This window comes from Chiloscyllium plagiosum, unplaced genomic scaffold (assembly GCF_037043375.1).
Source record: "Chiloscyllium plagiosum isolate Xiang-an unplaced genomic scaffold, Cpla_swu_hap1 HiC_scaffold_39, whole genome shotgun sequence".
NCBI classification, from domain to species: Eukaryota; Metazoa; Chordata; class Chondrichthyes; order Orectolobiformes; family Hemiscylliidae; genus Chiloscyllium; species Chiloscyllium plagiosum.
Window position 1 is genome coordinate 9,148,527 of NW_028270177.1, and position 111,231 is coordinate 9,259,757.

The 111,231-nt window shown below is 41.2% G+C and overlaps 1 protein-coding gene across 1 annotated transcript; it reads left to right on the plus strand.

Moving 5' to 3' along the window:
* The first annotated feature begins 45,393 nt into the window (after positions 1 to 45,393).
* LOC122540812 (uncharacterized) lies at positions 45,394 to 105,379 on the plus strand. Its single transcript, XM_043677021.2, has 4 exons — positions 45,394 to 45,504; positions 51,428 to 51,636; positions 71,446 to 71,495; positions 104,061 to 105,379. Exon 4 carries the CDS (start codon positions 104,066 to 104,068, stop codon positions 105,167 to 105,169), a length of 1,104 nt encoding a protein of 367 aa, XP_043532956.2. The 5' UTR covers positions 45,394 to 45,504; positions 51,428 to 51,636; positions 71,446 to 71,495; positions 104,061 to 104,065; the 3' UTR covers positions 105,170 to 105,379.
* Positions 105,380 to 111,231: the final 5,852 nt, after the last annotated feature.

Genomic DNA, 111,231 nt, shown 5'->3' on the forward strand with positions numbered 1-111,231 from the left:
TTGTAAACGTGCATTTGTTTTTTGTTTTGCGAAAAAGAACGAAAGAAAAATAATGCAATCATAGGATGTGCAATAATAGCGTCGTCCTGTCGAGCTTTCGCGACAGCTGGAGTTTGCAGCGAGCCCGCTTTTAAAGGCATTTTTGGTTGCACCATATTTTTTAATTCCTTGCGCGGATCACCTCAATGTTTTTTTCAGCTGCTGGGGTGTGTCACCAGGCGGCCCCTCGACCGAGGTTTTGCTGTTTTGCCAGCGACTGCGTGCATCGTGTGCGCAAATGATGGGGTTTAAGCTATTCTTTAAACCGTCTCTACAATGCACTGCATTCACAATACTCCAACCCCCCCCCCCTCCAGCAACCATTGACCGCTCCCACCAGCTCCGTTTTTTTGTAGAGCTGTGCAGCACTTTCTTTCACAATTTTAATCAATTTTCGAATGGCTAATATTGCATAACTTGTGGCAGGAGCTATTTAAAAATAACTTGTTGCAAAAATCTTAACCGAGAATTATTTTACACGCCAGTTTATTTTCAGATTGATTCTGTCTTAAATCACATTAAAATAAAGATGTTTAAACAACGTTGACAATCTTATAGTGACACATAGTGTATGAATCTGCACGTTAATGAATGTGATGTAGTTTGAAGAGTCGTTTCGGCTGTGTTGTTCCCGCCATAAATCTTAAATGTCTCATAGAAATAATTAATGTTTCTTTAGCACAAGGCAAGATGTGAAAAGCTTTCAAATAAGGATTAAGGATAAAATAATTGTCATAGCAATCATATGAGATCAAACCTGTTTTAATGTATAGCTTACCAAAATAGGTGACCACTTTATGCAATTAGCCACGATTCTTTAATTGTTTCTAATTGGAAATCGTATCCAATATAAACACTGAAGGGTTAGACAAAAAAGCAGATTGAGGAACTCGGAAAAAGAGGGAAGCTCAGTAAACCCACTGATGTTAATGTTCCAATAGGCTCAAAAACCCAACAGTAGAATTGATAGTGACCATGCCCAACTAATGCAAAGCAATGATTAACAAATCAAATATGGGGCAGCATGGTGGCTCAGCGGTTAGCACTGCTGCCTCACAGTGCCAGGGGTCCCCCATTTGATTCCAGCCATTGTCTGTGTGGAGTTTGTACTTTCCTCCTATTGTCCAAAGATGTGCAACTTAAGGTGGATGGACCATGCTAAATTGTCCGAAGTGTCCCGGGATGTGCAGACTAGGTGGGTTGGCCATAGGAAATGCAGGGAAAGAAAAGGGGGTGGGTCTGGATGGGATGCTTTTTGGAGGGTTGGTGTGAACTCAATGGGTCAAGTGGCTGCTTCCACACTGTAGGGATTATATTGCTAGCCAGCAAAGAGCTCGGTCCAAATGATCCTTCCTTTCTCTGAGAATAGGAGTGTTGGAGAGAACCATTCCAACCAATAAGTTTTTCTGTGTTTTCTAATTACCTTGCTCAACAATGCTATTTCATACTTGCAGATGGAACTTGAACTCAGACTGCCTGGTTTTGAGGTATGGATACTACCATTATTGCCACAAGTACCCTCCCAATGGATTCTAAAGCTAATTTATGAACTTCCAGATGACCTGCATCTGACTGAGTTTCCTAATTTTGTCTAATGCCTCGTACAATTGACACCTTTTTGGTTAGTGTAAGTACGACGGCCTTAGACAACATTTGCAGGAAATTCAAATAAAAGCAAAATATTGTGGATGCAGGAGAACCAAAATAAACTAAACAGAAGGTGCTAGAGAAACTCAGAATTCACATGACACCAATTGATAGTCCAACGGTTTTATTTAAAATCCCAAGCTTTCAGAGCGCTGCTCCTTCATCAGTTAAGGTGGCAAAGTGAAGTCACTTCACCTGACGAAGAAGCAGCATTCTGAGAGCTCGTGATTTTAAATAAAATTGTTGGACTATAACCTACTGCTGTGTGACTTCTGAGTTTGTCCACCCCAGTCTAACACCGGCACCTTCACATTCCGGGAAAACTGGTAACATCCGTGGAGGGATAGTAACAGAGTGAAAGCTTTGAATCCAGTGGCTCCTCCCCTGAACCCTTTTTGGAATAGGTAAACTCTGCTTCCTTTGTCGCACAATGTCCCATTTCCCTTTTGTCCCAGTGTACATTGGTCTACAGTGACTTCTATTTTGGCAATGTCTTGACTTTAAAATTGCCATTCTCGTTTCAGATACCTCCATGGCCTCACCACTCTTTTTGTAATCTCTCCCTGTTGTCCACAGCACTCGGGGATGTCTGTAAATTCTGGCCTCTTGAATGTCCCAAATTTTAACTGCTCCACTCTGAGTGGTCACACCTTCAATTGTCCAAGCTTTAGTATATCCTCTCCACACCTCCATCTTTCTTCTTTGCTTTCCTTACTTTTATAGCCCACCTACTTTAGCCAAGCTTTTAGTCATCTGACTTAATATATCCTCATATGTCACGTGTTATTTCTTTTTATGAAGAACCTTAAAATATGTTGAAGGTACTATATAAGTTGATGTTTTTAATAAACTAAACACAGTTTTAATCATACCATATCTTTATTATTGCGTTTATTTGTTTTACCATAGATAGATAGATTAGATTAGATTAGATTCCCTACAGTGTGGAAACAGGCCCTTTGGCCCAACCAGTCCACACCGACCCTCCGAAGAGTAACCCACCCAAACCCATTTCTCTCTGACCTAACACTATGGGGCAATTTAGCATGGCCAATTCACCTGACCTGCACATCTTTGGACTGTGGGAGGAAACCGGAGCACCCGGAGGAAACCCACGCAGACACTGGGAGAATGTGCAAAGAGGCTGGGGAGGGATGGGTATGAAAGATCTAATCTCAAGTTAGGTAAAAGCAAAACTGGAAGGCCATGTCTGTTATTAAGACGGTAGGTCTTGGAAGAGATTGATTCCTTGGCAAGGCTCAAGGGTAAGATCTTGGTAAAATTAGGAAACTTTCAATGAACTATGCACACTTTTAGACTTTGTGTGAGGTTCTATGCAGTGGCCAGGATCTTCCAGATTGTAACTATGTGTGCGGTGGGAGTGTTTGGTGATCCAATCAGCTTGTTAAGAGATGATTGGCGAGCTTTTCAGTGAATCGAAGGTTTTGATGCTGAAGTTCCACCTTGCAGTTCATCACTGGATGGCTAGACTTCAGGGGAACCGACAGTGAGAAGATAACTTTTTCTTTCCAGTTTTGCTGGGTGTGGGATCACAGGTAGACAGCAGGTCAGAGACAAGGGCAGGGTCAAGGCTTTCAGTGGCCACCTCCTTCCTCCATTCATGCCCATACTGATCCCAGGCTGGGGCAAAGGAAGTTCCCTTCCTCAATTCAGTAAACAAGTCTCCCTGAATTCCCAGTCAGGAAACCAACTACTTTTCACCTTATCTTCCCAGTTGGTGAATTAGGCCAGTGTGTGCTAATGCCCTTAAGTACCCACTAATGCCCACTAGCTGACCACTTAAGGGCCTTCAAGTTTGGAAAGTCAAGAAAAGTTGCTGAGGTGGTGAGAATTAGGCAAACTTACCATTTATTTGCCTTTCTTGTCACCATCCTCAACTTGAAGGGAAAATTGCCTCTAGTTGCATCTGCCTGTGATAAGGATAGGAGTTATTCTATTCCCAGAAAAGACAAGGTGTGTGGCATAGCTCACAGCTAATGTGGAAACTCTGATTCAAAAGCACTCACCCTCAAGCAAAGGATGGACCAATTTCTGGCTAAGACAGAGATCCTTTTGGAAAAGGTAGGCACTTCCACCAATGATCAAAGCCAAAGTGATGTAATTTTTTTTCTTTCTGGGAATAATGCAATTGATTAAAGGTGGAGTTTTCCACGTTTTATTCCACAAATTGCCCTGTGTCTTATCTGTTTTTCACTTAGAGTCATAGAGTCATAGAGATGTACAATACGGAAACAGACCATTCGGTCCAACTTGTTTCCTGATGAAGTGCTTTTGCCTGAAACGTTGATTTTCCTGCTGCTTGGATGCTGCATGACCTGCTGTGCTTTTCCAGCAACACTCAAATCTATACTCAGGTTTCCAGCATCTGCAGTCCTTGTTTTTACTTTTGGTCCAACTTGTCCATGCCGACCAGTTTTCCCAACCCAATCTACTCTTGGGAAATAAGGCAGGGCAGGTGACTGAGGTGTCAGTGGAGGAGCACTTTGGGGCCAGTGACCATAATTCTATTTGTTTTAAAATAGTGATGGAAAAGGATAGAACAGATCTAAAAGTTGAAGTTCTAAATTGGAGAAAGGCCAATTTTGACAGTATTAGGCAAGAACTTTCAAAAGCTGATTGGAGGCAGATGTTCACATGTAAAGGGATGGCTGGAAAATGGGAAGCCTTCAGAAATGAGATAGCAAGAATCCAGAGAAAGTATATTCCTGTCAGGGTGAAAGAGAATGCTGGTAGGTATAGGGAATGCTGGATGACTAAAGAAATTGAGGGTTTGGTTAAGAAAAAGAAGGAAGCATATGTCAGGTATAGACAGGATAGATCGAGTGAATCCTTAGAAGAGTATAAAGAAAGTAGGAGTATACTTAAGAGGGAAATCAGGAAGGCAAAACGGGGACATGAGATAGCTTTGGCAAATAGAATTAAGGAGAATCCAAAGGGTTTTTACAAATATATTAAGGACAAAAGGGTAACTAGGGAGAGAATAGAGCCCCTTAAAGATCAGCAAGGCGGCCTTTGTGTGGAGCCACAGAAAATGGGGGAGATACTAAATGAATATTTTGCATCAGTATTTACTGTGGAAAAGGATATGGAATATATAGACTGTAGGGAAATAGATGGTGACATCTTGCAAAATGTCCAGATTACAGAGGAGAAAGTGCTGGATGTCTTGAAACGGTTAAAGGTGGATAACTCACCAGGACTTGATCAGGTGTACCCGAGAACTCTGTGGGAAGCTAGAGAAGTGATTGCTGGCCTCTTGCTGAGATATTTGTATCATCGATAGTCACAGGTGAAGTGCCGGAAGACTGGAGGTTGGCAAACGTGGTGCCACTGTTTAAGAAGGGCAGTAAAGACAAGCCAGGAAATTATAGACCAGTGAGCCTGACATCGGTGGTGGGCATGTTGTTGGAGGGAATCCTGAGGGACAGGATGTCCATGTATTTGGAAAGGCAAGGACTGATTCAGGATAGTCAACATGGCTTTGTGCGTGGGAAATCATCTCTCACAAACTTGATTGAGTTTTTTGATGAAGTAACAAAGAAGATTGATGAGGGCAGAGCAGTAGATGTGATCTGTATGGACTTCAGTAAGGCATTCGACAAGGTTCCCCATGGGAGACTGATTAGCAAGGTTAGATCTCGTGGAATACAGGGAGAACTAGCCATTTGGATACAGAACTGGCTCAAAGGTAGAAGACAGAGGGTGGTGGTTGAGGGTTGTTTTTCAGACTGGAGTCCTGTGACCAGTGAAGTGCCACAAGGATCGGTGCTGGGCCCTCTACGTTTTGTCATTTACATAAATGATTTGGATGCGAGCATAAGAGCTACATTTAGTAAGTTTGCAGATGACACCAAAATTGGAGATGTAGTGGATAACGAAGCGGGTTACCTCAGATTACAACAGGATCTTGACCAGATGGGCCAAAGGGCTGAGAAGTGGCAGATGAAGTTTAATTCAGCTAAATGCGAGGTGCTACATTTTGGGAAAGCAAATCTTAGCAGGACTTATACACTTAATGGTAAGGTCCTAGGGAGTGTTGCTGAACAAAGAGACCTTGGAGTGCAGGTTCATAGCTCCTTGAAAGTGGAGTCGCAGGTAGATAGGATAGTGAAGAAGGCCTTTATTGGTCAGAATATTGAGTACAGGAGTTGGGAGGTCATGTTGCGGCTGTACAGGAAATTGGTTAGGCTACTGTTGGAATATTGCATGCAATTCTGGTCTCCTTCCTATTGGAAAGATGTTGTGAAACCTGAAAGGATTCAGAAAAGATTTACAAGGATGTTGCCAGGGTTGGAAGATCTGAGCTATAGGGAGAGGCTGAACAGGCTGGGTTTATTTTCCCTGGAGCGTCGGAGGCTAAGGGGTGACCTTATAGAGGTTTACAAAATTATGAGGGGCATGGATAGGATAAATAGGCAAAGTCTTTTCCCTGGGGTTGGGGAGTCCAGAACTAGAGGGCATAGGTTTAGGGTGAGGGGGGAAAGATATAAAAGAGACCTAAGGAACAACATTTTCACGCAGAGGGTGGTACGTGTATGGAATGAGCTCCCAGTGGATGTGGTGGAGGCTGGTACAATTGAGTTGGGATATCTGGTTGGCATGGACGGGTTGGACCGAAGGGTCTGTTTCCATGCTGTACATCTCTATGACTCTATAACTTTAGTCCCACCTGCCAGCAGCCAGCCCATATTCCTCCAAACCTTTCCTATTCATGTCCCCATCCAGATGCCTTTGGTTGTCAAATACAATCGCATAACTGCCCCCAACACGATACGACCGCCTCCTTATCCATCCAACCCCCCCCCACCCTTTCCGCCAACCCTCATGCCCTGCTCCAAAAGCAAGATGGGGCAGGGCATCGAGACCCAAGGGCAATGATGTTTGATTCTCTCAAGAAATTACGTGACGCTGTCTGCTTTGTGTGGGACAAACTGGATGCACCAGCAGGTTATTTCATATGAAATTCAAAGTGTTTAAAAAAATGCCGAGGCCTAAATTCGGAGGAAAGAGTGGCAAAACTTGAAATGGTGATTAAATAATGGCAATTTTCTGTTTTATTGCTCAATATTATTATTTTAAGGGTAAGGTTACCTCTTTATGACTATTTTACTGTGAAAGGGAAGGCAGAAATCAATTACAATCATAATAGTATTATTTCTTTAATATGTTAGAGCAAGTTCTTTTCTGATGGCTTAATAAGTAAGTGGTACTGAGCCAATCAGGGCAGGAATGATCAGGTTTGTTTCCTGGTTTGTATTAAGTTAGCTAGTCTCAACCAATGCAGGGTTTTGGGTGCCATAGTTAGCTCCAGCTTTCTTTGACTAGGAATGGAATAATCAGCTAAGTGTCACCAGTAGTCATAGAGCACAGTGTTATAGCGATTGCTGACAAGTAAAAGATACAGATACATTGCCATAATCTTAATCTCTTAGAATTTCTTCAATGTAGATAGAGGCAATTTGGCCTATCGAGTCGGCACCAACCCTCCGAACAGCATCCCACCCTATCCCTGTAACCCAAGGCTGCACATCCCTGAATACTTATGAGTCAGTTTAGCATGGCTGATCCACCTATACTGCACATAGTCCAAGTCATAAAGTCCTACAGCACTGAGATAGACCCTTTGGCCCAAATTGGTCCATGGTGACCAAAATGTCCATCTACACTAACCCCATTTCCCTGCATTTGGCCCATATCATTCTAAACCTTTCCTATCCATGGTTTGGAGATGCCGGTATTGGATTGGGGTGTACAAAGTTAAAAATCACACAATACCACCTGATGAAGGAGCAGCGGTCCGAAAGCTAGTGCTTCCAATTAAACATGTTGGACTATAACCTGGTGTTGTGTGATTTTTGATTTTCCTATCCATGTATATGTCCAAATTCCTTTTTGGTGTTGTTAACTTACCCGCCTCAACCACTTCTGCTGGCAGCTCATTCCATATGCGTACTACCCTCTGTGTACAAAAGTTGCCTCTCAGGTTCCCTTTTATTCTTTCCCCTCTAACCTAAAACTGATGCCCTCTAGTCCTCAATTTCCCCAACTTTGGGTAAAAAAGATTTAGTGCATTCATCCTATCCATGCCTCTGATGATCTTATACACTTTTATAGATTCCCCGCTCAGTCTCCTATGCTCTGAAGGAAAAAGTCCTAGCTTGTCCAACTCTCCCTAAAACTCAGACCATTGAGACCTGGCAACATCCTTGTAAATTTCTTCTGCACTCTTTCCAGTTTAATGACATCCTTCCTATGACAAAGTGACCAAAACTGAATGCAATACTCCAAGTGTGGCCTCACCAACGTCCTGTACAACTGCAACATAACTTCCCAACTTCTGTACTCAATACCCTGACCGATGAAGGCCAGTGTGCCAAAAGCTGCCTTCACTGCCCTGTCTATCTGTGACTCCACTTTCAGAAAACCATGTACGTTAACCCCAACTTCCCTCTGTTCCACTATATTCCTGAAGGCCCAACCATTCACCATGAAACTCTTACCTTAATTTGCCTTTCAAAATGCAAGACCTCACACTTATCTATATAAAACTCCATTTGCCATCTTTCGGCCCACTTTCCCAGCTGACCAAGGTCTTGCTGCAATTCCTAATAACCTTCTTCACTGTTCATGATTCCGCCTATTTTAGTGTCATCTACAAACTTACTAATGATACTTTATACATTCTTTTCCAAATCATTGATATAGATAACAAACAGTAATGAGCCTACACTGACCTCCGAGGCACCCCAGTAATCACAGGTCTCCAGTCAAAGAAGCATCCTTCCACTATTACCCTTTGTGTCTGACCATCAAGCTAATTGTGTATCCAATTTGCCAGACACCGCCCCCCCCACCCCCGGATTCCATGCGGACTTACCTTCAAGAGCAGCCTACTATGTGGAACTGTATCAAAGGCCTAACTGAAATCTATATAGACTGCACATCGACCAATATCATTTATTGTATCCGTTGCTCCCGATGCGGTCTCCTCTACATTGGAGAGTCTGGACACCTCCTAGCAGAGCGCTTTAGGGTACATCTCCGGGACACCCGCACCAATCAACCACACCGCCCTGCGGCCCAACATTTCAACTCTGCCTCCTCCACCGCCGCTCCCTCACCACCCGACGCCTGGAGGAAGGACGCTTTATCTTCCGCCTTGGAACACTTCAATCCTAGGGCATCAGTGTGGACTTTACCAGTTTCCTCATTTCCCCTTCCCCCACCTCACCCCAGTTCCAACCTTCCAGCTCAGCACCGTCCCCATGATCTGTCCTACCTGCCTATCTTCCTTTCCACCTATTCACTCCACCCTCCTCTCTGACCTATCACCTCCATCCCCACCTCAATTCACCCATTGTACTCTATGCTACTTTCTCCCTATCCCCACTCACCTCTCATTTATCTCTCCACTCTGCAGGCACCCAGCCTCATTCCTGTTGAAGGGCTTTTGCCCGAAACGTCGATTTTCCTGCTCCTCAGATGCTGCCTGACCTGCTGTGCTTTTTCAGCACCACTCTAATCTAGACTCTATATAGATTGTGTCTACTGCTCTGCCCTCATCAACTTTCCTGGTCATATCAAAGAACTGTGACAAATTTGTGAGGCATGATTTCCCAAGCACAAAGCCATGCTAACTATTCCTAACAAAACTCTATCTTTCCAAACGCATGTCTATCTTACCCTTCAGAATCTTCTTACCCACCACAGATGTTAGGCTTATTGGTCTCTCATTCCCAGGTTTTTGTTTGCAGCCCTTCTTGAATAAGGGCACAAGCCTCCAGTCTTCAGGGGCCTCATCCCGTGGCTAACGGTGATGCAAAAATATCAACCAGGCCCCCCATAATTTCTCCTCTAGCCTCTTGCAGTGTTCTTGGCTATATCTGGTCAGGACCAGGAGATTTATCCACATTCATATATCTTTGGTCTGTAGGAGGAAACCAGAGCTCCCGGAGGAAACCCGCAGAGACATGGAGAGAATTTGCAAAGTCCACACAGACAGTCACTTGAAGGTGGAATCGAGTCTGGGTCCCTGCTGCTGTCAGGCAGCAGTGCTAACCACTGAGCCACCATGCCACCCTAATTTGCATTGAAATTGCAAAATAAATTGCATTCACTCAAAGTGCAGGCAAATGTAATTCAGATACATTTACTTAGCAAAATCTAAACCCATTCAGATTTAAGGAAGTGAAGCATTGAATATAAAATCACTTACACATACTGCTCATTGTCTTAGCATTTACCTATGAAGCCATGCATGCATTGCACAGATACAAGTATTGCAATCGCATGCCCAATGTGCTGTCTCTTGGTTATTTTTTAAATACCATTAGGAAATGCAACAAGCCACATTTGGATTTCTGATTTGTACTCATTGATTTTGCAACTAGAAAATTGCCTGTGACAAATTGATGAACTTAAAATTGATTCTTTGTATGTTCAAGATGGTGACAGAGTTGAATGGAAGATTTCAGAAATTTTATCAATAGAGGCACTGAATAATCACATCTTCAAATGACACCAGGAGAGTTGACATCAAAATGTGTCAGAAGATGTTGGCATAGCATTTACAATGGTGAATAATGATTGACAAGCCTAGCCAAAACTGTGAGATTAGATTCTCTACAGTGTGGAAACAGGCCCTTCGGCCCAACAAGTCCACACCCACCCTCCAAAGAGCAACCCACCCAGACCCATTCCCCTTGACTAATGCACCTAACACTATGGGCAATTTAGCATGGCCAATTCACCTAACCTGCACATCTTTAGACTGTGGGAGGAAACCCACACAGAATGTGAAAACTCCACAGTTACCTGAGGCAGGAATTGAACCCAGGTCCCTGGTGCTGTGAGGCAACAGTGCTAACCACTGAGCCACCGTGCCACCCTAAACTATGACATTAGAAAGCAAAATTTGCAGAAAGAGTCCACACGTTACTCAGGAGTTTCATAATGTAGATTTGGGAAACTGAATCCCTTCTTTCTGGTGTATCTGAACCAGAACAAAGAAAATGTTATTCTAAAGGAAAGAGATAGTTGAACAATTGCATCACCTGTCAAGTGAGGAGGGGAAGTATAGGTTGGAAATTCTGAATGTAATTAAGCATAGATTGGAAGTTCTGAATGTACAGATAGTATATAGGAAGCAACTCTTTAGTAACAATGAATATGATTACTCTCATATTTAATGAAGGAATAATATTTCAAATTAGATTAACATTTCCTAACATTTCAGTGTTCAATTCTCACAATAAACACTCCACTAGCTAACTTGAGGATCAGTCTGTTCAATGCTGAAAACATTGCCAGCGCAATAATTGCACTTCATCAGTGAACATAGTTGTGTCTTAACCACAGTTGGCTGATTGTGTCCCAAGTGCTGTAGAAAGGGAGAACACAGAGAAGCGAAAGCAATGGATGTGGAACAACAATGCAGAATAGCCAGATTCATCGTGAAGAATCCCATCGGTAACACCCACCTGTGGAATTTGAATTCTGAATTCATCCATATTTTTAAGAGACAAAGGGAGGAAATTTTAGCAAATTTGAACATTTTGCAAAACATACATACATTTTTATTTTCAGGCACTCTCGCTTCATTGCCAGACTGAAATGATGGACAGCTTGTTTAATTACATTAACCTGTAATCTAATGTTGCTAATGTTTTCGGGTGGCACGATGGCACATTGGTTAGCACTGCTACCTCACAGCACCAGGCTCCCAGGTTCAATTCCGCCTTGGGCGACTGTCTGTGTGGAGTTTGCACATTCTCATGTCTGTGTGGGTTTCCTCCGGATACTCTGGTTTCCTCCCTCAGTCCAAGATGTGCAGGTCAGGTGAATTGGCTATGCTAAATTGCCCATAGTATTATGGTACATTATTCAGAGGAGAATGGGTCTGCGTGGGTTACTCTTCAGAGGGTCAGTGTGGACTGGTTGGGCCGAAGGGCCTTTTTCCACACTATAGGGAATCTAATGTAATACAGTCCACACCGACCAGATATTCTAGATAAATGTAGTGCCATTTGCCAGCACTTGGCCCATATCCCTCTAAACCCTTTCTATTCATGTACTCACACAAATGCCTTTTAAATGTTATAATTGTACCAACCTCCACCACTCCCTTTGGCAGCTCATTCCATTCATGCACCACCTTCTGTGTGGAAAAAGTTGGCCTTAGATCCCTTTTAAATCTACTCCCTCTTACCTTAAACCTATGCCCTCTGGTTCTGGACTACCCAATGTTCCAGGATTTCTATTCTGGAGCAACCCTGGAGAAAAATCATGTGAACTTTAAAAAGATAAAAGGGTTGGATTTTCAGGGTAGTGGAAATCTCATGCACAATACCACTCCACTCCTCTTTGTTTAAATGAAACAAAAGAGCATTGCATTTCTGAGAGGAGATTCCAATTAGCGCTCCTTTGGAAATGAGGTGCTGTACCTCCATTCTGACAGATCCCTCATAGAACATAGAACAATACAGATCAAAACAGGTCCTTCGCCCCTCAATATTGTGCTGACATGTGAACTATTCTCAGCTTGTCCCCCTACACTATCCCATCATCATCCATGTGCTTATCTAAGGATTGTTTAAATCTCCCTAATGGGGCTGAGTTGACTACATTAGCAGGTAGGGCATTCCACGCCCTTACCATGAACTGACGGGAGAAGACAATCCATGCCCCTTTTCCACAGCAGTCAGTGAAGGCTATATTCTGAAACTGGAATGTCCAGCATCATTTTGGCAGCTTTGTAGAAGGCCAAAAGTGTAAGTGTGAGATGAGTCGCTAAACTATGGAGCTGGACAAAGCACAGCAGGTCAAGCAGCATCAGAAGAGCAGGAGAGTCGATGTTTCGGGCAGGACCCTTCATCAGGACTGGCACTATCTCCAAGTGTGAGATGAGGGTGCCAGGAGGCTGGGCTGCCAGATGGGTAGGGCGGCACAAAGGACCTGGTAATTGATGGAGTGTAGGGTAGGTCTGGAAGGGGTCAGGGTGGGGGAAGATGACAAGCATAGTGTTGTTGGTTCCAGAGCTGGGGCAAGGGGCTTTGGAAGCAGAGGTCAAGTCCAGTAGCAGGAGGGGAGAGGGAGGCAGGTGTTTGGTCCAAGGTTTTGTGGGGGCCATGATCAGGGGGACATGCTGTTGGAGATGTGTTTGGAAAGTTGAGGATCATTTGCAATTCAAGAGTTAGACTAAGGGAGACGATGTTGAGAGTGTGTTGCTGGAAAAGCACAGCAGGTCAGGCAGCATCCGAGGAGCAGGAAAATGGACGTTTCGGGCCGGAGCCCTTCATCAGGCACCCCCGAGACTCCTAGCCTCATTCCCGATGAAGGGCTCCGTCCCGAAACATCCATTCTCCTGCTCCTCCTGCTGTGCTTTTCCAGCAACACTCTCTCAACTCTGATCTCCAGCATCTGCAGACCTCATTGTCTCCTAATGGAGGCAATGGCCTAGTGAAATTATCACTGGACTATTAATCCGGGGACCCCGGTTCAAATCCTGGCATGGCAGGTGGTGGAATTTGAATTCAATAAAAACAATCTGAAAGCATTGTCAATTGTTGGAAAAAACTCATCTGTTTCATTAATGTTCTTCAGGGAAGGAAACCTGCCATCCTTACCTGGCCTAGTCTACATGTGACTCTAGACCCACAGCAATGTGCTTGATACTTACCTGCCCTCTGGGCAATAAATGCTGGCCCAGCCAGTGATGTCCTGATCCCATGAATGAATAAAAAAAGTTATTTAATTGTACACCTTTCCTAAGCATTATTGATCGAATGGAACCCTCTACACACTCATATTTAAGTGGATAATTTTGGAGGGTTCCAGACACAGTGGAATTATCTTTAACTTCCCAGGCAATTCCCTTGGGATTCTGCCACATCCTGCTCTCAAGTCCCACTCACGTGAGAAAAATAACTGAACAGCCATCGGAAAATATGGGCCCATGCTACATTTTGTTTGAAATTATTTATTTATTATAAAGATGTTGAAGATAGGAATAAATAAGCTGCCTAGCTAGCAATCAAGAATCTTTCAATTAGATGATTAAAAGTCCTCTTGCTTTACAGTTGATGTGGAGGACTGGGCATTGGAGGGTGCATCAAGGTGGGGTAGTTGGAGTAAGGGAGTTATGTGATTAAATATCTAGGAATACTTCCAATCACAGCTGACAACCTGACTGCTAAGTAAAGACTCACATTTGTATATCATTTTTCATGATACCAAATGTCTCAAAATATACAAATGAAGTACTTTTGAAGTGTATAGTTTCTTACATTGCAACAATAACCGTAGCAATAATTAGAAAAAGTGTAAGAAAGTCAACCCATTTCTCTTTGAGGTTCAGACTCTTGCTCCACAGACTTTGTTCTGTTTTGCCTATCTGCTCCACACAATGGGTGGCACGAAGGCACAGTGGTCAGCACTGCTGCCTCACAGTGCCAGAGACCTGGGTTCAATTCCCACCTCAGGTGACTCTCTTTGTGGAGTTTGCACATTCTCCCAGTGTCTGCGTGGGTTTCCCCTGGGTGCTCCGGTTTCCACCCACAATTCAAAAATGTGGAGGTTAGGTGAATTGGCCAGGCTAAATTGCCCGTAGTGTTAGGTGAAAGGATAAATGTAGTTGAATGGGTCTGGGTGGATTGCGCTTCAGTGGGTCGGTGTGGACTTGTTGGGCCGAAGGGCCTGTTTCCACACTGTAAGTAATCTAATATTCCTGATAAGCAGTTTGTCTAATCTGTTCTGTTTGTGAATGAATGTGCATGTGTTTAGAATTAAAGGGGGCACAGTTTAAATTTGCACATTAGTAATTCATAAGCTATTTTTGCCACATTTTAGAGGATTGCAATGTAATAATAAATAGGTTTTGTTTTCTTGTTCATTGATGAACCTAACATGACTTTCTTTTGCTTTTTGAGGTCACAATGAGATATTGATCATCCTAGTGATGCGTGCAGTTTTGAGAAAGGATGTACTGGCACTAGAGGGGTTTACAGAGGAGATTTACAGAGGAGATTCCGGAGGTGAGGGGGTTGGCTCATGAGGAGAGACTGAGTAGACTGCGATTATATTAATTGGAGTTTAGAAGAATGAGGGGGGATGTTGTAGAAATATGTAAAATTATGAAGGGAATAGAAGTGGAGAGGATGTTTCCACTGGTAAGTGAGACTAGGACCAGAGGGCATAGCCTCAAAATTAGGGGGAGCAGATTTAGGATTGAATTGCGAAGGAACGTCTTCACCCAGAGGGTTGTGAATCTGTGGAATTCCCTGCCCAGTGAAGTAGTTGAGGCTTCCTCAGTAAATGTTGTTAAAGCTAAGATAGATCTTTTTTTGAACAGTAAAGGATTTAAGGGTTCTGGTGAGAGGGTGAGTAAGTGGAGCTGAGGCCACAAAAAGCTCAGCCATGATCTTATTGAATGGTGGAGCAGGCTCGAAGGGCCAGATGGCCTACCCCTGCTCCTAATGTTCTTGTGTTCTGAATTGGACATGTTTCACATTTGTGACAACTCATGGATTAGTGGAGCTTGATTTCATGCAAACATTTCCCTGAGGGTCATGGGGGTTCAGTGTGGGATCTTTGAACATGGACAATATGAGATTCATCATGGACTAAGATTAGTAGGTACAAGGACAGATCCAAGGTTTCTCATAGCGTAAAATAAGATGACATTGAAAGCAACTAAAATTGTCTCACTGATCAAGAAAATAGACCTGACTAATTTACAAAATCTAATGAAGGTTAGAGCCATAGAATTGTCAAAGTATTTAAAGATACAACAAAAGTAGAAATTGCTGGAAAAGCTCAGCAGGTCTTAGGCAGCACCTGTGGAGAGAAATCAATATATTGTTCTAGGAAACTGTCCTGAATATGCTCTATGATTCTTCTTCATGGTTACCTCTGCCAATATGACATTCCCCAATTACATGAAGTTTCAAGTCACTTATTATTCAGACACTTTTCTGTTTTTACAATCCCTCATTATTTCCTGATTTATTCTCTGTCCTACAGTATAATGATTGTTAGGGTGCCCATAGGCCTACTCCTATCAGCGTCTTCTTCCTGTCTCCACCCATATGGATTCTATATCTTCCAGTTCAAGACCTTTCCTTGTTATTGTATTTATTTAATCTCATACCAACAAAATGACCACATCACCTTTTCCTTCCTGCCTGTCCTTTTGAAGGGTCACATATATCTGAATGTTTAGCCCCAGCTTTGCTGTCCTTGTAACAGCAATAAGATCATATACATTAACCTCTATTTGTACCATTAATTCATTTATTTTATTCTGAGTACTGCAGGCATTTAAGTAAGGAGTGATTCATTTTGCCTTTTTTATCATTTTCTCCCTTAGAGCCAATTTGCTGCATCTTTTCTATGTTTGCACATTCTGCCCCTTCCTGTCCCACTCTGGATATTGTTAGCTAAACACTGCTCTGAATTGCTGCATATACTTCTGATTTTTAAGCTGACCTTTCCCCTTTCCCAAACGTGCCTCCTTCCCAATAATTAGTTCAAACAGCCCTAGATATTCGATTCTCTAAGACATTAGTTCCAAGTGAAGCCTGTTCAACCAGAAAACTCCCTTCTACCCTGGTCCTGTTGCCAGTGTCCATGAACTGAAACCCATGCTACCCACTCCAATATTTGAGCCACATGTTTAACCTTATTTACCACTCACCAGTTGGTGCATGGCTCAGAGAGTAATCCTGAGACTATTTTGGAGGCTCTGCTTTGTAATTTAGCTCTTACCTTCAAATTCCTTCAGCAGAACCTCCTTTTTGGTCCCATCAATGGTACCAACATGATCAATGAAAATTGGATCCCTCCCCTCCCACTCCAAGTTCCTTGCAAGCCAAAAGAGACATCCTTAAACCAGGCTTGGGGCAGCCAACACAACCTTCAGGAATCATACTCACGACTGCATAGAACTGTATCTATCCTACTAATTATATTGTCTCCAACAAACCAAATTCCTATTTCCTTCCCCACTTAATGGGTCCCTGTAGCAAGCTGTTGTGATCTGTTCACTGATCCTCCTGCAGACCCCACTAAGAGCTTGCAAGGACCTTGTAACTGTTGGACAATTCTGGGAGCTGAGGGCCATTAACCACTTCTCCCTGGATCCCTATACTTAGCCTACCTGCAGTCCCTGATTATAGACCAAATTTGATTTCCCTTTTCTGGGAGGTGTGACTGATATCCAGAGCAAAGTGTCCATATAACCTTTCCCTTCACTGATTTGCTGCTATGTCTGCAGCTCAGATTCCAGTTCCTTAACTTAGATTGGAAATTCCTCAAGCTGCAAACATTTACTCCAGAGGAGTTTGCTCTAGATCCCCTTGGCATACAGCAGCTTCCACATACTGTAGAAACAACACATCACCTGTTCTGCCATCACTTTATTTAAGTGATAATTAGTCTAGATTCCCTGCTATTCACACTTTATTATAATTTTTCAACATAAGAAACACTAATATCAAACTTATACTAAACAAGTTATTTTTAAGGAGAGAAGAAAAAGACAAGAGACCTAAACACAAACCAAAGACCTTAATTTTATTTTGAAGATTAAAAATATTGACCAGTCCTGGTTACCCACAGCTGCTTTTCTCATTCACATGTCACTTTGTGTTGTTACTGGTTCTGGTTTTACTTGGGGTCACCTGCTTGATCTATGCTTTTTCTCCTTTCTACTCACCCCTCACTGTGGAGAGTTTATCTCCTGCAGTAAGCCCTACTTAGAGCTCTCTTTCCTGTCCCCGCACCAAATTCCCAATGTGAACCAAGTTCCCAATGGAAACAAGCCTCATCTCACTCAGCTGAAGTCTCCACTCACACTGACTAAGCTCCTTACTATTTCTAATCCCAATAGACTATCCAACTCCCTCTCTTTGGTCTGCATAAAACTTTCCTCAGCATCGTGATCTCAGACTTTCTGATCAGTAGTGATGTCCCTTAGCTCTACATCTTGGCGTATATTTCGCATTCAAATATCAACCAAGCTTGACTCTTTCCTGCAGTCATGTGAGGAATTGCTCAATGCATGACTCAATATAGCAGCAACACCTCCTTCTACTTTTTGGCCTTAGCCTGAACAATCTTCACAAAGGGTTAGTATTGTCATTCCACTTCCCAATTTGCCTGTGGGAAATCTGGGGTAACTTTGTGACAGTGAATACCCATGATTTACAAGTAATCTGTAAAGATCTGTGAAATGAATTGCGACCTGTTGTTTGAAGACAGAGTGACTGGTTGCTCGTGCTTTGCAAATATTGCAGTTAATGCTGCCACTGTTTTCTCTGCTCTGGTTTAATGGCCAATCATCACTAATATGTACTCTCCTGATGGAAGGAGGCCAATGAACTCAACTGCAAATCATCCCTGGTCTAACACTAACAGTGCATTGGCACTGGGGAATGGGTTTGCTGAGAAGTTGGCATGAACTTTTTTGACAAACCACACCATGTCATTCTCCATCTCTACATGAATGTTGCTTAGTACCAGTCACTCCCAATTGATGCTCATGAGCTAACTTCCCAGACTAGGCCTAAGCTTTTGTCTCATCATGGATACGCTGCCTCTGAGAATTCAGTTCCCAGTTGTGCACCATTCATCTTTTATATTGGAGGTCACTTCAAATGGGCAGACTGCAATATAAATGACCTGCTGCAAATGCTTAAGTCTACATATCTGTATATTTATCCTTTGAGGAAGAGTCATCTAGACTTGGAAATGTTAGCTTGTTCTCTCCATGGATGCTGCCTGACCCGCCGTGATCTCCAGCACTTCTTATTTTCAGTACAGTTTCCAGCATCTGCAGTAATTTGCTCCTACATTTTATCTACCGTGTTGGCTAACTTCCCAGCCCATACTGTCTGAGTTTGGCTGACCTTCATCATTACGCAGCACGTGATACAGTACACCAAGTATCCGAATACTTTCAATATCATTATGGCAACACCAGTTAAACCTTCAGCATTCTCCCAAACCACCAGATTCTTCTACTCAGTTTTTTAAAACACTAAGTCGAACATTCTTTCCAATGATGAAAACACTGTGCAATACGCTGTCGTGCAATGTCAGGTAAAAATTATTGTGCTGCATTTTGGGAAAGCAAATCTTAGCAGGATTTATACACTTCCTGGTAAGGCCCCAGGAAGTGTTGCTGAACAAAGAGTGCAGGTTCATAGCTCCTTGAAAGTAGAGTTGCAGGTAGATAGGATAGTGAAGAAGGTCTTTTCCTTTATTGTTCAGAGCATTGAGTACAGGATTTGGAAGGTCATGTTGCGGCTGTACAGGACATTAGTTAGGCCACTGTTGGAATATTGCATGCAATTCTGGTCTCTTTCCTGTCGGAAAGATGTTGTGAAACTTGAAAGGGTTCAGAAAAGATTTACAAGGATGTTGCCAGGGTTGGAGGATTTGAGCTATAGTAGGTTGAATAGGCTGGGGCTGTTTTCCCTGGAGCGTCGGAGGCTGAGGGGTGACCTTATAGAGATTTACAAAGTAATGTGGGGCATGGATAGGATAAATAGACGAAGTCTCTTCCCTGGGGTCGGGGAGTCCAGAACTAGAGGTCATAGGTTTATGGTGAGAGGGGAAAGATATAAACAAGACCTAAAGGGCAACTTTTCCACACAGAGGGTGGTACGTGTATGGAATGAGCTGCCAGAGGAAGTGGTGGGCGGCTAGTACAATTGCGACATTTAAAAGGCATTCGGATGGGTATACGAATAGGAAGGGTTTGGAGGGATATGGGCAGAGTGCTGGCAGGTGGGACTAGATTGGGTTGGGACATCTGGTCGGCATGGACAGGTTGAACTGAAGGGTCTGATTCCATGCTGTACATCTCTATGACTCTATGCCATCAAGGGAAAATTGGCTCAAAGCTCGATTATTACAAAATGTTCTAAAACGCATAGCAACAAAATCGTAACACATCAGTTAGTAGTGCAGCAGGAAGAAGCCAGGAGTTGTGCAGAATGAGCAAAACATACATTGAATCAAACTTGTAGGAAAAAAGGCTTGGTCTGCATGCTGACATCAAGGAGCAATAAAGCACACAATAAGGTTACACACACAGGAACACACAGGATTCTGAAGGAGCTTTATATAGTAAACATAAGAGGATGTTTCCCTCATGAGAGAACCTATGACCAAAGTGCATAAGTTTCAGAATAAAGGGGCTCCAATTTAAGACTGACATGAGGAGCAATTTGTTAGGTGTGTCCACGAGGATCTTTTGGAACAGTATGTGGATAGGCCAATGAGGGAGGGGGCCATACTGAACTGGGCCTGGTATTAGGAAATTTACAGAACTTATAGAATCCCTACAGTGTGGAAAAGCCCATTCGACCCAACAAGTCCACACGACCTTCCGATGAGTAACCCACCCAGACTTATTCCCCTACTAGTCTACATTTACCCCAGACTAATACACCTAATTTATACATCCCTGAACACTATGGCCAATTTATCATGGCCAACCCACCTCACCTGCACATCTTTGGACAGTGGGAGGAAACTGGAGCACCCGCAGGAAACCCACACGGAAATGAGCCTAGGTGGGTGATCAAAGTTTCAGTGGGGGAGCATTTTGTGAATAGTGACCATAACTCATACAATATTGGATATTTATGGATAAGAACAAGAATGGACCTCAGATGAAGGTGTTAAATTGAGGGAAGGCCAGTGCTAACTGACTTAGGCAAGACATGGAGAATATGGGCTGGGAGCAGTTGTTTGAGGGTTAATCCACATCTAACACAACGGAGCTTTTGAAAGACCAGTTGATTAAAGTGCAGGACAGGCATGTTCCTGTTCAAATGTAGGCAGGAAACCTTGGATGATGGGGGAAATTATTAGCTTAGTCAAAGAAAAAAGGAAACATAACTATGGTCAAGGTAGCTACAAACAAACATCTTGAGGAATATAGAGAAAGTAGGAAGGAGCTCAAACAGTGAATTAGGAGGACTAAAAGGTGCTTTGAAATGTCCTTGCCCAGCAGAGTTAAGGAGAATCCCTAGGTATTTTAGATATCTATATTAGGAGCAAGAATGTAGCTAGGGAAGTTATGTGTAGAGCTAGGGGAAATGGGTGAGATCCCTGAGAAATACTTTAATTGGTATTCAGCAAAGAGGGGGACATAAGGGAATTTGAGGCTTGGGATAGGTGTGTGAATACTCTCAGGCATGTCAGCATAATGAAGGATGAGGTGTTGGGTGTCTTGAAATATATTAAGGTAGACAAGTCCCCATGGCTAGATGGGATCTGTCCCAGAATAATGTGGGAGGCAAGGGAGGAAATGGCTGTAGCTTTAGCAAATATCTTGGCATCCTCTTTGGCCTCAGGTAAGGTTCTGGTGGATTGTAGAATGGCCAGTAGTATTCTTTTAAGAAGGGAAACAGAGATAATCCAGGTAATTACAGGCTGGTGAGTCTGACGTCCATGGTTAGGAAGCTGTTGGAGTAGATGCTGAGAGACAGGATTTATTCATATTTGGAAGCAAATGGATTTGTTAATGATGGGCACCATGGGTTTTTGCAGGAAAGGCCATGTCTCACCAATTTGATTGAGTTTTTTGAGGAGGTGACAAGGATGATTGATGAGAGAAGTACAAAGTTAAAAATCACACAACACCAGGTTATAGTCCAACAGGTTTATTTGGAAGCACTAGCTTTCGGAGGGCTGCTCCTTCATCAAGTGGTTGCACTCCAAATGCAGTAATGCAAAGAACCAATGCTCCGAAAGCTAGTGCTTCCAAATAAACCTGTTGGACTATAACCTGGTGTTGTGTGATTTTTAACTTTATCCACCCCAGTCCAATACCTCCAAATCATGATGAGAGAAAGGCAGTGGATGTTGTCTACATGGACATTAGTAAGGTATTTGATAAAGTACCACATGGCAGACTGGTACAGAAGGTAGTGTCTCATGGAATCTGAGGTGAGTTGGCTAGATGTTTACAAAACTGGCTTGGTCATAGAAGACAGCGGTTGAAGGGGGCTTTTCATAATGGATATCAGGAACTAGTGGTCATCCACAGCGATCAGTGCAGGGACCTTTGTTGTTTGTAATATATATAAACAATCTGGAGGAAACTGTAGGTGGTCTGATTATTAAGTTTGTGGATGACACCAAAATTGGCAGAGTTGTTAGTGAGGTGGATTGTTAAAGGATACAGTTGGATGTAGATTGATTGCATATTTGGGGAGAGAAATGGCAGATGAAGTTTAATCCAGACAAATGCAAGATCAAATTCTTGCATTTTGGAAGATCAAATTCAGGTATAAGTTTTTCAATAAATGGCAGAGCGCTTGGGAGTATTGATATACAGAGGGATCTGTTCATAGAGGTCCACAGATCTCTGAAAGTGACAACACAGATGGATAAGGTGGTCAAGAAGGCATACAGCATCCTTGCCTTCATCAGCCGGGACACTGAATACAAAATTGGCAAGTTATGTTGCTGCTATATAAAACTTTAGTTAGACCACATTTGAAGTATTGTGGACAGTTCCGGTTGCCACACTACCAGAATGACATGAATCCATTGGAGAGGGTGCAGAGAAGGTTTAACAGGATGTTGCATGGTCTGAGGAGAGATTAGATAAACTTGGATTGTTTTCACTGGAGAAACAGAGGTTGAGGGGTGACCTGATAGAGATCTAAAAAATTACGAGAGGTATCGATAGGGTGGATAGTCAGAGACTTTGGCCCAGGCTGGAAAGGTCAACTACAAAAGGGCACAGGTTCAAGATTTGGGGTGGGGGATGGGGCAGGGAGGTGCTGGGAAAACGTTTCACGTGGAGGGTGGTGTGTGCCTGGAGTGCTCTGCCAGTGAAGGTGGTAGAAGCAGACATGTTAGCAATGTTGAAGGCATATCTTGAAAGGCACATGAACGGGAGGCAAACAGAGGACTAGAAACCACATATGGGCAATAAATAGCAGGTCTAAATAAAGATTGGGAATGGGCTCAGGCTTATGTGGGCTGTACTGTATTCTATTGTATTAACGTATTGAATTTCTTCTTATAAGAGTGATTGGAATGCCTTGCCACAGAGAGATACATCGGATCAACCACAATCTTATTGAATGGTGAAGCAGGCTTGAGCGGACAAATGACCTACTCCTGCTCCTATTTTTTTTACAGTTTATAAAAATCTGCTCCTGGTTTTGGTGTGCACTGGGCCATTGAATATATTTGCAGGAATTTGCACTATTGGAACAGGAGGAGTCCATTGAGCCCAGTAGGCTGCTCTGCCATTCAATTAGATCCTGGCCCGATCATCTACCTCAATGTCACATCACTGCATTACCTCCATATCCCTCGATGTCATCAACCTTGCAGCAATTGTGGGGATAACTCTTAAAGCTTAATACTTACTTCAAAATTTTTAACCCCTTTTTGTATCTTTATGATATTAAATGTTACTTTCTGGGAGTAAACCAGGGTGGCCATGAAATTAACATGGCCACCAAATCAGTTGGAAAAACATAGTGAGTGATGAAACTGTTTTGTTTTATGAGCTGCCTGGTTGCTGAATTTTAGCTCTCTTTCCTGTCTGCGTACTGAAAGGAAATGACAATGATTCATTTTGAAAATATTGATAGGTTAATTTTACAATTGTTGCTGTTATTAATTTGAAAGGTAATTGTTCGATATTCATCTATAAAATGGTGGTTTGGTCATTATCAATGTATTACATGAATGCTTCTTGTTCAAACAACATGTTTAAGAACTTATTGGGTTTGGCATATCCTTTTGCGACAAATGAGCCTTGGACATGGTCTGTATGCAAAACTGTTACATGTAGTAGACATGTGTGTTGTAGATTACGGTAACTCTTGGGATAGGTCTTTGATTTTACAAGTAATTCAATAATTAGCTCTTAAAATTGAGCTATAGAGAAATTTGAAGTACCAAGAATCATTAGCTGGTTGTTTTAAACCTTCACAGACATAATGTGTGAAAGGGTCTTTTTTTGTGCTATAGATCTCTATGACGCTAAGACTAAGTGTTACAGAAATATTAGACAGGAGGTTTTAATACTTCTCCACTCATTGGTATTTCAATGCATAACCTGTGTCAAAGGAAGTATGCAAAGATACAAAGGTTTATTGAAAATGCTTGAAACTAGGCAATTGGCCAGTAACTCATTCTTTTAACCATTATTGTTCTTCATTTCTCTGTCTGCGAGTAGGATCAGCTCACAACACTGTCGCCTCTACCATAATTAGGACCAGGAGACAGGTCCGGAATCCATCCCATCCAGAGGTGAGATCAAACACTGTGCTATTGACACTATTCTGATCCACACCGGCCATACAGCCATTGAATCAATTAGCCACCCATCCTCCCTCCCCCACCTCAAATGAATACAAGTTGCCGTGGCAAAATGCACTTTGACATAAATGTTGTAGTCCCAGAGCAATGGATAGTAGTGTCAAACACCTCCACTTTCTTTCCATTGCTGCCTGCTCTTGATGCTCATTAGGATAACTTACAAATTGACACCCTGTCTGTTAGCTCCATTACAAACACATTTTGCTTGGCCATCAAACCCTGTAGTAGGGTTTAAACCTCTAGTCTAGGTGCTCGAGCCCTGGAGGCTTCCTGCCTCTATTCCTGAGGAAGGGCTTTTGCCCGAAACATCGATTTTCCTGCTCCTCGGATGCTGCCTGACCTGCTGTGCTTTTCCAGCACCACTCTGATCTAAGCTCAAGGTAGAGACACTAACACTGCACCAAAAGACCAATGACCATTTACCTCAACAAATATATGTTCCATGGGGCACAGATCAGAAAAGTTGGTTACACTCTTTCTAGACAGATGACTTGATTAATTGATATGTGATGTTAATATATTATCTCTAACTTATTAAAATTAATGCTCAGAGCTGCATTGCATTATAAGAATAGCAACTTTTATGGGAAATATTGTAAGAAATGTTCTCACGTATTTTGTAATGATCTGTGATACCTATGGGTAGCACTATAATGGACGATTCAAAGTCACAGCCTTTTCTTCAGTAACTGAAATTTCTTCAAAATAGAGGTTGAAAATTGTAAAGCAACGAATTTTGAAAGAAAAATTTTTTGAAAGAAAATCTTTTAATTCATTTATTGACATATTACTTTAAAGTCTTACCATCTGACAAAGTTGGCATGTAAATTATATCTGTTTGGCTCAGAGTTGTGTCACTGCTGGTTGAATTCAGGTTTGACATGTGTTATGCACCCACATTATCAGAATACATCATTGCCAATTAATAATTGAAACGCTGGAATATTTTTCCTTCAGCTTCTAGCATTTTCTTCTCTGACAATATTCAGAAAAATCCAGAGGCAAGTATCTGACTTATTCTGCCTGGGGAGTATTGTGTGGTCTGGAGCTAATCTACTTGATGACTGGAGTATTTGGAAATGGAGAGATCCCTCGCACCTGAATAATCAAGGTTTTTGGGCAATAATAAAGATCATGGTTGCAATTAATACAAAACATTGTGCCAGTTTTGGCAGTGGTCATCTTATAATGTTCGTGCAGTTACTTCATTTGAAATTACTGATGGTTATCATCTAGGAGAAATGTTAAGGTTTGTCATTTAAAAGGTACACAGCAAGCTTGTTAATGTAGTAAATATCAACAGGTTTCAAATTTATTCTCAGATCACAACCTGTTGTCACACTTTTGTTAACGCCCCTCAATTAGATCCAAGAGGAGTAAATCATCTGACCTAGTGTAACAAATCCTCTGCCCATCCCTTCTCTCTTTGACTTCTCTGACTTTTTCTCCTACTTCTGTCAGCCTTGCTGATTGCCTTGCACTGTGTACCTTAACCCTTCATCTAGTCTGATTTCTCCAAACAAATCCAAAATGAAGAACTTCTTGAAGATAAGGTATTATTAGAGACTTTGGCAGAAGAACTTCAGGGAAAGTATTCACCTGCCCAGTTCCTGCTTCCAAACCAGACAGCAAATGGAGTTGCAGGCTAGGTCACTACATTAAAACCCAAGACCCACTTTGAACTTGGCAAGGTTTATTGGGGAGTCTCTCCAAAATGTGCAACTTCCCCAGCCCAGGACAAAAACAAATAATAGATATTTGACAGCTGCTGTACAAAAGACCCACCAAACTCAATTTCTTTTTGGTGATTGAGAAAGTGTTTCCATGACCATTCTAATTTTTGAGTCCTCAGAGATGATGAGGAATGTTGAGATTTTGGAGAAGATTTGTAGCTTAGGTTGTGGATCAGGTTGTAAGTTGGCTCTCTGAGCTGGTAGATTTGCTCTCAGATATTTCGTCACCATGCTAGGTAACATCATCGGTGAGCTTCTGGTAAAGTGTGTTGGTGTTCTGTCCCTCTTGCTGTTTTTCTGTCTCGGTTTGGTGTTGTGAACGATATCATTTCCGGTTCTGTTTCTGAGAGGTTGGTAAATGGTGTCCAAATCGATATGTTTGTTAATGGAGTTCCAGTTTGAATGCTGGGCCTCTAGGAATTCCCATGTGTCTTTGTTTAGCCTGTCCCAGGATGGACGTATTGCACCAGTCGAACTGGTGTTCCTCCTTGTCTTAGTGCATGGATACTAGTGAGAGCTGATGTCTTTTGGTGGCTTGTTGACGCTCATGTATCCTGGTGGCTAGTTTCCTGCCTGTCCAATGTAATGTTTGTTACAGTCCTTGCAGGGTATTTTGCCGATAACATTCATTCTGCTGGTTGTTGGAACGTCATAGACAAAATACCCTGCAAAGACTGTAACAAACATTACACTGGACAGGCAGGAAACTAGCCACCAGGATACATGAGCATCAACGAGTCACCAAAAGACATCAGCTCTCACTAGTATCCATGCACACTGAAGAAGAGGGACATCAGTTTAACTGGGACAATACATCCATCCTGGGACAGGCTAAACAAAGACACATGGGAATTCCTAGAGGCCCAGCATTCAAACTGGAACTCCGTTAACAAACATATCGATTTGGACCCCATTTACTAGAACCGGAAATGATATAATCTACCACAACAAACAGAGACAGATAAATAGCAAGCAGGACAGACAACTAATGCTTCATCAGAGGCTCACTGATGATGTTACCTAGCATGGTGAGGAAATGTCTGAGAACAAATCTACCAGCTCAGCAACCTGATGATGAGGAACCTTGCCTACTGCCAGGAAAATATTGGACAGATGCTGAGGATAATTCCCCTGTTCTTCTTCAAAATAGAAGACATAATATCTCTTAGATCCAAGCCAAGGAAGCACTTTACTTCATCTCTGATGAAGAGTCATCTGGACTCAAAATGTTAGCTTGGTCTCTCTCCCTGGATGCCACCAGGCCTGCTGTGATCTCCAGCATTTGTTGTTTTCAGCTCATCTAACTCTCTGTGGCTCGCTAGAGGCAGATTTACTATATCAATTGACGCAAAATCAAACCAAGTTTGTAACTTTGGGATGTTAACCAGATATTGCACAGCAAAATCAATCACAACAGATGCTGTTGGATCATCCAACATAAAGCTTTCCTCTGGGACACTGGCCAAGGTTAGGAAAATCTGGAAATCAAATTAAGAAAAACTTATTGTTTTTAAAAATGTATGTGTAAATTCAAAATTGTGAATGACAGATCCAGATACTTAATGCATATTGTCAGCTGGGGCACACTTGATAGCACACTCACTCAGGTATCAGAGGGCTATTGTGGTACAGTGGAAGCACCCTTACCTCTAAGATAGGATGCCCAGGCTCAAGTCCCACCTGTTCCTGAGTTGTGTAATGATGTCTCTGAACAGGTTGATTAGAAAATATCTGCCCAGGAGTCAGAAGGCTTGGGTTTAAATCCCACTCTAGGACTGGAACACAAAGTTCAAGACTGATACTCTAGTCTAGTGCTAAGTGAGAAATGCACTGGTGGAGATGTGGTATTTCAGATGTGCTGTTCAATTGAAATCCCATCTGCTTCATTGGCTTGGACATAGAAATCCCATGTCTTTTATTTTGAAGAAAAACAGGGGAATTACCCTTAATGTCTGGCCAATTTTTGTCTATTAATCAATTTCACAACACACTGCTATTTGTGGAAGCTTGCACATTGTCTCCCGCAGTTCCTACGTTACAATAGTAAATGGGCACAGCAATGTCGAAGAAGAGTGTGGAATACTCAGTCAAAAGTTCTTCTATATGGTATATATATTTTTCTCATTGATGAATGATCAATAATTCCGGTCATTCTTCTACAGACTGGCAATTGCTGAAGTTTGAATATACCACCAACGTTGAAATCTCTGATCCAGAAGAAACATCTTAGAACTTCTGGACATTTATGGTTGCACAGAAAATAAGTTATAAATCTACAATCTGAGTCACAGGTCACACTGGTACATAAATGAAGACCCACACATGTAAAACACTTGGTATTGATCACCTCTGGGTCAGGGATAAGGGGGTCCCAATGCATGTACTCACTTAAGGAACATACAGCTGCTGCGATTTCAATAGTTGGGAACACGTAGCAATGAGATCAAGAAGACCATAGAGCCTTATGTATTTTACGAATTAATATACCTACCTTCTTGTAGCTTTAGCCTTCCTATAACTGGGTTTACTTATCAATAAAAATCTAGGCAGTAGATCTTTAAGAGCTCAACCACTTTCTGCTTCCCAGTCTTTCTGCTCATGTAAGAAAAACAGACTCATTCAGGGCTGTCGTTTGTTACACGGATCTGGGGCAAGGCTATTCCTTCCCACACCCAGGATATATCCCATACCGTGACTCAGCAGTGCCTCAGTTTTACTAACCCTACATGCCTCGGGTTAATATCCAAAGAAGCAGGGAGAGTTCTGGGAAGAGAAGAGGATGCAAGAAATTAAGGAGGGAAAGTGAGAAAGAAAGACATCAAATGCAGTATGGCTAAGGGAAACCTTTGACTGTCTTCACTTTAATCCGTCTGTCATTGGCTTGGTTGGTTGCACTCATCTCCAAGCACACATAACTCTGGATTCAAACACCACTCCAGGATCTGAATACAAACATCAAATCCAAACCTTCAGTACACTACACAGAGTATGCTTCAATGTGGGCAGTGCTGACTTTCGAAAAGGTGCTAACAGTGGCCTTATCTGCTTGTTCTGGTGGATGTAAACGATCCCATGTAATGATTGCAACGAAGAGTGTGGGAAAGATATCCCTGGTGTCCTGACCAATATTCATCCTTCAGTCAACATCACCAAAACAGATTAATTGATTGTGATCACATTGCTATTTGTTGGCATTTTTGTAATCATTCAAATGTACATTTCTATGACTTGGAGTCCAAGCTACCACACTTCAAAAGAAGACATTTCATATTAATGCAAACATTTGGAGATGTCCTGGGATCATTATAGGCACTATGTAAATACAAATTCTTTGTCCCGTATCTTTCCAAATAATCTACCTACCGACCACGCTCTTGACAGCTGCTATGTGGAGATTGTTCATGTTAAGAGAGACAACCTCAAATTCCTCTTAACATCGAGAAGTTGGCAATACCAGGTCCTGACTTACTGCATCATCTAGGAGAAAGTGGGGACTGCAGATGCTGGAGATATTGCATCATCTGTTTCCCACCTGAGGATGCTGCCAGTTGTACACTGAACTTAGCTTTAACACAAATAAGAAATCGATAACATATCCACAATCTCCTAAAATGTGCTCCTCAAGGTTATGGTTCTGTGCTGGGAGCTTGTGTACTGAAAAATCACCCTTTTGAGATGTGTAACAAATGAAAAGAATATATACTGGTTGCCAGACATGTGTGTTTTAATATCACAAGAGAACAATCTTGAGCAACGTTGAGTTTATCTGAATGATTTGTGTTATGTTGTGACACTTTCTACTTCAGTTCCACAGAATGCATCTTTTACTGCTCTGAGTATCAATTTATAAGCATTTAGTCACCTATTAGTCCAGGTAATCCAAGATGGAGGATGGGAAAAATTTCTGGCTGTAACAGGCTGCTTCTTTTTTGAGGTATTTTAGGTGTTGGAGGTGATTTCCTTGAATTCCAGGAACAGCAACTACTGTTTTATATGCTGGTGCAATTATTTTGGAACATTGGAGAAAAAAAAAAGTCAAAACAACAGCACTTTTAAAAGGGAGAAAGACAGACAAAGGCAGCAAGCACATGGTCTGTAAGGGAGCGAAAGAAAGAAACCCACACTGCTAACTGACACAGTAATGAATCTGTGCAGTTATTGCCTTTGCTGTTTGAATTCATGTTTTGCTGGACATCGGAGTGCGTTTAGGAAAACTTAAACAGCGAAATTCACAACTGATCTTGGAGGAACCTGTCTAGGAGAGGTCACAGCACAGAAACAGATAAGTAAATAGTTTTAAGTATAGCCTTGCTGTATATCCACATTAGGGAATAGAATGGATTCTTTCTTGATTATATGTTCTTATTGGGATCTGTCTCTTGATTAAATTTTAAAAATATAAGCCATAAGTATTAAGTTAGCCTGGAGCAGTGTTTAGTTGAGCAACAAGACAGTGCTATTTTCTGGGTCTGTAGATTGGAAGGAGCAAAATTACCTTTAGTAGAGTGATATGTTCATCTTGTGAGATGTGGGAGTTTCAGGACAGTTTAAGGGTTACTGAGGATTATATCTACAATAAATGTTGCTGGTTGCGAATCCTGTCAGAACAAATGGATCGGTTGGAGCGACAGTTAGAGGCAATGAGGAAATTACAAGAGCAAGGGGTGAGATGGATGGCAGTTATAGGAATGGAGAAAAGCCACAGATACAGTCAGGTAGATGGGTTAACTCCAGGAAAGGTACAAGTGGTAGGCGGGTAGTATAAGAGTCTTCTGTGGCTATCCCCATTTCAAACAAGTATGCTGTTTTGGAAAATGTAGGGAGAGATGGACTTTCAGGGGAATTTAGCACACACAGCCAAGTTTCTGTTATTGAGACTGGTTCTAATGTAATGAGGGTTACATCAGGTCCCAAGTGATGATTGTGTTAGGGGACTCTCTAGTCGGGGGCACAGGCAGACGTTTCTGGGACCAGCAGCGGAAAATTAGAATGGTGTGTTGCCTCCCTGGTGCCAGGATCAAGGACATCTCAGAGAGGGTGCAGAATGATCTCAAAGGGGAGAGGGACCAGGAAGAGATCATTGTAGTCATTGGTACCAATGACATAGGAAGGGAAAAGGATGAGATTCTGAAGGGAGAATATTGAAAGTTAGGCAGAAATTTAAAAAGGAGGTCCTCGAGAGTAGAAATATCTGGATTACTCCCAGTGCTACGAGCTACTGAGGGTAGGAATAGGAGGACAGAGCAGATGAATGCATGGCTGAAGAGCTGGTGTATGGGAGAAGGATTCACATTTTTGAATCATTGGAATCTCTTTTGGGGTAGAAGTGACCTGTACAAAAAGGATGAATTGCACCTGATTTGGAAGAGGACTAATATACTGGCAGGGAGCTTTGCTAAAGCTGCCTGGGCGGATTTAAACTAGTAAGGTGGTGGTGGTGGTGGTGGTGGTGGGAGTGGGGTGGGACACAGGGAGAAACTGAGGAAATAGATCAATCTGAGACTGGTACAGTTGAGAAAAGAAGGGAGTCAAACAGTCAGGGCAGGCAGGAACAAAGCAGAGAGCAAGTTAGGACTGATAAGTTAAACTGCCTTTATTTCGATGCAAGAGGCCTAAAAGGGAAGGCAGATGAACTCAGGGCATCGTTAGGAATATGGGACTGGGATATCATAGCAATGACAGAAATGTAGCTCAGGGATGGACAGGTCTGGCAGCTTAATGTTCCAGGATACAAATAGTGTAGGAAGGATAGAAAGGGAGGCAAGAGAGGAGGGGGGAGTGGTGTTTTTGTTAAGGGATAGCATTACAGCTGTGCTGAGGGAAGATATTCCCAGAAATACATTCAGGGAAGTTATTTGGATGGATCTGAGAAATAAGAAAGGGATGATCACCTCTTTGGGATTGTATTATAGACACCCTAATAGTCAGAGAGAAATTGAGAAACAAATTTGTAAGGAGATCTCAGTTATCTGTAAGAACAATAGGGTGGTTATGGTAGGGTGTGTTAACTTTCCAAACATAGACTGGGACTGGCATAGTGTTAAGGGTTTAGATAAAGAGGAATTTGTTAAGAGTGTACAGAAAAGGTTCTAAGTCAGTATGTAATGTACCTACTAGAGAAGGTACAAAACTTGACCTATTCTTGGGAAATAAAGCAGGGCAGGTGACTGAGGTGTGAGTGGGGTTGCACTTTGGGGCCAGCGACCATAATTCTATTAGTTTCAAAATAGTGATGGAAAAGGATAGACCAGATCTAACAGTTGAAGTTCTAAATTGGAGGAAGACTAATTTTAACAATATTAGGCAAGAACTTTCAAAAACTGATTGGGGGCAAATGTTCGCATGTAAAGGGACGACTGGAAAACAGGAAGCCTTCAGAAATTAGATGAGAGCCCAGAGACAGTATATTCCTGTTAGGGTGAAAGGAAAGACTGGTAGGTGTAGGGAATTCTGGATGACTTAGAGAAAGTGAGGGTTTGGTTAAGAAAAAGAAGGAAGCATATATCAGGTATAGACAAAGAGAGATCGAGTAATCCTTAGAAGAGTATAAAGGCAGTAGGAGTATACTTAAGAGGGAAATCACGAGGGCGAAAAGGGAATATGAGATAGCTTTGGCATACAGAGTTAAGGAGAATCCAAAAGGTTTTTACAAATACATTAAGGACAAATACATTAAGGAGCAAATAGGGCCCCTCAAAGATCAGCAAGGCAGCCTTTGGGTGGAGCTGCAGGAGATGGGGGAAACATTAAATGAGTATTTTGCATCAGTGTTTACTGTGAAGAAAGGCATAGAAGATATAGAATGTGGGGAAATAGACAGTGACATCTTGAAAAATGTCCATATTACAGAGGAGGAAGTGTTGGATGTCTTGAAACACACAAAGGTGGATAATTCTCCAGGACCTGATCAGGTGTACACTAGAAGCTAGGGAAGTGATTGCTGTGCCCCTTGCTGAGATATTTGTATCATCGATAGTCACAGGTGAGGTGCCAGAAGACTGGAGGTTGGCTAATGTGCTACCATTATTTAAGAAAGGTGGTAAGGACAAGCCAGGGAACTATAAACCACTGAGCCTGACATCAGTGGTGGGCAAATTGTTGGAGGGAATCCTGAGGGACAGGATTTACACGTATTTGTAAAGGCAAGGATTGATTAGGAATAGTCAACATGGCTTTTTGTGTGAGAAATCATGTCTCGCGAACTTGATTGAGATTTTTGAAAAAGTAACAAAGAAGACTGATGAGGGCAGAGCAGTGGACGTGATTTGACAAGGCATTTGACAAGGTTCCCCATGGCAGACTGATTAGCAAGTTTGGATTTCATGGAACACAGGGAGAACTGGCCATTGGATACAGAACTGACTCGAAGGAAGAAGTCAGAGGGTGGTGGAGGGTTGTTTTTCAGACTGGAGACCTGTGACCAGCGGAGTGCCATAAAGCTCGGTTCTGGGTCCATTACTTTTTGTCATTTATGTAAATGAATTGGATATGAACATAGGAGGTATACATAAAATGTTTGCAGATGACACCAAAATTGGAGGTGTCGTGGACAGCGAAGAAGGTTACCTCAGATTACAACAGCATTTTGATCAGATGGGCCAATGGGCTGAGAAATGCAGATGGAGTTTAATTTAGATAAATGTGAGGTGCTGCATTTTGGGAAAGCAAATCTTAGCAGGACGTATACACTTAATGGTAAGGTCCTAGGGAGTGTTGCTGAACAAAGAGTCTTTGGAGCGCAGGTTCATTGCTCCTTGAAAGTGGAGTTGCAGGTAGATAGGGCAGTGAAGAAGGCGTTTGGTATGCTTTCTTTTGTTGGTCAGAGCATTGTGTACAGGAGTTGGAAGGTCATGTTGTGGCTGTCCAGGACATTGGTTAGGCCACTGTTGGAATATTGCATGCAATTCTGGTCTTCTTCCTATCGGAGGGATGTTGTTGAACTTGAAAGGGTTCATAAAAGATTTACAAGGATTTTGCCAGGGTTGGAGGAGTTGAGCTATAGGGAGAGACTGAACAGGCTGAGGCTGTTTTCCCTGGAGCGTCGAAGGCTGAGGGGTGACCTCATAGAGGTTTATAAAATCATAAAGGGCATGGATAGGATAAATAGACAAAGTCTCTTCCCTGTGGTGAGGGAGTACAGAACTAGAGGGCACAGATTTAGGGAGAATGGGGAAAGATATAAAAAGGACCTAAAGGGCAACCTTTTCACACAGAGGGTGATGCATGCATGGAATGAGCTGCCAGTGGTGGAGGCTGGTACAATTGCAACATTTAAAAGGCATCTGGATGGGTATATGAATAGGAAGGGTTTGGAGGGACATGGGCCAAGTGCTGGAAAATGGGACTAGATTAAGTTAGGATATCTGGTCAGCATGGATGAGTTGGACTGAAGAGTCTGTTCCCATGCTATACATCTCAATGACTCTTTGACTCTTTCATTTTGTGATCATCAGGACAATTCACAAGAAATACAAGTGTAAAGGGAAAACATTCTTTATTACTGTGCAAGAAGAGACTGTAGATTGGTTAGCAAGTAGACTCTAATTGGTAGAAGGGTTGTATTGGAGAATGCATCAGTTAGATGATGATTGACAGTTAACTGTCAAACATTTTGTTTAAATTTACACCAGGTAGTTTGACTCTGATGATTGGCCTGCGAAATGAACCAGAATGGTTGCCACTTGTGGGGTTGAGTTCAAACAGGCATGATGTGCGTACATGTTCCTTCTGCCTGCAAAGAAGAAAGCCCTGTATACAAGTATATTTTGCTTCGAGTACGCAAAAGTGTGTGCCTAGGCATGGTGGGACTTGATGTGAGTTCAGATATCAGTTTTGGATAATCTCAAACCTACTAAAATGGAAGGATGGCCAGGAGTATAATGGAACCATCAAACTAGATCAACGCACCAATGCCCCAAAACAATTTACTTCTAGAGGACTTGAGATTTCTTAAGGGTTACTTCTTGATTTTCTGTGGCTTCTTTATGGTCTAATCAGTTCCTTCATGCATGATGCAGTCACCTGGTAATAAAACCATCTGTGTTTATGTTTATATGTGGGGGATGTGGGTTCTCACAAAAGCAGAGTTAGAAGGATTCCTCAATATTGTCAATCGTCATCACTGTTCTATTAAACATAATGCCAGGACACACACAGGGGAAGCATTAATTTCCTAGAAGCATGATATTTAAATTTGTCCAGTACAACAGACACAAGTTAGCAATTAAAAACAATAACTGACACTCTGATATACAGTAAGTCAGCATTCCAAACATGTTTCTCACAGATGAGTGGCAGATAAACCATTGCATATTTGTTTCTGTCATGGCCGCTTCATCTTAAATAATTCAATTTAATATGTAGCACACTTTAAGATGTAATCTTGTGTTATATTAAATAATACAAGTGATGTAATGTTCATTACAATAACACCCTCCATTACATTTCCTTTGCATATAGTAACATATATACTCGAGTAACATTCAAAGTTTTTTGACTAAATTTTAAGGTTAAATTTATGGGGCCGACTATTACATGGATAATACTTTTGAATAGATGGAAATTCATGCCTGTCAAAATTCATATCATATCATTAGCAGATACCTAATTGGTCTCGAAACAAATAAAAAGAGAAAAAAAAAAGAATTATGGTAATTCTGAAGACCCAGAGCAGAGTAGCATGACCGGCAGACTGACCTGTAAATGTTGACCTATGTTGTGTGAAGAACTAGGGTCAGCTTTGACACGAGATATATGGAAACTTCCAGATGTTTTGGCCAGAAATATGGGGTTGACTTTTACATAAGATTGACTATTACTTGAGTATATACGGTAGCTCCTAAACACTTGCAATTTTAACATAGAGCACATGAATTTGTTTTAAAAAACTCATTGCCCTTTGTAGCTCTCTGTCCCCTTTGCAGCATCTCACTTCCCTTTCCAGACACTTTCCCCCCCCCTCTGTAGATGCTTCTGTAGACAAATAGAAGAAAGTAATATTGGGATGCTTCAGGTTTGATTTTTTTTAAAAGGAATAGCAAAATTAACCACAGTGAGAGGAATTGGCAGCAGAAATGATATTGACTTACAAGATTTAATGTCAGAGATGACCCAACCAAAACAGAATTGGATTTCTTGGAGAAAACAAGTCCTTAAAATACAGAATTGCTTCAAAACTAATTGTTAATTTTCAAGCTGAACAAGCAAATCATGATTGTATTCAATAGGTCCTCGCGCAGATAACATTATAAATCAACAAAACATACAAAGTCCAGCAACTAATGAAGAAGTTCTGACAGTTTTTGACCATTTTTAATTCTGATTAAATCTGAAAACAAATAAAATTTTTCAATGTGCAACATTTAACGAGAGAGTTCATCATACAAGGGAATCTGTAAATAATTACATTGGTGACCTCTATGGATTAGAGGAAAATGTGACAATGGGTGTTGAAAAGCAGAATTCCTAACCACCTTTTAAAAAAATATTGTTTAGGGGACGTGGGGTTCTTTGGCTGGACCAGTAATTACTGCCCACCCCGAATTGCCATTAAATTATTGGAATTATTGATGACTCACAGAGTCATAGAGTCATTGAGTCATACAGCACAGAAGCAGACCCTTCTGTACAACTAGTTTGCACTGACCAAACCTTTCCGTGTAACACAGTCCTTGTCAAGTTTATTATTAGTTCAAAGCAGATTTAAAATTGGATAAAGCTATTCATGTTAACCCAGGAAATTCATTGAAAAATCCTGCAAGGAGAAGGACAAACTTACCACAAGAGAATCCATCGATTTTAGAAGGTATACCCCGTAACAAACCACAAAGACAAGCCAAACAGTTGCTACTAAGAGTCAGTGTTGTGAATAGCAAAGCCTCACAGGCAGAAGAAATGTCCAACTATGACAAAAGATGCTACATCAATTAAACTATTTTATATAAAGATATCCAGCTGCAAGACACAGTTTTAGAGCAGCAAAGATGATGTGTGGGTTTACACACATGAAGAACTCAATAGAGTAGAGCATCACCATAAGAACATGAGAACATGATTAGGCCACTCAGCCCATTGAACCAATCCCACCATTCACTATGATCACTGCTAATCAAATGCTTCAATGCCTTTCCCTCATCTCATCTGCATAACTGAATGCCACTGGTACATGATGTACTGTAAAGATTCACCAAAGATGCTTCCACTCTTCCAAACCCATGACTACTTCCATCTAGAAGGACAAGGGTAGCAGATACATGGGAACACCACCACCTGCAAGTGCCCCTCCAAGCCACTTATCATCCTGACTTGGAAATATATCACCCTTCCTTCACTGTCACTGGGTCAACGCTTGCAATTCCCTCTCTAAGTGCACTGTGGGTCTACCTACAGCATGTGGACGGCAACAATTCAAAAAGGCAGCTCATCACCACCTTCTCAAGGGCAACTAGGGACAGGCAATAAATACTGATCAAGCCAGCGACACATGTCCCACACGTGAATTTAAAAATCAGCAAGCTATCAATCTCACCCTTAAGCATATTCAAAGACCATGCTTCTATGGTACAGAGTTCCAAAGATTCATGGCCCACAGAGTAAAATTTCAGAATTAATCAACATTCCCTTATTTTTTAAACTTATACCAACTGGTTCTAGACTCGCAGTCATGGAAAAGATCATATCTGCAGTGACGCTGTTTATCCCTTTAACTATTTTGTAGTTTTAGTCAAATCACTTTAGTATTCGAAATTTGGGATACTACAAGCCCAGTTTGCCCAATCTATGTTCTGAAGACAGTCCCACCATCCTGAGAACAAGTCTGGTGACCCTTCGTTACATTTGGTCTCTAGCAATAATATGTTTGCTGAGAGAAGAACATCAAAACTCACAGAGTACTCCAGGTGTATTTTAACCAAGCTCTTATACAATTAAAGCAAGACTTCACTAGTTTTGGACCGAAATCCTCTTGAAACAAAGGCTTACATGTGACCAGGCTTCCAAATAGCTGGTTACAAATGCATATTAGTCTTCAATCACTTATTAATAAGGGCACTCAGATCTGAAATGGCCTTACTACAAATATCTTATATTTTTCATTTCAAAAATATACTTCATTGATAAAAATATCTTTATGTACATACATAGTCACTAAAGCAGAAGAAAACCCAAGGCATCTCTTACTTGTACAAGACTATATTTACATACATTTGAGGCACCAGAAGGGTGAGATACCTTAACTTTGGCAGAAAGACCTTAAATGGTGGTCTTTCCCCAGTGTGTTTTGGCGGCAGCTAAGCCAAGCTTGCATCCCTCAGCAAGTGGTTCTGGACCTTGGAATGTGCCAGTCTGCAACATCCGGTCAGGGTCAAACCTTGTTCTGGAAGACAACAAGTTTCGGGCAGACCAAAGAGCATTTTCACTGAGTTGATTATCCTCCAGGTGTTGCCGATGTTTGTTTTGCTGTGTGGTTCTTTTACCCTGGACAACTTTACACTCAAATCTCAGTGAGGGGTTACTCCTGTCCACTTTAAAGCACCATTTCAGCTGGCACGATTGTAATCAGTTTCTTTCTGGCAGGGTTCTGCATTCACTCGATGCTATTTTCTTTAGTTAATATCTCTTCTTAATAACCTTGAGCAACCTGCTTCCCCAGCTCATTTATTATTTAAAGTGTGTTCCTTGAACTCATCTCTTCAACAGCCTCCTAGTTCTGCAGCTTTTCTCTTACTGAAGTTTAAGCCACTCAGGACTTCCTTTCATCCCAGACTGTTTTAGAAGCTGCAGCAGTAGATCTTTTCTCCCTGACTGAAACCTATATACAGCTTCTGGATGTTTGTCTTTGTGATGGGGTACACCCATCAACAGGTGACAGCAGGCTGTTTTTTTCACATTAAGTCCATTTCCCATACTGCACTGGACTGTTTTGGTTCAAAGGTTTAACCACTTCATTAAAATGCATGTAAACAAACAAAATCACAGCTACCGCTTTACCACTCTCAGACCTCAAAACTAAAACAAATCTTCCCTTTAAAGGTTGGCACGGTGGCTCAGTGGTTAGCACTACTGCCTCACAGCGCCAGGGACCCAGATTTGATTCCACCTTAGCTCACTGTCTGTGCGGAGGTTGCATGTTTCCCTGTGTCCATGTGGGTTTCCTCCGGGTGCTCCGGTTTCCTCTCACAATCCAAAGATATGCAGGTTAGGTGGATGGGCCATGCTAAATTGTCCATTGTGTCCCGGAATGTGGAGGTTAGGTGAATTGGCCATTCTAAATTGCCCATTGTGTCCAAGGATATGGAGGTTAGTGGATTGGCCATGCTAAATTGTCCATTGTGTCCAGGGATTTGGAGGTTAGGCAGTTTGTCTGTAGTAAAAACCCCTTGTGGAGTTATGGGGTTGAGGTCAGTCTGGGTGGGATGCTCTTTGGAGAGCTAATATGGGCCGAATGGTCTCTTTCTGCACTATAGGGATTCTATGATGCTTGTTAAAACACAAATTACACATCAAACTTCGAGTTAAATATTGTTGCTCCACTTTAGAACCCACGTTTCTAAATAATAATAGTAAATCATGAATTTTCATCATTCCTCCAACCGGTCAAAGCACAACCAATCAATTTCATTGGGCTTCCTAGCCTCATGGTGGAACTCACCCAGACGAATGAATTTGTTGAGGTTATCTATGTTGGCAGAAGAGAACTGATTCACACTGTCAACAGGATGAAAGTTGAAAATTTTGAAGGAGTTGTAGAAATGTTTTCTACCCCAAATCTTCACTGAAAGCAGATCAAAAGTCAAAAATCAACAAACGTTTCCAGGAGAAGCAAATACAGAGAACGAGAATGCACAGTACAACTCATTTGAGATAATTTACACAGTTTTAGTGAGGTTATTCAGACAGCAACATAGCCTTCTGTGAATTTGATCCAGCAAGAAAGTTAAATCTGCTGTATGATGAGACATTTTTAAGAGCAATACTTCAATTCTTCATCTTCCAAAGGAGAATTAGGAGATAAGTAAGATAATCCTACACGAGCTGAAGTCCACCAGTAATATGACAGAGAATTTAAAAATGTCTGGTTCATCAGTAAGACAATCTACTCAACTAGTTGAAGCAAAGAGCTTATGTACTTTAACACAAATATATCAGCAGATATAAAGTAAAGATTTGAGTGCACTGGAGATGAGCTGTGTGTAACTCCATGGAAACCAGCCCAACGTCCATTTTCAGGATAATCTGTGAAACCTCCAGGCCACCAGAATTTATGAAGACAGAGACTTGGTGAGGAGGTGGTTTAGTCACAAATGTAAAGGCTAGTTTATACCTGAATATATAAAGGTTATATGTGGAGAATAATACTTGGGCAGAGATGGGTCTGTTTCCGTGCTGTACATCTCTATGACTCTATGAGATGTATAAGACAATGATGCTGAAAGAGTTAATGTTGAAATTGCTCAAATAAAAGCAAAGTAATTCTGGTGCAGCCTGTCAGACTCAATATTGAGTTCCACAAATTCTCAGCATGACCTTTATCCTCCATGTTTCTTAGATTCTACCATCTCCACACCCAGCCATGACTTGTTTGTTGCCTGGCGACTTTTCTCTCATCAGAATGTACCCATTTGCTCCTTTTCTTACAATCACTTACACCCGCTTTACATCTCTATCTCTCCTGTACCAACATGAGCAGTTCTTTCGCTCTGGGCAGTCTCATATTCTGTTCCTCTCGCTAACTATCAATAGCATAAAACTCACCATTTCCCAGCTCCTTTCAGTCCTGAAGATGTCACGTCAGACACAAAATATTATCTGTTTCTTTCTCCACAGATGCCTCCAGACCTACTAAGTTTCTCCAACACTTAGCTTTCATCTTAATGCTGCATTTAGCTCCACCCAGTCTGATGATGTCACATAATCTTTGGGTGGACAAAAAAACAGTCCAATATGAGAGCACATTGGAGACACGGGATGTAAGTCGATGTAATTTTTAAAAAGTTTATATATTCATTCATAGGATGTGAGCACACTGGCTGGGCCAGCATTTATTGTCCACCCCTGATTATCCAGAAGGCAGTTAAGAGTCAACCACATTGCTGTGGGTCTGGTGTCATATGTAGGCCACCAGGTAAAGATGCCAGTTTCCCTTCCAAAAGGACATTAGTGAACCAGATGAGTTTTTCCTGACAATTAGCAACGGTTTAATGGTCATCATTAGGCTCTTAATTTTCAGATTTTTATTGAATTTAAAATTCCACCATCTGCCATGGCAGGATTCAAACTCGGGTCCCCAGAACATTACCTGGATCTCTGGATTAACAATCCAGTGATAATACCAATAGGCTATTGTCTCCGCATGATGCTATTATACCTCGTCAATTATAACTCATACCCATTACGACGCATTTAGCCAAATCTTGTTGCACAAGTCTTTTTGTTAAGACTGAATAGTTGTTTATCCTCTACGGTATTAATAAGGCAAATCTTTAAAGTCAGCTCCTGAAGGAGAATTGGTGGCAGCGCGCTACCCCAATCATAAACCGTCAGGTACTTTGGAATGCAACATATGATAGTAAGAAGGGAAAAATCTGCCAACGCTCCTGCTTCTGATTGCAATCCTATAACAGGTTCCTTGCCTTATCTTGAGGATGGTGGGCGTGTGGAAAGTTTTCGAAAATAGAGGCTCTGACCGTGAAACTTGAGCCTGATCCCATTCTCTTTCAGACCATGCATGTTGACGCTCAGCACCTCAGACCCATGAAGAAGGGCCAAGTGGGCAGGGTACTGAAGGAGAACTTGAATCTTGGGATCAGAAAATTATGTGTTTGAGTCCTGTTTGTTTGAATTTTATATATGGAGTGGTACCGTAATGGTAACCTCACAGGACGAGTAATCCAGAACCCCTCGGTTAATGTCCTGGGAACATTAATTTGAATCTCACCATGGTGAAAATTGAATTCAATAAAAATTTGGAATTAAAAAACAGCAATCATCATTAAAAACTCATCTGGTTCACTAACGCCCTTAAAGGAAGGAAATTGCCTTGGTTAATGGCATCATATCCACAGACTTTTAACTGTGCAATTAAGGATGGACAATAATAATTGGCCAAGAATAAATCAAACAAAAATGCAGCTGCTAATTTGCTCACAGCAAAACCCCACAAACAAAAATACAATAAATGACAAGATTAACTATTAATTCAGGGATAATTGTTGGAAGAACACTGAAGAGAACTCCCTTGTTTGGCTTCAAGTAACATCACACAATCTTTTTCATTCTATAAGATTAGAACCACAGACAGAAAAAGAGAGTGCATTTAAAATATACCGTCCAACTTTAAAAAAAAGGTAAAAGAATTGAGAATTCCAACAGAAAAGCACTTACTAGACATGCACCAACCTGATGTAAGAGCACACAAAAGGAGGTTTTAAAATTACATGGAAGTTTATGTTCTGCTACAGTCCCTGCAACCTTGCGTTTCAATCCTTAATACAATGTTGTTTATCTGCTTTGACTCCACAGTATTACATCTCAATTTTTAAAATTCCCCATGGTCAAATGTATACATTTAAAAAAATAAAATTAACATGAGAAATTCGTCAAGTTTACAAGGTTTTACATTGTGAATAGTAGGCTGAGCAGTACACTAACTGTGTGGTAAAATGTTTAAACAAGGCTTAGAATAAATACATCCTGTACACTCAGTCGCATTAGTAGGCAGTTATATCACCTAAGATGGTGCCAAAAATGCTATCTTTATAACTTTCACCTGATTTCCTTTGCCTTAGCACTAGTCAAGCAGCAGGAACAACTTTCTGGTCAGGTTGAATTCAGTGTAAAGCTGCCTCTTCTCAAAGCAAACACCAATTTGCAAAAAGAGTGCTCTTACCTCGATACAAATATTTTCCTCCCACTCCCAATCCTGCTGGTGACTTTACCCACATAGCTGCGAAGTCAATGTCAAACTATGCATAAATATTTTGAACACTGATATTTCTGAGAGTTGTATCTGCTAATTCTCACAGTTTCTCTCTCCTCCAAGACCATGTAACAGAGGGCAGGAAGGCAGTTGGTTCAAATATCGAGCAGCACCACTAGGGGGAGCAGAAAGGGGTTGGTGAGGAAAACATAAATCACTGATTAGGTCCTACCAATTCTGAATGTTTTATAAGAAATTATAGCCATTTTAAATGGAATTTTCATGACCCTAGAATATTAGAGATCTATACCATTCTTTTCACATCTCAGCCAATTCAATAACTTTTAAAGTTGTCAAATTGTGGCGATTATACCCATGATTTTCCAAATAAATCTTGGCAAACTTCAATGCTGGAAACATATTTCTAAAATTCACCCTCCTGTCCTTTTGTGATTGTCCTAAGTAGAAAGGCAAATATTGAACAATCAGTATCTTATAATGGAACAGATGAGAGAACTACTATGGTGACAGTTACATATAAAAAAGGTCCATGTTCAGATTTGCAAATGGAAAACATTAAATTTGATTTATTTTCAAAGAAATCAAGATGACAATGAGTGTTTTTAAATTTTATGTTAGAATAGTGGATATCTATTAAGAACCAATTGTGCACAGTGTAGAACAATGTTTTCTTACCCACACTTTATTGAGCAATTAAGATTGAAGTACTCCATTAAACCCCATTGTAACGGGGATTGATTATTATTACACAAAAGAGGAATCAAGGAATGATACATATTCCTGCTGAAGCTCTGGAAGTGATCCAGCATAGAAGTACCATAATTTCTTCAAACTCCCATCTAGATTTATGTTTTATCAACCCTGTTCCAATATATCATCACATACCTCGGAGGTAAGTCATAGTTGAAACTAGACCTTCTGGCTGAGAGGTAGAGATACTACCACTGTGCCAAAACAACCCTTCAATTGCCAGTCTATGCTGAATTAACACAGTTAGGGTTACTGAAGTTGGCCTGAGTATTCCTTTCTGTGCGTGGTATAGGAAAGTTCAGCTGGGGTGGTTAGCCTTAATTGCTATCTTGTGCAGTGGCAGTTTCCCTACCTCTAGCCCAGAAAGTCTGGACTCAAGACCCACCTTTGCTGGAAAAGTGTCATAACATGTCAGATCAGGTTGATTCAAAATACAATTATGGCTGGTTTCTCTAGAATTGTGGTTTAGCAGATCAGCTCTTGATGTGTCTCTCCTGCTCTTTCAGGAGGAGAGATGAAAACTTGAAAGCGGGGAACAAAATATGGGAAAATATTGGTAAAACAATTAGGCAGTTGGTGTGTTGGTAATGCCAGTGAAAAAGAAACAGTAAGATTTCTGTTTTCGGTCAAACAATCTCCATTGAAAGATCTTACATAGAATAATGATATTGGCACGGTATATAGGAGACTGTTCAGCCCACCATGCCCATGCCAGCTATCTGCAAGGTCGACTCCAGCAGCCACACATTAGCATGGAGCTTTCCTTCTCTCATAATTATCTCATCCTCTGTCAGAAGCCACAATCAATCCTGTCCCCACCTCCACATTTCTGGACAGTGCATTCCATAAATCAGAAGATCATTGTGATGTGGGGGGGTGGGAGATGTTAACTTGCTTCAGCTGTTTTTAAACACACTCGTTTTTACATGTCTCATTGAAACAATCCTTTGATTCTATTCCTAAATTTGTCCTATCCTTACAACATCTCCTTTCTGCTCTTGATTTGCTAGGTTCTAGACCTTATACTTGGCAAGTAACTTTCATACTAAACAAGTGACAGGCAATGATTATTTCCAACAACAGAAAATCCAACCATAGCCACTGAACATTCAATGGGTTTATCATTACTGAATCCCCCCAAAACCAACATCCTGACATTTACCATGGACTAGAAACTGAACTGGACTAGCCATTTGAATACAATGGCTACAAGAGCAGTTCAGAGGTTAGGAATCTAACTCGCCTTCCCAATGCCTATCCATCATCTTCGAGGAACTTCAGCTGTGTGATGGAGTACTTGCCGGGGGCAGCACTAACAATGCTCAAAAAGAGACAAGACTTTCTACAAGTAGACTCATAATCAACATATGCCTCATGTACAAATGTGAGGGGAAAGTTCTTACCTTAACAGTAACAGCGCAACAAAGACAGACAAGGAATTTGCAAACAGTATGCATTGGGTAGAAGATATTTGTGAGAGACTAATGTCTCCAGGTGAGAAAATTAAGTCCCCAGGTGAGATACTGAGGTATCTAGGTGAGAAACAGAGGTCCCCAGATAAGATACTGAGGTCCCCAGGTGAGAAACAGAGGTCTCCAGGTGAGATATTGAACTCCAGATGAGAAGGTGCATTCCCAGTTGAGATATTGAACCCTAAGTGACATAGAGGTCTCCAGGTGAGAAGATGCAGTTCCAGGTGAGATCTTGAACTCCAGGTGAGATACGGAACTCCAGGTGCGAAGGTGAGGTCCCTATGTGAGATACTGAAGTCTCCAGGTGAGAAGGCGCGGTCCAGGTGCGCGCCCCTCCCTTCCTTACATCTCTCGGTGCACGAGCCCCAGGCGAGGATGCCGCGTGACGTGCGCGCTCCAATTGTGACACACGCGCGCGCGTTGAAAAGCACCAGGACAACAGATGGGCAGGGGAGGGGGGTCAAAGCGGCCATGTGTGGCTGGAAGGCTGTCATGATCTCATTCTGCTTCATATCCCTCTATGTTGTCACTTGTATGATGTTTCCAGGTAGGTGACCAGATCCAATTTGCCTTTTCTAGTTTTTTTGTGAAATTGCGTTTTGATGGAGGCACACAGATCATAAACCCGAATATTTAAGTTGAAAGGTAAACCCTCACCATGTTTGACAAGATTAATTTTAGAGCAGATCCCCGATTTCTGAGAAGCCCCTGGTAACCGTGAGGGTTTATCCATTCAATATGCAGGTACTATTTTAATGATTCATTTAGACCACAAAAAAAACTTAAGCATTTTGGCTGCTTAGCTACTATGAATTATCAGGTCACCCACTTAATTCCTTATCTGTTGACATTCTTGTTTCTACTTTCCTTGACCCTTTTTCCCAAGTCAAACTCCTCTACTGGTTTCTTCAATTGCTAAAGTTCTCTCTCAGACCTCCATTTCTACTTCTATATTAGACATCTTTATCAAGAACTGTGCCTTAAAAGCCTAAATCCACTGGACTTGGGGAAGCAGAGACCAGACTTTGGGCAGTGCTGAGTTCTTGAAGTGTTGCAGTGCTGCAGAAGATCAATGAGAGAGATAAAGTCGAAGTGCTCACCAAATGGTCCATGGTGTGGAATAGGATTTGTAGTGAGCTTTGGATAAGTTGAGGTTTATTAAAGGTGAGAATGGGAAGCCTTCCGGGACAAAATTGGAAAGATCAAGCCTGGATGTGACAATAGCCCGAATCAAATTTTTGGCAGCAGTTGGAGTGAAGCAGGAGCAGAGATGAGCCATGTTGTTATCAAGGTGGAAGTAGACATTGAAGAAATGGATGGACAGTTATTCAGTTGAGTGGTGCCATGTTCAAAATGCTTTGTTGTAAATGTAAGGAAGCTCAGCAGCCAATTTGCACACTGCAAGATCCCATAAACAGCCAATAACACAATGACTGGATAATGTGCTTTTGTGATATAAGTTCACCCATAGATTTTGGCCAGGAAATAGGGGAGGACTTTCCTCCTCCTCTTCAGACCAAAGAACAAAGAAGAGGTCCTTCCTTCAGCCCTCCAAGACTGTGCTGATCCAGATCCTCTATCTAAACCTGTCGCCTATTTTCTAAGGATCTGTATCCCTGTGCACCGTGCCCTTTTATGTGTCCGTCCAGACACATCTTAAATGATGGTGTTCTGCCCGCCTCTACTATCTCCGCTGGCAACGTGTTCCAAGCATCCACCACCCTCTTTGTAAAGAACTTTCCATGCATACCTCCCTTAAACTTTTCCCCTCTAACCTTGAATGCCTAGTAACTCAGTCCCCTGAGAAAAAGCTCCTTGCTATCCACCCTGTCTATGCCTCTCATGATTTTGTTGACCTCAGTCAGGTCCCTCTCTTCATAGCTAGCACCCCCCATATGAGGCAACACACTAGTGAACCTTATCTGTGCCGTCTCCACAGCATCCCCACCCTTTTAACAATGTGGCGACTAGATCTGTGCGCAGTATTCCAAATATAGCCGAATCAAACTCTTATACAACTGTAACATGACCTGCCAATTCTTGTACTCAATACCCCGTCAAATGAAGGAAAGCATGCTATATGCCTTCTTGATCACTCTATTGACCTGCGTTGCCACCTTCAGGGTACAATGGACCTGAACACCCAGATCTCTCTGTACATTAATTTTCCACAGGACTTTTCCATTTACCGTATAATTCACTCTTGAATTGGACCTTCCAAAATGCATCATCTCACATTTGTCCAGATAGAATGCCACCTGCCATTTCTCCACCCAACTCTATAATCTATCTATATTCTCCTGTATTCTTTGACAGTCCCCTTCACTATCTGCTACTCCACCAATCTTAGTGTCATCTGCAAACTTGCTAATCAGAACCACTTATACCTTCCTCCAGATCATTTACATATATCACAAACAACAGTGGTCCCAGCACGGATCCCTGTGGAACACCACTGGTCACAGTTCTCCATTTTGAGAAACTGTCTTCCACTACTACTCTGTGTCCTGTTGTCCAGCCAGTTCTTTCTCCATCTAGCTAGCACAGCCTGGACCCCCGTGACTTCACTTTCTCCATCAACCTACCATGGGTAACCTTATCAAATGCCTTACTGAAGTCCATGAATATGACATCTATTGCCTTCCCTCATCAATCAACTTTATTATTTTTTCAAAGAATTTTATTAAATTAGTAAGGCATGACCTTCCCTGCACAAAACAATGTTGTTTATCACTGACAAGCCCATTTTCTTCCAAATGAGAATAGATCCTATCCCTCAGTATCTTCTCCAGCAGCTTCCCTATCACTGACATCAGGCTTACTGGTCTATAATTACCTGGATTATCTCTGCTACCCTTCTTAAACAAAGGGACAACATTAGCAATTCTCCAGTCCTTCAGGATCTCACCCGTGTTCAAGGATGCTGCAAAGGTATCTGGTAAGGCCCCAGCTATTTCTTCTCTCGCTTCCCTCAGTAATCTAGGATAGATCCCATTCAGTACTGGGGATTTGTCCACCTTAATGCCTTTTAGTATTAAGCTTTAGCTTGTAACATAGGATGTTTTATATCTAGTTTTGTACACTGGACCTCAGTTTAACATCTCATCTGAAAGGCATCATCTCTGGCAGTGCAGCACTCCTTCAGAGTGCCAATCTCAGTTTTGTGCTTAAGTTTCCAGAATGGGAATTGAAAATACATTCTTCTAGTTTAGAAGGAGGAATTTGACCAATACAAGCCATTTAATCTTACAAGGCATAAAGGTGAATCCTGCCCTAAGAGACTCTAATTATATAGGGTGTGTTCTAAGGAGTCTTGTGGCACAATGCCAGTGTCCCTACTCTGGACTAGGTAGCCTGGGTTCAAGTCCCACCTGCTTTAGAGGTGCACAATGACATCTCTAAGCAGATCGATGATAAACTGGCTACAGGATGTGTTATGTTAACAAGGGCTGTTGTGATGCATTGGCACTATCCCTACTTCTGGACCAATAGGTCTAGTTTGAGTCTCACCTGTTACAGAGGTGTCAAAACATGTTCAAACAGTCAATGAAGAAAAATGTTACCGAAACTGGCATGGGAAAGTGCAGATATAAGGGGCCTCATGCTATTTAAGTGGTTTGCTTGCTTTTTCATTTGAAACCTTCAACTTAAATGTTCCAATCTCAGTATTAGGTGTTCATCTTATTCAAAAGGCTCTCTTTGATCATTAATTTGCAATCTGTAAAGCCAATAATTTTAGCAATTTCATCCAGTAATTATTGTGCACTAACTATTGCAGATTAAAAATGTTGAATATCAAGTTGAATAATGAGATTTTGCTGTGAAATTGGGTTGAATAGTTCAGCATGTATACTCGTACCCTTCTCATGAAATTGCTGAGTCCAGAGCTGATAGTGTATTTGTGATATTTAATTGCTACTCTGTCCTTTCCCAGTAAATTTTTTGCTCTAAATAGGCACACCAGCAGATATTTACAGGTACTTAAAAGCTACTGACAGCAATTAAAAGACATTTGAAATTGCATGTAAATATTAGTCTGCAGACCAGTAATTGTTTTTCTCTTTTATTAAATGATTAATTTGAATCTGTAGTGTGGTACTTCTGTGTGCACCACAGAAAAACATTTATCTAATGTGTATGTTAATATATTCATTCAACTTTTATACCAAAACGTTTAGAACATATATAGAATGCTTCTTAAAATAAATGAAAACAACTAAAATTTGAAGCATAAGTAACTAAGAATTCCTGGTTACTTAATATTCCCATTTATTCCAATGTGAAAAACAATGGTTAACATTAGAGAGTTCAAAGCAAGTACAAATTAATGAAGAACTGTATTCATCTGAATTGCCACATAAAGCTAAATGATATAAAGGAGAGATGTCATAGCATTTATTGGCATTGTCAGTCCCTGCTTATTCCTAAGTTTTATTCTTTAATAGTGTTTGCTATTGACAGCATGGAATGAGACATATTGAACAGATTGTAATTTTCTTTATGCAGCTGCCAAGTGTCACAGAACCATGGTAACATACTTGAATGCCTCCATTAGCACTGGCAAAACTAAGCTCCCAAAGTCTGACCACTTTAAGAAATGCACTCATATTCTTAATTTGAAAGAGTTCCCAAATGACATCCTATTGTCCTTAAGCTTTTCTTTAACTATTAGTTCTCTTATGGCCAGGAATGTTGTGGCTTTTAAATACAAGGCCATTGCTCTCCATGACTCCAATACAACATACTTTTTCCTATTACAAAATTTCTTGTCATTATTTTATCAATATTGATCTGTCTGAATTGTGAATATATCATCCAGTCCAATGGATCTTTTCTGTCTAGTCCACTGTAATAAAATCAGTATCCTTATCGTATTTTTCACACTATCTTCCAGACCTAACATTATGGAGTTCCTTTATTTTTTTCAGTCTTCCTTTACAATCTCAAGCATTGTAACCAGGAGTCACCTCACTTAAGAACAGTTCATGATTTACCTATTGTTTATCCTTCCCCTGCATTGATTTCAATCTCCATGATGTCCAATACTGTAGACCCAGACCTTTTGTCTTCACTCCTGAGTTTAAAAGAAAAGCACTGATGGGACTGGAAATGCACAATTAAAGAGTATTTTGATTTCAGTTCTAATGTTCAGTCAGCTGCACATAATTCTGTGCCAGGCCATGGAACGACTATGTTTTGCAGCACAGTGTTGCTACATGTTGCCAATGGTGTTGACAACAGTACTCCCACATAGAAAGAATAACAAATTATGGTCCTTTTGTTCAGAACGTTGCTGTGACTTCATGAACTGAGAGCGGCCACTGAGCCCTGAATGATGAAGTGCATTCCTTATCCATGATATTGTTGAAGCAAAACCTCATTATATCGAAATGAAGAGCATTGAATGTAAAAAAGATCTAATTTAGGTTACCTCTGATTAGAGGTATTTGAAACATAAAGTACAAGAACAAGCCAGGCCTACAATGGGTTTAGGAAGCAGAAGCTTTTGTAGCATTTATATTCTGTTCATACAGTTAAAATCTTTTTGGCTGGAATAACTCCCATATGATTCTTTAGAATTCTCTACCTCAGAGGACTATCATAGAATCCCTACAGCATGGGAGCAGGCCATTTGGCCCATTGTGTCCACACTGACTCTCCAAAGAGCATCCCCCCCTACCCCATCATGGCTCATCCCTGGGAGGCTTAGCACGGCCAAGCCACCTCACCTGCACATCTTTGAATTGTGGGAGGAAACCGGAGCACCCAGAGGAAACACATGGAGACAGCGAGAACATGCCAGCTCCACACAGACAGTTGCCCAAGGCTCGGATCAAACCCAGGTCCCTGGTGCTGTGAAGCAGCAGTGCTAACCACTGTGCCACTCCACTATCATTGAGCTCAATTGTTGATAATACTCAAGACAGAGATTAAGAGATTTCCAGATATTAAAAACACCAAGCGATATGATATTGTGCAGGATAAATGGCTGTTAAGGTAGATGATTGGCCATGATTCAGTTGAATGGCTAAGGGACCGAATAGCCTATTCCTGTTCCTATTTCCGCTGTTCCTATGAACTAGACTGGGGTGTGAACTTTCCGGTACATAATTCCAGGCCTTTGACTCAGATCCTTAAAATTCAACCCAGTATTAAAGATTCATTTATTCCTGTTTAGTTTTTAATATGAATTCAGAATGTTGGAGTGTAAACCCATCCAAACTCCGAGGCAGAATTGGCTGGGAGATAAGCTCAGGATTCATAACTGCAAATATAAACCTCAAAAGCAGATCAAAGCATGGGACAAGTAGGGGTTAACCCTGTTTCCATTGATAAGCTTAAAATAAAAATTGCTGCAGGAATTGATGATGTGGTGAGATGGCGATGTAAGATTTTAGTGCTTTTGACAGGAGGTCAATTGTTTCCTTACAACCATCAAACCAACCTACTTGTTTTATTTGTACGGACAGGGTTTGGTATCAGTGACTTCACAAAATCTGCAAGCATCCCCCCGCCGATGTAGCACGTGTGCACGCAGCGGGTGTGACAACAAGATTCACAGTGGCGGATTCCCCCCACTGTATAAGGGCAATCTAAACGGAGACAAATCCGTGTTGAACGTCTACCTCACAATGCAGGAACCATTTCACAGTTAGAGCCGGCTGCACAGTTAAAAAAGGTAAGGGCATTATGTGGCAACTTGGATGAATACATGTCTTTAAAATCAATATGGGGTATCTTTCTTTAAATTATGCTGTAATATTGAAACCTTTGAGTATCAGGCCTTTAAGGTAATTCCAGCTTTTGTTTAGTATTTAGCCCTAATGCTGAAGTAAGCCCGAGAAATGTTGGAAAAAGTTATCTCCTCTTGTCCTCCCCCAGAAGTAGTAGTTTCTTTGTACCTTCTTATTGACTCCTTTTTATTAGGATTCACCTTATTACTGTAATATTAAATCCTGTATGGCTATAACATATTAGTTATGGTAATCTGCATGTGTAAACATTTTTGTGTTTGACAAATGCTAACAATGCTTTTTGCGGAAAGTATTGAGTAACCTCCCAGGAAACAACCAGAAAATTCCTTAATGCTTTCTTCTGAGTTCCAAACAAATAGCTCTTATGCCCAAATGCTTTCAACAATGACTTTGCTTTCAAACCACTCTTGGGTTAATGAAACAATATATTAGCAATGCAGCTATAAATTTTTTAAAAAGGTTAAAAACTTCTCAATTCTTCATGTTTTCTGTGTCTCCTATTCTTTAGTCTTTCCTTGTTTCAGTTTTCTTGTTTATTTCAATTGCTAAATTTGTATTTCCAATGCTTATTTTCAGTACTTTTCCCAGCTGTTTTGCTCCAACCTTGTGCATTGTAACTGGCTGTGATCTGGTGAAGGCTAAATAAGTCCCTGGTTAGCTACTTCCCAGCATCAAATGTTATTTGATGGGCCAATCAGATAGTAGAATGCTGTAATTTCTTGTTCCCAGTGCTGTCACCTGAAGCTCATGTATTTGTGTTAATATATTTTGCATGTCTAAATATCTTCTGTTCCTGTTGGTACAGGAAGCTAAATCTCATCAAAAATAAAGATAGATGTTATGAAACTCTATAATATCTCCATAATTAGCATATCTTAATTATCTTTAGCCCCAGCTGCTGATTTAGATATGTACAGAATACACAGACTACTGAAAGTGGGAAATGGTATGTAGGTAAAATGTAAAATATATCAAAGTACTTTTAAAGCAGATAATAATCCAACCAGTTTCAGATGTGTGTTATAACATCTCTGAATGGGTTGATTAGAAAAATAGAAACATTTTTAAAAATTCCAGGATATTTGAATTGAAATTTAAGTGGGGATGTTTACTGATGATTGCACAGTGTACAGCTCCATTTGTAGACCCTTCGATAATAAAGCTGTCCGTGCCTGCATACAACAATACCTAGACCATATTCAGGTTTGGACTGGCAAGTGGTACACAATATTCATGCTACACAGCTGCCAGACAAAGACCATTTCCAATAAGCGAATGCCTTGTTAAATCTCCATGATTTAACAACATTATGATCGCTGAACACACAATCGTCAACATTCCACTGTCGTCAATGACCAGGGACTTAAGTGAACCAGGTGCATAAGTACTGGAGGTACAGGAATAGACCAGAATATGCTGTGGCAAGTGATTCACTTTGCGACTCTCCAAATTCCGTTCATTATCTACAAGGCACAAGTCAGCTGGAGTACTCTGTACTTGCCTCAATGAGTGAAGTTTCAACAACATTCAAGGGACTTGACTCCATCCAAGGTAATGGAGCATTCTTGATTGCAAAAGGGCAAGAGCAGGCGCAGGGGAAAAACCAGCCCCTTTGTAACTTTCCTTGCAAATTGCGTAGCATCCTGACTTTGGAGTGATCATAACGATATCAAAATCCTTGAGTACCATAACTCAACAGTATCTTTACCACACAGGAATACTACAGTTCAAGAAAATGGCTCACTACCAGTCTCTTAAGAGTAGTTAGGGGCTTACAAGAAATCTCGAACTTGCTAAAGATACCTAAATCCCATGAATAAAAATTAATTGGTGTTTACACAGGGTGGCACAGTTGCTCAGTGGTTAGCGTTCTGCTTCACAGTGACAGGGACCTTGGCTCAAATCCACCCTTGAGCATCTGTCTGTGTGGAGTTTGCACATTCTCCCTGTGTCTGCGTGGGCTTCCTTGCACAGTCCAAAGATGTGCAGGTTAGAGTGGATTGGCTGTGCTAAATTGCCCACAGTTTCCAGAGATGTGTTGGTTAGGTGGATTAGCCATGGGAAAGACAGGATTGTAAAGTAGGGTATGTGTCTGGGTAGGATGCTCTTTGGTGTGGACTCAATGGGCAAAATGGCCTGTTTCCAACACTGTAGGGATTCTATGATACAAAGCAGTGTTTCTGTTTTAGATTCTGTAGCACTATCTCAGTCTCCACAGATGTCGCCAGTAACAGAAACTGGAATATCTCAGCCAATTATTTTGCAATACATCTGTAGATAAGGTTACACCCTGTGAATGTGAATACTCTTTAATTTCCACCACACAGTAGAATTATTTTATTTTCAACATCAGCTGACAGAGTTGTAGCGGAAGCTGTGAACTCTGTTGATGTCACAGTATTTATCACTATCTACCAAACGTTCCCATAGTTAAAATGCGATTGCTAGTATCTTTGCAGTTTGGCTAAGATATATTTTATTCTAATCTCTCTGGTATGTCCTTTCCCATGCATTATAATTTAAAGCATGGTATACTACAATCAGTTTATTAGTTCAGTCTTAGGATGTGGTCGTCATAAACTAGGCCAATATTTATTGCCTATCCTTAGCTGCTCTTGGGAAGGTAATATGGAGCTACTTCTTGGACACTGTAGTCCATTGATGCAGGTAAACACACAATGCCATGAGGCAGAAAATTCTGAGATTTGGCCCACTGCTGTTTATGAACCACAATACAATAACAAATCAGGATAGTGAATAACTTGGAGGGAACCTTTTAAGTGGTGGTGCTCTTATATATCTGTTGTTGTTATTCATCTAGATGGCAGTGGTTGTGGTTTTGTACTGTCTAAGGAACCATGGTGAATTCTGCAGTACATCTTGTAGATGGTACACACTGATGCTAAAGTGCGTTGGTGGTAGGGGGAGTTTGTAGACGTGGCGCCAATCAACTGGACTGCTTTGGCCTGGATGGTGTTCTTGAAAGTTGTTGAAGCTGTTCCTATCCAGGCAAGCTGGGGAGTATACCCTCACACTCTTTACTTGGGTCTTGTTGCTGGTGGACAGATTTTGGAGAGTCAGGAGGCTGAGTTACTTGCTGCAGTATTCCTAGCCTATGACCTGCTCTTCTGGTCACAGTATTCATATTTTTAGTCCAAGGACTACCCGGCATTACAAAAACAGAAGTTATTGGAAAAGCTCAGCAGGTCTGCCAGCATCTGTGAAGAGGAATCAGTTAACGTTTCGGGTCCGGTGACCCTTCCTCAGAATTCACCCAGCATTACGTTTTGTAAGTCTGTCAGATATTATTTTTTCTTGGAACTTAGAACTTTTGACTTCATAAGTCATTTTTACTTGTCTGTGGCTGTAGGTATAGTTAGTTGATCATTGTCAAAAATCCAATATCCCAAATAAAAACAGAAAACGCTGGAGAAACTCAGCAGGTCAAGCAGTATATGTGGGAGAGAGTTATAGTTATAGTTAATGTTTTGAGTTGAATGACTGCCTGAAACTTTGTTGACTTGAAGCATTAACTCTGTTTCTCTGTCCACAGATACTGCCAGATCTGCTGAGTTTCTCCAGCACTTTCTATATTTTTTAAACATCTGTGGAATTGTTTGACCTGCTATATTTCTCTTCTTCTTGCAACTTGGAAAATTTCAAAAGCATTTTGCTGCCTGTTTGAAAAAAAAAATTGGATTGCCATGAACAATGCTATACAAATGCAAAGTTTCATGGTCAGCAATGACACAGTGGAGTTGCAGGAATATCAATTAAGCATAAGAGCAATTGTACCCAGGATTTCTCAGAATTGAAATTGCATTAGGAAATAAATGTAAACAGTGCAGAAATTACCAAAAATTACACAGTGATTTTATTTTTCAGAGCCTATGTTTTGGTGCATACTTATTGTTAAATGTCCCACACACCTAAACGTTAAGAAATTATGTGCAGAATATGAACAGCCTTATTTCAATATTTTAATAAAGCTCCCACCTGTATCAAAAAGCTGTTTCTGCATACATTTTTCTTTATCTCAGAAATGTTTGCAGTTTTTTCAAGATGAGACTTGGTGCTATGGATCTCTTCCCATTATTCTACCATCTGTCTGGCAATTGAGACTCTGTGAATTGATGTTGATAATAAAATAATTCTGCTGTGAAATGGAAATTATTGAGTATTTACTTGCACAGGATGACACCTAATCTAGAGGGTGCTACAAAGCAAAATAATAGGTTAAGATATTCCAAATTCTGTCATCCATTACTGGCAGAGTTTGTTTTATTTTTGTTTAGTAATTTTTTTTTGCAGCAGATATCATAGTTGACAGTGACAGGAGCTCACATTTAAACCATAAAATATGCATAAATTAACATTTATGCCGACTGTTTTAAAGAATAATAATATTGGAATTTATTTCACGAAACTGAAGTTTTAAGGAAAACATCCTCTGTGTAGGTATTTGTAACTGGTCTTCACAAAAGACCTTGCTTTTGCATTCACTGCAATTATACTTTCCATTGAATGGCGACCATTGTTATATTATTGTTCTTTATATATTTAATTCTTTCAAGGAACTGAGCATCACTGACGAGGCTAAAATTTGCCTTGAGATGGGATGATGAGCCACCTTGTTGACCTATGGGCATCCATAGGTGTGGGTAATCCACATTGTGAGGAACAAGTTGCATGTTTTTGACCAAGTAGTAGTGAAGGAACAGAGGTATAGTTTCATGTCAGAATGGAGTATGCTATGAAGGGGAACTTGTCGGTGTGGCAATTCCATGTCTGCTGACCTTGCTCTTCCAGGGTAGTAGTTCCCAACATTTTCAGCAACAAGGCACATAGATGCATAAGTGAGTGGGTTTCCCTTCTCCTGCACATGCGTGTTGACATATGTCAACAGATATTGCCTTCACTCATAGACGCTGAGAAATTAGTGGAGATCAGAAACATAAGTGTGAAAATTTTGTGGTATACTTCTCAACTTTTGGAGGCACACCAGTTGAAACCACTGTTCTAGGTGGTCAAGGTTGCATGTTTTGAGGATGTTGCTGAAGCAGCCTTGCCAAATGACTGCAGTGAATCTTGTAGATGATACACACTGCTGCCATTGTATGCTGGTGGAAGGGTGAATGTTTTTGAGACCGTGGCCAGTTTTATGCAGGATGGCATTAGGTTTCTTGAACGTTGTTTGAGCTGTACTTGGCAAAGGGGTGGGGGGGTGGTGGGGGGAGGTGGAGGGAGGTGAGGTGGGAGGTGCGGAGAGTTCCCTTGCATTCCTGACCAAGCCATGTCAATAGGTATTGAAGAGGGAAGATGTGAGTTGCTCACGACAGGATTCCCAGCCTTTGATGTTTTTGTAGCCATAGACTTGACATAGCTGATCCACTTCCAGTTTCTGGTCAACCGTAACCCTAGACTGTTGATTGTGGAGGATTCAGCAAAGGTATTACCATTGGAGTCACTGGATACTGGATAAAGGCTACAGGCCCTGTTAACATTATGGCAATAGTATTAAAGACTTGTGCTCTAGAACTTGCTGCTTCTCTAGCCAAGCTGTTCCAGTACAGTTACAATACTGGCATCTAATTGACAATGTGGGGAATTACCCAGGTATGTCATGTACACATAAATTAGGACAAATCCAAACTGGCCACTTACCACCCCATCAGTCTACTCTCGATCATCAGTTAAAGTGATAGAAGGTATCCTCAGCAGTGCTATCAAGCTGCACCTGCTCAACAATAACCCACTCAGTGGTACCCAGTTTGGGATCCACCAGGGCAACTCACCTCCTGACCTTGCCTTAAAAATGTACAAAAAAGTTGAATTCTAGAAGTGAAGTGAGAGTGACAGCCCCGGACATCAAAGCTTCATTCAACCAAGCAAAACTGGAATCGATGGATATCAGGAACAAACTCTCAGTTGGTTGGAATCAAGAGTTTAAGAGCCGCGAGGTTATGCTGCAGCTCTACAGAGCCCGGGTTAGACCACACTTGGAATATTGTGTTCTGTTCTGGTGGCCTCATTATAGGAAGGATGTGGAAACTTTATAGAGGGTGCAGAGGATATTTATCAGGATGCTGCTTGGAATGAAGTGCATGTCTTATTAAGAAGGATTGAAAGAATAAGGCTTTTCTCATTGGAGCGAAGAAGGGGCAACTTGACAGAGGTGTCCAAGATGATGAGAGGCATGGATAGAGTGAATAGTCAGAGACTTTTTCTCAGGGCAGAAATGGCGACAAGGAGGCATAATTTTAAGGTGATTGGAGGAAAGTTTAGGGGACATGTCAGAGATTGGTTCTTTACACAGGGAGTGCTAGGTATGTGGAATGCACTGCCAGCAGTGGTAGTAGAATCAGATATAGTTAAGCGACTCTTGGATAGGCACATGGATAATAGTAAAATGAAGGGTATGTAGGTTAGTTTGATCTTAGTGTAGGATAAAAGTCGGCAAAACATCAAGGGCCGAAGGGCCTGGACTATGCTGTACTGTTCTATGTTCTATACCTGGTAGAAAGATAGTTGTGGTTGTGGAGGTCAGTCATCTCAGCTCCATGACATCTCTGCAGGAGTTGTGTCTTTGGCCTAGCCATCTGCTGATGTTTCATCAATGACATTCCCTCCATAATAAGTTAGAATTGGGGATGTTCTTGATGATTGCACAATGTTCAGCACCATTCCACGACTCCTCAGATACAGGGCTGACAAGTAGCAAGTAACATTTGAGCCACACAAATGCCAGGCAATGACCATCTCAATTAAGGGACAATATAACCATTGGCCCTTGACATTCGATGCTGTTACCGTCACTGAATCTCCCACTGTCAACATCCTTGGGGATACCATTGCCTCGAAACTCAACTGGACTCTCCATATAAACACAATGGCTACAAGAGCAGGTCAGTGGCTAGGTATTCTGTGATCATTAGATTCGAGTACACATGGTCAAAGGGCGATTTTATAAATGTATTCAAAATTAGGAATCAATTTTGATAAATGTCAAAAACCTGCTCCCCATTCCAGCCCAGCTAGGAGAAGATGCTGCAAGATAAAACTTAGAGGTATACAGTAAGAGACTGTCTGGGCTGCTTTTCCCTTTATAAATGGCTCAAGCCTATATAGGATCCAAAACAGAGTTTGTATGTTGCAAGGTGGTGGTGCTCAGGTAAGAGTTTTGACAGATTAGAGAGAAAAAAAAATCCATCTAGTTCAATAACCAGAATCTTAGCTTTAAAATCATCGGTTAAAAAGTCCAAAGGGAAGACATTTTATCACTCAGAAGTTTTGTGATAGGGAACACCACCAGAAAGGGTGTTGAAAGCTGATTATGTAAATAAATTTAAGCAGATGTTACACAAGAACTGAATTTCCAAGATTATGGTCAAAAGCTGAGTGCAGTCACATGTAGCCCCTAGCTTAGAGTAATGACGAATGAGTGATGGGCCCTGATGAGTCAGCCTGTTCATGAATCTTGAGTATCTCCTGGGAATATACCTGCCATTGTCTGAACCTTCTTCCACCCTTATCTTTACTTTACAAACATGATGCACTTGGCCAATTAGTATGTGTGGTTGTTTCAAATAGAGCCACACAGTCACAGAAATGTACCTGATCTACAGGAAATATCTTGTTCTCTGACATCTATGGTCACTGGTGGAGGCCACAGGGATAAATTCTGGGTCTTCTTTTGATTGTCATTTATATAAATGATTTGGATGAGAATATAGAAGTCATCATTAGTAAGCTTGTGGATGACACCAAAATTGATGATGCAGCAGACACTGGAAAGGTTTTCTAAGATTACAAAGGAATCTTGATCAAATGGGTCAATGGGCTGAAAAATGGCAGATGGAGTTCAATCTGGATAAATATGAAGTATTGCATTTTGGTACAACAAACAAGGGTAGGGCTTATACAGTTGATGGTAAAGCCTTGGGTAGTATGGTAGAACAGATGGACCTCGGGGTGCGGGTGCATAATTCCTAAAAGTTTGCATCAGATATAGACAGAGTAGTTAAAAGATGTTTGGCACGCTTGCCTTCATTGCTCAGTTCTTTGAGTATAGGAGTTGGGAAGTCGCGGTCAGGTGTACAGGATGTTGGTGAGGCCTCTTCTGGAGTACCGTGTGCAGTTCTGGTCACCCATTAATAGGATGCATATTATTAAGCTGGAGAGGGTTCAGAAAGGATCTGCCAGGCTGTTGCCGGGTGTAGAGGGTTTGAGTTATAAAGAAAGGCTGAGACTTTTTTTCACTAAAGTGCAGGAGTTTGAGAGGCAATCTTATAGAAACGTATAAAATAATGAGGAGCATAGATAGAGTTAATCGTAGTTGTCTTTTCCCTAGGATGGGGGATTTCAGGATTAGGGGACATATTTTTAAGTGGTGGATTTTGGCACAATTATGTTTAAAAGTCATTTGGATAAGTACCTGAATAGGAAAGGTTTGGAGGGATCTGGGCCAGGAGCAGGCAGGTGGGATTAGTTTAATTTCGGATTACGTTCGGCATGGATTGGTTGGATCGAAGGATCTGTTTCCATGCTGCATGACTTTATGAGTAACTCACCCCCGACTCCCCAAATACTCCCCACCATATACAAAGCACAAGTCAGGAGTTTGATGGAATACTCCACACTGACCTGGATGGGTACAGTTCCAACATCACTCAAAGCTTGAAACCATTTGGGACAAAGCAGCCTGCTTGATTGGCATCACATCCACAAGCACCACCCTCCTAGTGGTGAGTCGCAGTAATATACAAGATGACTGCAGAAATTCAGCAAAGCTCCTTAGACAGCACCTTCCAAACCTACAACCATTTCCATCTCGGAGGATAAGGGCAGCAGATGCGTGGGAACACCACAACCTGCAAGTTCCTCTCCAAACCACTCACTATCCTGACTTAAAAGTATATCACTGTTCCTTCACTGTTGGAAGCTGGATCAAAAGCCTGGATTTTCCTCCCTAAGGGCATTGTGGCTGTATTTATACCACATGGACTGCATTGGTTCAAGAAGGCAGCTCACCACAGTCTTCTGAAGGGCAACTAGGGATGGACAATAAATGCTGGCCCAGCCTGTGACACCCCATCCTATGAATGAATAAAAAAAGTTAGTATGTTAAGATGTGATTCTCTATTGTTAGAGATGGTTATTGTCTGGCACTTGTGTGGCACAAATGTTATTTATCTCGTATGACCCCAAGGCTGAATGTTGTCCAGAATATGCTACACCAGGCATGGACATTTTCAGTATCTGAGGAGCTGTGAGTGGTGCTGAACGTTGTGTAATCATCAGCAAACCTCCCATTTCTGACTTTCTGATGGAAGGAGATCACTGATGAAGCAGCTGAACATCTTTATACCTCGAATACTACCCTGAGGAACTCACAGCAATATACTGGGATGTAAGGCTGTAAGACATAGAGCATTTGGCCAATTGTAACTTTGACATCTGTTTGTATAGTTCACCATGGATGGCAACAAAATGCTTCTTATCGCCATCTTAACTTACTGATTGGTGTTGAACGTCTTTATGTTGTTTCAACCTGTTGAAGAGAAGGTAAATCAGCTCCTCTTTTTTTAAAACCTTTCATTGGCCACAGCAAAAATATTAAATTATTTTTAGTACGCAACCATCATACTTCATTTAAAGCTTTGTTCTCTGGTTAAAATTAAGGAGTCAATTACAACATTAACCCCAAGAAAAATAACAAAATGCACACACCAATGTACCCACAAATGTAGGTATGAGGTTTAAAAAAGGGAGAGTATCCAGCACAAAATGGAAGGAATAGGCAGTTTAAGAAGGCTTTAGATTCCTTGAGATATTAAATTTGAATTTGAATCTGTGGTTGTTTATTTGATGTCTTGTATCTTCAGCAGTGGCAAAAGTTGTGAAAATCCTTGAGTTCTTGATGAATGAATGTTTCTCCAATTTGCTTTATGACTGGATGCAATATTTTGAGAAGCTGCGAGAATCAGAGAGTGTGTTTTTCAGTCTTACTGTTACCAATCTATTTTTTGCTTAATCTATTTTTTTTCTTTCTCTCTTTGCCCAAAAGCTGTTGCCTGAAATACAGTTCACTTGTCTATTCACAGGTCTGGTTTTACTGTTTTCAAGCTGGATAATCTGTAAGCAACTTTTATCCCAAGATGCAAACTTTGATTCAAATAGTTTCTCAGTCAAAAGATAGAGTTCTGAGTTCATTGCCCTTCTATAAGAATGTTAGTTTCAGCTCAGATAAATTCTTGTTTATTGACGGTTTTATGAACTTTACCTAACTAGTCACGTGACCTCTAAAAACATTTTAATTTGGTGTATTTCCTTGTTGTGGAACCATTTTTCTCATGAAAGGTCCTAGATACTAAAATCAAATGATAGAAGTTGAAAATGAATAGTCACTTTTTGCCACTATAGTGAGAGTGTTGTTACATTATTCAGTTGCTGTTAGTATCCTTTAACTATGGATAATTTGGTCATATGACGTTCAACTGCTCAGGTCAATAATTTATTTAGTTGACCCATTTCCACTTTACCCACTCAAAGATCTGGTTTTAAGATGCCCTCACTCTTTGGGATTACTACTGACTAAGCTTCCTTTTCCTTTACTTTCATTCCAGATGCCAAGCTGGTTTGTTCTTATCACAAGTTGAATCATTTATGGCCTTACACTTTCTTCATAGTTTCAACTCTTCTTGAAAAAGCTGAATGCAAAATCAGATATGGGCATTTGATAAATTTAATAAGAAAACACTGCAATATATTTTTATTATCTAAGTGTAATTTCCTTCCAAATGCAAAACATTGAAATATAAATAATGAAAGAAGCATGAGAGTGAAAGCTCATTAAGTGCTTGCTGACTGCTTATTGATTTCAGGCATGTGGTTGTTGAATTTTGTATCGCAGCATTCATTTCTTTCTTCAGTGTAGAAGTTAGTCAAAGGGATTGATGATCTCGCCTGAGCAAATCTGCCATTGATTTATGAACAGAGACAAAGCATCGAGTCTCAGTGCCTTCTCTCAGCTTCACTGTAATGCTGTCAAAAGACAACTACCACTGATAGACTTCAGGCAATCCCCATTAGGTTCTGCTCTGCTATTCCACTGGCAGTCTAGGCTAGTACTACACTGCTTGTTACTTTCCCAAGACAGTCAGTAATGAAACCACTGGAGTGTCAGACTCCAAACCCGAACCCATCTCAGCCTGCATGACTTGTATGTCAACTGACACAGTGCCTATATTGAATCTGATGTTAGTCCGTACATTCCTAATGAGACATCCTGAATTTAGAATAGAATAGCCTTTATTGTCACGTGGAATCAATGAGTATAGTGAAAAGTTTATACGTAGGCAATTACAACGCCTACCTAGATACAAAAGTATCTAGGCACAGGAAACTGCAATGTTATTCTTAAATAGCCTGACCAGCAGAAACACAGTTGAATAAGATGATTGATAGGAATGAGGTTGATAGGAATTGATTTGTATGTATGAGTGATTGATCAATTCCTGTTAATTTTGTAGAAGTAACATTTGTATCAGTATTACCATTCACTCTCCTTAAGAGTGGCTGATTTCCAAATTTGGTTCACTTTTCTGTGATTCATTCTGTTAGGAAATGTGGGAGTCCATAGCATGGTCAGAGTTGGTTGCCTATTTCCTAATTGCCCTTGATTTGTGTAGCAAGCAATCAAGAGTCAGCCATATTGCTGGGGGTCTGGACTCATATCTAGGTCAAACTAAGTAAGGATGGCAGCTGTATGAGGCTGAACAGAGCAGGCACAAACTTGATGTCCTGTTTGACTCTAATCTGAACTTTTGGCCTCATATCCTCTGTATCAGTAAAACTGTCTACTGTCATGTAATGTTGCTCAATTCCTGCCTCAGCCAATCTTCTGATAGAAAGCTTGTCTATGGCTTTGTTATCCTGGACTAAAGTGTCCCATTGCTTTTCTGACTGCCATCCAAAATTCTATCTCTATAAACTTAAGCTTGTTCAACACTGTGCTACCTGAAGGGTCAATTCCAGTTCACCCATCACCTCAGCTGTGACTGACCTACAATGGTTCCTGGTTCAGCAATGCATCAGATCCATACATTTCCATTTTGTGTTTAGATCTTTCCAAGTTCTCATCCCTCTCTATCTTTTGAACCACCTTCAGGTGCAACTATCCCAGAACCCTGCATTCGTTCCATTCCATTCCATTTTATTCCCTTATGCATCACTGATGTTTGTCAACCATCACTGTTGGCAGTGTCTTTAATTACCTGGCAATAAGCTTCCTCATTTCTTCATATGCCCCTCTACCTCACTACCACAACCCCCTCTCCATTAAAGCCTTTATTAAAAGGTATGTCTTTGACCAAGGTTCTCATTGCAATGTTTCCAAATGTGATTCGTGTCAATTTATTCCTGAATAACACTTCGGTGAAGTAGCTTACACTTTTAATGGCACTACATAAACACTGTAGTTATCTGGATTAAATTTCTGCTAGCTAATTTTACTGAATTAAAGAAGTATTTATCTGACAAAAGTTGTTACACTTACTAGCATGATCAACAGGTAATAGAGATAAAATCAAGGGGTTTTACTAAGTATATCTGGAGGCATAAGTTGGACAAAATTAGCCTATCAAAATATTTTTATAAATGGCATGCTTTAAAGCACTGTAGGTGTTCGGGGAGACAACAATAAACTTCTGCTAATGTTTTAAAGTTTATAATTCACCATTAAGCAAATAAGTCAAAAATATAAATGTTGTTATACTCAAAAATAAAGTGTTCCACATGCACATATAAATTAGGGCCAGGATTTTATTTTATTTTATTTTATTTTATTTTATTACTGTCACATGTACCAAGGTACAGTGAAAAGTGTTGTTTCACATGCAGATCATACTATACCAGTACATCAGGGTAACAGAACAGAGGAATAAACCATTCAGCCCCTTGAGCTTACTGCCCCACTCAGATCCTGACTGATCCTGATTATAACCTCAAATTCACATTTCCAACGATCCCTAATAGCCTTTCAACTCCTTGCTGAACAAGAATTTATCAATCGCTGCCTTAGAAATATTCTGCAATACCCTTAGAAAATATTCCAAGGTCTTTGATCACACTACCTTTTTAGGAAGAGATTTCCAAAGACTTAAGACCCTTTCAGAGGAAAAAGAATCACCTCATCCCTGCTTTTTACCCTTTACACACATAAACACCTCATATGCCATAGATCTCTTCCACTTATTCCATTATTGTTTGCCTTGAAGTATAACATAAAGGGAGATATTTTTGATTGGTGTTAGTGACATTTTTTCTGGGCACAGTAGGAGAATATTCCACAATACTTATGATGCTGTTGATGCATTAAAAAAAAACTGGAGAAAATATTGCTCCAGTGTCACAATCATTTGAAAATAATATTTTCTGAGCAGTGAGAAACATCTTTAGAGCGGTTGTGGATATGTTCAATTGGCAAGATAAATTCCATTCTGTTCATTAATATCTTCTGTAAAAGTCTTTACTTCCAGTGGGGTGATAGTATAATGATAAGGAACTCAGATTTACAAATTCAGAAATGGAAAGATGAGCGGACGGTTTCAATTGAACTACACTGTACAGAGGAGATGATGTAAGGAGTATTCTGTCCAAGAGACTTGAGATAGAAAGCTGCATTGTGAACCAAGTTTGTAAACCAAAAAACAATTGCGTTAGGGAAGACATGTTAGTGCATACATAGAGTTATACAGCATGGAAACAGGCATATTGGCCCAACCTGTCCATACTGACCACGTTTCCTAAACTGAACTGGTCTCATTTAGCTGTGTTTGGTGCATAGCCTTCTAAACGTTTCCTATCTATGTATTAATCCAAATTTCTTTTAAATGTTTTAATTGCACCCACTTCTTCCTCTGGTAGCTCTGTGTGAAAAAGTTGTCCCTCCGGTTCCTTTTAAATTTTTAACTCTCACTTTAAACCTATGCCATCCAGTTTTGGACTCCCAGCCCCTCGGTCATTCACTATATTCATGGCTGATCTGACTTTATAAACCTCTGTAAGGTTACCCCTCAGCCTCCTACTCTCCAGGGAAAAATGTCCCAGCTATCTAGTCTCTCCTTCTAACTTAAACCGTTGAGTCTCAATTGTGAATCCTTTTTGCACCATTTTCAGTTTATTGACACCCTTCCTATAGCAGGGCAACCAAAATTGTACACAGTTAAAAAAAAGCTGCTGTAGGTGAGGTTTGAACTCACAAATTCAGCATTTCACACACCTCTACACTGCCATATAAGTACTGTGCAATGACCAATTGCACCACTGAAGCCATAGTACAACATACATTGTTGTACCAATTACTATTCGAGCCAGGAAGTCTTGAACTCACCTTTCCTGTTGATTATCCAATGTTGGGCATGGGGAAGGCAGTTGTGAAAGTATTTATCATTTGGCACTGTTAGTTATTAATCATTTGAAAAGCAGTTAGATGAACAACATTGAATCAATGCACAGACACAGCAAACTAACAGAATAAGTTTTGGATACAAAGCCAAAGAGGTGATGAATTCTTAAATGTTGAGATTCTGTTATTTGATGGTCAAGCTATCGTTTATATCCTTGGAAGTTCTTGAGGGACATGCATAAAAAAAAAGAACCTGGAAAAAGTAATTGTCGAAGTGATCTGGCTGAATGAAGATCCTTTGTTCATTTCTCCTCTCAATCTGGCACTTCCAATTGCTCCTGGGAAACTCCCATTTTCAACTCCATTGATGTAAGGTGATTACAGGAAAGAATACCTGATGTAGTCTCATCACCTTCATCATGTCTAGAAAGGAAAGGATCCTCTACCTGGGAGCAGCTGTTGGCCCTCATGGCTCGAGCAGTTTCCTCAGCCCCATGAAAGATTGATGGGTCCCACTGTTAGCCTGGCCCCTCACCCTGAAGGTGGAACCCTGACGTGGGATGAGGAAAATTACAAAAGGGAAGGGAAATCTCAAATGAACCTGCAACCTTGGAAATCCTGAGAAGAATAAATCCAAAAATCAAGAGGGTGAGCAATGGAAAAAACATTACAGAAATTTATTCCCTGAGTTTTACCAGAAATCAGCCAAGTCTAATTTCACAGACAGTTTTTCTGCATGAATCTCCAGTGGGTTTTCTCACATTATCATCCCTAATGAACCAGCTGCCATGATCTGTTGGTGACCACTCATCCAATACTAGCCCAATTTCCCCACTTGTTGTAGGTAGGATTACTCACCACTGCCTTGACAACTGAAGTTGTTGATGAATAATAATCTATGCTAATAAGCCTTTCACTGCTTATTAGACAGAATCTTGTCTTACAGAAGAACTAGGAGCAGGAGTAGGTCATCTGGCCCCTTGAGCCATTCAGTAACACCAAGGTTGATCTTTTCGTGGACTCAGCTCCATTTATCCGCCCGCTCACCATAACCCTTAATTACTTTACTGTTCAAATATCTATCCATCCCTGCCTTAAAAACATTCAATGATGTAGCCTCAACTGCTTCTATGGACCTCCTATGGACCCCCTCCAGTGCCAGTACATCCTTTCTCAAGTAAGGAAACTAAAGTCTTAACGTTGAACACTTGATTTGAAAATGAGACCTTTTAATATTGATGTAAAGAAGATGCTCACTGGACAAATTCACCACACAACTTTCTCACCATGACCCACATCATTTAGAGACTGGGGCGATTCTACCTTTTGTCTGCAAAGAATATGGTTAAGGATGACCTCAAGTCATTTTTATCCTCCAGAAGGAATATCTGCTTCCACAGGAGTTGATGGCCTCGTGGAAATGTCACTGGCCTGCGAAAATAGAGCCCCAAGCTAATGTGCAATGTGGATTTGAATCCCACCATGGCAGATAGTGAAATTTGAATTTGATAAAATCTGGAATTTAAGCAAAAGGTTAGTCTAATGGTAATCATTTTTTAAAAAATATTAAAAACATTTTCTTTACAAAATTATAATATTACAAATATATGAAAATATAACATTACAACAACACCAATAAACAATAAACCAACTACTATACTACTCTACAAAAGAACTCACAACTACACTCATATAACCATTGTTAATTGTTGTTAAAACTCATCTGGTTCACTAATGCCTTTTCAGAGAAGGAAATTTGCCATCCTAACCCGATGTGGTCAACATGTGAATCCAGATCTTTATGGCGAATGATGTTTTAAAAAAATTCTTGACACTTCTTTTTAAACAAATGGAAATTTATATTTCACTGTATTTTGAAGCATTGAAGATATAACTGTAGCTCCACAGGTCACCCAAGTATTAATGGTTAAAAGGAACTAAGCTTTACAGACCCCAGGAGATTAGATGATGCTGTAACACATAGTGACCCATAATAATTCTCTCCTTTCACATACAAAGTGCTAAGTTTAATCTTAGATCTGTGGAATTAGCTGATCTGAAACAAGAAAGGAATGAGGAAAATAAAAGTCCCAGCTGTGTTTTCTAGCACTTTGAAAATTTATAGTGAGTGAGCTATAAATCTCCAGGGAGCTTTCAAACTTGAGTCTGTGGATTGTGCCTGGACTGATGAGAGAGATACTGTCAATGGCTTTTCGTATCCCTTTAACAGGAAGAAGGAAACTCATCAGAATTCTTACTTTTGAATACAATCAGGAGATCAAGCTCTGACAATAATAAAATGAAGATAAGATTTATTCAATGGATTTCATAATCTTCAGCTCCTCCAAAGCACTGTACAGCCAAAAAGCACTTTGTGAAGGCTGGCCCCTACTGTAATGTAGAAAACACAGGAGTCAGTTTACACACAGTAAAATTGCACAAACAACTGCGACAATGACCAGAGAACTTGTCTTTAAGGAGGGGCTGAGGGATGAACATCAGCCAGTGAATAAGGAGGACTCAGCCTTAATAGTGGGATCTTTTGTGTCTGCCAGAGAGGGGAAACAGGGTCATCGGTTTTATTCCAAACACCATCACGACTGAGAGGGACTGGGAGTGAACCTGGAACAGTACTTGTCCTCAGAGCAGATGAGAATGTAACCGCTCTGAGGCAAGAGTGTTACCCACTGGACGATGCATGACAACATTTTATGGTGCTGACATCAAGGCTGACATAAATAATGCACATGGATTACTGGGAAGTGCCAGACTTGTTCAAAAATACACTCCGGCAAGGTCACACTTTCAGCATTGCTGGTTAAAGTGGTGTTTTTCTCTTGATCTTTGACAGCTTGCTCTCTCCTGACCTAGTCAGTGATTTTAATCTCTGTGTGATCTCTCACATTACACAAACAGGTTCAAAGCTGTAAAACTTAGGCTGAATGGAATTCAAAGCCCAGATTTTCTGTTGTACTCCACTTGTAGAAAATTCATCAAAGGAGCTATTTCTTTCCTCACTTGGTATGTTTTACTGGGGGTGATGTCAAGTAGATAATTGAACTGGCCAAGAATACAAAAGCAGAATTTTACCAGAAATTGGCCAGCAGTTATTTTTGTCGAGGGTTTCTCTCTGCCATGCCCAGTCACTTTTCTCATGCTAAACGCGCGTCATTAAGTGTGCACCACACCCTCTATGATGCCCTACTTATTGAGCTCTCATCCATCCCTCCACCCATCACATGAGGGCGTATTCACCTGGGCTTCCTGACATTGGCACCATCTTTAAAAGGCCATTGTGCACCCAGTCAGTCTATAGCTGTCGTGCAGAGTCCATGTCCTTTGCCCTTAACATGGCAGATAAAAGGAAATGGTGCCCTGCTTTGCCAAGAGGGACCTGGAAGTCCTGGTGGACAGGTTGGTGCAGAGCAGAGCTCGGAGCAGTCCATGATACCAGACCCTGACAACCTGGACCAAAGCTGCCACCCAAGTTCAGAGAAATGTCCAGCAGTATAGGAAGCTGAGCAGTGATCTTCTCCACTTGACCAGGATAAGTGCAAACATCTTTCCACCACCATCTCACAGTCACTCTGTTTCTGCATCCACCTCCCACCAAGTCTCTCAATGCACCATTCTCACTGTTGCATACAATATCGTCCCTCACTTGCTATCACCCATCCAATACCCCCAGATTAATAACCCTACTTGTTAGCAGCAGCTCCCACTCATTCAGCTCACATCACCAATTTTTCTCCTCACCTGCACCAGTGTCAAAGTTGCCATACATCTTCAGCTCACTCAATCCCTCCCTTTGTCATATTCCAGGAGATAACCACCCACAGTAAGGCAGGAAGACGCAAAATGGCTTGGCGGGGTTACCAACCTCTGTCTCTTCAGCCCCAAAAAAGAGAGGAGCTAGACTGTGAGAGACCATGCCCAAGCCCCTGGACTGATATTGGATACTCCCCTTGTTGCCCTGCGCCAGGCTCCTCTTGATTATGGAAACCTCGATCAAATATTCCAATCTTTGCTTTCCCAGAGAAAACCATTCCAGCTTCTCCAATCTGTCTGCAAGAATCAAGTTCTTCCTCCCTGAATTTTTCTGATTCCTCTCTGTTGCTTCCACATTCTTAGAAATGTTGAGCCCAGAACTGGATTTTGTATGGTTACTCGTATTAACAAATCTTGTATGCATTGATAACCACTCTCTCAAACTGTCCTGCCACCTTTAATGGTTTCTGCACATATATCCCTAGGTCCCTCTGCTCCTGCATCCACTTTAGAACTGCACCCTTAATTTTGTATTGTCTCTCTGCAGTATTCCTTCCAAAATGAATTGGTGTGAGGGATGCCTGCAGTTGGCACCCAGCTAGAAGGAGGACTTAGCTAGATGTTGCCACAAATCCTTCTTGTAATGCCAGATTACGGTCTTACTAGTATTAAGTGGTGAAGCCTTGACCACAACAGGTCTTTGGCAGAAGAGACACATATTTAAGTAACAAATAAGTAGTTTATTACATTGTTGTAAAAAACACGTTCCTTTAACATCTAACTGGATAACCAAATTACACCAGGATATGATTGCTGCAATAGGTAGGTACTAATAAAATATGATGTTTTCTAAAAGGTACCAGGCTAAACCTTAGCAATGTCACAGTTACTTCAAAACTCAGTAATGCCTTCCAGAGATTGTCATTTTAATTGTCAGTTTCCATGATCCTGGCAAAATAGCAGGGATGAGATATACATTATTGTGGTAGGCAGTATCCCCACAAGCTGAAACCAAAGCTGGATTTGGCAAAATGGAAAATTCCTGCCTGAAAAAAAGTACTACAATAAAAACACATTTATATTGCAACTTTTAACATACTGAGACAATCAGAAACTGACTAGGAGTACATTAGAATAGTCAAGATTGGAGGTAAGAAAGGGAATGGTTGAGTTTTCCAACTGCAGATGAGCTAAGGCAGAGGCAAGAGACAGGCAATGTTGTATGGGCAGTCTGGATGAGAGAGACAACACGATGTTGGATAACTAGCTCAGGATCAGGTCGGTTACAACGTTTTTGAAGTGCTGTTTAGCCTCACACAGCGGCCAGGTAAAGTGGTAGGGTCACTGTCTAAGGAATGCATTTTCTTGCAGGAACTGATGGTAATAGTTTTGGTCTTGCTAATATTTAATTAGAGTGAATCTCTGCCCATCCAGTAATGTATTATTGCAGTGTGTCAAAGCAGAGGGAGTGGAAGGTTGGAAGTAGTAGTGGTGAGAAAACGATAGACATCAGCAGCAGGCTTACTTTTTGATAATAATTCTGGATTTTTTCTTATAGGCCAACTTCCTAAATTCCGTTCTAGAAGATCAATGCTGAAAAAAACAGAGGTAAGGGTGCGATATTTTTCTGCCATTTCAGTAAAGCTCTACAATAAGAATAATGTATTTTTCATTTATTTTTCTTCATATACTACTGTTTAATTGAGATCTCTCTGTGGGAAAAAGAATAATCGCCCTCTACTAGGCCTTCTGTTCAGGTGAGGAGACACATGTTGGGGACACCACCACTCATTTGAGCCCTTCCTGCCTTACTATGGGCTGTTTCTCCTGAAACAAGACAAAGGGAGGGATTGATTTCAGATGAAGGTATATAATTTCTCAAACACTTTCTAGATTCAGAAATTGAAGGATTGTAAATCTTGCTCTGTCATTTCCAAGGGGAGCGAGGGAGAAATGAGGGAAGTCTGGACTGATTAGAAGAACATTGGTGTATAGGAGATTAATACAGGCTGAATAAACTGGGACTTTATTTACTGGAGGGTAGGAGATTGAGGCATGACCTTAGAGGTTTATAAAATAATTAAGCATATAAACAAGGTGTCTTTTCCCTAGGGTGGGGCATTTCAAGACTACGGGCATATTTTTAAGGTGAGAGGAGAGAGATTTTAAAAAAGACATGAGAGGCAATGTTTTTATACAGAGGATGGTTTGTGTGTGGAACAAACTTCCAGAGGATATGGTGGATGTGGATGCAGTTACACTGTTTAAAAGACATTTAGATAAGTACATGAATAAACAAAGATTGGGACTAGCCTAGTTTGGGATTATGGTCAGCATGGACTGGTTGGACTGAAGGGTCTGTTTTCATGCTGTATGACTCTATGACTGTGCGAGAGATAGAGTAACCGATGCACCAAGTGTGAGTTGACCAGAGGGGGTTCATGTGGGTATGTAAAGGCTAGATCATAGTTGACGAATTTAGCTGAATCTTTTGAGGGACTCACTAACATGCTGAATAGGGGAATGTTTGTGGGTGTTGTTTGTGAGGTCTTCCAGAAGATTTTTAGTAATGATCTGTGCAAGGAATCATTAAGGAAAGTGAAAGCCCTTTGTATTAGAGGGAAGCATCTCGGCTTTCTTTTGGGAAGGAAAGCCACTGTCCTTACCTGGTCTGACCTAAATGTGACTCCAGAACCACAGCAATGTGTTTGACCCTACACGTTGGGCAATTATGGATGGACAGTAAATATTGGCTTAATCAGTGAATAAAGCAAAAAAAATCTTGTGACATGGCTCGGTGATTTGAGAGGAGGAATACTGTGTTTGGGTTTGTCTTTACTGATACAACCTTCAGTTGATACACCATCATGGATTACTTTGTTGGACGCGAGGGATGCAGTGTTCATTTCTACATTACTGAGATACTGCATCCTTCGATGTTACTGTTTCCACTCTTGTTACATCTAGATCTTTAACCTAACCCACGGCTGACCATTACCTAGCTTTTCCAAGCTTTGACAAACCTTTATTTGCACACTGTAGATTTTTATACTGATCTCTGTACGATAGTGCAGGATACTCCATCCTCTGTCTTGATAGCATGTGAATGCCAATGTCAGTGTCATATTATCTTATATACCAGGGGTGTCCAATCTTTGAGTGAGGGGGCCACATTTCAATTCTTTCCTCACTCAAGCGATTGATGAACAACTTTCAGAAAAATTATATTTGGAATACCTTTGAATATGAACTTCCAAATGAAGTTGAAAATATGAAGAAAACTCAACTTGCTTGAAGGAAAAATGTCAAAGCAATAAACTGATAAATCATGTAATGAAAAATTAATAATGATGACCATATGGAAGATATAGACTGTAGGGAAATAGATGGTGACATCTTACAAAATGTCCAGATTACAGAGGAGGAAGTGAAATGTCTTGAAATGGTTAAAGGTGGCTAAATCCCCAGGACCTGATCAGGTGTTCCCGAGAACTCTGTGGGAAGGTAGAGAAGTGATTGCTGGGCCTCTTGCTGAGATATTTGTATCATCGATAGTCACAGGTGAGGTGCCAGAAGACTGGAGGTTGGCAAACGTGGTGCCACTGTTTAAGAAGGGCAGTAAAGACAAGCCAGGGAACTATAGACCGGTGAGCCTGACCTCAATGGTGGGCAAGTTGTTGGAGGGAATCCTGAGGGACAGGATGTACATGTATTTGGAAAGGCAAGGACTGATTAGGGATAGTCAACATGGCTTTGTGCGTGGGAAATCATGTCTCACAAACTTCATTGAGTTTTTTGAAGAGGTAACAAAGAAGATTGATGAAGGCAGAGCAGTAGATGTGATCTATATGGACTTCAGTAAGGCGTACGACAAGGTTCCCCATGGGAGACTGATTAGCAAAGTTAGATCTCATGGAATACAGGGAGAACTAGCCATTTGGGTACAGAACTGGCTCAAAGGTAGAAGACAGAGGGTGGTGGTGGAAGGTTGATTTTCAGACTGGAGGCCTGTGACCAGTGGAGTGCCACAAGGATCGTTGCTGGGTCCTCTACTTTTTGTCATTTACATAAATGATTTGGATGCGAGCATAAGAGGTACAGTTAGTAAGTTTGCAGATGACACCAAAATTGGAGGTGTAGTGGACAGCGAAGAGGGTTACCTCAGATTAGAACAGGATCTGGACCAGATGGGCCAATGGGCTGAGAAGTGGCAGATGGAATTTAATTCAGATAAATGCGAGGAGCTGCATTTTGGGAAAGCAAATCTTAGCAGGACTAATACACTTAATGGTAAGGTCCTAGGGAGTGTTGCTGAACAAAGAGACCTTGGAGTGCATAGCTCCTTGAAAGTGGAGTCGCAGGTAGATAGGATAGTGAAGAAGGCGTTTGGTATGCTTTCCTTTATTGGTCAGAGTATTGAGTACAGGAGTTGGGAGGTCATGTTGCGGCTGTACAGGACATTGGTTAGGCCACTGATGGAATATTGCATGCAATTCTGATCTCCTTCCTATTGGAAAGATGTGAAACTTGAAAGGGTTCAGAAAAGATTTACAAGGATGTTGCCAGGGTTGGAGGATTTGAGCTATAGGGAGAGGCTGAACAGGCTGGGGCTGTTTTCCCTGGCGTGTCGGAGGCTGAGGGGTGACCTTATAGAGGTTTACAAAATTGAGGGGCATGGATAGGATAAATAGGCAAAGTCTTTTCCCTGGGGTGGCGTGTCCAGAACTAGAGGGCATAGGTTTAGGGTGAGAGGGAAAAGATATAAAAGAGACCTAAGGGGCAACTTTTTCACGCAGAGGGTGGTATGTGTATGGAATGAGCTGCCAGAGGATGTGGTGGAGGCTGGTACAATTGCAACATTTAAGAGGCATTTGGATGGGTATATGAATGGAAGGGTTTGGAGGGATATGGGCCGAGTGCTGGCGGGTGAGACTAAATTGGGTTGGGATATCTGGTTGGCATGGACAGGTTGGACCGAAGGGTCTGTTTCCATGCTGTACATCTCTATGACTCTGACTCTATATGAAAGTGTCAAACAGCAGAGCTAACTCACAAAACCTTTCATATTTTCCTTTTCACTTATCAGGGATAGATAGATGAGGTCCCAAGTCCTGGTCACCAGGGAAGAGAAGGGAACTGGGACTAAGCTAAGGAGTTGGGTTGACCAAACCTTGACCCTGTATTCACCTCTGGGGTGAGCAGATCTTGGTGGAATCCATTGAGGGTGGGGGTTAGAAGCAGGTTGCCTTTTATTTTGCATTTTTCTCTTCTCCTGTCCCAGTGTGTGGCTAGTTTGTATGGAACAAGAAGAAGCATGGTGAGGGTCTGTGTGTTTGTGCCTGGTTCAAAGACTTCCATGCATTCAGACTCTCACACACATAAACAAACTCGCACACAGACTCTCACACACACACACACACTCACACACAAACACACACTCACACAAACACACACTCACACATGCAGACACAATCGCACACAGAGACTTACACATAGACTCCCTCACACACAGAGACACACATACACAGACCCACAGACTCATTCACCTGCACAGACTCACTTGCACACAAACACACAGACCCATTTACTCAGACTCATTCACACAGACTCACTCACTCATTCACACATGCACAGACACAGATACATATGGACGAACACTCACCGACTCCCACTCACATACAGGCTCACACTGAGACACACACACAGATTCACTCACATACTGACTCACTCTCTCTCTCTCTCGCGCGCACACACACACGGACTCACTCACCCTCACACACTGAGGGCAGGTGGTAATGTCATTGGACTAGTAATCCAGTAAACGCAGGCTCATGTTTTGGGCATACAGGCTTCAGTCCCATCACAGCAGATGGTGAAATTTGAATTCAACAAAAATGTGGAATTAACAGTTGGTCTGAAGATGACCAGGTACCTATTGTTGATTCTCATAATGCCCTTGAGGGAAAGAAATCTGCTGCACTTACCTGGTCTGACCTACATGTCACACAAGACCCAAAACAACATGGTTGACTTGGTGTAATTAGGAATGGGCAGTAAATGCTGGTCTAATCAGCAATATTCACATTCCATGACACTCACTTACAACTGTAATGACGCAGCTCCTTTAACAAGGTTAGATTGTCCTTGTTTTTTTTGAGGAGGTCGTAGTCATCGAAATGTCTGGGGTTGATCTGCTTGAGAATGCTTCCAAGTTTAAAAAAACACTTGTGGAATGGAAGGTGAGTGGCCAGTTCTCCCGGCACAGCTTTCCTCTGGTTTGGTTTGGTTTGTTTTTTTTCAGCAGTCTGGCTGTTCACTGAAAGCAGGCAGCCCGTTTGAGGCTGCTGGTCAAAGAAACAGCTACATGGAAGAGGGTGTTCCATGCTGAATCTCTCTGCCACTTCTCTCTCTCTCTCTCTGTCTCACTTGTAAGACCCTGTGTTTGATTTTATTTTTTGTGCTAACTAATGTTTATGGGGATTATTGGAAGTATTTGGAACAGTGTCATTAAGTTGGGATAATCTGTTGGGTTTTCAAATCGGTTAAGTTATTCTATATTCTGTTCTCTTTTCTTAGTGTTTCATTTGGTAACCTTGTAAGTAAATTCTGTTTTGTTTAAAACAAAGTGGTTTTACCAACTGCATCTCTATTGGAATATCAACTTACACCTGCTTAAAACAACTAGAAAAGGGCGACTTTCTTGAAATGCCTGAGGGGGTCTGGTCTGATTCATAACAGATTGGAGGCTCTTTGCGGGATTTGTTCTATAGTTCCAAATTGGGGCAAGGGTTGCTCTACTGAAAGGCAGCAAGTGGTAGGTGTTAGTGTCTTTTTGTTCTGGGTGTTTAAACAGAGCTTGGGGCAGCAATGGCTCTATCAGCCACTTAAGAGTTTTCTGGGGGTTTGAAGAAGTAACTTTGGGGATTTTATAAAAGGTGATTAAGGCCAAGCTGCTGGAAATAGCAAACAAGCTGGGGTTGCTGAGGAAAGGAGAGATAATTACAGCAATAGCTCAGCGTTTAAATTTGTTGGAAATGCCATTAGAATATTTAGAGATGGCTAAAATTCAATTGAAAATGAAGCAGCTTGAGCTAGAGGCAAAAGACAAGGGCAGCACAGTGGCTCAGTGGTTAGCACTGCTGCCTCACAGCACCATGGTCCCAGGTTCGATTCCAGCCTTGGGGCAACTGTCTGTGTGGAGTTTGCACATTCTCCCTGTGTCTACGTGGGTTTCCTCCGGGTGCTCCGGTTTCCTCCAAAGATTTGCAGTCCAAAGATGTGCAGGTGAATTGGCCATGCTAAATTGCCCCATATTGTTAGATCAGTTAGTCAGAGGGGAATGGGTCTGGGTGGGTTACTGTTCGGAGGGTCGGTGTGGACTGGTTGGGCTGAAGGGCCTGTTTCCACACTGTAGGGAATCTAATCTAATCTCACACGGAAAGGACAACTGAAATGAAACAGTTTGAATTACAATTAAAAGCAGAGGAGAGAGAGAAAGAATTAATCGCTTTAGCAAAACAAAAAGAGAGGGAGAAGAGAGAGAAAGGGAGAGAGAGTTTGAATTTTAGAAATTGGCACTTAGACAGGAATGTCAGCTTAAAAGGATGGAGATGAAGGCTGAAAGTAAGCTGAGCGAGGATGAGCAAACCCATGGGAGCCAAAAGCCTGGTGAGAAACTGTTTAAGTATATCCAACCATTACCTAAATTTGACAAGGATGTGGAAGCCTTTTTCATCTCATTTGAAAAGGTGGCTAAACAAATGCGGTGGCTAGTGATCATGTGGGTTTCGTTGATCCAAACAAAACGTGTAGGTACAGCTAGTGAGGTATTTGCATCACTATCAGAGGAGATATCTGGGGAAAAAGAGGAGGTGAGGAAAGCCACCTGAAGTGCATGTAAGCTTGTGCCAGAAGCCTACGTTTCAGGAATCTTAAGGAGGGACCCAATCAAACCTACCTTGAGTTTGAAAGGATCAAACAAAGTAATTTTGATAGGTGGATAAGAGCATTAAAAATAGAGCAAACTCCTCTTAGAGAAGAGTTCAAAAATTCACTTCCTGAACTAGTGAGAACTCATATGGAAGAACAGAGAGTTAAAACGACAAGATTAGCAGCTGAAACGGCTGGTGATTATGAATTAGTCCACAAATAAAAGTCCACAAATAAACAGTCTTAAATCTGTTTCAATCTGTGAGGGATAGAAATTGGGGAAAAGAGAAATCTTCATGTGGAAAGGGAAACTTAGGTCTCAGGGAAGATCATAAGGAGAACTTATCACAGGGTAAAAAGGAAATCCTTAAAGGGAAAAGAGAAGTTAGAAAGCTCGGTGTTTTTATGACAACAAAGTAGGCCACATGAAATCACAGTGTTGGTGGGTTAGGAAAAGCACTGGGAAACCAGATATAGGAAAACAGGATAAGCCAGTGAATTTTGTTGGAATAGTAATGGGAAGCACAGTGGAGGCTAGAAAGCTGCACCAAAATGTACAACCCAGTTGGAGGTTAGTTAAGGAGCAAGTGCAAAACCTTCTTAAACCACATACCCGTGAAGGTAGAGTTTACTCTCATAGGCTAGCAGCAGCAGGTAAAGAGGTTACACTATTAGATGCAGGATCCTCTCAATCTATGACGTTGGAAGATGAGAAAGTATGTACCTTTGAAGGACTATTGCAGAAAAGGTGCTAGTAACATGAGTTCTTGGTGAGATAAGAAGTGCTCAGTTATGTAAAGTGAGGTTAGAGTGTCCAGTGAAAAGTGGATAAGTCATAGTAGGAGTACTGGACAAACTCTCAGCTCCAGCAATACAATTTGTCCTTGCTGATGATATAGTCGATTCACAGGTAGGTGTGCTGCCAACTGTGGTTGAAAAGCCAGTGGAAACTCAGGCAAATGAACTGTTGCAGGGCACATATCCTGGAATTTTTCCTGACCGTGTGGTAACAAGGTCACAAAGTCACCAGTCGAAACAGGAGAAATCAAAGAGCACAGGTAAGAAAGTTGACGTGGAATTAGCAGAGACCCTGTTTGATCAGATGATTGAGTCAAACCGGGAGCAGATAGATGACACAACAGACATCTTTATCTCAGATAAATTAATCGAGTTAAAGCAGAAAGATAAAAATTTAAAGCAATTATATCAAAAGCATACACCAAGAAAGAATCCGAATGTATCCCTGAATGCTATTATCTTAAAAACGATGTCTTAGTGAGGAAATGGAGACCACCACATAATCAGGCAGATGAGAAATGGGCAGAAGTCCATCAGGTCGGTTTGCCAGTAAGCTATAGAAAGGAGGTGTAGTAAATGGCACATGAGCTGCCAGTGGTGGGTCATTTAGGAGTGAGATAAACTTAAGCTAAAATAAAGGAGAAACATTTCACTGACCTGGACTGCACAAGGATGTCGTTGAATTTTACCAGACATGTCATACATGTCAGGTAATTGGAAAACCACAGGTGGTAATAAAACCCGCACCTATAATAACTATTCCTGCATTTGAGGAACCTTTTAACTAAGAGTCTTAATTGACTGCGTAGGACCCCTACCTAAAACAAAAACTGGGAATCAGTATTCGTTAACAATAATGGATGTGTCCACTAGATTTCCAGAGGCTGTTCCATTATGCACTATCACAGCTAAAAGGATTATAGAGGAATTACTCATATTTTTCACTAGATACAGACTACCCACAGACATACAATCAGACCAATGGTCAGACTTCACATCGTAATGTGAGGAGCACTAGACATTAAAGACCATGTCGAGGACTTGTAGTCAAGACTATCCAGATGATTGGAATAAGGGAATTTCATTTGTACTTTTTATGATCAGAGATGCATCAAATGAATCCACCAAATTCCATACATTTGAATTAGTTTTTGGGCATGAAGTAGAGGACCATTAAAATTGATTAAGGAAAAATTGGTTAGTCATAATTCTGAGACCACATATGGACTATGTGTCATAATTTAGGGAACAATTAAACAGAGCTGGGAAGTTGGCTAGACTGCATTTAAATATATCACAGCAAACAATGAACCAGGAAGCAGACAAGGAATCGGAGATAAGGTGTTAGTGTTACTTCCAGTGATAGGTGAACCTTTAAAAGCAAAATTTAATGGACCTTATTAAGTTGAAAGGAAATTGAGTGAGATGAACTATTTGATAAGGACTCCAGACAGAAAGAAATCTCAAGGAGTGTGTCATGTGAATATCCTCAAAAAGTATTTTGACAAGGAAGGTAAACCAAAGGAGATTGTGTTATTGGTTACATTGCAGAGGGAAGGATCAAGTTCAGAGGATTCTGAACTGGACATTTCTCAAGTTAAATTGGGCAATGAGGAAATTGTCACAAATTGGAATAAATTATTGATTTACCTTCCAGAAGAAAATCAAAATGATCTGAAAAGGTTATTATTATCACATTGGGAGATACGTGGAAATAAGCTGGGAAGTACTAACTTAATTATGCATGGTGTAGATATAGGAGCTGCTGTTTCGATTAAGCAACATCCTTCTAGGCATAACCTTCTAAAGTTGACATAGGTTCAAAAGGAGATTGGACGCACGCTCCAAAACGACATAATTGAAGTGAGTTACAGTGACTGGAGCTCACCCATAGTCATGGTGCCCAAACCAGATGGTAGCCAATGGTTATGTGTGGACTTTCCCAAAGTCATTGCAATTACAAAGGCTGATGCATATCCGATTGCGAGTTTGAAAGACTGTGTTGAAAAGGTAGGACAAGCATCTTATATTTCTAACTTGGACTTGCTCAGAGGATACTGGCAAGTACCTTTGTCCAAAAGAGCAAAGACAATTTTGGCTTTCATAATACTGAATGGACTGTATCAGTTTAAAGTCATGCCATTTGATATGAAAAATTCGACTGCCACGTTTCAGAGACTAACCAATAAGGTTATTGCCTGATTACCCAATTGTGTCCTATACATTGATGACCTGGTGGTTTTTAGTTACACATGGAAGGAACATTTGCAACATTTATCAGACTTCCTCGATGGACTTCTGAAGACAGGCTTGCTGATGAATCTGGCTAAAAGTGAATTTGCCAATGCCTAAGTCATCTTCCTGAGCTATATTGTTGGACACGGACAAATGACCCCATGGAACGCAAAAACAAAGGTAATTGGGGAGGTTCCCATACCATCACCAAAAAGAACAGTACGACGGTTCCTGGGATTAAGTGAGTTTCATTGAAAATTCATGCCACATTTTACCAGTGTGGCTGCTCCACTCACTGAATTGCTAAAGAAAGGCCAGAAGTTTCAGTGGATGGCAGACTATCAGGAGGCATTTGACAGCCTGAAAGCTGCCCAGTATTAGCCACACCTAATTACGCAAAGCCATTCATGCTATTGATGCAAGGATGTGGATGTTGGTGCTGTATTCTTGGAGGAAGACGACAAGAAGATAGAAAGACTTATCAGGTATTTCTCCAGGTAATTGAACATTCACCAGCAGAAATACTCAACAGTTGAGAAGGAGACTTTGAGGTTCGTGTTGCGTTACAGCATTTCAATGTTTCTGCTGCTAGCAATGTATCTGAGACAATCATATACACTGACCATAACCTATTGAAGTTTGTGGAGAAATTTAAGCACAAAAATGTCAGATTGTTTAAATGGAGCTTGGTGTTACAGCCATTCAATGTGAAAATTATGAATGTGGCAGGATGAGAAAACGTGATTGCCGATGCAATGTTGATACCTGAATGAGAAATGGAGGTGTTTTGTGGCAGGAGTAAAACATATTGAAACAGAATGTAGTTGTGCATATTTGCAGGTTATTGTCAAGGTAGTGGTAGAATACTGACAGTGTAAGATTAAGGGGTTTTAAAATGAAGCCATCTTTGGATCTTGATGGGTTTTTTTAAGGGGGTAGATGTGATGATGCTACTCCTTTTAAGAAGGCTAGGTTGCCCTTGATTTTTGTTTCAGGAGGTCGTAAAGACACAGACTCTGAAATGTCTGGGGTTGATCTACTTGACAATGCTTTCACATTTAAAAAAAAACAGTTGTACAATGAAAGGGGAGTGGTCAGTTCTCCCAGCTCAGCTTTTCTTTGGGTTTGGTTTGGCTTTAGCAGTCTGGTTGGTCAATGAAAACAGTCAGTTAGGTTGATGCTGCTGGTCAAAGAAACAGCTACATGGAAGAGGCTGCTTCAGGCTGCCATCTGTCTCTCTCCTGTAAGACCCTGTGTTTGATTTTACCTTTTGTGCCAACGGATTCTTATGGAGATTGTTGCAATTAGTTGGAACAGCATCATTAAGTTGGGAGAATCTGTTGGGTTTTCGGATAGGTTAAGTTATTCGGTGTTCTTTTGCTTGTGTTTATTTGGTAATCCTGTAAATAAATTCTGTTTTGTTTAAAACAAAGTGGTTTGACCAACTGCATCTCGACTGGAATATCCCCTTTACACCTGCTTAAGACAACTAGCAAAGTTAGGGTCTTGGCTACTTTCTTGAAACATTTTGAGGGGGTCTGGCCTGGTCCAGAACACAAAGGTCTAGGTGGCCCACTCTGCCAGTTTGACTGCAGTTCTTCAGAAGACTGGCTTTTGCTGGTAGGAGGGTGAGAGTCTTGTTTCCCACAATGGATTTCTCCACCCACGATGGGCCTCTCTCTGTCCTGCCCAGTGCAAGTGTTGTAGAACCATAAAATTGGTCACCCCTACTTACCTTCCCACCAGCTGCTGATTGTCCAATCTCAGACTGTTTTTTTCTTGTATTTCCTGTCGGCTGTTCAGCAGCAATGAGTGAGGAACAGCCTCACTCTCCAGCATCTTCCAAACATCCACTTGACTTGATTTGATTTGATTTATTATTGTCACATGTACCTTGGTACAGTGAGAAGTTTTGTTTTGTGTGCAGTACAGGCGGATCATACCAGATAAAGATCATGGCATGATTGAACAGAGCAAGGCATACAAAGTTACAGCTGCAAAGATGGTGCACAAAGAGCAAGATCAACATTAGATTTGAAATTTGAGAGGTCCATTCACAAGTCTAATAACAGCAGGGAAGAATTAGAATCCCTACTGTGTGGAAATAGGCCCTTCAGCCCAACACGTCTACACTGACCCTCCACCTTACATTTACCTCAACTAATGCACCTAACCAATACATCCCTGAACACTATAGCACAGCCAATTCACCTAACAGCCACATCTTTGGATTGTGGGAGGAAACCCACACAGACACAGGGCGAACATGTAAACTCCACATAGACAGTCACCCGAGGCTGGAATTGAACCTGGATCCCTGGCACTGTGAGGCAGCAGTACTAACCACTGAGCCACTGTGCAAAGCTGTTCTTGAACTTGTTGGTACGTGTGCTTAAGCTTTTGTAACTTCTGCCTGATGGAGAGGTTGGAAGACCTGGGAGGGAGGGGTCTTTGAGGATGTTGGCTGCGTTCTGAGGCATTGAGAAGTGTAGGTGGAGTCAACGGATGGAAGGTTGGCTCACGTGATGGTCTGGGCTGTGTTCACAACTCTCTGTAGTTTCTTACATTCCTGGGCACAGCAGTTGCCATAATGCATCCAGATATAATGCTTTCTGTGGTGTGTCTATAAAAGTGCAACTTAATGTGGGCATGTCCATGTGTCTTGATCTAGGCTTTGTGGTTTACATGGAGACTCCACACACTGCTAAACAAACTTGTGATGCATCATTGTGTTATTTCCATGTGCATTCCCATTATAGCACAGAATATATAAATTAAGATATGAAAAGGGATATTACCAAGGCAACTGCATGGGGACCTCATCTTTTCACCACATAGGCAACTTACATGAAAGATTGGGTTGCTGCATGTTTTAGTTTGCAGATGATGCTCAGTTGTGAGACATAGGATGTAGTGTGGGTGGCAATAGGAAGTTATAAATGGGTAAAAATAGGACTGGTAAAAGTTTAATGTAGGTAAGCATGAGGTCACCCACTTTAAATCTGAGACAGAAAAATTACACTTAGAAGAAGAAATGCAGTTGTGGTAATATCACTGGACTTGTCATCCAGAAACAAAGCAACAGTTTACAACTTTTGCTGGTCTCTCTTTTTCTGGGATCTCTCTGTTCTTGCTGCTCCTTTGAACCTTGTTGCCACGGCTCCTGATTTGCACTTAACTCTATCACTGGTTTCTCTACTTGTGGGACCTCCCCAGTGCTGCTGTTCCTTTTTACAATCACTGCCCCCAGTCCCGAGTTCTACACAGCTCTACTGTTGGTCTCTCTGCCATCAAAATCTCTTCAGTATTTTTTTTAAATTTCAAATATATATTTTATTCCTAAAACTATCTTTACATAAATAATCACTAAAGCAGTTCAGTTCTGAACACTGCCATATGAAGAAACAAACAAACATTGGAGTTTGACTCTATCCAGCAAATAAACCAAAGATATTTGTTACTTGTATAAGATTTAACTTGCATATATTTCAGGCATTGGGAGGGTCCAATGACGGAACGGACTCCCATTTAACTTCAGCAGAAAGACCTGAAATGGCGGCAGCTGCTCTAAGCTTTAGTGCATCCTTCAGCACGTAGTCCTGGACCTTGGAAAGTGCCAGCCTGCAACATGCAGTCAGGGTCAACCCCTTGTTCTGGAAGTTTTGGGCAGACCAAAGAGCGTCTTTCACTGAGTTGGTGGTCTTTCAGACACAATCGATTGTTTGTCAGGGTGCGTGCGTCACTGGGGAACAGTCTGTAGAGCACAGAGTCCCATGTCACAGAGCTGTTCAGGATGAACCTCGACATGAACCACTCCATTTTCTTCCAGAATTCCTTCGCAAAGGCACATTTAAGCAGGAGGTGTGTCAGTAGCATCCTCACCCAGCCACCCACGGCTGCTTCTCTCCGGTATCGCTGTTCCTTTTTAACCTCACTGCTGCCTCTCTGGGTCTATCTGCTTCTGTCTCACTCTGCCACTCCTTTCGATGTTGCTGCCTGTGTGTCTTGGGGTTCTCACCCCCTCCTGCTCCTGTGTATTGGTGATGTTTTAAACACACAATATGACAAGAAAGCTTTGTTTTCACAAGACTAGAAATTGATCAATTAACCAATATGGCTATAACCCTCTCTGCAGCCTTGTTTTTCCTTTTTCACATGAGAAGGTGAAAGATGACCCAAATTATCTTTGCCTCTGTTATACCGGATGATAATTAATATTAATTTCTGTCACTTTGGGTCAGTTACTTAAGAGTACAAGTTTCCAAGGTGGGTCAAGGGGGGGCTGCCTTGCTCACCTCATTTGATGGAGGTTCCTGTGTCTGCGGCGTAAAAGAATTACAGGTGAACCCCTCCTGCAGTAAATGGCTGTGCTTCAGGATTTGCACTTATGCCTCAGGAGGAGGTATTCAGCAATGCTGACCACAGTTATTTTACCCATGACATTGGCTCCCACAATCTCACTAACAAATTCCTTGTATTAACATTTTCTTTTACAAATTATAAATGATTTTGTCTCCCAGCAGAATAGAACAAAGGAGAGGTAGAAATATCACAGCAGCAGCAGCAGCAGCAGTATTGTCCTGGCAACCAGAAACCACAGACTTCTTGCATTGTTGTCACAATTCTGAAGCTTTTTATTCCACCTCAAGTAATTTCATTTCCTAAGGGAAAATATTAGTATGCTTTCTCAATGTATGTAGAATAACAGAATGCTGCTTTGTAGCTTACCTGCTACCGCATACACATGGAATTCAGGGCTTGGACAGCTACCCAGTTATTGTAGCCGCCATTAGCAATCTCCAAGTTTATGCCTGGCATTTGTGGCTGTCATAATATTAATAAACAACCAAAAATATCTCATCATGATCCAGAGTGTCACTCTATGTGTGTTGACACGAAAAGTTTTGAGTCATGGTAATCTGGATGCAGGAGTAGGTCATTGAGTCTGTCATTTTTGTACAGCCATTCATTTAGGTCATAACTGGTCTATAACTTACCTGTTTAGGTATATATCCTTTAATACTCTTGACTAACAAAAATCTATCAATCTCACTAGAAGACAGACTGGGTCAGTTCAGACTATATTCACAGGGGGTTAAAATTCCAACAGGACTGCACAGGGTAAACACAGAGAGGGCATTCTTGCTGACCAGAGAGTCTAGAATTTAAGGGTCACAGTCTAAGGCTATGAGATAAGCCAGTTAGGTCTGAGATGAAGAGAAGTACATTCACCCAGAGATAGGTAAAAATCACACAACACCCAGTTATAGTTCAACAGATTTATTTGGAAGCACTAGCTTTCAGAGCGCTGCTCCTTCCTCAGGTGGTTGTGTTATCTTTTGCTACAAATGCTGTTTCTTATGATCCTGCTCCACAACTACCTGATGAAGGAGCGTCGCTCCGAAAGCTAGTGCTTCCAAATAAACCTGTTGGACTATGCCCAGGTGTTGTGTGATTTTTAACTTTGTCCACCCCAGTTCAACACTGGCACCTCCACGTCATCTTCCCCTAGAGAGTGATGTGCCTGTGGAATTCAACATAGAAAGTTGTTGAGGCCAATTGTTTTCAAAAAGAAGTTGGATACAGTTCTTAAGGCTAAAGAGATCAGTGATTATGGGGAGAAAGCAGGAAAGAGGCACTGAGTTGGATGATACAGCTATGATCATGTTGAACGGTGGACTAGGCTCAAAGGGCTGAATGGCCTACTCCTGCTCCTAGTTTCTATATTTTTAGCCTCAACATTTTTCTGAGGAAGAGCATTTGAGAAAATCAGAATGTTGTTCAGTTTGTGTACGAGGAGCTGAGTATTGGTTAATCAAAGCGGAAAGGAGTGTTGCTCAATTAAAGTTAAAATAAATACTTGGGACTATCTTTGTAGTGGTTACTCCTTGTCTATGCTAAATATCTCCTGAAGTGAAACTGAAGTAACAGCACAAGTGAGACAAGGGGAATGGGATTTATCTGGGGGCTGGCAGTACATGACAGTCTGGTCTTCACTCCATTTTCTATCTGCTGAAGTTCACAGAACAGTAGCTCAAATGCTCTTTGGAAACTCATTTTCTTGACTCACTGGGCTGAATTCTTTTGGCCCCTAACAGGAGCAAGTATGGAGTTCTCCGATGGTGTGCTGGTTCCTCAGCTCCATCCTGCTCCAGCCCATTTTCCAAGCAGGTTGCCAGTTCAGTTACTGAAAGGACTATTGTTACAAACTGACTGGAATTTTCCTTGCTTCAGGTGCGATTATTCCTGCATCAACAACCATAATAATGGTACACCTTCCCTTAAGGCCCAAAATCAGCCAATCAGTGGAAAATTGCAGTTCACTGACCATTCCTCACATTATTGATACAAAGACATGAATATGCAAATGGTAGGCCATTCAGCCCTTCAAGCAGCATCCGAAGAGCAGCAAAGTCGACGTTTCGGGCAAAAGCCTTCATCAGGAATAAAGGCAGAGAGCCTGAAGCGGCCTCCCCCACTCACCTATTGTACTCTATGCTACTTTCTCCCCACCCCCACCCTCCTCTAGCTTATCTCTCCACACTTCAGGCTCTCTGCATTTATTCCTGATGAAAGGCTTTTGCCCAAAACATCGATTTTGCTGCTCCTCGGATGCTGCCTGAACTGCTGTGCTCTTCCAGCACCACTCATCCAAAATCTGGTTTCCAGCATCTGCAGTCATTGTTTTTACCATTCAGCCCTTCAAACCTGGTCTGCCATTCAATATAATCACAGCTGATTTGTTTGTGGTCTGATCTCCACATTCCTAACTAACCAAAAACATGCTTGTTTCTCTTGCCTAACAAGAATCCATTTACCTCTGTCTTAAACTTATTCAATGACTCCCCCACCCCTTCCATTACCTCCTGATTCCAAAGGCTCACAACCCTCTTGACAGCAACAATTTTTCCTCATCACTGTCCTAAAAGGGTGACCCCTAATTTTTAAACAGTGTCTCCTTCTTCTGAAGTCATAGAGTCATAGAGGTGTACAGCACAGAAACAGACCCGTCGGTCCAACCTGTCCATGCCAACCAGATACCCTCGATAAATTTTGTCCAATTTGCCAGCATTTGGCTAATATCCTTCTAAACCCTTCCTATTCATATATCCATCAAGATGCCTTTTAAATGCTATAATTGTACTAGCCTCCACCACTTTCTCTGGCAGCTGACTCCATATACACATCACCTTCTGTGTGGAAAAGTTGCCTCTTATGTCCCTTTTGAATCTTTCCCCCCTCAGCTTAAATCTATGCCCTCTAGTTTTGGACTCTCCACCCCTGGGAAAAGACCTTGTCTATTTACCCTACCTAAGCCCCTCATGATTTTATAAATCTCTATAAAGTCACCCCTCACCCTCCGATGTGCCAGGGAAAATAGCCCCAGCCTATTCAGCCTCTCCTTGTTGCTCAAACCCTCCAACCCTCACTCACAAGGGGAAACATAATTCCAACATCCACCTTGTCAAGATCTTATAAACTTCAATTAAATCACCCCTCACTCTTCTAAACTCCAGTAAAAACAAGCCCAGCCTATTCGGTCTTTCCTCATAAGACAATCTGCTCATTCCAGGTATCAAAGCACACCTCCTCTGAAGAACCTCCAATGTATATACATCTTTCTTAATAAGGAGACCAGGACTGCACACAATATTCAAAAATGTGGCCTCACCAATATCTTGTACAATTGAAGCATAATATCTTTTATGTTCAATTCCTCTCAGAATAATAAAGGATTCTATTCACCTTTGCATTCACATTCTACATTTACATTGCTAACCCTTAGTAATTCATTAGCTTTAGCTCAGTCAGCTCATTAAAAGCTTATTGTTGGAAGTTGAGCTAGATGTTTTTGCAACTTGAAAGTCTATTTAAATAATACTTTGCTTTTTTACTTCTTTTTGCCCAGTAAGTAGCTTCATATTTTCCAAAATTATGCTATTTTCAGCAGAGTTTTGTACACACATCTGTATTGTTTTATATCCTTGTAACCATATCATCACAATATACTTTCCAATCTGAGTTTGTGTCATTGTAAGTTTAGCCACCTTGCCTTCATTCCCCTCAACTAAGTCATTGATATAATTTGTAAAAAGCTGAGAGCCAGTCTGGACATTGGCAGACATTGCATCCTGCCAATCTGAACAAGGCCCATTTTGCATAATTGCTGTGTGTTATGAGCAAGACAATCTTTTATCCATGCTAGTATGTTACTCCGTTCACAATGAGCTCCTATCTTGTGCAATAACCTTTCATGTGGCACTTTGTTAAATGTCTTCTGAAAATCCAAATTCAGTAAATGAATGGACTGCCCTTTATCCACAGTTCATGTTACTTCTTTAAAGAATTCCAATAAATTGGTTGAACACGATTTCCCTTTCATAAAATGCTGACTGTTCCTGATTACATTATGATTTTCCAAATGCACAGTTATAACTTCTTAATGATTGATTCTGATCCCTTCCCATATCAGACATCAAGCTACCTACACTATAATTTACAGTTTTCTGCCTCTTTCCCTTTAACATAGAGGAGTTATGTGTACTTTGAAGCCATATTGCACAATACCATGTCTAGTACAGATTGTTCTTTGCTTGATTCCTGAATTTATCACTCTAAGAAATTATCTTGAAAGTATTCAATGAACTCCTCATTGAGGCCACTAATTCCAATATAATTTTTTCTAGTTTCCATATGGATTAAAATAATCAATGATTATTGCTGTCCCTTTATCACAAGTGCCCAATATTTCTTCTTCTCTGCTTCTTCCTACATCATGTCAGGCAGCATCTGAGGAGCAGGAAAATCGACGTTTCTGGCCGGAGTCCTTCATAAGGAAGGGCTGATGAAGGGCTCCGGCCTGAAACATCGATTTTCCTGCTCCTTGGATACCACCTGACATGCTGTGCTTTTCCAGCAACACACTCTCGACTCTGATCTCCAGCATCTGCAGTACTCACTATCTCCTTCTTTCTACATCATGGTTACTGTCCAGGGGCTTGTGGATCACTCCCATTCATGACCCATTTCCCCTATTAAGCATCATTTCCAACCACTTCACTCACCCACTCTGCAGCCCTAACTCTTGTTCACACTAACCAAGACAAACCTGAACCTATAGGACAGTTGCAAAAATAGAAGGACTTGCCTCCATTCCCTCTGGGTCCCCTTACCTATCTCACTTGCAGTCACGCTCTCCTGCCTTGACCACTGACCAAATAGGACGGCCTATCTTTAGGTGTTTCCTGCCTCCAGGATGAAAATGTCCAAGTAACATGCTCCCTCCCTGATGTGCATCCATGTCTAATCTAAAGACTATTTTTCTTTTGGACTATGGACTAAAAATGGAGAAAAAAATGGTGCTTTAAACCAAGGAAACGGTAAAACAATATGTTGCAGTTTTAAAAACAAGGAGGCTAAGCATGTGCGTGTTTGTGTGTGCGTATGTGCGTGTGTATGTGTGTGCATGTATGCGTGTGCGTATGTGCACGCCCGTGTGCGGATGCGCATGTGTGTGTATGTGCATGCCCGTGTGTAGGTGCATGTGTATGTACATGCATGTGCGTGTAGGTGCATGCGTGTGTATGTGCATGTATGTGTCCGTGTATGTGTGTGTGTACAGATGTGCATGTCCGTGTGCATATGTGTGCGTGTGTGTGTGTGTGTGTAATTGGCTTCAGGCTTGTTAAGTGGACACTGGAGTAGAAACATCCAAACTGTGAAGAAGGAAGCACCCAAATCTCTTTCTATCCCTCCTAAGTGGAAAACTAACAGGAAATCTATTATCAGTTCTCACTCATCATTTTCCTCTAAGTTACTTTCTGCAAATTCCTCTGCTGAAAGGCAAAGGGGAAGACCACCTCCAGTGATATTGAAAGGACAAACTTTAAATCAATGACTGAGGATCAGACAGCATCCACGGAGAAAGCGTAAGCTAAAGTTTTGAGATTAGATGACTTTTCTTCAAAGCCTTCATCAGAGCTGTATGAAGACTCGAAAGCTTGTTCTTTCTCCATTGGTGCTGCCTGACCCGCTGTGATTTCCAGCATTTGTTGTTTTCAGTACAGATTCCAGCATCTGCAGTATTTTGCTCCTCCAATGAAAGACTGAGAATTGGTGCATCCACACCTTTGTATCCTCATCACAGAGTTGGAAGGAATAGCACTTGCCTCTTTGTGTGTTTGTATGTGTGTGAGGATTTTAAGAAAGGGGTAGAGCTATAAGTTAGCAATTCATCTTCCTTTCTTACCATTGGTTAAAAACAGTTTGCTGACAATAAACAGTTATTTTCTTGTTAATGAAAAATCTGGAAAAAGTAAGTCAGAGATGTGCAATGCTAGCACCAGTCGGGATCACAGATGCCAATGAGATATTTTATTTCAGTATACCCGACTTAAAACACCTCCTCCCCAAATGAGCTAAATTTCCTCATTGCACCAAATTTCCAAATATATTCACTTGGTCTCTGTTTCACTCACCATCATTTGCCCAAGACAACACAATGCTGAAGTCCCTGAGGAAATCCTGCCCTCTGCTGCTTTTCTTTGGTTTGCAATTAAAAACCTTGTAAAGACTTCGCACACATTGCAAAATAAAAATGGGCAGTCTGTAAAATTAATGTTTGATTGGCTTTAAGTTTGTTTTGTGCTTCTGGTTTAAAAATTAGTTTCTCTCCCCCCTCCCCTTTTGGTCTTTTGTGAAGAGATATTGATCCCATCTTGTGGAATATTGTGGTACATTCTGTCTTTTTGTACCTCAAGGTGGTTAGAGGAAATTGGATATCCCATGAAAAACTTCAAAAGGTAGAAATTTGATAAGGCATCAGAAAATGTTCAGTAACAGCAAGTACATCATAGAGAAAAGGCAAGATGAAACTCTCATTGTAGGTCTTTCTTCAGAAGATGCTGTAACAATCTAAAACTGCACTCTGTTCTTGTTATCCACAGAATTGCTACCCATATACTCACATGGCTAGAACTGGACCCCACTTTCTTTCCCATTGTCTCATCCAGTCTGCCTCAGTAACCCAATCATAATTCTTTGTGCTATATAGTAGTGGTATTCACATTTTTTGATTTCTACAGGAGGTCATTGCCCCCCATTCTTCACTGATAACAAGAACTGAGTGGAGTTTGAAAGAACATGCATGCTCCATATTTGTTACCTTCGTTTCATGGTTAAGAGAAAAGAAGAAGCCACCATGATCACTTAGGCATGAGGAGTTCGGGAGCCTGTTCCTGTGAATGAATATGGGGATGAATATGTCAGCGGTGCTTGTAATTCTGACATCAACAGTCCCATGCTATTGAGGCTCTGTAATGAGCAGAATGGAAGAACTGAACTAGAGATTTGTAATTAATATTCTACATGTTAGAATGTAAATAGAGTTATTGCAACTCCTAAGAGTTCTTCAACAGTCAGTCTTAGCTGAGGTGGAGACAGAGATGCAGCATACTCAGAATAGGAACAGTCTGACTAAAGAGAACAGCTTCAAGGCACCCAATATTCATGGCAAGCAGAGTCCAGGAGTGTTGAACAATGCAGGCTAGAGTTCCTAGAAGCAACAGTCAATGATGATAAGCATTGCAAATTATAGATTCCAGATTTCTTAGATGATAAGATGTCAGAGCAAATGTAGGTGATTCAGCCCTTTGAGTGCTGCTCTATTCAATGAGATAATGGCTGATTTGATAAACCTGCCTTTGACTCCTGATCTCATTTAAGATCTATTCGTCTCAGTCTGAATGTACTTAGCTACCCAGCCTTCACAGATATATACTACCTTTTTAAAGAAGACATTTCTTTTCATCTCTCTACTAACTGGGTGACCCCTTACTCCGAGATCATCCCCTCTGGTCCTCAACTCTCCCACAAGGGGAAAGAACCTTTCCACATTCACGCTGTCGAGTCACTTAATGTTTCGATAAGGTAATCTCTCAATCTTCTTAATTCCAAAGAGGACAAGCCCAACCCACTCGATCTTTTATCCTTGCCTTTAGAAACTGAAACTTTACCTGATGAAGAACATCTGATGGCTTAGAAATTGGGCTTGTACCTGAATTGTGAATGCCTATGCTGGAGTATTTACTAACAGGCAGCGTGGAGTAGATATATCCATGCCAGCTACCATTTTTGTTCATTCTATCTGTGGAAAAATGGGGCTGTATTTGAATTTCCAAGCCATAGACATGAAATGGATCAAGGCATCAAGCATAATTTCAATTAATTTTCCCACAAAGCTACTGAAAATCCAAAGTCATAAGCAGGTGGAGCAGGGAATCTGGATGCTGAGTGAACATAGCAATCAACATGGAAGGATGTGGAGGCTTTGGAAAGGGTGCAGAAGGGGTTTACCAGGATACTACCTGGGTTAGAGAGTATGAGATGTGAAGAGAGGCTAAAAAAAACTTGCGTTGTTTTCTCTAGAGCAGCAGAGGCTGAAGGTAGACCTGATAGAAGTCTATAAAATTATAAGGTGCATAGATAGAGTTGACGGTCAGAATCTTTTTCCCAGCATTAATTGTCAAATTCTAGGGGACATGCGTTTAAGATGAGAGGGGCAAAGTTCAAAGGAGATGTGAGGGGCAAGTTTTTACAGAGTGTGGTGGTAGGAGTCTAGAATGAGCTGAGAGGGGTGGTGGTGGAGGTAGGTACATAGGGGCATTTAAGGGACTTTTAGATAACCACATGAATAAGCAAGGAATGGAGGGATATGGACTAAGAGCAGACAGAAGGGATTGGTTTAATTTGGCATCATGGGCCGAAGGGCCTGTCCCTGTGCTGTACTGCTCTATATTTCATGGTGTCTCTTTGACAAATGAGATTTAAGAATTGGGAAATAAACACTGAGCAGGCAGGTGAAGTAAAAGGGGTGATTTCAACTGTAAACAGGTACAGAGAGTGGAGGAAAGAGAGGGAAGAAGGATCAGATGAGAAAGGTAGAGTAAGAGAGACAGAGGAAAATGAGAAACAATATAAATAAAAGCTCAATACTTTCAAAATCTCCCAGAAAAATTCAAAACCTGGAAGGAGAGATTCTGAATAATTTGAAGTGAAACAAAATTTAAAAGGTAAACAGGATAAAACTGGGAAATGAAAATAATTGGACTTGTCCTCAGAAAACCAGCCTGTAATCAAGGGCCAAATGATCTCCTTCTGTACCTTGTTTACTTTATGTCTTAAACTAGTTACTTTTCCATGTCAGAGAGATTAATTGGTAACAGGCAGTTTGTTTTTGTAGATATTGACAAGGACTAACTTAGAGTGGTGAGTTTAATGGCCAAATTTGTTTTCTTAAATCAAGAAGGAAAAGCAAAATGGTATTAGAGTGAATTTAAGAGTGACTCTTCCTGCAAGTTTTGAATATTCTCAATTAAATGACTTGTAATTTCTGTACCATTTTACCTGTGTATTACTTTTATCTGTGCCACTGTTTTTACAGCAAATTCTGATCTAATTCTGTAATGCAGGCCTCTCACATCTCTGATTTTTTATTGCTTACAATTGGTAGCTGAGCTTTCTTCTGCATACATCCTTCAGAATTCCTTCACTAAATCTCTCCACTATGCCATCTGCCTCTCCTGCCTTCAAATTGTAGCGAATGGAACAATATTAATCTGGGGCCAATCCAGGAGCCCTGGCTGACAGGTATAAACAGGAGATTCAGAAGGGCTCCTCAGTCTAGGGACTGGCTCATAGCTGGCTGGTCACAGCCCATCTACTGTGCACATGTAAATAAAGTGTGACTTGGTGGCGGGAACAGGCCTCTGTGCAGTTATTTCATAAATGCTGTTTAAGAGTGATTTTTATTATGTAGCTTTTACCCACTTGTTTTAATTTAGCCTTATATAACTTACATATCAATACATGAATTAAGAGCAGGAGTAGACCATCGAACCTGCTCTCCCTTTTGCTAGGACCATGGCTGAAATGATCGTGACCCCAGCTCTATTTTTCTACCAATTCTCTTTGACTCCTTTGTAAATCAAGACTATACCTACTGCTGCTTTAAGAATGTTAAACAATGCTGCTTCCAGCACTCTCTCGGTTTCAGAGAGATTGTTTCACAATAACTTCTTTGAAGAATTTTCGGGTGGTTTGCTCCTTGAAGTGCAAGTAGTTATTCACAAATGTATCATAGGGAATGTTTCTACATTGCCATGCAAAGTGGAACTCTTTTTCCCAGAAATGCAAATGGGAATATTTTTGCAGGTTTGTGTCTTGAACTGTACTCCTGAACAAGGAGTACTCAAGAAGAAGAGATTTGTAAAATTAGTCCATATGTACATGGTCTCCAACAAGCTCTCTTCCGTCATAATATGTCAATGTAGAGTGAGCCTTTTAGTTTATTCCTTCATTGTGAGTGGGCATCTCTAGCAAGGCCTATCCATTGTTAGTAACTGACCTTTACCGGAGTGGTTTACCAAGCCATTTCAGAGAGTAGCTAAGAGACAAACACATTTCTGTGAGTCACACGTAGTTCAGATCAGGTAAGGACAAATCTCGAAAGGAGAATGATACAGTTCAGAAACAGCACATTCAGCCCATCATGCATGTGCTGACAGAATTGCATTAGGGAAAATGCTGCCTCAATGTACATTAATTAATTGTGCTTTCCTCTGATATTAAATCTCACTATGAATGTCATTTGCTGTATAATATGATATTCATCAATCTGTCACTGGTGAAGCTGCTTGCAATGGATTTATTATGTACTGGTTTACATAATAGAACCAGTGAATTTTAGAGTATAGCAGAAGGACAATGTGTCTATACCAGCTGCCAGCTCGTCCCATTCTCCAGCCCCAAAAATACATTGTATTTACTGCACAGAAACAGGCTACCTGGGTCTGTGCTTGTGATTATCCTGCACTTCAGCCACATCCATCCTCCTTTGTGTAAATTAGCCATTGTCTTCCAGAATCATGGACTGCTTTCCCATCAGAGAGAGGTTACTGGTGATGGTTTAACCTGAAGGTCACCATTCCTTAGATGTGGAGAGAGATTGAGAGCTGGTGCATGAATTGAACCCACACTGTTGGCGTTAGTCTGCGTTGTAAACCAGCCATCCACCTAACTGAGCTAACTGACCCCCGTCTTCTGATAACTCTATAAAAATATCAAATGTGCCCTCCTCCACCATCTGTTTCTCTAACTACTGCTTTAATGTATCTCTGCTATTCTCCTCAACTATTGAATTGAATCATTTATTGTCACGTGTATTCAAAATAAATACAGTGAAAAGTGTGTACCATTGCCGTACATAGGCACTGTTCTCATGAAAGTAAAACAAAATTTAAAAAAAGGAAGATAACTTAAAGAGAGTCCAACTTTTTCTTTTCCGTCGCTACAGTTCCTGCTCCGGGCTATCCCATCCCACACCATTCCACTGCCACAGTCCCTGCTCTGGGCTACCCCAGCCCCCACATTCCACTGCCACAGTCCCTGCTCTGGGCTACCCCAGCCCCCACATTCCACCACCACAGTCCCTGCTCTGGGCTACCCCAGCCCCCACATTCCACTGCCACAGTCCCTGCTCCAGGCTACCCCAGCCCACACCATTCCACCGCTACAGTCTCCTGGGATTTCCCGATTCAACCATTGTTGGCATCATTCAATCTTGCATTTTCCATTGATTCAGAAATCTTCAAAAGGTACAACCCTGCTACTTCAAAACATCTTTCAGCAATTCCTTCCTCATTTAGATGCCTGTGATTATTCCTCCTTTAAATGATCATTAACCATAGAATCACCTGTTCTCTATATCAGCACATCCTGGAAAAACTGTGTCTCACCACCAAATCAATCAAGTCACAAGCTCTGCCCACTCGGGGCATGTAGCAATAACCAAAATCCACAACAAGGAGGAGGCAAAAAGAGGTGGGGAAGCCTGGGCATCTAAATCAAAATGGAGAGATAAAGCAGGATTAGCGTGGTGCTGGAAAAGCACAGCAGGTCAGGCAGTATCCGAGGAGCAGGGAAATTAACGTTTCAGGCAAAGCCGTTCATCAGGATTTCCAGCATCACTTTTCCAGCGCCACTTTAATCTTGACTCTGATTTCCAGCATCTGCAATACTCACTTTTGCCCGAGAGATAAGGCACTCCACCCCCTGCAAGTGAACCCTGCTCCTTTTTATCATACTTTGCAATCAACCTGTCTAGCCATGTGACCACACGCATCTGGAGCAAGTGGGACTTGAACCCAGGCCTCCTGGCTCAGAGGTAGACACTACCCCTGCACCACAAGACCCTCACTGAACCCATCCCATTTTGTTTTAAGATCCAGGCACATTGTGAGTTGAGAGTTCCATTTTCTAACCACTCTCTAGATTGAGTGTTTCCAGTAGAAAGCAGTTTGCTTACTGAAGGGGCCACTTTCAGTGGATTTGTGGTGGACTGATGTGTGCATAATGTAAGGTGTTTCTATGAATTGACTGCCATCCAGTGGATAATAGTTACAGTGAACTGATTTAATGCTACTGTGGCTTCAATTGAAGATTAATCCCAAATCAAATTCTCCTCTTGCTACTAAAGTAGAGAACAATTATATTTATACAACACTTTTGAAACTGTAGAGACTGCAGCTCTTTTGCACAGGAAGATCCCACTAACAGCTCATGCAATGGCTGGCCGGTTCAACTATTTTGATGAAATCTAAGAAGTAAGAACAATAGTTAGACACTGAAAAGTCTTCTTATTCTTAAATAAAGAATGACATTTGATTTTTAACATTCACCTGAAAAGATAGCCAGAGCTCTGGCTTAATTGTATCATCCAGAAAGTGGACTTGCTTCAGGGTACGCTGCTGTTTCAGCTTAGTTTTTGTGCCGAAAAGGTAATTAAATACTTTTGAAATATATTGCAAGGCAACGTGGCAGCCAATTTATGCACAGCAAGCTCTCATAAATAGCAAGGAACTAGGACATAGGAGCAGAAATTAGACCATTCGGCCCATCGAATCTGTGCTGCCATTCAAACATGGCTCCTGAGGTTCCCAACCCCCATTCTCCCGCTTTTTCCCTGTAATCCTTGATCCCCTTGACAATCAAGAACTTATCTATCTTTGTCTTAAATATACTCAATTACCTGGCCTCCACATCCTTCTGTGGCAATGAGTTCCATAGATTCATCACTCTCTGGCTGAAGAAGTTTCTCCTTATCTCTGTTCTAAAAGGTCTTCCCTTTACTCTAAGGCTACGCCCTCGGGTCCTAGTCTCTCCTACTGACAGAAACATCTTCCCAACATCTACTCTGTCCAGGCCATTCAGTATTCTGTAAGTTTCAATTAGCTTCCCCCTCATCCTCCTAAACTCCACTGAGTGAAGACCCCCAGAGTCCTCAAACTTTCCTCAAATGTTAAGCTGTTCATTCCTGGGACCATTCTTATGAACGTCCTCTGAACATGCTCCATGGCCAGTGAGTGCATCCTTCCTTAGATGTGGGGCCCAAAACTGAGCACAATACTCCAAATGTGGTCCGACCAGAGCCTTCTAGAGCCTCAGAAGTACATCCCTGCTTATATATTTAAGTCCTCTCTAAATAAATACCATCATTGCAGTTGCCTTCTGAACAACTGACTCAACCTGCAAGTCTACCTTGAGAGAATCCTGGATGAGAACTCCCAAGTCCCTTTGCACTTCAGACTTCTGAATTTTCTCCCCATTTAGAAAATGTTGACTAGATAGCCTGATTTTATTGATGGTGATGACAGAGCCCATGGGGAATTACTCATTAGTCTCCTCATGCTGTTCGATGAATATAAGTTCCTTTGATAACAGGCAAAGTTATTCATCACCTGAGCCCTTTATAAAGCAAAACAAGGGATGGTTCCGTCAACACTGTTGGTCCCAGGCTGGGACTAGTCGATGTACGCCCTGAGTAGTGGCTCCATTTTGGTGTTTATCAGTAAATGATGTTCCTTTCCAGTTGAACTTTCTGAGTTATTGCAGTGATTAAGGGATAAACATTAATGAAAACTGCCTTTTACAGCGACAGGACTAGATAGGATCCATAGAGGGGAGATAGATCCTAGTCCATGTTGATTTTTTGTCTGTGATTGAAGATGTGCAGAACAAGACCCAAGAATATTGATCATCATCACCAAGCACAGCTGATGGGAATATTTGAATTATGATAGTGCCATGCACTATAGGCCTCAGATGAATTTGGTTTTCTCAATTTAAAAAGAACCCTCCCTCTGTGCTTCCTTCATGGGTTTTAATGACCTATAGATTGTGAGAAAACTGAGAAAGAACTTTATAGTTTGAGGTGATGAGTAGGATTGGTTTGGCTAGCAGTTGTTGCAATGGAGTTGAATTTCAGTGCAGCAGGGATATGGGAAGGATTGGGAATACATAGTGCAGTATAAATGGATCTATACATTTCTATAACACTGCTCCTAGAATATCCAAAAATGTGTCTCACGTTCAATTAATGACTATGAGTGTTTTTACATTTCTTCTCATGATTAGAATGACACCACTAAGGTTCCACTTCTAGTCCCACCTGGTTTAGCTGGATATCCAGGCTGACCAAGAAAGGAAAGGTTCCCAGAGACAATAACAATCAGGGAAAATGCCTCCTAAATAACTCATATTTCTCAGCCTGCACTTCGCTCAGTACCAGCTCAACCAGTGGTTATGTTGGTAACTTGATGCTCTTCGGTGAACCGTGTTTATCACTGTCATTTATTCTAGAGTTTCTGCTAAACTGGGGAGGTGATGGTATTGGTATTATCGCTGGACTGTTAATCCAGAGACCCAGGTAATGTTTCGCTGGACTCAGGTTCAAATCCTGCCACGGCAGATGATGGAATTTGAATTCAATAAAATATCTGGAATTATGATGTCCGTGACTCATTATCAAGAAGAACCCATCTGGTTCACTAATGTTCTTTAGAGAAGTGAGCTTCCATCCTTACCTGGTCTGGCCTACGTGTGACTCCAGACCTGCAGTAATGTGGTTGACTCTGAACTGGGCAATTAGGGATGGGTAATAAATGCTGGCCTGGCCAGTGACACCCTCACTCCGTGAATGAATTTAAAAAAATGTTGAGTCTGGACTTGCGATCACCTTTACGGTTGAGGGGGCTTTTAGGTCACTTCAGAGGATATCAAAGGGATAATGAGTTTCCCCAAAGTGACACCAGTTGTTAAGCATGACTTTGTTGTCCTGGGTTATCAGCATGCTCCAAATCTGTTCCCTTTCAGGCTCTTTTTAACAAGTCATACTTGCTGCTGCTGCTGCTGCTGCTTCACACTGAACAAAGCCCTGCTCCAAGTCCCTCTGTCAGCATTTTGGGGCAGCTTTGGATAAGATGTCTGACAGGATAGGTTGAGGTAGTAGGGCTATAAATGATTACTGCCTAATAGCATTCCTTATTGGTTCTGGGCTTGTGTCTGCCTGAGGACATCCTTCCCTAAATCCCAGGGCAATTAGGCACCGCATCAAGAAAAATCAGCCTTCGAGCTTCAAACACTTAATATGGGTCTGAGTAAACCAGTTGTGTTATTGTAACAGTTTGGTGACTTTTATGGGATTTGCTTTCTGATGAAGATCCAACAAATAAAAATGGGATAAGTAAAGGCTAATGAAGATTAAAGCACAGTCTGTGGAATAACTTACCCGACACTCTACCTTACTAACAGTAAGAAACATGTAGCATTAATCAAAGTGTGATACAAATGCACAGCTCAAAGGTCAGAGGAAACAGACTTCTGTTGATTTGCAAAAGGATGAGAAGCTACAATTAATGAATTTCAGGACATCTATCTTAACGTGAACTTGACTTGCTGTGGTATATGTTACACTGATTAACATGCAGAAAACCACAAACTTCATCATGTTGCTGTGTGTGGGCACTATAAGCTAATTGAGTCAGCTAATTAATGACATTAAGTAAACACTAAAAAAATTCCCTGGAGAAGGATCACGTGGTGTCTACCAACTCCCTTGAGCTGTTCAGGGAGAGGTGGGCACTGCAGGGAGTGGAGTGCATTATTTCCTCCTCCAACTCTATTTTGATTTAATTCCTGCCCTCCTCTTCGCTGTTTGCTCACGCAGCATTGTCCTCTAAAAAGGGCATTGCTTGTCACTGGCCACTCGGGTGTTTCCTTTCTTCCTGGTGGTGGAAATTGAATAAAGAATTGTACACTTGTTGTCTTTCACTGTGTATCACACCTGCACATGGGTGCTGGGGAAAATATAAGCCCTACCACAGTTAGGCGGTAGTGTGGGGGTAAGAAAGAAAATATATATATACAACCAGAAGATTTTGCGTCCCCTTAGTTTAGGAGACTGACTCTGTTAAAAAGAACACTAAAAAGATGACAGCGGATGGCAGTTGTGAAAATTTTCTTTTCCCTGTCAGTCATCCATCAATCTGTTCGGGTTCAGAACTGAAGTTTTAGGATACAATTTACCTTTGATTGTAAGATCAAAGTCAATTACAATTATCAACAGCATCTGAGAGAGCCCATTTAAAAGTTTACTAGTCATAATTAGTTACACTGAGCATGGTGGCTCAGTGGTTAGCACTGCTGCCTCACAGCAGCAGGGTACCAGATTCGATTCCAGCCTTGGGCGACTGTCTGTGTGGAGTTTGGGCATTCTCCCTGTGTCTGCATGGGTTTCCTTTGGAGTAACGGCCTGTTTCCACACTGTAGGGAATCTAATCTAATCATAAGTACAAGATAAATAATACTAATGGTTTTTAGTTGTTCTGCTTTTGGATAGCAAGTTGTTTGGCTGGGCACTGGTCTATTTTTTGTTCCTTCTATTAACTGAAGTTCTCTTTGCTTCTTCAGTCATTCTTGTGCATTAAAAGTAATCACTTTTAACCCTTGCTCGCCACTGCCCTGGGGCATAATCAGAGACACACTGAATATAATTTGCTTATTAGAGCATGAAATTCCTTGAGCAGTTCATGGTCAATCTTGGATTGGCTACGTAGTGTCTTCTCAGTTTCTGTCTGGTTTCTTTAAAAGTGCTGGTCATTTTAGCGATCACAGCAATTTGTGCACCAACCATTGAGGTATCAAATGAGACAACCTACCTTTGACTATCACAATCCAAGTTTGTTGTACAAATTCACTCTCTTGCACTTGGAAATTTACTACAGTGTTCACTTTAGAGTTGGGCATTTGCTATCATATGGAGTAGTTGATGGGAACAATGTAGGTACATTTAGAGAGAGGCTGGAGAAGTCCATGAGAGAGAAAGTTAAAAATCACTCAACACCTGGTCATAGTCCAACAGGTTTATTTGCAAGCATTAGCTTTTGGAGTTCTGCTCCTTCGTCAGCGACCTGATGAAGGAGCGGTGCTCCGAAAGCTAGTGCTTGCAAATAAACCTGTTGGACTATAACCTGGTGTTGTGTGATTTTTAACTTAGTCCACCCAGTCCAACACCGGCACCTCCACATCATGATAGAGAAAGATATAGAAGGTTAGAAGGATGGAGTGAGAGAATTGATGGGCAGAAGTTTCATATGGAACATAAACACTGAGACAGGCATGTTGAACCAAACTGGACTTTCTATACTGTAAATTCTATTAAATATATAATCGCAGATTAATGCTTCTGTTCCAATTATTGGAATGTTATAGAGCATGCAGAATATGTACATGCACAGTATATTTTCAAAATGATTTTGATGTTGCTTTGTAACTTCCTTCTGCTAATCTATTCTGAATTTTGAATCTGAGCCAGATTTTGGAAAGTATCTTTAATTTTTAAAACTTGTTTTATCTTTACCAGGATATTAATATGTCAGCAACGATGTTTGAGATGGCGTTAATTGATGCTATAAGTGATTTTAGCGAACAAAGAGGCAAGGCTTTTAGTTTCTATACTTGTTAGAACGGCATAGTTTCAAAATATCATTACAGCACATTGTAATAAAGATGTCTAAATAATGACAGTCATTGTAGTGATTGGAACCAGGTGGATCTCATTGACTACAGGATCCAGATTGTGGTTGTTAACCTGGGCCAATCAGGAAGCCCTGGCTGACAAAGTGGCTCTTGTGGTGCAGAGGTAGAGGCCCTACTGCTGGACCAAGAGGCCCAGGTTCAAGTCCCATATGCTCCAGAGGTGTGTAACAACAGCTTTGAACAGGTTGATAAGAAAACAGATAACGTAAAAAAAATAAACAGGGGATTTAGAATCTTCTCAGTTCAGGGGACTGACTCTGAGCTGGCTGGCTACAGCCAGAATGCTGTGCACAAGTAAATAAAGAGTGACTGGGTGATGGGATCCCAGCCTCTGTGCAGTTATTTCAGTCATGAACAATTATTCTTATTTCTGGAATGCTACCTAAATTCTTACAATGCAGTACTCTTGCAATGACCCTGCATACTCCACAACTAGCAAGTCTCCCACTATCGTTCAACTTGACCTAATCCAAAACACAGCAACCTTAATCCTAACTCACACCCAAATCCTGTTCACCCCCCTCCCTGCTGACTCACATTGCCGTTTGTGATCTTTATTCATATGTTGCTGATCTCCAGAGCCGCCTTCTCCCCTATAATTCTCCTCAGCATTCCTCTACTCTTGGCCTTTCATGCATCGCTTGCCCCTCACTGTTGCCAGTTATACTTCCAGCCACTCAGGTGCTAAGCACTGAATTCCCTCCCTTAACCCTTTTGTCTCTTCATTCACTCTATATACCCTTCTTTGCAGTTACTTCGTTAGCCAAGCTTTTGGCCATTGACCGAGCATCTCCTTATGAGTCCAGAATTGGGTTTTGCCTGATAATACTGTGCATGCAGGAACAGCAGTAGGCCATTAAACCCATCTCAATTTCACATTCCTTCTTGTCCTTAATCTCCATAAATAATTTGATTTGTATCTGGAATCTCAATGATTGCACCTCCATACCACTCTGTGGTCGAGAATTCCAAAGATTTACTACCGTCTTAGTGAAAAAACTTCCTCTTCATTACAATCCTAAATGGATTGCCCTTTATCCTGAGATAATGTCCTTAGGTTCTAGAGTTTCGTGAAAGGATTGCCTTGTGAAATTTCACTATGTTAGAATTACTATATAAATGAAGATATTTGGTATTAATATGCTCTACAATTTCAATAGCTAAATAACAGTATTAACAAAAATGCGGTCATGATTTTGTTGAAAATATTAATGTAAGTCTACTGCTTAGATGAAATATGTAATTATTAAAACTTAAAATTGTTTCTGTTTCTGCTAGACCAAATGTTGAATGACAAGGATCTGCAGAATCAGAGTGAAATGATAGAACTTTCCCCAAAGATTTTCAAGACTTTGGTCAAATTATTAAGGGACGCTGCTGTAGAGAAGCCAAGCAGTACTGTGGGAATTGCTGTCGTGGAGAAAGATAGAGATGGAATAAAAATGAATTCTGCTGGACTTTCTAACATTAACAGCATGTTGGAGAAGATATATCATGAAGCAGAGATGCTGAAAGTTGCGAATAGTGAAACTTTGGCTCCTCTGCTCCTGGAAGACATCGCGACAGTAGCATCCGTCAGAAAGACCCAGCCAACAAGTAAGGAAAACACAGTTGCAAGTATGTCACAGGCCGAGAGTGAGAATCTTACAAAACAAGTTGTGATGGAGAATGTTTCTGAAAGTAATGCCTCCGTTGGGGAATCTGGAACCAAATTCTTACCTGCCCAGGTAGCAAAAGTGATTCATCAGTTTTTACAAAATGCTTCATTAGCTGAGAGAGTGGAAATGATAAATACACATTATCTGCATGGACATGGGCAGAAGTTTTCTAAACTTTTTGCAAAGCTGAACGAAGTGATAGCTATCGCACCGAAAATGCTCACAGTGGACAGAAAGGAGGACCTTCTGATGAGCGAGAGAATCTTACTGAAGATTCTTAACCTCAGCAAGAGTGCTCTTCAAGATCTGAAGGGTCGACTCTCAGGAGATGTGGCTGGTAATGCTGAACCAGACGAATCATCTCCAATGAGAAATGAATTAAGTGAGCAAAATTCTAAATGGAAAGAATTTAACCAAATTAATCACTTTGTGCAAATGTTTTATAAGCTGGAGGAAAACCTTTCCAGTCTGAAGCTGATCTTGGAATCTCTCAGTAAAGGGAAAAAGCAGGAATTTGAATTGGCCCAGCAACTTTTGGATCAGTCGCTGAAACTGGTTACTCAGTTGGAGCAAATCCCATGGCTGAAAGGGAAAAATGCTTTCATTGATTTTGAATTAGAGGCTTTAAGGGACTTTGCAGGGGTATTGTCAGATGCAGAATTTACGCAGCAGAAGCCATCAGTCCGATCAAATTTAATGTATAAACGTGAAGATGTTATATCAAATTAAACAACTGGGGCTATCTGAAATTATAATCCGCTGCTGCAAAAGGAGATAATCAGTACTTGAAATGAATGATAATTGAGTATTTTTAAAAATGAATTATATGTGCACAATTATCTGCTCATTGTATTTGGAGGCCAGGTCAAAATATAACATGTTTAAAGTGTTTTTGATCTAATCTGAATAACTAAATTAAAATATTCATTTCAGCTGAAGCATTAAAGTTCTGATGTGGACATGACACATGTTTTGCGCATTTATTTTTAAAATAAATATTATTATTTGAAAGGAGAGAGGAGGCTGAATGGGCACCTGATAATAAAGCTTGCTGTACTTTGTGGAGGACTCACGATCATTAACTTCTCGTGGAGACATCATGGAGTAGAACTGAGCCACAGCTGAGTTTTTTGTCTTTACTGTTTGCTTGAAATTGGCCTTCCGCAAAAAAATACTGTGCTGGAAAAAAACAATTCTTAAACATCATAATTGTACCAGCCTCCACCACTTCCTTTGACATGCTTGTCCAAACATGCACCACCCTCTATATGAAAAGGTTACCCCTCAGGTTCCTTTTAAATCCTTCCCTTCTCATCTTAAACCTATGCCCTCTAGTTTTGGACTCCCTGACCCTTGGCTATTCACCCTATCCATGCCTCTCATGATTTTATAAACCTTTATAAGGTCAACCTCTGATGCTCCAGGGAAAATAGCCCCAGCCTATTCACCTTCTCCCTATAGCTCAAACCCTCCAGTCCAGGCAACATCCTAGTAAATCTTTTCTGCGCCATCTCATGTTTTACATCATTTGTATAGCAGGAAGATTAACAGACATCTGGATGTGTACATGAATAGGAAGGGTTTAGGTTTAGGTTCCAAACATATGGGCCAAATGTTGGCAAATGGGACTAGATCAGTTTAGGACATCTGGTCAGCATGGACCAGTTGGAGTGAAAGGTCTGTTTCTGTGCTCTATGATGCTCTAAGTTTCTGCTAATAGCCCCCATTTGTGGACTTTTGAAGGAGCCTCTAAAAATGAAGCTGGGACGCTTGGACATGTACTAACAATCAAATTATGAGTAGGAGTAGACCAATCAGCCCTTGGACCTGCTTCGCCATTCAATAAGGTCAAGGCTGATCTAATTACTACCCATTCCTGCTCAGCTCCAAAAACCTCTCAGACTCTTTGGTTATTAGTAATCTATCCGCCTCTGCCTTAAAATTGTTCAAGGACAACTCGTACACTGCCTTTTTGAGGAAGAATGTTCCAAACACTCTTAACCTTCTTTGAGGGATAATCTCTCCTCATCCTTCTTTTAAATGGGTAACCTCTTATTTGTATACAGTTACCCCTAGTTCTTTTTTTTATTATTGTCACATGTGCCCAGTTACAGTGAAAAGCTTAGTTTTGTGTACTGTAGAGACAGATCATACCATACAAAGTGCATTAGGACAATAGAGCAGAGCGAGGAATACAGTGTTACAGCTGCAGAGAAGGTGCACAAAGAGTGAGATCAACATTAAATTTGAATTTTGAGAGGTCCACTTACAAGTCTAATAGCAGTGGGGAAGAAACTTCTCTTGAACGTGTTGGTACAAGGCAGGCTGGGAGTTGAGAGTTGGTATGTGCTATGACTAACCTCTCTAAACATTTCATAATTAAGGAAGTCAGAGCCACCAGGTGATAGTCATTGAGGCCCGCTGCATGAGTTTTCTTTGGTACTGGGATGATGGTCGTCTTCTTGAAGCAGGTGGACAGTTCAGATTGTAGTAAAATGTGATTAAAGAGGCCAGCGAATACTCCGGCCAGGCTGGACTGCACGGGATCTGAGTGCATGGCCGGGGACTCCATCTGGGCCAATCACTTTCCGTGGGTTCACTCCCAAGAAGACCGATGTGACACCTGCAGTGGTGACTGAGGGAATAGCCAAGGCTGTCAAGGCAGGAGACACCGTTTCACTGACCTTCTGTTTGAATCTATTCCAGGTTCTTCCACAGGTGAAAACATCCTTTCCACATCCAAGGGCACCGACGCATAACTTAAGAAAGTCTGTGAATGTAATGTGTTTTAATTTTCTGAGAAACAGACTACGACACCACTGTGACTGCCAAATTGATATCGTATCTTTTGAAAGTAATTTTCTGTCATCTAAAACCATGTTAATCACAGGTCGGTGATTGACAATATGATTACAAGTTCTTAGTTTTTGTGATAATCCCATTTTCTGCTCCATTAATCAAACATGTTCTACTCATAGATAGATCAAGTAATACTTTTAAGCCAATTTTAAAAAAAGAACTAATTACGTTTTAAAAGGATATGGAGCAACTTCAGCGCTGAAAATTTAAACTAATTTCAAAATTCTGCTTGATTGCATTGGGCACTTCTGTTCAATAACATGAAGTGATTTTTACTGGAAACTGATGGGAGGAAGTCCTTTCTAGACGGTGCAATTTAATTCTCAATTTGCACCCAATTCTGTCTGTAATGGAAACTCTTTCCTGGGTTTGAGAGTCTCTATTTGTGCCATTGACATCAGAGCTCATAGCTCAATCCACACCATGCTCTGCCACACACACAAGAGACATCAGTTGCAATGCATGCTTGTGTAATCTCAGGCAGCAAACCCAAATCAACTATTTTATGTTCCCTTATGTGAAAAAGGATGGGAAGAGGATTGTAACTGCGATCTGATGTAGATGTTGGAGGTCTCCAGTCAGAGAGTTACTGGGCAGCATTGGGCTTACCTTCTGATTGAGCTCCAAGGACATCTGACATCATACATTGGAAAGTTTCTAGCCCATCAGAGGCTGGCAGCTTGTAGACAGTAAGGACTGCAGGTGCTGGAAGCCAGAGCCAGACATGGAGCTGGAAAAGCACAGCAGGTCAGGCAGCATCCAAGGTGCAGGAAAGTCAACATTTTGGGCCGAAATCCTTCGTCAGGACCCTGCCAGCTGGCAGCTCTCCATTTCTAGTGGTGGCACCAGGAGTGATGACCACTACTAGGGCAGGACTTCATCTTGGATGGTCCATAGATCCCACGATCAACACCAGTGTGGGTTGAATGCGTTCTTGAGGAGGAGATCCCTGTGTGGGAGGATGTGTATCAGATGCAAGAGCGAGCAGGTAAATAGAATCCTGCAGGATCTCCCGTTCTCAATGCTGGGTCCTTTGATCTCCTCGTCTCTGCCTTAAATGGGCACCTCCTTATTTTTAAACAGGATTCTCCCACAAAAGAAAACATTCTTTCCACATTCACCCAGTCAAACCCACCTGAGGATCTCTGTCCTACCAAGTAGGCACTGGCAAACTAGATGATATTTGCAGGTTTGGTCCCTTATTTAAGGAAAGATATCATTTAATTGGGAGGCAGTTCAGAGAACATTCATTCGGATGATCCCTAATATGGAGGAGTTGTCTTATGAGCAAAAGTGAAATTGTTGGGACTCACTGGAGTTTAGAAGAATGAAAGATGATCTCATTGAAACATTTAGGATTCTTGAAGGGCTTGACAGGGTCGATACTGAGAGAGTGTTTCCCTCATGGGAGAATCAAGGACTAAAAAGCAATGTCTCAGAATAATGTGGCACCATTGTAAGACTGAGATGAGGAGGAATTGCCTCTGTTGGGGGGTTGAGTCTTCAGAACTCCTTTCCCTAGAGAACCATTGGGTCAGCTTCGTTGTGTATATTTTAAGGCTGACATGGATAGATTCTTGATCCTTTAGGGGAATCAAGAGCTATGGGAAGTAAGCAGAAAATGGAATGGATGTGAGGAACGTCGGATCAGACATGAACCTTTTGAATGGTGGAACAGTTTTGAGGGGCTGAATAACCTACTCCAGTTCCTTTTTTTTGTGGTCTTATGGTTTGCTAGGTAGTCCCCCTACCTGGCAATGGCTGGACAGGGCTCTTCAGTGGTCACTGGAGCCTCAGTTGGCTGTGGACAGCAAGGCCATGGCAAACCTTCCCTCCTTGGATTTGACCAGAAGCAGGATCTCCACTTTGCACCCTCCCACTTAATCATATGACATCCTTCCCCTCCCCACATTAGAACATGCCCAAGGAGGAAGCATAAATTCTGCTGGCATCAGCCTGGCTTTTAAATGGAAATGTCTCCAATATTAACAAGACACAAATGGGTCCAATCACACTGTGTGATATGCCTTTGCTTATCTTTAATGTGGTTAATACATTTACCTATTCAGGGTTGATGCTTTTATTAAAATAACAGATAGGAAATGCCACCATGAAGTGTTGTCACATCGGTCATTAATATAATCTAAGTCTGACCTTTTGCACATTTCCTGATTTTGATTGTTCCACCATTGGTGGCTGTATTTCAGTTGCCCGAACCAAAAGTTCTGGATTTCCCTCCTTAAACCTATCCAGACCTTTTGATTGTTTGTCCTAATCCCTCTTTATGTGGCTCCGTGTCAAAGTTTGTTTAATAACTCTCCGATGAAGTGCATTCAGATGTTTCACTAATTAAACACAATGTGCAAAGGCAAGCTGAATGATGAGACTACGCTTGTAGCATGAGTGTTTGAGAGATGCAGAGGTGAAGTATTTCTTGTAGAACACCCAATCTCTGACTCCTTCCTGGACCTACACTGCTGATAATGTCAGTCCAGTTAATCTCTTGGCCTGTGCTGAGCCTCAGGATGTCAACGGCTAAAAGTGCAGGGAACGGTTTTTATTTTGCTCTTTTTTTAAACCTGAGGTAGCCAGTGACAGACATTAGTCTGCTACTTGTAGGTCAAAACCTAGATGCGAGCCAGGCCTTGCTGTAAGCTGGAAGGAGCAGCTTCAATATCTGTGTAAAGAGCTGTAAAAGTGGAAACCAACATTACCTTATGACAGAGAAATGCAGGGAGAAGCTTAAGATTGTTGGGCTGAGATGCCAGTTCTGAAGAATCCCTGCAGTAATGCTCAGCATCTGCAATGACGTCCAAAACCATGGGGTTTTAACACCTCCCACTCCCAGGTTTTGTTCAGTGCTGATGAAATGGCATTAATAAAAAACATATTAACCCTGTTTCTCTCTCCATAGATGCTGCCTGAACTGCTCAGCATTTCCAACAATTTCTGTTCTAATTTCTGATTTCTAGCTTCTACAACATTTTACTTTTGTAGTGTTGAGTTTCCTGTGTGCAACTTAGCTGCCCATGTTTCCAGCATTTCCAGCTCTACCAATGCTTATAATTGTCTGCAGTTTGTTTTTGGACACCTTAAGGTTTCGGAAGGCGTTATATAAATGCAGGTCCTTCAATAACCACTTGAAAGGTTCAACTGAGAATAAATTGTCAGCGCCATCTGTTCCCTAATGAATCTTTTCATAAGGAGAGAAAAAGAGAAAATTCAAGATCTGTCCTAAAGTTGAGGAAATAATTGTGTTTCCTGAATTTGCAGCCTGGAAACATCTCATTGGTTATTTGGTGACACTGTTCCCATTTCAATTAGATTTTACATTTTGGAAATTAGACTTTCTGGAACCAATTAAAACCATAAATGTTTTCAGGAGCAGAAGTATTTGATTAGAAGCTTCATTAATATTCAGCTTTATGTATGGAATTAGTTATGCGTCATCTGAAAGTGGAACCACTTCAAGAGGTGGAACTGGGAATAGGTTGTCAACTGCACATGCTCCCCGATGAATCGTTCAAGATCCTTTAATCCACAGATGAACACGCAAAACCATCACAAATCAGAGTGAAGACGTTGTAGGAAAACCTTGTGTTCCACCAGGAAGACACATCAGACAATTCCGTACTCAGATGAATCTATTGTACACAACAGGGGAAAATAAATCAATCGGTAGAAATACTTTAAACAGAATTCCTGCAAGATGCTCTGGATGGTGACTGTAGCTCCTCTGACATGGCCATGAGTAATGACAGGTAAATCGGTTTTTGAAGTTTACTTTTAAGGTATCTAGCTATATGCAATGTGTAAGGATCTGATTTAATGCATTGATGTTGACTTAGTGATGTATGATATCTACATTTTTGTTAAAAAAAATGATTTGTAGGCTATCTCCAATTTTCTCCCCCATCGACATTGAAGATGAT

Bases quoted from the DNA above. Each gene is read 5' to 3' on its own strand.
- LOC122540812 (XM_043677021.2), top strand. From the start codon at position 104,066: ATGTTGAATGACAAGGATCTGCAGAATCAGAGTGAAATGATAGAACTT.